The sequence below is a fragment of the Pongo abelii genome, chromosome 1, assembly GCF_028885655.2.
Source record: "Pongo abelii isolate AG06213 chromosome 1, NHGRI_mPonAbe1-v2.0_pri, whole genome shotgun sequence".
Taxonomy (NCBI): Eukaryota; Metazoa; Chordata; class Mammalia; order Primates; family Hominidae; genus Pongo; species Pongo abelii.
Window position 1 is genome coordinate 192,983,726 of NC_071985.2, and position 111,978 is coordinate 193,095,703.

Sequence of the window (111,978 nt, forward strand, 5' to 3'; positions counted from 1 at the left end):
AGGAGAATAATTTTGCTTTATCTTCACAGCAATGCCAATACTTTTTAACTGGCTGGTTATCCATTTACTATGATTTCCAGGAAGACTGAGTACACATTTGCAGCTCAAATTTGTTCCAACCATCTGCAAACCCTATGACTTGGATATCAACTTACCAATCTTCTAAATTTCCTTTTAGACTTGATCTTTTATTTGGTTTACATTTTTCCTGACCATACATTTTCTTTTTATCATATGGACTTTTGGGAGATTTAAACAACTGGATGAATAGATGGATACCTTACCTGGAAGTTGATCATTTTCTGCAGCTCTTACACAGAAATCTATGAAAGTAGAAATGGGGAAGAGAATAGAAAGACCTGAGATACCAAGACTGCATGCAAAGTAGAACCCTGCTCTATCAGACCATAAGTACCCACACTGCAGCCTCAGAAAATGCCACCTAGTGGGGGAGAATGACATTTCTAGCAAGACAGAAAAGTCCATGTTCCATAAGCACAGATCTCTACTTGTGATTGTTAGGAATATATGGAGCTTAGATAAGGATGTTGTATGTTTCTGTCCTACTGATCTAACACCAAGTGGTTCCTCTTGAAACAGTTATTTTTTTCCTCCCAGAAATTTATCCTGAAGAAATAATGAATGAGTTGAAAGACTCACTTAAAAGCTTGGTCTCTGAAGCTCCGTAAGTCTAAAAATGATTCCTTCCTGTGATTCTCTGGTTTCTACTCTGAAGCTGGGATAAGAGATTGCAAATTAGGTTGGGCTTTCTTGAGAAGGCTGGATTCAGGGACCCAGGAACACTTTTTTTTATTTTTTTATTAAGCTGGATCCTTCAGTTTAAACTCCAAATGTTTCTCTCTGTAGAAACTCGCCATCTCCTATGAGCTTAGACTGCTGGGATTCTAGAAAGGGTATAATGGGCAAACCGGGGACTCACATCTTCATTTACACAGTCTGCACTGGAAGATCTGCAGCTACACCAAGAGACTCTACAAAATGACTACAAATCGAAATTTACTCAGCATTCATTGCTCAAATATTTCAGGAGAATAAACCCAACTCTGTTTTATGCAGGAATGCTATACTGTAAAAAAAAAAAATGAAATTTGGACAAAATGTATCTGAGTTTGAATCTCAGTTCTTCCACTTACTAAGCTGTGTGAGTCCAGGCAAGTAATTTCACCTTTCAGCTTCAGTTAACTCATATGCAAAATGGTAATAGCATTTACTTCAAATGATTGCTGAGAATACCCTTCTAATCCATAGCAGTTTCTCAAGAATGCTTTCTTCCTGGATCCCTTGAAATGGCTTACAGTTTCCACTGGATCCCTTGACATGGCTTAAAATTGTCGCAGGCTCCAGTCGGGCCAACTATGCTCTTGGAACCAGGAAAGGTACAGTTAGATGAACAGACTCCTACACAGTGACCTTGACCTACAAGAGCAGGAATGCAAATTGAGCCTCTCCCAGTCCCACCAGAGCCCTGGGCATCTACCCAGTGCCAGTCGAAGCCCAACTCTTGCTTTCTCTCAGCTACTCGAGTTGAACAGAACCCACATATCCAAACCTGAAGTCACTGCACTTGGAGACTGTAAAGTTTTATCTTCGGTAGGGTAAACCTAGAAGCCAGTCCCCGCCTTTCTCTTACGTCCTCCGAGTCCAGCAAAGCCATACCTGCCACCCTTTCACTGCCTCGCTCGCAGCTCCGGCTCCAAGCCTGGGATCAGTCACAGCGTCGTCCAGAGACAGGAGAGCAGCCCCCGCCAGCACTTCCCGCGGCGCTGATTTGAAGATTGAATACCGGCTACCGTCCTACTACGCGTGTGCGGAAGTAACTGTCCACCTAGAGTTCCTGGACTCCTCCCGGGTGTAGGCCATCCGTCGGAGACTACATTTCCCATAAGGCCAGTGGAGCTCGTTTCCGGAAGACGTCAGACGCTGCTTCCTCTTGGGGGGTGGTGCGGAGATTCCCGGGTTGGTGTCTGTATTGTTAGCCTGAGAGCCGCGCTTTTTAAATCGTTTTCATTTAAAAGGATACACAGCATTTTTAAATACTGGAAAGTAACATCAGCAGTATGCTAAAAAAAATTTGCTCTTACTCAGTAGGGTTTCTTCTAGCAATGCACCAGGTTAAGTCAGAGAGGTGAAGAGGATCCAACAAAGAAGACTGAGAAGGAATAATCCATGAAGTACATGGAAAAGTAGGAGAGTTTAGATCTGCAAAACCAAGGGAAGGAAGTGTTTCAAGAAGGGAGTGACCCACTGTCTCAAATGTTGCTCATAGGTCAAGTAAAATGAGAATTAAGAATGGGCCACTGTAGCAATGGTCACCAGTGATGTTGAAACGCCATTTTGGCAGTGGTGGAAGTTTGATAAAGTCTGAGGAAAATTTGATAGGAGTTGGAGGAAAGGAAGGGAGGAGAGGAAATGGGGAAAGCAAATATACGCAATACTTTTAAGAAGTTTTGTTTTTAAGGTGAGCAGAAAAATAAGGCTATCATGGGGTAGGGATTTTGTTAATCTTTTGTTGTTGTTGCCTTTTTCCACATGTTCTTTTTTTTTTTTTTTTAATTCAAAGATGGGGCTGGGTGTGGTGGCTTATGCCTGTAATCCTAACATTTCAGGAGGCCAAAGTGGGAGGACTGATTGAGCCCAGGAGTCTGAAACTGCCTAGGCAACATAGTGAGACCCTCATCTCTACAAAAAATAAAAAATTAGCCTGGCATGGCACCCGCCTGAAGTCCCAACTACTTGAGAGGCTGAGATGGGAGGATTGCTTGAGCCCAGACGGTAGAGACTGCAGTGAGCCGTGATCCTGCCACTGCACTGCAGCATGGGCGACAGAGCTAGTGTCTGTCTCAAAAAATAAAATAAAAAAGATGGAAGAAATTATAGTAAGTTTATGTACTAATTAAAAGGATCTAGGCTGGGCGCAGTGGCTCATGCCTGTAATCCCAGCACTTTGGGAAGCTTAGGTGGGCAGATCACCTGAGGTCAGGAGTTGGAGACCAGCGTGGCAAACATGGTGAAACCCTGTCTCTACTAAAAATACAAAAATTAGCCGGGCGTGGTGGCAGACGCCTGTAAACCCAGCTACTTGGGAGGCTGAGGCGGGAGAATCTCTTGAACCCAGGAGGCAGAGGTTGCAGTGAGCCGAGATCACACCACTGCACTCCAGCCTGGGCAACAGAGTGAGGCTCTGTCTCAAATAGATAAATTAGTCAATAAAATAAAACAAAAGATCCAGTAGAGGCGGGAAATACACAATTCAGAATAGACAGGCTAGTTACACGGAGGAATGTCCTTGAGAAGAGAAGGGATGGAATCCAATACCCAATCACAGGGATCATTCTAAGTAAGAGTATGGATAATTCGTCTCCATTGAAATAAAAGGGGAGGCAGAGTTTATAAGTACAGATCCAAACAGGTGGACAAATATGGTGGTAGGAGAAAGAGGATGCCCTGTTCTGAGTGCTTCTATTTTCCCAGTGAAATAGGAAGCTGAAATGAAGATAGGGGGAAAGTATTGTAGGCTTGACAGAAAAGATGAATACTGTATTATGATGATTTTGATACATGATTTTTTCATATTTTAACATCTGTGAAATTGCTGTCTTACAAGTGATGGCATTCCATAGTTTAATCAGGAGCATTGTTTTTTATTAGTACATAAAATAATAATACAACTTATAATCAATGGCATCTGAGATTCGATAAAGTATGATTTATGAATGTGAGCAAGTGAATAGATTAAGGAAATGTAGTACTATTGCCTGGCACCATTAAGAACTGGCTTGATATTAGTAGCCATTACTGCTTCTCAGCCTTTTGGCGAAGATCAAGTGATATTAGTACCCATTGACTTTACTAGCATTTTCTATGCAATAAACACATCTCTCTCTCTCTGCCTCCCTTCCCCTCCCTTCCCCTCTCCTCTCCTCGCAACAGAAAGGACATATATTAAAGACATGGGTAGTAGAATAAATTCATTACATCTTAATATCTAAAGTATTTTGGACCAAATTACTTATGTATTTTTATTAGAAACAGTATGTATTTTGTGCAACCCCAAAATTAGGCATTTAATTTTACAAAACATTTCATTACAGTAATTTTAAACTATGCAATAGTAGAAAGAATAGTGGTGAACTTCCATGTATCCATCCCCCAACTCCAATAACTATCAACTCAGGGCCAATTCTGTTTCATCTCTACCCTCAACCCCATTGCATAGTATTTTGAAGCAAATACCAGAGCATATAATTTCACCAATAAAAATAAAGACTTAAAAAACCATATTATTATCACATCTAAAATATTAACAATATTTCCTTAACATCATCAAACATTGAGTCATTGTTCAAATTATCAATTTTCTCATAAATGCAATTTCTTTTAGAGTTTTAAAAAAATTAAGTACAAATGTTGGGCACAGTGGCTCATGCCTGTAACCACAGCACTTTGGGAGGCTGAAGAAGAGGGAGGATTGCTTGAGGCCAAGAGTTTGAGGCTGCAGTCAGCTATGATCATACCACAACTTTAGAGGTTGTAGAAAAGGGACACTCTATCATTCCTTTGTCATTTAGCAGCTGGATTATTCCTATAAAAAGGAACTTCATATCATGTACTATGTAGTTATTCAGGTATACAGTTCACATAGGAATGTCAGGAAAAAAAATTATTTACCAGTTTTCAATTTAACAATTCCCAATTATCTTCTAAACATGACCAGTTTTTGAGCATCATTATGAACTCATAGATTTAAACATGTTTGATGTGCTTCAATCTATTGCTATTGTTATCCCCACTGATACTCAAACTGTCACATCTTTGGCCATTGGGAGCCTCTTTAAGTTGGCTCTTGAGAGTCCTCTTCTTTTGGTATGATCCTATTAGTCTTCAATAGCTTGTTATCTATATGACAAGGTGCTTCAGGTTTCTCTTGTTCATTTCCCAACCCAGACCTTAAATCAGCCATTTCTCCAAGGAACCTGGCTCTTTTTAATGGGAGATGGTATTTCAAGACCTTGATCAGGCATCTGGTGGTGTTCACTGCTCCTGGGTTGGTTAGACATTGACTTTGAAGTTTTGAATTTCTGACATACTAGTGGCTAACAGTGTGGGCTGCAGAGATAGACTGCCTGGATTTGAATCAGTGCACTACCTCTTATTAGGTATGCAACACTGGGCCAGTTTATAAATTTATCTGTGCCTCAGATTCCTCAAATGTAAAATGAGAACAATAACAGTACCTAAATTTGTAGGACCCTGGTGAGGTTTGTAAAAATTGACATGTAATAACTGTACATATTTATGGGGTACATAGTGATATTTTGACATATAGTATATATGTATAGTACATGTGTATACATATGCATAGTGTATATGTATAATGTATAGTGTTCAGATCAGGGTAATTAACATATACTTCATCTCAAATATTTATCATCTCTTTGTGTTGGGAATATTCAATACCTTCCTTCTAGCTATCTGAAACTATATTATTGTTATAGTCATCCTATAGTGGTAGAGAACATGAGAATTTATTCCTGCTATCTAGCTGTAATTTTCTATCCTTTAACAAATATCTTCCTATCCCCTCCTTCCCCAAACTCGTCCTACCCTTTAGTATCCTCTTCTCTCCTTTTTACTTCTATAAGATCAACTTTTTAAAGCTTCTGCATGTGAGAACATGCGTTGTTTAACCTTCTTTTCTTGGCTTATTTCACATAACATAATGTCCCCCAGTTACATATGTGTTGCTGAGAATGACAGGATTTGATTTGACTTGATTTTTTTTTATTATACTTTAAGTTCTAGGGTACATGTGCACAACTTGCAGGTTTGTTACATATGTATACATGTGCCATGTTGGTGTGCTGCACCCATTAACTCGTCATTTACATTAAGTATTTCTCCTAATGTTATCCTTCCCCCTTCTCCCCACTCCATGACAGGTCCCAGTGTGTGATGTTCCCCACCCTGTGTCTAAGTGATCTCATTGTTCAATTCCCACCTGTGAGAACATGCAGTGTTTGGTTTTCTGTCCTTGTGACAGTTTGCTCAGAATGATGGTTTCCAGCCTCATCCATGTCCCTACAAAGGACATGAACTCATCCTTTTTTATGGCTGCAAAAGTATTCCATAGTGTATATGTGCCACATTTTCTTAATCCAGTCTATCATTGATGGACATTTGGGTTGGTTCCAAGTCTTTGCTATTGTGAATAGTGCCACAATAAACATACATGTGCATGTGTCTTTATAGCAGCATGATTTATAATCCTTTAGGTATATGCCCAGTAATGGGATGGCTGGGTCAAATGGTATTTCTAGTTCTAGATCGTTGAGGAATCGCCACACTGTCTTCCACAATGGTTGAACTAGTTTACAGTCCCACCAATAGTGTAAAAACGTTCCTATTTCTCCACATCCTCTCCAGCACCTGTTGTTTCCTGACTTTTTAATGATCGCCATTCTAACTGGTGCAAGATGGTATCTCATTGTGGTTTTGATTTGCATTTCTCTGATGGCCAGTGATGATGAGCATTTTTTCATGTGTCTGTTGGCTGCATAAATGTCTTCTTTTGAGAAGTGTGTGTTCATATCCTTTGCCCACTTTTTGATGGGGTTATTTGATTTTTTCTTGTAAATTTGTTTAAGTTCTTTGTAGATTCTGGATATTAGCCCTTTGTCAGATGGGTAGATTGTAAAAATTTTCTCCCATTCTGTAGGTTGCCTGCTTACTGCAACCTCTGCCTCACAGGTTCAAGCGATTCTCCTGGCTCAGCCTCCCGAGTAGCTGGGACTACAGGTGTGTGCCACTACGCCCAGCTAATTTTTGTATTTTTAGTAGAGACGGGGTTTCACCATGTTGGCCAGGATCGTCTCAATCTCTTGACCTCGTTATCCGCCCGCCTCGGTCTCCCAAAGTGCTGGGATTACAGGCATGAGCTACTGCGCCTGGCTGATTTTATTCTTTTTTTCTGGCTAAGTAGTATTCCATTGTCCATATATGCCACATTTTCTTCATCCATTCATCTGTTGTTAGACACCTAGGTTGATTCCATATCTTGGCTATTGTGAATAGTGATGCAATAAATATGGGGATGCAGATATCTCTTTGATATGCTTATTTCCTTTTATTTGGATAAATGCCCCAGTAGGATTGCTGGATCACATAATTCTATTTGTAGTTTTTAAAGGAAACTCCATAGTGTTCTCTGCAGTGTCTGTACTAATTTGCATTCCCACCAACAGTGTAAGAGTTCCGTTTTGTCCACATCCTCATGGGCACTTCTTATTTTTTTCTCTTTTTGATAATAGCCATCCTGAGGTGAGATGATCCTTCATTGTGGTTTTGATTTGCATTTCCCTGATGATTAAGTGATGTTGAACATTTGTCATATATTTTTTGGCCATTTGTATGTCTTCTTTTGAGAAATGTCCAGATCATTTTCCCACTTTTAATTGCATTGTTCATTTTTTTGCTGTTGAGACATTTGAGTTCCTTGTATATTCTGGATATGAATTCCTTGTTGAATGAATAGTTTGCAAATATTTTATCCCATTCTGCAGGTTGTCTTCATTCTGTTGTTCCCTTTGCTGCGCAGAAGCTTTTTAGTTTGATATAATACCTTTTGTTTATTTTTTGCTTTTGTTGTCTGTGCTTCTGAGGTCTTATTCATAAAATATTTCCCTAGACCAAGAGTCTGAAACATTTCCTCTATGTTTTATTCTAGTAGTTTTATAGTTTCAGGTCTTATATTTAGGTCTTTAATCCATTTTGAGTTGATTTTTTTTTTTTTTTTGAGATGGAGTCTGGCTCTGTTGCCCAGGCTGGAGTGCAGTGGTGTGATCTGGGCTCACTGCAAGCTCCGCCTCCTGGGTTTATGCCATTCTCCTGCCAAACAGCCTCCCGAGTAGCTGGAATTACAGGCGCCGGCCACCATGCCCAGCTAATTTTTTGTATTTTTAGTAGAGATGGGGTTTCACCGTGTTAGCCAGGATGGTCTCAGTCTCCTGACCTCGTGATCCGCCCACCTCTGCCTCCCAAAGTGCTGGGATTACAGGCGTGAGCCACCGCACCTGGCCTTGAGTTGATTTTTTTATAGGGTGAAAGATGAGAGTCTAGTTTCATTCTTTGACATATTGATATCATTTTCTCAGCAGCATTTGTTGAAGAGACTGCTCTGTCCCCAAAAAGTGTTCTTGGCACATTTGTCAAAAATTAGTTGGCTGTAGATATGTGATTAATTCCTGGTTTCTCTATTCTGTTGCATTGATTTATGTGTCTGTTTTTATGCCAGTACAAGGCTGTTTTGGTTACTACAGCTTTGTACTATATTGTGAACTTAGGTAGTGTGATCCTTCTGGCTTTGTTCTTTCTGCTCAGGATTGCTTTGGCTATTTGGGGTCTTGTGTGGCTCCCTACAAATTTTGAGACATTTTTCTATTTCTGTGAAGGATGTCATTGATATTCTGATAGGGATTGCACTGAATCTGTAGATTGCCTTAGGTCGTATGGTCATTTTACAATATTAATTCTGACCCATGAGCATGTAATGTCTTTCCATTCGTTTGAATCCTCTTCAATTTATTTCATCAGTATTTTGTAGTTTTCCTCATGATGTCTTTCACCTCCTCAGTTAAATTTATTCCTCAATATTTAAAAATTTTTGGTAGCAATTTAAATGGGATTTCCTTCTTGACTTCCTTTTTGCCTGGTTTTTTGTTCATATATAGAAATGCTACTAATTGTTGTATTTCTATTCCTAGTTTGTTGACCGTTTTATTTATTATGGAAGGGGGCTAAATTTTGTCAAATACTTTTCCGGCATCAACTGACATGATTGCATGCTTTCCTCCCTTCATTTGTTAATATGGTGTATTATATTAATTGAGTTTCCAATATTAAACCACCCTTGCATCCCAGGAATAAATCCCACTTGATCATGGTGTATATTCCTTTAATGTGCTGCTGAATTTGATTTGCTAGTAGTTTGTTGAGGATTTTCGCATCAATATTCGTAAGAGATATTGGTCTGTTGTTTTTTCCTGTAATGTTTTTGTCTGGCTTTGATGTCAGGTTAAGGCTGGCCTCATAGGATGAGTTACAAAGTGTTACCTTATCTTGGCTGGGTGCGGTGGCTCACGCCTGTAATCCTAGCACTTTGGGAGGCCGAGGCAGGCGGATCACGAGGTCAGGAGATTGAGACCATCCTGGCTAACACGGTGAAACACCATAGCTACTAAAAAAATTAAAAAATTAGCCGGGCATGGTGGTGGGCACCTGTAGTCCCAGCTACTCCGGAGGCTGAGGCAGGAGAATGGCGTGAACCCAGGAGGCAGAGCCTGCAGTGAGCCAAGATCACGCCACTGCACTCCAGCCTGGGTGACAGAGCGAAGACTCTGTCTCAAAAAAAAAAAAAAAAGTGTTACCTTATCTTCAATTTTTTGCAAAAGTTTGAGAACTGGAATTGCTTTTTCTTTAAATGCTTGGTAGAATTAACTAGTGAAGCCATCAGGTCTTGGGCTTTTGTCAGTGACTTTTGATTTCTGACTCAATCTCATTATTAGTTAATAGTACAGGACAATTCTCTGGGTGGCCTTCAAGCAACCTAGTTCTCTCCTCTTTCTCACTCATTCTTATTTTTTAAGAATAAGTGTATAGGCAAGGCAAGGTGGCTCACACCTGTAATCCCAGCACTTTAGGAGGCCAAGGCAGGTGGATCACCTGAGGTCAGGAGTTCAAGACCAGCCTGGCCAGCATGGTGAAACCCCATCTCTACAAAAATACAAAAATTAGCCAGGCATAATGGTGGATGCCTATAATACCAGCTACTTGGGAGGCTGAGGTGGGAGAATCACCTGAACCCGAGAGGCAGAGGTTGCAGTGAGCCGAGATCGTGCCATTGCATTCCAGCCTAGGTAACAGAGTGAGACTCCATCTCGGGGAAAAAAAAATACTGTAGAATATACTGGGAATGCAACATTCCAAGATAAAGCAGATGGGTAGAAGAGCCCAGGCTTTTTTCTGTCCCCCATAGAAACAGGATGCCCTTTAACATTTTAGCCCACTCTGTCATGTTGTTCTCATGGTTCCCATGGTATAAAACCCAGAGGGGCCAGGCACGGTGGCTCATGCCTGTAATTCCAGCACTTTGGGAGGCCGAGGTGGGCGGATCACTTGAGGTTTGGAGTTCGAGACCAGCCTGACCAACATGGTGAAACCCCGTCTCTACTAAAAATACAAAAATTAGCCAGGTGTCATGGCAGGTACTTGTAATCCCAGGTGCTCGGGAGGCTGAGGCATGAGAATCACTTGAACCCGGGAGACAGAGGTTGCAGTGACCCGAGATCGTGCCACTGGACTCCAGCCTGGGAGACAGAGCGAGACCATGTCTCAAAAATAAATAAATAAATAAATAATAAAACCCGGGGAGGTGAGCAGCTTTCTGGTGTTTCTCAGGTGCAGTGCACATGGGCACATGACACACAGGCCTTCATCCACCCTGGGTAGCTTTCCTGAGTCTTTCAGATGGCTTGTCCTGAATCCTAGGCTTCTGTTGTCCCTTGATGTCTAACTGTAAGTAACAAATTCACTGTATTTAACTTGCTTTGTGTGTATTCCGTCTAACCAGACTTGTGAAAGTAACCAATGTGCAATGAAATGGCTTTGACATATAGGTCTATCCAGATTTCCCTTTCTTCATGATTTAGTCCTAGTCTTAGTATGTTTATGTTGCTAGTGTTTTGTCCATTTCATTTAGTTTATCCAATTTGTTGGCATACACTTATGCAAATGTTTGGTTAAAGAACAACTTTTTGTTTCATTGATTTTCTCTATTGTTTTTCTATTCATTATTTTGCTTTATCTCTGCTCTCATCTTCATGATTTCCTTCCTTCTGATAACTTTGGGTTGAGTATTTATTTATTTAAGAGATGGGGTCTCGCTCTGTTGCTTACGTGGAGTGCAGTGGCGTGATCATAGCTCACTGCCTGCAACTCCTGGGCTCAAGGGATTCTCCTGCCTCAGCCACCTGAGTAGCTGGGACTGTAGGCATAAACCACCATGCCTGGTCAATTTTTGAATTTTTTGTAGAGACAAGGTCTTTCTTGGTTGCCCAGGTGAGTTTTGAAATACTGGCTTCAAGTGATGCTCCTACCTTCACAATCTCAAAGTGGTAGGATTACAGGGATGAGCCACTGCGCCTGGCCTTGTTCTTTTTCTAGTTCCGTAAGTTGTAAAGTTAAGTTGTTGATCTTTTTTTTTTAAAGGCGGGTCTCACTCTGTTGCCCAGGTGCTAGAGTGCAGTGGCATAATCATAGCTCACTATAGCCTCAAACTTCTGGGCTCGAGCAATCCTCCCCCTCAGCCTCCCTAGTAGCTAGGACTAGAGGTGCCCACCACCACACCTATCTAATTTTTAAATTTTTGTACAGACAGGGTCTCACTATGTTTCCCAGGCTAGTTGTGAACTACTGGCCTCAAGTGATCCTCCTACTTTGGCCTCCCAAAGTTCTGGGATTATAGGCATGAGCCACTATGCTCAGCCTTGCAATTTCTTAAAATAAGACAACAATGAAGATTGCCCTGTTGATTGACTCTTCCTTTCACAAAGATTTCTCAGGCTGTGCACAGTGGCTCACACCTGTTATCTCAGCACTTTGGGAGGCTGAGGCAGGTGGATCACCTGAGGTCAGGAGTTCGAGACATGCCTGGCCAACATGGTGAAACCCCATCTTTACTAAAAATACAAAATTAGCTGGGCGTGGTGGCACGTGCCTGTAATCCCAGCTGCTCAGGAGGCTGAGGCAGAAGAATCACTTGAACTGGGGAGGCACAGGTTGCAGTGAGCTGGGACTGCGCTCCAGCCTGGGCAACAGGAGCGAAACTCCGTCTCAAAAAAAAAAAAAAAAAAAAAAATTTCTCTGTAGCATGCAATATGCAGTGCCATTTGATAGCACTTTACCCCCGTAGAACTTTTTTCAAAATTTGAGTTGGTCTTCTCAAAACTTGCCAGTGCTTTATCAATTCAGTTTATGTAATATTGTAAATCCTTTGTTGCCATTTCAACAATATTCACAGCATCTTCACCAGGAGCAGATTCCATCTCAAGAAACCATTTTATTTGCTCGTCCATAAGAAGCGACTCCTTATCTGTTCAAGTTTTATCATGAGACTACAGCAATTCAGTCACATCTTCAGGCTCTACTTTTAATTCTAGTTGTCTTGGTTGGAGGTTAAAATATCAACATTCTTTTTTTAAGAATGTTGTTTTTTAGTTAATTCTACCAAACATTTAAAGAAGCAGCAATACCAGTTCTCAAACTTTTGCAAAAAATTGAAGATAAGGTAACACTTTTTTTTTCTTTTTTTTTAGATGGAGTCTTGCTCTGTTGCCCAGGCTGGAGTGCAGTGGTGCGATCTCGGCTCACTGTAAGCTCCGCTTCCCGGGTTCACGCCATTCTCCTGTCTCAGCCTCCCGATTAGCTGGGACTACAGGCGCCTGCCACCACGCCTGGCTAACTTTTTGTATTTTTAGTAGAGACGGGGTTTCACCATGTTAGCCAGGATGGTCTTGATCTCCTGACCTCGTGATCCACCCACCTCGGCCTCTCAAAGTGCTGGGATTACAGGCGCGAGCCACCAAATATCAACATTCTTAATGGCATCTAAAATGGCGACTCCTTTTCAGCAGGTTTTCAATTTACTTTGCCCAAATCTATCAGAGGAATTTCTATCTATGGCAGCTACAGCCTTATGAAATATATTTCTTAAATAACAACACTTGAAATTCAAAATGACTCCTTGATCCATGGGCTGGAGTGGATGTTGTGTTAGAAGGCATGAAAACAATAATCTTATATATCTCCATCAGAACTCTTGGATGAACAGGTATACTATCAGTGAGCAGTAACAGTTTGAAAGGAATCTTTTTTTCTGAGCAGTAGGTCTCAACAGTGGGCTTAAAATAGTCATCCACGCTGTAAACAGATGTGCTGTCATCCAGTGTATTAGTCAGGGTTCTCTAGAGGGACAGAATAGGATAGATGTATATATGAAGGGGAGTTTATTAAGGAGTATTGACTCACACGATCAAAAGGTAAAGTCCCAAGATAGGCCATCTGCAAGCTGAGGAGTAAGGAAGCCAGTCTGAGTCCCAAAACCTCAGAAGCACCACACCCCACTAATTTTTGCATTTTTAGTAGAGACACGGTTTAGCCATGTTGGCCAGGCTGGTCTTGAACTCCTGACCCCAAACAACCCACCCACCTTGGCCTCCCAAAGCACTGGGATTACAGGAGTGAGCCACCATGCTCGGCCAAAAACTAGACATTTTAATCTAATGTAGTAACTCTGGATATCAGATTTTCCCCATTCCTCAGGGTTTCTATTTCTTTCATTGTTTAGGCTATGTCTGTCCCAAGAATCTGCATGAAATATAAACTTTTCTACTCAGGCCTTTTCTAATCCTGCACCTCCCCTCAGCATACATGGTGATTTTCTAGTTTCCCCATATATGCAGATGCTTTTGAATGTCCTAGTCTTCAATGTCTTGCTCCCAAAAGGGGTTAAAAGAGAAAAATGAAGGAGAAAAAAATCAAGCTGTGTGCAAACTCCTCTAGAAATATGTGCACAGCTGTCGCCATAGGACTGAGGGGTGAGGAACTGGTAGTTACTACCGTCCTAAGAGTTGTAATTGACCAAAATTAACTACAATTTATCATCTTCCCCTGGAAGTTGCAAAATTTCAACAGACTCCAGATTCCAAAATAGTTACATCAGATAGATTCTGCCAATGCAGCTGCTGTCTAGGCGGGAGAGAGATTTCTGGTGCTTTCTATGCTGCCATTTTCTCCAAATCCTCTCTCCATTCTCCTTTTTTTTTTTTTTTTTTTTTTTTTTGCAGTCATAGAATTTAGTTTTGGTCAGGGCATATGCTTACTGAGAATAAAAACTACACATCCCAACCTTTCTTGCAGCTAGCTATGACGAGGTGGCCAAATTTTGGCCAGTGGGCTGTAAGTGAAAGTAGTAGTACACATTTTAAAAGTGTCTGTAAAAGGGTGCCTTTCTGCTATTCCAACTTTATGCTGAATGTGTAATGGGTGACTGGATTTTGGGCAGCCATTTTGGACTATGAAGAAGATACATGTTTATGTCAGAGAAACAAGAGGGAAGGAATCTGGGCTCTTGACATCACAGGGTGCCACACCAGTCCTGAACTAACTATAGTTAGGCTTCTTTTTAAGTGAGAAATACATTTCTGTTTTGTTTAACCACTATTGTTTTGGTGATTTCTATTATAAACAATTGATCCTAATCCCAATTAAGGTATTCAACTCATTTGCTGGCCCAGAAAGCAATTTTTTAAAAATCAAGAAATAGCTTTGTTGTGACATCTCTTTTTATCCACTCACTAAACGTCCAACAAGGCTGTAATTTGGAGTTCAGACATGTTAGGCAGAATTCATAAGGGAGAGATGACATTATTAGACATGCGAAGGCTGAATCAGGAAAGGTATCTGTTATAGAAAACAGCATCAGTGATTGTCTTAGTCATTCGAGATGCTATAACAAAATACCACAAACTGAGCGGCTTATAAACAACAAAAATGTATTTCTCATAGTTTTGGAGGCACCTTCTCACTGTGTCCTCACATGATGGAAAGACTGAAGGGCTCCCTTGGAACTCTTTTATAAGGGCACCAATCCCATTCATGGGGGCTGTCCCCACATTACCTAATCACCTCCCAAAGGCCCACCTCTTAATACTACCATATTGAGGGTTTGGATTTTAACATACTAATTTGAGGGGGCACAACCATTCATAAGCAGTGATCCTGGGGTGGTCCCAAGTAAAGATGTCTCAACTTATGAGAAACCCTAAGGTATAACCAGAAGATGTTAACTTAAAATAAGGATTTGAAGTCTCAAGGAATTACTGAATTCTCAATAATGTCAGTATCTGAAAACAAATTTTCTTTTTTTTTTGATACGGAGTCTCGCCCTGTCGCCTAGGCTGGAGTGCAGTGGTGCGATCTTGGCTCACTGCAAGCTCCGCCTCCCGGGTTCACGCCATTCTCCTGCCTCCGCCTCCCGAGTAGCTGGGACTACAGGCACCTGCAACTTCGCCCGGCTAATTTTTTGTATTTTTAGTAGAGTCAGGGTTTCACTGTGTTAGCCAGGATGGTCTCAATCTCCTGACCTGGTGATCCCCCCGCCTCGGCCTCCCAAAGTGCTGGGATTACAGGCGTGAGCCACCGCGCCCAGCAAATTTTCTTTTTCTTTTTTTTTTTTTTTGAGACAGAGTTTTACTCTGTTGCCCAAGCTGGAGTGCAGTGGTGTGATCTCGGCTCACTGCAACCTCTGCCTTCTGGGTTCAAGCGATTCTCCTGCCTCAGCCTCCCAAGTAGCTTGGATTACAAGTGTGTACCACCATACCCAGCTAATTTTTGTGTTTTTAGTAGAGATGGGGTTTCACCATGTTGGCCAGGCTGGTCTTCAACTCCTGACCTCAGGTGATTCGCCCACCTCAGCCTCCCAAAGTGCTGCGATTACAGGCGAGCCACCACGCCCAGCCCTTTTTCCTGTTCTTAAAACTTCTAGTATAACTAAGATGATGCTATAGAACTTGAGCAAGTTCTTTTCTTGAAGACTATTAGCTTAATACCATTTATCCCATAGGTCCAGTGAATTTAGGTTCATTTAACTCTAAACTTACTAGGGCCTATAATAACATACAGTCCAGGAGGTTCAACAAGAAAACTTTAATAGCATGATTGAGAGCATAAGCACTGCAGTCAGACATATCTAGCCTGGAGTCTACCACTTTCAAACAGTGGAACCCTGGAAACTTTTTTTTTTTTTTTTTTGCAGTTGCATGATCATAGCTCACTGTAACCTTGAATTCTTGGGTTCAAGTGATCCTCCTGCCTCAGCCTGCCAAGTAGCTAGGACTACAGGGATGCACCACCATGCCTAGCTTTTTTTTTTTTTTTTTTTTTTTTGAGATGGGATCTTGCTATGTTGCCCAGGCTGGTCTTGAACTCCTGTCCTCAAGTTATCTTCCTACCTTGTCCTCCCAAAGTACTAAGATTACAGGTGTGAGCTACCACACCCAGCTGAGAAAATTATATAACGCTTCTAGGCCTCAGTTCCCTCACTGGAGATAATGGATACAGATTTAATTATAATGTGCTTAGCACAGTGCCTGGCCATAAGAGTCACTCAGTAAAGAGTCATCATAAGATTCCAGGGTCCATAATAAGAGTATGTGAAGAAGGGCCTCCAGAGACAACCTACCTTATCTCCTACAGATGTCCAGGATTTACCAGGTCATGTATAACATGGAATCATACTAACAACATTCACCATGTTCTGTTGGCTCTTAACGTTCCAGTTAATACAGAAACTCTACCCCTGCCAATTGCCCTCCCCATGCATTGACTTCTGCAAATTCTCCAGTAGTGTCACCACAAGCAAGTCCTTATCTTCCAGGTGATGTCCGTATCATTCCTTTCTCTAGCTTCTTTGATGATGTTTGTAGTTAAGAGCTCCACTGCCTTCTAAGATGCACTGGGATTCCTCTCCACTACCTTTACATTTTCCTTTAAATGTTATTTTTCACCTTATAAAAAGGGTATCATGCTGTATGTAATTTTCAGGACTTTTTTCACCTAATGTTGTGCTGCTAATATTCATGCATATTGTTTTATGTCACTATAGCTCATTTGTTTTGGCTACTGTACATTTTCCACTCTTCTGCTGATGGGCACCTGGGTAGCTTCTAGGCTTTTGCTATTGTGAAAGTGCTACAAAGTATATTCATGTTCACATTTTCTATTGTACATGTATGTTTCTTCTAGCATATACCCAGGAGTGCTACTGCTGGATTGCAATATGTGAATGTTACATGTTACTTCATGTATTATTTTTCTTTTTTTTTTTTTTTAAGACAGAGTCTCACTCTGTTGCCCAGGCTGGAGTGCAGTGGCATGATCTCAGCTCACTGTAACCTCTGCCTCTCAGGTTCAAGCTATTCTCCTCTCTCAGCCTCCCAAGTAGCTGGGACTACAGGCGCACACCACCACCCCAGGCTAATTTTTGTATTTTTAGTAGAGACGGGCTTTCACCGTATTGGTCAGGCTGCTCTTGAACTCCTGAGCTCAGGTGATCCACCCATCTCAGCTTCCCAAAGTGCTGGGATTACAGGCATGTGCCACCGTACCCAGCCATGTATTATGTTTTTCATATCTAATATTTATGACTTCCTGTTTCTACTTCATCTTCCCTTGTCTCTTTGAGAATATTTATTGTTTATGTTTTGGTCTGCTCATTCTGATTCAAAAATATGTTTATGTATATATTTAAAGGCTTGGAATAACACGTACACAACTATGTATGGTGGTCATCTTTGAAGGACTGCAGTTATGAAAAAACCATCAGTCCAACTGTCCTGGACAGCATTTCATTTTATTATGTAACTGTAGAAAGCCTTGATTAAGATAAAAATAGGGATGACTTATCAGAAACTGAAGAATTTTCTTAGGAAAGCAAAGTTTACTGAAGGATACCTTCATTCCAGCCATGATGAGCATCTGTCTTCTCAGGCAATCATGATGAAGCTCCAGGGACAGTATAACCCATCTCTCCCACTCATCCCTGAGCCTTGGTCCTGGACTGAATGTGGTTAGAGGTTGTGGAAATAAAAAAAAGAACCAAAATAAGAACACTGTCCATAAAAGCCACGCTCAGAGACTGGTCCTCTTTTGCTTAGGTACAGCAGGAGCAGGAAGGATGAACATTCTTGAAAGCATACCTTCTATTCATTTGGCTTTTTTGACTTGTGGCGCCAGTGTAGAGCTAAGCACTCCACTGCCCTTTCTCCACTCACAAATGTCTGCATAGGTACATGTCCGGCACTTCCAAGCCTCCTCCACGTCAACTCCCTGGGGCTCTCGGTGGCCCATCCAGTAGGCCATATAATGCTGCACCTTGGCTCTCACCTCCTTCTCTTCAAAGGCTACAATCTCAGTACCCAGCACAGTGGCAGTCTCTTGGTGGATATACTCAATCTTCAAGATATCAATAACTGGGAGGTCTGACAGTGTTAGAGACAAGAAGACCAGTTCCATGAGGTCACCCAAAGACTTCACAGAGAAGCCTCTCTGCTGGGCATGCCTCAGCACTGATGGCCCCAGTGGCTTTTCTGGACACAACTTTGTGTGGTGGATTAGGCTAGCAGGGGTCACTTTTCCTTGTACCATGGCATCAAAGATATATTTGTATAGGCTGACTTGGAAACAGTCTTTCTTCTTCTGAGCTTCCAGAGGGAGCATAGGGCGCCTGCGTGTCTTGAGTTCCGCCAGTTCCAGTTCCCCCTTGGCTGTATAGTGCAGCTCATCAATCACTCCAACAAGAAGTACACCCTCCACTTCCCCAAATACTGGAAACTCTCTGATGTGCCCTTCTGACTGCAGGGTAGGAATCAGCAAAAGTATGTTCAGAAACTTAATTGCCCAAGCATCTTCTTTAGTGGTGACTGGGACAGTCACAATATCATGAAGTTCTAGTTCTCTAGCTAGGTGTATGCTGGCACCAGTGTCCAACACAGCTGCCTTCTCAGGTGCCAAGAAACCAGGAAGCTCCTTCCCATATGCTGTTTGCAGTTCACACCAGTTCTGAGTAGCCAGGTCAGTGACATATAAATATTTAAGGTGGAATCTCTCCATGGGTGATAAGATATCCAATCCTCTTTTCCAGTTTTGTAAGCTTATGGGTTTGTCATCCTTCCCAAGGGATTCAGAAGATGGGCCAGGCGTGTTAACTAAAGCCTTTGACTCTTGGGCATCTTCTAGTTCCAGAAACTCCAGGAACTCTGAGTCACTCAAGTCTGAGAACCCTGAGGCTTCTGCTGACACTGTCTCCTCTTCTCTTGTCTCTGCCATGGCACAGCTCTGGATTGGGCTAGAAGGGCCCTGCATAACATGTTAAAGAAATGCATTGTTCAAATAAAAACTTTCTCAAAAGCACTTTCAAATTTCAGTGAGATAAAAACAAAATCATGACAAATTATTTATTTACATTCTTTTAAAAAGCCAGTTTATTTATGACCAATTAGTAATGCCATAGAGTTATAGTCTAGGTACGTATTGCTATAGGGCTCCTTATATATATCCACATATATCTCCTGGCAGAATTTTTTTTTTTTTTTGAGACGGAGTCTCGCTCTGTCACCCAGGCTGGAGCGCAGTGGCGCGATCTCAGCTCACTACAAGCTCCGCCTCCCGGGTTCACGCCATTCTCCTGCCTCAGCCTCCCGAGTAGCTGGGACTACAGGCGCCCGCCACCACGCCTGGCTAATTTTTTGTATTTTTAGTAGAGACAGGGTTTCACTGTGTTAGCCAGGATGGTCTCGATCTCCTGACCTCATGATCCACCCACTTTAGCCTCCCAAAGTGCTGGGATTACAGGCGTGAGCCACTGCAGAATTTTTTAAGTGGAAAAATAGTTTTATTCCTGGATCTTCCACTAACATACTGTGTGTGACTTTAAGCAAATCACCTTTCTTGGCCTCAGTTTCTTCAGATTTAAAAAGAGTTTTGAGGCCAGGCAGGTGGCTCAGGCCTGTAATCCCAGCACTTTGGAAGGCTGAGGCGGGCAGATCACTTGAGGTCAGGAGTTCAAGACCAGCCTGGCTAACATGGTGAAACCCCATCTCTACTAAAAATACAAAAATTAGCCAGGTATGGTGGCACACACCTGTATTCCCAGCTACTCAGGAGGCTGAGGCAGCAGAATTGCTTGAACAGGGAGATGGAGGTTGCAGTGAGCCGAGACTGCACCACTGCACTCCAGCCTGGGTGACAGAGCAAGACTCTGTCTCAAGAAAAAGAAAAAAAAAAAAAAAGGAGATTTGAGGTTTGCCTTTTCTGCTTCAAAATTCTATTGACTTAGTATTTCATTATTTTAAGTGAATATACATCTTTGTAAATGTAGGAACAATCTTTGAGAAGTTTACCATGGGCCACTTTCCACAATTCCCTTGATACAAAGTCCTTGACGAGCAAAATGAATCTGAACTACAAACTGTTCCTTGAGAAAAAGGAGCTCTGCAATAACTGTTTTTAAATGCAGTTCAAGGAACCTAGTATGGTAAAATTCAAAGATCAACTATATATAAATACAAATAAATATAGTCTAACACAAATTAATGCATGAAATAATAAGAGGATGTTACAGCGACACATGGAAATTAGTAGCTTGACTTCATAAATTATCCTCTTAATATTACAGAAATTGGTGTCTGTCACTAAACGGGTTTCCCATTAAGTTTATTTTCTCCCTCCACAAGAAACTAGCTTATAATGGGAAAAAAATCTGCCTATTAGAGCATTATTAAAAACTCAAAATTTACTGCTATAATAGAGAATATTTATTGTGCGGTTATTTTTTGTGTGCCAGACACTGAGCCACGTGTTTTACATCTAATATCTCACTACCCTACTGTGGGATGAGGATGGGTACTGTACTCCTTTTTTCTTTCAACTTTTTACTATAAAGATTTTCAAGGCCAGGTACAGTGGCTAAAGCCTGTAATCCCAGCACTTTGGGAGGCCGAGGCAGGTGGATCACCTGGGGTCGGGAGTTTGAGACCAGCCTGGCCAGCATGGTGAAACTAAAAATACACCTCATGGTGAAACTAAAAATACAAAAAATTAGCCAGGTGTGGTGCGGGCACCTGTAATCCTAGCTACTCAGGAGGCTGAGGCAGGAAAATCGCTTGAACCTAGGAAGTGGAGGTTGCAGTGAGCTGAGATAACACCACTGCACTCCAGCCTGGGTGACAGAGTGAAGACTCCATCTCAAAAAAAAAAATTTTTTTTCAAACATACAGAGAAGTAGAAAGAATAAAACAACACCATGTAGATGAACAACTGTTGACATTTTGCTGTATTTACTTCTTGTGTGTGTACTTTTTTGTTTTGGCTGAACTATTTTAAAGTAAATTACAGACATCATAACACTTTAAAATCTAAATGTTTCAGCATACATTTCCAAATGGCATTCTTCTTCATAACCACAATACTGTCTTCCAAATGACATTCTCCTCATAACTACATTATCACATCTAACAAAATTAGTAATTCCTTAACAATCCAGTTCATATATGAATTTCCCCAACTGTCCTCAAAATGTCCTAGATAGCTTTTCTTTAATCCAGGAAACAAAGACCACACATTATGTTTGATTGTTTTGTCTTTCAAGTATTTTTTAATCTTAAGAAACTAGGCGGCCAGGCGCAGTGGTTCACGCCTGTAATCCCGGCACTTTGAGAGGCAAAGGCAGGCAGATCTTGAGGTCAAGAGATCGAGACCATCCTGACTAACATGGTGAAACCCCGTCTCTACTAAAAGTACAAAAAATTAGCCGAGCTTGGTGGCGGGCGCCTATAGTCCGAGCTACTTGGGAGGCTGAGGCAGGAGAATGGCGTGAACCCAAGAGGCGGAGCTTGCAGTGAGCTGAGATCGCACCACTGTGCTCCAGCCTGGGCAACAGAGCGAGACTCCGTCTCAAAAAAAAAAAAAAGAAAAAAGAAAAAAGAAACTCGGCAAATTATCTTACGAAGATACTCTTTGTAAGCCTTCCTCCTAACCCGAAATATCTAACCTGCATAGAGAGTAAGCAAAACAAGATACCACCAGTCCATTAGTGTTTGACTTTGAGTGCCAGGAAAATAAATAATTTGACATAGAATTTAAGCTGATAGAGATAGGTATGAACCAAATGTCTCCTTCTTGCTATTCTAATAAGCAGTGAAATAAGGTGAATGCACCAACTCCTATGTCAAAGCGTAAGTGATGCCCTGAAAACGTCATTAATATCAGTTGTGGTTGTGTTTAACTGATTTTTAAATAGTCTAAATGTCACTAATGAAAGAAAATATAGAGAGCCAGAAGAAAAGTTATCTGCAATGAATAAAAATAATACAATAGTAAGACTTCTGCTTATAGAGTATCCTACAACATTACTGCTTTACAGGATATTTCAATAGTAACAAAACACAGAAGCTGTACATTTGCACAAGTGTTATAAACTGTAAATGTGCTTTAAATAATTTCAAGAAACTTTATTTCAACTATGAAGTCTCTGAAAATTGGAAAGAATATTTACCCTTCACCAAGAAACTAAAGTTAAAGGGCATTTATAACACATATGCTATGAGGTATTTGTGAGGGTGAGGGGGAACTCCAAGTCCAAATCAATTAACCTTAAAATATTTTATTTCAAATATCTAGACCTGGCTGTCCAATATGGTAGCCATTAGCCACTAGCCATATGTGGCTACTTAAATTTAAATTAATTAAAATAAAATAAAATTCACATCTCAGTTGCACTAGCCATATATTAAGTGCTCAGCGCTACATCTGGCTGGTGGATACAGATAAGGCACAGATACAGAACACTGCCTGATCACAGAAAGCTCTACTGAACAGCACAGAGTTAGACTATTTCCTGTGTACACATTAACTCCCTAAAGAGAGAGTAAGCTCCTGAAATGTATGGAGTTCCCACTTGTTTTACATACAACATTGAGAACAGGTACTCCTAAACAGGGAAGTGAAATGTCTTTTGGAGAAGATACAAAGCAAGGCATTCTCTGTGAAAGTATTCATCTATAAGAATAAAACAGTACACTAGGGATGGATAACTGACGCTCAGATGTGTAGCTGGGACTTTCCTACACAGAAAATAATCCAGAAGAGAGCATAATGCAGTGCATTGTGTTCCAAATTGTAGTTTGTATGTCTGACACAGGACGATTTTATATAGCACATGGACCAATATTTTTAGATACACCTTAGAATAACTATACTGTTATTGGAGCAGCCATCAAATGGCTAATTTCACAGATAGTTTCTTAGGACAAGTTTGATTTTTGTAAAAAAAAAGTAAGTAAAAACATATGAGAATAATACAGGTAGTACACAGGTATGGCAAAATTGTTAGGTAGTAAGTGAATGGGATGCTGGGAAACAGCATAATGCCAAGAGTCTGGGAGTCCTACAGATATGGATTCTGAACCTAATCCTTAGTAGTTCAGTAGCATTTAGTAGTATGCTACTTGCCTTTTGAGTAAGCTTGGACAAGGTTCTAGTTTTCCTGAAGTTACTGACACATCTTTAAAATACCTACTAACCCTACTCAGCTATCCGACCATTGAGTGACAACATATAGTACACATATTAGCACTCGATGAAGATAGATCTCTTTCTTTTTCCCCAAGGAAGAGACGAGAGAGTGTATCGATTCCCCCTGACAAAGGAGATGAAACTTTAGAGAAGAAACTCCTATTCACCTGTGACTTAGTTGATCTTCCTCCTCATAGGGAAGGCCAGAATGCTGAAATGACAAGGCTAGGGAAGAGAAAGAAGTTCTGAAAGACCAGGTCTGCATTAAAGAACCTAAATTAGCAACTTAGGTCCTTGCTATGGTAGAACCGGAACTTCTGGTCCTTTCTTACCTGACCATTCCCTCACGTTGGGTGTTTTCTCCTCTCAGATTGACACTGCACAGACTGTTACCCACCCCAGATCCTAGGTTACATAACGCTCGCCTCTCTCCTGGGGCAAACTCTCTCCATGATTTCTTCGTTTCCCCCGTACTCCAGATGCAGTGACTTGATCCAATCCCTGCTTCCTGAAAATAAAAGGGTCAAACATAACCAAGGTCCCCAAGGAGCTCCGAGATCAGTTCCCTCTTCCAGCTCCATTCTCAACCCAGCAGCTCAAGCAAGAGACCTTATGACAGAGGCTCTCTCTCTGATGGGTTCCTGCCTTCTGCAGAATTGCCGATGGCAACATCCTGACTTGTTCAGTGCGGCCCGGACTTGTGGGCTCCGCGGGCGTTTGCCTTCAGGGGAGATCTTTCCTCTAGCCCTAAAGCACTGTCTCCCACGGAGTGCCATGCATGCCCTAAAGTGTACTGCGCACTTCTACAGTCCTGGCAGAGCCAGGAATGAGAGCAGGGAGCCGTCCACCTCGGGAAGGAGTCCTGGCCAACAGCACTGTGTTCCGAGGGCGAAGGTCCAGAACGGGAATCCGGCCTGTGAGGGGAGACGAGACGAGCCGCTTCCCGGGAGCCGCGCCCACCAAGGGAGGGGGACGCGGCGATCGCAGGAACAGAACCCTAGGCTCCGAAACGCAGCCTCCCAGCCCATTCTCCCGCCTTCCCCTAACCTCGGATACTCCTCCGAACCTCTGACTCCACCTGGTTTCGCCGCGGCCTGGGAGCAGCTCCCGGACGCTCCCGGCGAGGAGACTGAGGAAGCCGGGCAGAGCGCGCTTCCGGAGCAGACTCCACAGTCGGCCTGCCACTCGCAAAAATGCCGCCCAGAGCCCAGTCCCAGAGTGCCCCGCGGCTGCCCACGGATCGCCTTCCCAGAGGTCTTCGCGGCGCCGCTTACCTCGCGACACTGCGGCTGGGGCAGAAATCCGTCTCTGTGGGCGGAGGAAGGTGCTGCTTATGCAAGAGCAGGTTTTGGGAGCTCGCTAAAGCAGGTCAGTCCCTCTGTTTGCGCCGCTGTCTGTGGGTCGTTTAATTCCGGGCGCAGCTGACCTGTAAGTTCCCTCTCTGGCGAGGTCTCCCAGTTACCACCCGGACAATCCGAGCAAGGTCTGGGCCCGTCGCTGCCCCCGGTGAAGTGCCGCGTCTTCGCTTGGCCATCCGTGGATTCAGCATCCCCACCTTAGTACCTCCCGCCAGCTTTTCCAGTGAGAGCAAAACTACGAACTCACTTTTGAGAGATGCTGGCGCTCCCCTCATCAATATATTTCTTGTTTTTTGTTTGTTTGCTTACTTTTAACTAACCTTTTATCGATAAATATAACAATTTTATTCGGAAATATAAAGCAAAGATAAGTATAATTATTATGAACAGCCAAGTCATTAGAGCGAAAAAAGAATAGTGTCAGGTTCTTCGCAGATACACTTCCTGAGAAAACCACTAGCCCAACTTTTATGACACTTTGCTTTTCTTTTATTTATTTATTTTACCAAAAGCAGATACTTGACTCTGCTTTTCTTTACGGTTTATCACGCATACTTGAAAACTGGATTTATGACAAAGGTGGCATCATACAGCCATGGAGAAAAGGTGGTCTATTCGATGAAGGTTCTATGACAATATGAAGGCCGGGCACAGTGGCTCACACCTGTAATCCCAGCACTTTGGGAGGCCGAGGCGGGCGGATCACGAGGTTAAGAGATCGAGACCATCCTGGCCAACATGGTGAAACGCTGTCTCTACTAAAAAGTACAAAAATTAGCTGGGTGTGGTGGCACACACCTGTAATCCCAGCTACTTGGGAGGCTGAAGCAGGAGAATCGCTTGAACTGGGAGGCGGAGGTTGCAGTGAGCCGAGATCACACCACTGCACTCCAGCCTGGGCAACAGAGGGAGACTCCGTCTCAAAAAAAAAACAACAAAAAACAGGACCTCTATCTCTCATTTCATCACAAAAATAAATTCCAGCTGGATTAAGACCTAAATGTGAAATCCTAAATTATAAAGCCTTCAGAATATAATATAAGAAAATATTTTTGGACTTCAGAATAGGTAAATATTTTAAAACAAAAATAGAAAAACATTAAATTGACCAGGCATGGTGGCTCACGCCTGTAATACCAACACTTTGGGAGGCCCAGGTAGGCGGATCACTTGAGGTCAGGAGTTGAGACCAGCCTGGCCAACATAGTGAAACCCCGTTTCTAGTAAAAATACAAAAAATTAGCCAAGTGTGGTGGCAGGTGCCTGTAATCTCAGCTACTTGGGAGGCTGAGGCAGGAGAATCACTTGAACCTGGGAGGCAGAGTTTGCAGTGAGCCGAGATCAGGCCACTGCACTCCAGCCTGGGTGACAGAGACTCTGTCTCAAAAAAAAAAAAAAAAGAAAGAAAGAAAAAGAAAGAAAAAAACATAAATTAAGACAACTACAGGCTGAGTGCAGTGGCTCACACATCTGTAATCCTAGCACTCTGGGAGGCCGAAGTGGGTGTATCCCTTGAGCTCAGTTCAGAAACCAGCTGGGGTAACATGGTGAAAACACGTCTCTACAAAAAATACAAAAATTAGCTGGGGGTGGTTATATGTGCCGGTAGTCCCAGCTACTCTGGTGTGTCAGTCGGGAAAATTTTGAAGTGACTTGTGTTTTAGATAATATTATCAATCAATTATAGGTCTCCTGAGTGTCATAATGATTTTGTGGTTACGTAGGAAAATGTTCTTTTTTTTAGAAATATGTAAGTTGAGGCCAGGCATGGTGGCTCTTGCCTGTAATCCTGGCACTTTGGGAGGCCGAGGCGGGCGGATCACCTGAAGTTAGGAGTTCAAGACCAGCCTGGCCAACATGGTGAAACCCTGTCTCTACTAAAATATAAAAATTAGCTGGGCATGATGGCAGGTGCCTGTAATCCTAGCTACTCGGGAGGCTGAGATGGGAGAATCACTTGAAACCGGGAGATGGTGGTTGCAGTGAGCCAAGATCATGCCACCGCACTCCAGCCTGGGTGGCTGACCGAGACTCTTGACTCAAAAAAAAAAAAAAAAGAAATACGGAATTTGAGTGTATTAAATAGTCTGTTCTCATGCTTTTAATAAAGACATACCTGAGACTGGGTAATTTATAAAGGAAAGAGATTTAATTGACTCACAGCTCCACATGGTGGGAGAGGCCTCACAGTCATGGAGGAAGGTGAAGGAGGAGCAAAGTCACCTCTTACATGGTGGCAGGCAAGAGAAAACATGTGCAGGGGAACACACCTTTATGAAACCATCAGGTCAGCTGGGTGTGGTGCCTCACACCTCTAATCCCAGCACTTTGGGAGGCCACGGCTGGTGGATCACCTAAGGTCAGGAGTTCAAGACCAGCCTGGCCAACATGGTGAAACCCTATCTCTACTAAAAATACGAAAAATTAGCCAAGCATGGTGGCAGACGCCTGTAATCCCAGCTATTCGGGAGGCTGAGGCAGGAGAATCACTTGAACCCGGGAGGCAGAGGTTGCAGTGAGCTGAGATCACGCCACTGCACTCCGGCCTGGGCAGCAAGAGTGAAATTCCATCTCAAAAACAAAAACGAAACAAAACAAAACCATCAGCTCTTGTGAGACTTATTCACTATCACGAGAACAGCATGGGAAAGACCTGCCCCCATGATTCAATTACCTCCTACCAGGTACCTCCTCCATGATATGTGGGAATTATGGGAGCTACACTTCAAGATGAGATTTGGGTTGGGACACAACCAAACCATATCATTGAGGAAATGCTTTTTAATCCATTGAGATATGAGAAGGTATTTCTGGATTGAGGCTACAAAAACTTTCTGCCTCTTCCCCAACATAACCTTTCTTACTTGAGATCTAAACTGAATGCCAGGAAAACCCCTCCCCAGCCCCTTCACACATGGACCACTCTTCAAATGGAGTTTGAGGGGCAATGACACTGGGTAGAGTGAAGCAGAAGAGATTTAGAAACAGTCGTGGAATTTGTGGGGAAAATAAATATCCAAAACATAGTACCATATTCCCCAAAACTTTCAGCCTAAAGACTGTGGGTCTCAAAACTGAGAAAAGAATGCCCTTTTCCCCAAAAGTCTACCCTAGGAAGTCTGAGTCCTTAAGGCCCACCTGTATGCAAAAGTCACTGATTTGGTTCTTCCATCTCCAGGTCTGTAACCATCAAAATACTGTTAGACACAGATGGCCCATTTTCCTCTGTTTCCATTCTTCCCTCCTTGATCCTTTGGAGCACAGGATTGTACCCCTAACATTGTACTGACTACAGTCTACCATATATCAGAGTAAGTCTTTATGTGATTACTCCCAGAGCTGTACTGTCCAATACAGTAGCCACTAGTCATATGTGGCTCTTGAACACTTGAAATGTGGCTAGTCCAAAATGAAATGTGCTATAATTATAAAATTTACAAGCACTTTGAAGACTGAGTACAAAAGAAACATTAACTCACTAATAATGTTTACATTGATTAAATATTGAGATGATAATGTTTTGGATATACTGGTGATATGGTTTGGCTCTATGTTTCCACCCAAATCTCACCTTGAATTTTAATAATCCCCATGTGTCATGGGAGGGACCCAGTGGTAGGCAATTGAATCATGGGGGCGAGTTTTTCCTGTGCTGTTCCCATGATAGTGAATAAGTCTCACAATATCTGATGGTTTTATAAAGGGGAGTTCCCCTACACAAGCTTCTTGTCTGCTGCCATGTAAGACATGCCTGCTCTTCCTTCGCCTCCTGCCATGATTGTGAGGCCTCTCCGGCCATGTGCAACGGTGAGTCCATTAAACCTCTTTCCTTTATAAATTACCCAGTCTCGGGTATGTCTTTATTAGCAGCATGAGAACAGACTAATAAAACTGAGTTAAATAAAACATTTTAAAATTAAACTGGGTGTGTTGGCTCATGCCTGTAATTCCAGTACTATGGGAGGCCAAGGTGGGTGGATCACCTGAGATCAGGATTTCAAGACCAGCCTGGCCAACATGGCAAAACCCCATCTCTACTAAAAATACAAAAATTAGCCAGGCATAGTGGCATGTGCCTGTAGTCCCACCTACTCAGGAGGCTGAGGCCTGCGAATCACTTGAACCCAGGAGGCGGAGGTTGCAGTGAGCCAAGACTGCACTACTGCACTCCAGCCTGGGCAACAGAGTGACTCTGTCTTAAAAAAAAATTAATTTTACTTGTTTTTTGTTGTATTAATGTAGCTGCTAGAAAATTTAAAATTACATATGTTTCTGTTGTGGCTTACATTATATTTCTGTTGTACAGTGCTGCTCTAGAGTATCAGAGCCTTAAAGGAAGAGAATTTATCTTGCTCAAATTGTGTTCCTCACAGGTATAGGGGCAATAACCGGCATACTCTTTACATGCTCAAGAGAACTCCATTGACAATATTCAGTATTTGAGAATCTTCTATTCCTTGTATGACAATCAGCCTCTCTCTTGAGTCAAACTCCAATTTCTGGCAATTGAAAGGGGCATTTTTAGTCGGAGAAAGCAGGAGGAGGTAGCCCTAGGCTTGGAAGTTGTGCGGGGTGAGAATGAGCTAAGGATGAACAACTGGGACATGCTTCTGCTAAAAGAAGGCAGCTCTGGATATGGTACATTATGAACCCTTGGGTCAAGGGGTTTTATCTTTCCGTTTCTTGGATCTGTTTCTCCTGTGTTTGCTCCATATCCGGCAGCCTCCCTCCTCTTCCACTGCTAGTAGCTTCCAGGACCATGAAAGCCTTTCAGATTTGTGGCCATTGTGGGAAAAAAGGAAGTCTGTTTCCCTAATAGCTGAAACATAAGTTCAGAAACTGTTCCTGATTGGTAAACTGGGGTTAAACTCTATGCCTGTCTTAGCCAGAGTCTTCTAGAAAACAGAGCCTGAGGCAAGGATTAGAGTACTTTTTTTTTTTTTTAATTTGGAAGGTGTTAAGCACGTAGTAGCATGGATAAGAAAAGAGGGATGTGGAGCAAGTAACAATGTAAAGCAAATTGAAGTGGTAAGTTATTGCACTGGGCTATTGCCTCATGTTGAGACGTGGTTCTCCCAAACTGATTTCATAGTAATTTTATAAAATTTAAACCCCACGTTGTCACTTTCTGATCTCAAATCCTATAGGATAAGGCTTATCTCTTTATTTAGTCAATCCAGCCAGGAATTCAAGGGCTTATCCAAGAAAGATATAAATTTTGTGAGGTGTATCACATGTCATTTCCTTGTATGATGCAAACTAAATCTGGGAGGATGAGTAGGAGCTAACTAAATAAAGAAGTTGGGCTGAGCACGGTGGTTCACACCTGTAATCCCAGCACTTTGGGAGGCCAAGGAGGGAGGATCACCTGAGGTCGAGTTTGAGACCAGCCTGGCCAACATGGCGAAACCCAGTCTCTACTAAAAATACAAAAATTAGCCAGTCACGGTGGCAGGCACCTGTAATCCCAGCTACTCGGGAGGTTGAGACAGTAGAATCGCTTGAACCCAGGAGGCAGAGGTTGCAGTGAGCCGAGATGGTGCTACTGCACTCCAGCCTGGGCAACAGAGTGAGACTCCATCTCAAAAAAAAAAAAAAAAAGTTGGACAGAAGAGGAAATTGCGCCATTGAGGACCAGAAACCATGAAATAGCATGGAATATTTAGGGAACCATAAGATCTTTATAGCTGAAGCAAAATATGCTTGGGTGGAAATTTGGGAGCCACTTCTAGACAAATAGGAAATGCTCTATACCAAGTGGTCTGAACTAAGAAATTTACCTTTTTTTTTTTTTTTTCTTAGACAGGGTCTTGCTCTGTCACCCAGGCTGGAGTACAATGGTGCAATCTTGGCTCACTGCAACCTCTGCCTCCTGGGCTCAAGCAGTCCTCCCACCTCAGCCTCCCTAGTAGCTGGGACTACAGGCATGTACCACCATGCCCAGCTAATTGAAAAAAAAATTTTTTTTTTGAGACGAAGTCTCGCTCTGTCCCCTAGGCTGGAGTGCAGCGGCACGATCTCAGCTCACTGCAACCTCCACCTCCCAGTTGAAGCGATTCTCCTGCCTCAGCCTCCTGAGTAGCTGGGATTACAGGCATGTGCCAGTACGCCTAGCTACTTTTTATATTTTTAGTAGAGATGGGGTTTCACCATGTTGGTCAGGCTGGTCTCGAACTCCTGACCTCAGGTGATCCACCTGCCTCACCCTCCCAAAGTGCTGGGATTATAGGCATGAGCCACCGCGCCTGGCCTAATTTTCAAATTTTTGTAGAGAGAAGTTCTCACTATATTGCTCAGGCTTACCTTTATCTTAAAGTTATGAGAAATCATTGAGGGATTTTAAGCAATGATGTGGTTTGATTAGACATATGTTTTAGAATGATTACTCTAGAAGCAGTGGGGAGGCTAGAGATTAATCCAAATTACAAATAGAAACACCAGTTTGGAATCTTTTAAGCAGTTAGAAAGTGCTAAGAACCTGATTAACACATTGGTAATGGGAATGGAGAGAAAAAGATAGACTGAGAAGAATATACAGGACTTGGTGACTGATTGGGGGAGGTAATGGATGAGAGCAAGAAGTTTAAGCTGGAGAATTGGGTAGATGGTAGTACCACTTCCTGGGTTACGGAATACGGATTTTATTGAAAAGATGATGAGTTGAGTTTTGGACATATTGACTTTGAGGTGACTATGGGATATCCAAGTGGAGATATCCAGCTGGACGTTGAATACAATGATCTGGAGCTCAGGAGAGATTTCTAAGATAGAGACATAGAGTAAGAAGTGTTGGGGCTGGGCGTGATGGCTCATGCCTGTAATCCCAGCACTTTGGGAAGCTGAGGTGGGAGGATCACTTGAGGCCAGGAGTTTGACACTAGCCTGGGCAACAAAGTGAGCCCCTATATCTACAGAAAATTTTAAAAATTAGCTGGGCGTGGTGATGTGAAATATAAAATTTAAAATTTTTAAATTTAAAAAAAATTTTAAAAATTAGCTGGGCGTGGTGATGTGAGGCTATAGTCTTAACTACTTGGGAGGCTGAGGTGGCTTGAACCCAGTTCAAGGCTGCAGTGAGCTATGATTGGACCACTGCACTCCAGTCTAGGTAACAGAGCAAGGCCCAGTCTTTAAAATAAAAAATAAAAAACACAAATAAAATTAGCGTTTAAAAATAAGTGTTGGGATGTCAATAAAATAAATCAGACAGGCCAGGCGCAGTGGCTCACAGCTGTAATCCCAGCACTTTGGGAGGCCGAGGTGGGCAGATCACTTGAGGTCAGGAGTTTGAAACTGGCCTGGTCAACATGGTGAAACCCCATATCTACTATAAAATACAAAAAAATTAGCCAGGCATGGTGGTGCACGCCTGTAATCCCAGCTACTCGGAAGGCTGAGGCATGAGAATTGCTAGAACCTGGGAGGCAGAGGTTGCAGTGAGCCAAGATCATGCCACTGCACTCCAGTCTAGGGGACAGAGTGAGACTTCGTCTCAAAAAAAAGACAATCAACCAGACAAAATGTCTAGCTAGACAAGAGACTATGCCTACTGACACACCCCTAGAGAAGGACATTTCTGTGATCAGCAAAGGGAGGGAATAGTGCCTATGCGGTAAACAGAATAAACAGGCACTGATAACAAGCCAAGCCAGTGGGTAGGCTCTGAAGCATAACATAAGGCTTCCTGGAGCAGTAGTAAACCTAAGAAGTAAACGTCTTTCAAATGGCAAAGTGTGGCTATATTTGGCCAATTAACAGCAGGTGTATGGAAAGCTAGGATGACAAATTTGGAATAAATGTGCTAAAAAATGTGACTCAGTTATAGGATATGAGTAATTGAAGATGGTTATTCTCCATTTATGGGTTTAGATTAGGTGAGTTCCTAAACCCTTCTCAGCTCTAAAATCCTGATCCTATGAGCTGGCATTGAAGAATGGGTAGGATTTGGAACTCTACAAACACTAAACCTTTCCTCTGGGAACTGCTCTCCTGCCCTTCCAGCCACTACTCTATCCATATGGTTCCCATAAAAGCTGACATCTCTGCCTACAGTTGATTTAAGGGTTGGCATCTGACCTAGCTGGGCCAGTAAGAATCCTTACCCCAGGAATTTTACATCGAAAATGAGAAAGAGAAGACAGCTGTTGTCTGGGTGATGGAAACTGAGTATATGTAAAATATGGAACTGACAGTAATCATGATTTGCAATCAGGTGTTTAAAAAGGCAGGGCCAGAATGAAGACAGAAACAGAGGTGAAAGATGGAGAGGAAAAAACGATCTGGGTTTCCCGAAGTCCTTCAAGACCTGGTCCCAATCCACTGTTAGAATGTATCACAGCCCCTGAGTTCCAGGAGATACCCCAATATCCTTCTAATAACATCATCCTCCTTTGAGGCTTCAGGTAGCCCCAGTTGATTTCTAGTTATTTGCAACCTAAAGAATCCTAACAGACTGACTTTGGTCAGACCCATATGGGAAGGAGAAGAGTAAACGGAAGCTGAAGCTATAAGGTAGGACTAGATATAATGAGGATCTTAAGTGCCAGGCTTTGGATTGTAACTGGAGTAGTGGCTGTGGGGAGAGACCTGATGGGAAATCCATTAACACAGAATCACTAAAACTTTCATAAAATGTTATCAGATTGAAAAATAAAACATGTTCAAAATCAGTGGTTGGGCATGATGGCTCACTCCTGTAATCCCAGCACTTTGGGAGGCCAAGGCGGGTGGATCACCAGGTCAGGAGATCGAGACCATCTTGGCTAACACGGTGAAACCCTGTCTCTACTAAAAATACAAAAAACTAGCTGGGCGTGGTGGTGGGCGCCTGTGGTCCCAGCTACTTGGGAGGCTGAGGCAGGAGAATGGCATGAACCCAGGAGGCAGAGCTTGCAGTGAGCCGAGACCGCGCCACTGCACTCCAGCCTCAGCAACAGAGAGAGGAGACTCCATCTCAAAAAAAAAAAACCAAAAAAACAAAATCACTGTGGTGCTGGCTTTGGTATTTAGCTTTCACCACATCATAAGCAAATTTAATTAATGCTCATTCATTAATTTTTATTAGAAAGTTGTGTCTCCTGCTGTCTCCTTCCATGTGTTAACTATAACTCACTAACACAAGCATCCTGTAAAATGCTATGTATGTTCAGGCTATCAGTCATGATAGACCCTGCCATCCTAAATACCTTGCCTCAATCATTAGTCCTCTTCCATTCCAATCAGAAGGATTGCAGCCAAGATTATATTCACTGCAATGAGTCCTTTTAAAGAGACCGATCCTTTTATCTTTTATAATCTAAAAGGATCAGTTTCCTTAAAAGGACTCTCATCCATCAAATAGTTCCAGCCTCGTAAGTCAGAGACTGAGGCAGTTGGTGGAAAGGTGTCTCCTTCTTGAGCTGAGACTTTGGTGAACTTGGTTACCAATCAAGAAGATGCAGATTCCTCTCTGGCTCCAGGTATGGGAAGTGGTCACTGTTTCTAGGGGGTGCAGCTCAGCTGGTCCTTCTAGACCATGTTATTGAAACAAGCTGATGCTCCTCAGATGGCAGACAGGCCTGTTGATCCAGGTCTAGGAGATGCTTCAGCACCAGATATGGCTCCTACAGTTCCATATCTTGCCGGTGGGAAAATAAATAGGTCCAAACCTCTATGAAGGTCCATTTGCCAATATCCATAATAAAAACACATATACTCTCGGCCAGGTGCAGGGGTTCACACCTGTAATCCCAGTACTTTGGGAGGCTGAGGCGGGTGGATTGTTTGAGGCCAGGAGTTCAACACCAGCCTGGCCAACATGGGGAAACTTTCTCTCTACTAAAATACAAAAATTAGCTGGGCATGGTGGCACATGCCTGTAATCTCAGCTACTCAGGAGGCTGAGGCAGGAGAAACACTTAGCCCAAGAGGCAGAGGTTGCAATGAGCCGAGATTGTGCCACTGCACTCCAGCCTGGGAGACTATGTTTCCAAAAAAAAAACAAACAAACAAACAAAAAACCCCACACATACTCTCCAGCACAGAAATTCCAGTTCTAGGAATTTACCCTACATACTTACATGTGCGTGAAACAAAAATGTGTAAGACTATTCACTGAACACTGTATAAACAAAAGACCGAAAATAACCAAAATCCATCCATAGTGAAGTGTTAGAGTACATTTATACCATGGAATACTATGCACCTATAAGAAAGAATAAGTAGGCACTTTATATAGTGAAGAGGAATGACATCTATGATATATTGTTTGGTTTTTGTTTTTGAGACAGGGTCTCACTCTGTTGCTCAGGCTGGAGTGCAGTGGTATGATCATGGTTCACTGCAGCCTCAATCTCCCAGGCTCAAGCAAACCTCCACCTCAGCCTCCCAAGTAGCTGGGACCACAGGTGAGTACCACCACCACACCCAGCTAATTTTTAAATTTTTTTCTAGAGATAGTGTATCACTATATTGCCCAGGCTGGTCTCAAACTCCTGGGTTCAAGCAATCCTTCTGTCTTGGCCTCCCAAAAGTGCTGGGATTACAGGCATGAACCACTGCAACCAGCCTATATTATCATGTAATAAAAGTAACATGCAGGCTGGGCACAGTGGCTCACGCCTGTAATCCCAGCACTTTGGGAGGCCGAGGTGGGTGGATCACCTGAGGTCAGGAGTTTGAGACCAGCCTGGCCAACATGGTGAAACCCCATCTCTACTAAAAATACAAATATCAGCTGGGTGTGATGGTACCTGTAATCCCAGCTACTCAGGAGGCTCAGGTAGGAGAATCACTTGAACCTGGAAGGTAGAGGTTGCAGTGAGCTGAGATCGTGCCACTGCACTCCAGCCTGGGTGACAGAGTGAGACTCTGTCTCAAAAAGTAACATGCAGATGTGTTTGTATAGGAGGTGGCCATTTCTGCTTAAAAAGACAAAGGAGGCTGAGCATGGTAGCTCAAGCCTGTAATTCTAGCACTTTGGGAGGTGGGCAGATCACCTGAGATCGGGAGTTCAAGACCAGTCTGGCCAGCATGGTGACACCCCGTCTCTACTAAAAATACAAAAATTAGCTAGGCGTGGTGGTGGGCGCCTGTAATCCCAGCTACTTGGGAAGCTGAGGCAGAAGAATTACTTGAACTCTGGAGGCAGAGGCTGCAGTGAGCTGAGAACCTGCCACCACACTCCAGCCTGGGCAATAGAGTGAGACTCCATCTCAAAACAAACAAACAAACAACAAAAAGACAAAGGAAAACTGTATATTTGTATTCTCTTGGATATAAATTTAAAAAGCTGAATGGATACACAAAAAATTATTAAAAATGGTTGCCTCTATGCAGAAATCAATGGTGGAAAATACAGGAAGGAGGCTTTTCACCGTATACAGTTGTTTCCACTTTCTGGACTTTATACCATGTGAAAGCTTTCCCCATTAAAAAATACATTATTTTATTCTTTTTTTGTAGAGACAGGGTCTCACTCTGTTGCCCACCTGAAATGGAGTGGTGATCACAGCTCATTGCAACCTTGAACTCCTGGGCTCAAGTGATCCTTCTGCTTCAGCCTCCTGTGCAGCTAGGACTACAGGCACATGCTACCATGCCTGGCTAATTTTTTAAAAACTTTTTTGCAGAGATGGGTCTTGCTATGTTTTCCAGGCTGGTCTTGACTTCTGGCAAGTGATCCTCCTTCCTTGACCTCCCAAAGTGCTGGGATTACAGGCACAAGCCACTATGCCTGGCCAAAAAAATAAAATTTTAATTTAAAAAAATAGGGTTGATGATATTTTAAGTTATAGTTCCCAAATGCTAGTCTGCAAATCATGAACACCCATGAAAAATAATTTATCAATCCACCATGAAATCAGAAAAAAACTATGTTGTGAATTTTTCATAATGCTGAATTCATTTAAGGACCAGATTTTAATCTTAAGTACTTTTTATAGAGGTGTTAGTAGTCAGTACCTGTCAATGTAATGTTTATTTACAATGGGAAAAATTAAAAGTTGGCATCATTACACCAATTCCTCATATTTAAGTCCTGAAATTTTAAAGCATTCTAAATCACCAATTTACACTTGGCTTTTGTTCTCATGTCAAATATCTGTTTTTACACATTATTTCGGAAGGCGTTCCTCCTGTGTATTTCATGGTGTCGACTAAGTGATGAGTTATAGCTGAAGGCTTTTCCACATTCGTTACATTCATAAGGTTTTTCTCCAGTGTGATGTCTCTGATGTTTTTTGAAGGATGAATCATGCCTATAGGCTTTTCCACAGCGGTTGCATTCATATGCTTTCACTCCTGTATGAACAGTTTTATGGTTACTAAGGTGTATCCTCTGCCTAAAGGCTTTTCCACATTCTTTACATTTGTAGGGTCTCTCCCCAGTATGGATTCTCTGGTGATGTGTTAGATACGCTCTATGACTAAAGGTTTTACAACATGCAGTGCATGCATAGGGCTTCTCCCCGGTATGAATTCTTATATGTTCACTAAGGTGTCTAATCTGTCTAAAGGTTTTCCCACATTCATTGCAAGTAAAGGGTTTCTCCCCAGAATGAGTCCTCAAATGTTGAACCAAGCTAATGTTCTGGCTGAAAGCTTTCTGACATTTATCACATACATAGGGTTTCTCTCCAGTGTGAGTTCTATGATGCTGATTAAGTGATGAGCGATGTCTGAAGGCTTTCCCACATTCCTCACATTCAAAGGGTTTCTCACCAGTATGGATTCTCTGGTGTGTACTGAGGGAAGCACTTTGACTAAAGGCCCTTCCACATTCCTTACATCTGAAAGGTTTCTCACCAGTATGAATTCTCATATGTTCAGTAAGGTGAATAGGTTGTTTGAAGATTTTTTCACATATATTACATTCATAGGTTTTTGTTCTTATGTAACTTGTTGGATGATTAATCAAATCTAATTTGTATGTGTTCCGCTTTGTAGGTGTATCATATTTATGGTGCCTCTGTTCAATAATAACATTTGAATGCACAATGATATTTTCCCCAAATTTGTTAGTTTCTTGGACTCTCTTCTTATGGGTCAAGATGGCTTGTCTCACATCTCTCACACAAGTTTCCTGGTGCCTTTCTAAGACATCATCATATGTGGAGACTTTTCTCAATGTGGAATAAAGTATATCATCCCTCATGAACCTTTCCATCATAATGCCATGATATAAGCGCTCCTGTGAAATGGCACTCTTTGCAGTTGACTCAGTGGTTTCCATTTTACTCTTCGAGTCTGAAAGAAATGAAAAAAAGCTTTGAAAAACCAATTACTGTAGTGGTTATGGAACAGAGATTTAGACAATAATATGGATAAGTGCATGAGATTTTGACTATATTTAAATATGATTATGCTGCTTGGAGAGGTAGTGGGAAAGGAAATTAAGAAACAGTGAACAGGTTAAAAGTGTCATTTTATATATATATATATGTATATATATATATACATATATATATATATTTGAATCTTTTAGTCCTGCTCTAATAATACTAAGTAATAAAATTTCAGAGCTATGACTTAAGAATATAAGTATTTTTAACTGACAACTACTTTTGGAAAACAATCTCAGAAAGATAAAAAGATGTTTCCCTCCCCACTCTGGCAGCAGCAGGAGACATTAGTTCAAAAAATACGGTTTGAACTAAGAACATACACAAGAACATTATGCTTTTATTGAAACGTGTGTGTGTGTATATTTCTCTTTCTATAGTTATTAATATGTTCATGGAAGTATTACTTATACAAAGGAGACTTGTAAGAAACCCAGATTGCTATGCTGTTACTACTGCTAGATTCTAGGAAAATACCCTTTAATAAACCTTTAAGATTTTTACTTGATAAATTTGTTGCACCATTACTAATATTTCAACTGACAGGTCTGTATGTATTCCTGAAAGGTTTAATTTCTTACAAATTCTAAATGACGACAGGCAATAATAATGTCTAATAATATCTATGCTCTGCAGGTCCCTGATTCTGGTCTTGAATAGGGGAGGAGGAAAAGAAGATGACGGGGGAAAAGAAAAGAGGCCATTTATGCATCCCTCCCTAATTCAGTATCCGAGCATGAGGGAGTGTCAAGCTAGTGGGGAAGAAGAGAGGGTTTAGTTTTGAATGAAGTTGGGAGTTTTTATTATTGCACTGAACTAAGTAGGCATTTTACTAAAGTCAAGACTGTTCTTGTTATGTAAAGGAATGGGATCATCAATGGAACTCTCTGAGATTTCATCCAGAGGCTGGGAAAGAACATTCATGGTAGCTTTTATTATTATTTTCATTATTATAAGTTGAGGAAGAGAAAACCCAGGAAAATATACAAACAATGATTGGAATTAATAATAGAGTAAAACAAGGTGGCTGCATAAAAGGTCAATATTCAAAATCAATTTTGTTATTACTTACCAGCAACATAATTTTTTTTTTTTTTTTTTGAGACAGAGTTTCACTCTTGTTGCCCAGGCTGGAGTGCAACGATATGATCTTGGCTCACTGCAACCTCCGCCTCCTGGGTTCAAGCAATTCTTCTGCCTCAGCCTCCCGAGTAGCTGGGATTACAGGCATGTGCCACCACACCTGGCTAATTTTGTATTTTTAGTAGAGACGGAGTTTCACCATGGTGGTCAGACTGGTCTCAAACTCCTGACCTCAGGTGATCTGCCCACCTCAGCATCCCAGAATGCTGGGATTATAGGCATGAGCCACCGCACCTGGCCAGCAACATAATCTTTAAAAATATACCTGTTCACGACTGAGGCTCGGGGAAAAGAAAAGGAAAAAAAATACCATCTACAATAGCAACAAAATAAATATAAGATTTTCAGAATCAATCTAACAAAAAATGTATAATATGTACAGGAGAAAATCCTGAAATGTTACTGAAAAAAATTAGGAAATATCAATAAATGGAGTGCTATATCATATTCCTGGAAAGATTCAATAGCTATTCTAGAAATTCAATTCTATTCCAATCAAAATGCCAGCAGAGTATTTGTGGGTGTGATTTGATGCTCTGATTATATAATTCAAATAGAACAACAAGGAGCCAAGAATAACCAGAACAATTTTAAAGAACAAGGTAGGTGAACTACCTCTACCACATATTAAGTCTCATTATGAAATACAGTTTTTAAGACATCCTGGCATTAGAGTAAGGACAGAAAAACAAAAGAATAAAACAACATAAAGAGAGAAACACGATAGAAAAAGAATATGCAAAACAGAAACAGACCCAAACATATAAAGAAACTTGACAGGTGACAGAGCAGCATTAACTATTCCTGGACTGATTATCCATGTGGAAAAAGTTAATCACATTTCCACCTCATACATACAAATTTATTTATATAAAATAAATTCCAGATGAATTAAACCTAAATGTGAAAAGCAAAACTTTGAAAATATAGGAATATGTAGAAACATGTATGTATGATCCACATATATGATAAATGGAGGATAGCAGGGCACAGCAGCATGCACCTGTAGTACCACCTACTAAAGAAGCTGAGGCAGAAGAATCACTTGAGCCCAGGAGTTCGAGGCCAGCTTGGGCAACATAGCAAGACCCAGGCTCTAAAAACAATTTTTAAAAAAAGTTTACAAAAAAGAATAATAAGGCATAAAAGGGTTTCTTAAACAAAAAGCACAAACAATAAAGCAAAACCTGATAAATTCAGTAACATTAAATTTAGAAACTCACATCTATCAAAAGACACTAATTTTGAAAAGTCAAAGATGGGCCACTGACCTAGAGTAAACATTTGCAAAACATAAAGCTATCAAGGATTATTATCTAGAATGAATACACACACACACACACACACACACACACACACACACATTTTTCTACCAATCAATAAGAAAAAAGATTATAGAAACATTGGTAAGGGATATAAACAGGTAATTAACAGAAGAGCCTGGCATTAGAGTAAGGACAGAAGAAGAGATGGATGGATGGTCAATGAACATGAGAAATATACTTCCTTTCACTGGTAATCAGGAAAATGAAAGAAACAAGATACCATAACCCAGTGAATTTACAAAAATCTTAAAGTTTGACAATAACAAATGTTGACAAAGATGCTGAGTTATGGAACCTCTCAAACCCTGTTAATGGGAGAATAAACTGGTGTAACAGCTTTGAAGAGCAAATTGGTAATACCTAGCAAAATGAAAGTGCATTTATTCTACAACCCAACAATTTTGCTTTTACCAACTATCTTAGAGAAACACTTGCATTATGTATACAATAAGTTATGTACACAAAGGTTTGCTGTAGCATCTTTGTAACCCCCAAATTTGGAAACAATGTAAATGTCTATCAACAGGAAAATGAATAAGAACATTGTGGTTTATTAACTCAATGGAAATGAATGAACTAGAATAACATACTGAGGAATATCACCAGTGTTGAATGAGAAAAGCAAAAGGAAGAAGTATATATACCATTTATTTAAAGAAAGAGAACATGCAAAACAATGCTATATATTGTTTAGTATGTATACACCGATATATAGACTGCTTTTACTACATTATACATGTAATAAAAGCAAGAAGACATGGAAATGATAATTTTTCAACGCAGAGTGGTTATTTCAAAAGGTGTGAGGGGGACAGTGGAGCTTCAACTCTGTTTTATTTCTTAGTCTAGGTGGAAGCTACACAGAAATGTGTTATAATGTTTTCTATGCCTTTCTGAATGTCTAAAATATTTCACAATAAAAAGCAAAGTTTGAGGAGATTGCTAGGGACCCCGAGATTTGGTGAGAAGGAATCCTTTGGTAATTTATCTTACAGAAGTTTTCATAAGTAGCTGTTACAAAAAATTAAGATATATAAGTTAAAAAGAGAATGAGAATTGAAGCTGGAATTGTAAAATGAACACTGGCAAGACGTAAAAATGGAGTGCAGGAAAATTAAAGATTTGTAGAATGCAATGAGAGTCTTGGAAAGAGATTGGTTTTCTGTGAAAATACCACATACATCTGACTGCTTAGAGAAAGCTTTAGATTGGCAGCCCTTAGGATACTGGAAAAAGGGAAAATCAAGCTCAGCCTTAATGAGGACAAGACTGCTCTTTCCTCCAACTCCAGAGGGACTTTTGCAAGGGCTCAGTGAAGGAAAGGGCTAAGGAAGGGACGGGTGATATTAGTTTAGTGGAGGGTCTGTCCAGTGGTCTGAGCCCTCCCCACAGCCGAGGCTTTGAGCACTCTGACCTGCATATTAAAATTCCATCTGCCTTGGTGATTTGGTTTGAATATTTATCCCCTCCAAATTTCATGCTGAAATGTGATCCCCAGTGTTGGAGGTGGGGCCTGGTGGGAAGTGTTGGATCATAGGGTTGGATCACTCATGAATGAGTGTCCTCCCCATGGTAATGAGTGAGTTCTCACTCTGAGTTCACGTGACATCTGGTTTTTTAAAAAGCCTGGCACCGGCCTGGCACAGTGGCTCACGCCTGAAATCCCAGCACCTTGGAATTGGAAGGCCAAGGTGGGCAGATCACAAGGTCGAGATCGAGACCATCCTGGCCAACATAGTGAAACCCCATTTCTACTAAAAATACAAAAATTAGCTGAGTGTGGTGGTGCATAACTGTAGTCCCAGCTACTCGGGAGGCTAAGGCAGGAGAATCGCTTGAACCCCAGAGGCGGAGGTTGCAGTGAGCCAAGATTGCGCCACTGCACTAAAGCCTGGTGACAGTGCGAGACTCTGTCTCAAAAAAGAAAAAAGGAAAAGAAAAAAAAGAAAAGGAAAAAAAAAAGGCACCTGGCACCTCCTCCTTCACTCTCATGCTCCAGCTCCCACCATGTGATATGCCTTTCACCATGATTGTAAATTTCTTGAGGCCCTCACCAGGAGCAGATGCCAGCGCCATGCTTCCTGTACAGCCTGCAGAACCATTAGCCAATTAAACTTCTTTTCTTTATAAATTATGGAGTCTCAGGTATTCCTTTACAGCAACACAAAAACAGACTAACACACTTGGTCTCACCTGAACTGGGATCTCCTGGGCCTTCTTTCTCTGCCATCCATGGCTCTTCTCCTTTCTCTAACTGGGATATCACACTAGGTTTGGAAAGTTGATATCCTGCTTACGTAGTAGAAAAAAAAAAGTGTGAATGTTTACGCTGATGTCTAAGAACCATCCCCAGAATTTTGTTCGAGTCTTCTGGTATTCAGGGTCTCCACAAGTGGAAAGGGGTGGGTCTTTCTATTCTAACTGTGTGTAGTAAAGGTGTTCCCCAAGAAAGTCAAATCAGATATGCCCTCACTTGGTTTTCAAAGGGAATAAGACATCTTTAATACAGAACCCAAATCAAGCCTCAAGGAATCCACACATCAATAACTTAAAATAATGACTCTCCTGTAATGGGTGGGTTTCTGGATGCATGGATAGCCAAGTCTTACCCACTGACACCAAGTTGCTGTAGTTCTCCAGCATCACCTCTCGGTATAGATTCTGGTGAGCAGGAGCCAGCTGCCCCCACTCTTCCTGGGTGAAGTCAATAGATATGTCCTTGAAAGTCAACAATTCCTAAAACATCAAACACATTCCTTTTTAGCTGGAGACCACTTCTGTTAAGTTCCAAGGAGTTCTGACAGTATTCTAAATTCTGAGAGATTCTAAACTTACTTTTATCAGGAGCCTTCTCTGGATCTGTTTGGAGATACTCTGATCTCCAAATCTGATCAACAAAACTGTCTGGAACTGTAGACTGTTTGGATCTCTAATCTGGAGATTACTATAAATAATGTAATATATAGAAAGACAGATGGTGATACATGCCTTAGAAAAAAACTAAGCAGGTTAAGAGACACTGAGAGAACCACAGCGAGGGTAGGATAATCTTTTATGTAAAGTGGTTGGGGAAGGCTCTCTAAAAGGATGATATTTGACCAGAGACATCAATTCAGTAAAGGAGAGAACCACATGGAAATCTGAGAGAAGAGCATCCTAGGCAGGTGCAAAGGACCTAAGGTGACAGCGTCCTTGGCTTGAGGAACAGGAAAGTGAACAGCATGGCTGGAGGTAGCCTGGTTGATTGGAGAGTGGAAAGAGATGAAATCAAGAGAGGTGGAGATGAGGAACAGGGTGGGATAGGGATAGAGGTTCCCCCACCACCTCGCGCACTTATTGTCACAAAGACCTATGCATTCTTACTGAGCTTGAATTCTGAGGCCCTGCTGGAGTTTAATGCAAAAATGAACAAAACTGTCTGGAACTGTAGTCTAATCCCTTCCTAAGCTCAAATGCTAAAAAGAAAAGCCCTCAGCAATTGTGGCATGGGCTAATGAGAAGTATACTCAATCAAATTAAAGCTGCATGACAGCCAGAGCTCAGCCACAGCTCTAGGAGGAGCCCCTCACCTTAACCACCAGAGAGATGAAAGGGTTTGCAAATCGAACAAACCAAAACAAATGAATAAACTGTATATATGTGTGTGTGTATACATACAAAACACACACATGTATGTGTGTATATACACATGCACTCCTGCCTTGGCCCCTCAAAGTGTTTGGATTACAGGCATGAGACACTGTGCCCAGCTTAGAGATCACTTTTTTTTTTTGAGACAGAGTCTCACTCTGTTGTCCAGGCTGGAGTGCAGTGGTGCGAGCTCAGCTCACGGCCACCTCCCGAGTTCAAGCGATTCTCCTGCCTCGGCCTCCCAGGTAGCTGGTATTACAGGTGCACGCCACCACGTCCAGCTAATTTTTGTATTTTTAGTAGAGACCGGGTTTCACCATGTTGGTCAGACAGGTCTCGAACTCCTGGCCTCAGGTGATTCGCCCACCTCAGCCTCCCAAAGTGCTGGGATTACAGGCGTGAGCCACCGTGCCTGGCCTGAGAGATCACTTTTTACTGTGATATGCAATTTACTGGAGAGATGAAGTGCTAATACAGAGATGCTTAGCATCACACTGAATTTTAAGTAGATACTCGAAACACCTGAGCACACTACAATAGCCACAGGAGATAGCTATAAAATTATCATACTAATGCAATATGTGTACTATAGTTTATTTTATGCAGTAGTGATTTAATACTGCATCTTTACATTTGTTTACATTTCTCTCAACTGCGAATGGCACCATGAATAGTCTGTGCACATAAGCTTTGAAAATTTTTAACTTTTTATAATAGATAACGTATATCTCTTATGGTAGTAAATGATAAAATAGACTAGTACCTACATATATTTTATGATTCATAACATACCTAACTTTTTCTTAATTTTTTTGATACTCCTAGGCTACACGGTCCATCTGCAAGTTTTTTCAAATTGTCACAAATCTCCAAAAAATGTTTCAATATTTTTACTGAAAAAAGTCTGTATAGAAGTGGATCTGCACAGTTCAAACCTGCGCTGCTCAAGAATCAACTAACTGTAGGCCGGGCGCAATGGCTCATGCCTGTAATCCCAGCACTTTGGGAGGCTGATGCAGGCGGATCATGAGGTCAAGATATCGAGACCAACCTGGCTAACATGGTGAAACCCCGTCTCTACTAAAAATACAAAAATTAGCTGGGCGTGGTGGTGTAGGCCTGTAGTCCCAGCTACTCGGAAGGCTGAGGCAGGAGAATCGCTTGAACCCGGGAGGCGGAGGTTGCAGTGAGCCGAGATCTCGCCACTGCACTCCAGCCAAGCAACAAAGCAAGATTCCATCTCAAAAAAATAAAAATAAAAATAAAAGAACCAACTGTAAATGAAAATTCTACAAGTGAAAAATACATCTACAAAATTCACTGGATGGGCTTAAAGTAGATTAGACCATGATGAAGATAAGATCAGTGAAACTTAAGATGGGTCAATAAATATTATTCAAACTACAGTACCAAGAGAAAAAAATCTGTGGGATAATATCAAGTGGTCTATTATACATGTAATTAGAATCTCAGGGCTAGGTGGGGTGGCTCATGCCTGTAATCCCAGCACTTTGGAAGGCCAAGGCAGGAGGATTGCTTGAGCTCAGGAGTTTGAGACCAGCCTAGGCAACATTGGAAGACCCTATCTCTACAAAAAAATACAAAAATTAGCCAGGCATGGTGGCGTGCACCTGTAGCCCCAGCTACTCAGGAGCTCAGGAGGCTGAGGCAGGAGGACCACTTAAGCCTGAGAGGTAGTGATGGAAGGGAGGAAGGAAGGAAGGGAGGGAGGGAGGGAAGAAGGGAGGAAGAGAAGAAGGAAGGGAGGGAGAAAGAGCAATCTCAGAAGAGAGAATAGGTAGAAAAAATATTTGAAAAATAATGGCTGAAGATTTTCCAAACTAACGGGAAAAAAAAATTAACCCACAGATCCAAGAAGCTCAGCAAACCCCAAAAAGGATAAACTCAAAAGAAAATCACAGCAAGGCACAGTGGCTCATGCCTGTAATTCCAGCACTTTGGGAGGCCATGGTGGCAGATCACTTGAGGTCGGGAGTTTGAGACCAGCCTGGCCAACATGGTGAAACCCCATCTCTACTAAAAATACAAAAAATAAAAAATAAAAAAATAAAAAAAAAATAAGGCGGGTGTGGTAGTTAACATCTGTTATCCTAGCTACTTGAGAGGCTGATGTGAGAGGATTGCTTGAACCCAGGAGGTTGAGGTTGTGCAACTGCACTCCTGCCTGGGTGACAGAGCAAGACTCTGTCTCAAACAACAACAACAACAACAAATCACACCTATGCACATCAGATAAAAGTTGACATAAAACAGATATATCACATAAAAAGAATAACAGCTGCCTTCTCATCACAGATAATACAATCTAAAAGATAACGGAACATTTTTAAACTACTTAAAGAAAAAGCAGTCAACCTAGAATTCTTTATCCAATAAGATCCTCAAATAGAAAGATAATATAAAGAAATGTTTAGATCAATAAAAGTTGTGAGAATTTGTCACCAGAACACCCACATTATAAGAAATGCTAAACGAAGTTCTTTAAGCTGAATGGAAATGATGCAAGATAGAAACCTGGAATGAAAGGAAAAAGGAAGAGTGCCTAAATGGATAAATATGAGGGCAAATACGAAAGACATATTGTTTTCCATTTTCATAATTTGTTATAAGACAGTTTACTATTAAAAGCAAAATTAAGAACAATGTGCTGTGGTGTTTTTACATAAAACAAAATGTATACTGACAAAACACTAAGAGTGGGAAGGAGTATATGAAAATACACTGTCTTTCATATCATATGTGAAGCCATAAAACATTAATTCAAAGTAACTGTGGAATGTTACTTTTGTAACGTGTAATGTTAAATACAATTTGTAACATTCCACAGTTACTTTGAATTAATATTATATGGCTTCGCATATAATATGATTGTTTTAAAACCAAACAAACAAAAAAGAAGGCAGGAAAAGAGAAACAAATAAACAAAGTCTAGATAGGACAAATAGCAAACAAAAACAAAAGTATACACTTAGACCCAACCATACTGATTGCTTTATTTTTTATTTTATTATTAATTTTTTTGAGACGGAGTTTTGCTCTTGTTGCCCAGGCTAGAGTGCAATGGCGCAATCTTGGCTCATGCAACCTCCGCCTCCCGGGTTCAAGTGATTCTCCTGCCTCAGCCTCCTGAGTAGCTGGGATTACAGGCATACACCACCACGTCCGGCTAATTTTGTATTTTTAGTAGAGATGGGGTTTCTCGATGTTGGCCAGGCTGGTCTCAGACTCCTGACCTCAGGTGATCTGCCCGCCTCCGGCTCCCAAAGTGTTGGGACCACAGGCGTGAGCCACCATGCCCGGCCACTTAAGCTTTTTACAATCTCAGTTTCCTCAAATAAGAAGTTCAAATGCTAATATCTGCAATCTAGGATTGGAATATATTGCAGCTTTATTTATAGTAATATGGAAGAAGTAATGATAATAGTCTAAAGAGTTATCGCTACATTCTACTTATCTGGAATTTTTCACTTCCTACATTTATCATAAACTGATGGGTTTAAAGGATTAAATTTTTTTAAATTGAAGTACAATTTACATACAGGAAAATACACTAAGAAAGTGTACAGTTTGGGCTGGATACAGTGGCTCATCTGTAATCCCAGCACTTTGGGAGGCCGAGGCAGGATTGCTTGAGCTCAAGAGTTTGAGACCAGTTGGACAACACAGTGAGACCCTATTTTTTTTTGTCATTTTTTAAATTGGCAGAGTATGGTGGCATGTTCCTGTAGTCCTAGCTACTTGGGAGGCTTAGGCAGGAGAATTGCTTGAGCCCAGGAGTTTGAGGTTGCAATGAGTTATGATTGTACCACTGCACTGCAGCCTGAGCTACAAAGTGAGACTCAGTCTCTAAAAAAAAATTTAAAAAGGTGTATGGTTTGATTTTGACATACGTAACATTATGTAATCAAGACAGAGAACATTTCCACCATCTCAGAACATTCCCTCATGCCCCTTTTTAATCCGTATTCCACTCCACCTCCAGTTGATCCATCAGTTGATTCCACCCCACCCCCAGATCTCATTTAAAAATGAGATCTCTATTTTTAAAAAGAATATATGTTCTGCAGTTGTTAGACGTAGTGTTCCATAAGTGTTAATTAGGTTAAATTGGTTGATAGTGTTGTTCTAATCTTCCATATCCTTGATGAGTTTTTGTCTACTGGTTACATCAATTACTGAGAGAGGAGTGTTAAAGTTTCTAATTATTGTGATTTTGTTTATATCTCTCTTTAGTTCTGTTAATTTTGCTTTATTTTGAAGTTCTGTCATCACATGTATAAACACTTAGAATTGTTGACCCTCTTATTATTATGAAATGTCCCTTTTTGCCTAGTAATACTCCTAGGCAAAATACGCAGAAGTCCACTTTGCGTGATATAATATATGCCTCCAATGTTCTTTTAATTATTGTTTGTACGGTATAGCTTTTTTCATCTTTTTACTTTAAACTTGAAACTGTCTCAAAAAAAAAAAAAATCTAAAGTAATTGCCCCAGATCACTGAGCAACCAGACAAATGTTGTACCATCTAATTTCAGGACTCCAGTTCGTTTCACTTAAAACTCTTCTGTCCTCCAATAAGATCTAAGTCTTTCTTTCACATATATTCTACAATTTTCCTTCCATTTCATCTCTGTTTCCAATATGCAGTACAGACTATCCCATTTGTGACAAGCTGTTGTAGCTGCTCTCAGTGGCTACTCTAGCTTTTCTGCCCAGCCTGTCTGATGTGTGCACTGTGTGGCCTATTTCTTCTCTACTCACTTCTCCTTTGGTTCTGGTTTGACCTGTGTTTTCAATATTACACGGGTCACCTCTCAAAGTTCACGGTTTAATACATGTACATCGCTAAGAAAGTCAGAACCTTCTTACACATTTTGATTTTGAGTATTTTATTGATATTTCTTTTAGATCTCAAGTGGTATCAGTTGGTTTTTAGGGGCTAGAAGTATATCACTCATTTCACTTTCTTTATAGAAAGTAGCATCATACTAGATTCAGATGTTGGTAAGAAACAAGAGTGACATGGAGGGAGACCCCTATGAGTAGGGAAATTGCCACCACTGGAGCCCAATTTTCTGTAAAAGTGCAACTTGCATTGAGCTCCTTAGGTTGAATTTGTTAGTCTTAATACCCTACCTCACCACCACTCCCACCTCTGCAAAAAAGACAGGTTATATACCCTAAAAACACAAGAAGCAATGTCAAGAAAATGAGACGAATCCCTATTCACCTGGGATTCTGCTGTCGGGAGTCCAGGGGTCACTTCATCCTCTAAACTTTCTCTCTGGGTCTTTATGTGATCAGCATCCTGAGACAGCAGAGCTGGGGAAGGAAAAGAGCCATGAGTTTTGCATCTCCCCAAATCACCCAAATAGAGAAACTGCCTGCAGACCCACTCAATGTGGCTCCTCCACCAAAAAGGTTCACAAAGAGGGACATTGAGAGTGACTCAAGAGCAGCCTGAAGCCTCCTTAATGAGGAGGACCTGCTGCAAGTTGCTTTGGGCATTAATGTTTCCCAATGATCAAAAACTATGTATGAGAGAACAAAGTATTTAAATGGAGAATCCTTTAAATCCCACACCCCCTCCAAAAAACTCTACCAATGCTCAATACTGGTCCAAAAGCACAGCTCTAACAGGCCACTCCTTTGTTCAAAAATCCTTAAAGGTTCCCCACTGACAAGAAAGAAAAATGCAAACACTCCACCATGGACTTCAAGGCACTCTACAATCTGCCCAAAGCATATTTTCTCAACAATGGGTACTGCTAAACCACCATCCCTTATACATGGGACACGTCCACCCACCACATTATTAGTCAGTCAGACTAAAGATTCTCAGACTAAAGATTCCCCATTTTCTTCAAGGCACCCACTTTTGTATCCTTTCCCCAAATCTACACAAAAAACCTAAGACATTCTTCAAGGCCCAAATCAATGCTACCTGCTCTGTGAAAATTTCCTAAATACATACAACCAGGCCGGGTGCGGTGGCTCATGCCTGTAATCTCAGCACTTTGGGAGGCCGAGGTGGGTGGATCACGAGGTCAGGAGTTCGAGACCAGCCTGGCCAATATGATGAAACCCCATCTCTACAAAAAATACAAAAACTATAACAACGTAAAAGCTAATTAAGGTCACAAACTTTGATGAAACCCTTGAAGTCCAAATCTTCTTGATATTGTGAATTGTACTCCTTCCAGTTTAGTTTCTTCTGGACTTCCCTTACTTAACTGACTACCTTTTAAAATTTGCACACATTATGATTAAAATTGGGCCTCTACTCTGATGATTCCTATTTCCTCTCATTTTAAAGTGCAAACTAACATTCAAATAAACATTAGCATCAAGTAGTGCAGACATTTGTATGCATTTCCTTGATTCAATTTTTTTTTTTTTTTTTTTTCTAAGACGGAGTCTTGCTCTGTTGCCCAGGCTGGAGTGCAGTGGCGCGATCTCCGCTCACTGCAAGCTCTGCCTCCCAGGTTCATGCCATTCTCCTGCCTCAGCCTCCCGAGTAGCTGGGACTACAGGTGCCTGCCACCGTGCCCAGCTAATTTTTTTTGTATTTTTAGTAGAGACGGGGTTTCACCATGGTCTCGATCTCTTGACCTCATGATCCACCCGCCTCGGCCTCCCAAAGTGCTGGGATTACAGGCGTGAGCCACCACGCCTAGCCTCCTTGATTCAATTTCTTGTGACCTTACTAGCTTTGAACTGGAATTGCACCATTTCGTAGATAAAGGAAACTAAGTACATTGCTGCACTTTTAAGTTTTCAAAACAGTGTTTTAAAATTGCATGATTTTTTTTTAACTCAGTTTAAAAAGACTAAAACGTTCTTTCAAAAGAGGCATCTAACTGTGTTCCTAATTCTGTATATGGGCTTAGGTTTTGTAACCAATAAAAAAAAAAAAGCTGCTATCAAATAAGAAAAAAGCAATGCAAAAATTAGCCGGGCGTGGTGGTGGGCACCTGTAGTCCCAGCTGCTCGGGAGGCTGAGCCAGGAGAATCGCTTGAACCTGGGAGGCAGAGGTTGCAGTGAGCTGAGATCACGCCACTGCACTCCAGCCTGGGCAACACATCGAGACTCCATCACAAAAAAAAAAAAAAAATTACAACCAGAACAAAGTTTCCTGTCTCTTGTGTTCCAAAAGAACTTTTCTTAGGCTGCTTTCTATTATTTTGATTGAGGTGTATGCCTATCTCAATCTATTGGTAATCAGAATTAGAGATAATTATTCATTTTTCCATCTTTTAAGATCTTTAGCCAAAGTCCCTGCCTGACACAGCTAGAACAATAAATACTGGTTGAGTGTAAAGCATTAAAAGTATGAATTAAAACACCACATGAGATACATGACTTCCTCCATCCTTCTATTTACTCCTAACCAGACCACTAAATAAGGTGATTGCTGGGCATCTCTCTCACAGTTCAAGATAACATGAGAGTAATCTGGCATGTCATTCCTGCCTCTCAGCAGATGAAAAGAAAAAACTGATACTTGTGATAATATTGGGTTGGGGCTAAAATGACTGGAACCTGTGCAGGAAAACCCTTAGAGGACTTAAGGACGGCAGAAATCTTAGACCCGTGTCTGTGAATCAGATTCCCACACTCAGGCACCACTGGCGAGGATCACCTTGTATTCTGTCTTCCTGCCACATGTAGTATTTGAAGATGGGAGATGAGAGCAGCTGAAAGCACGGGTCACAAGGAGTCCATGCTGGAGCCCAAGATTTTCCCTCGCAGCTGTCCCTTTCCCAAAAACCACAAGAATGAACCCCCAGAGACTTTCTCTCCCTCCTTCTCTCCACTTCAATGAAGTGTGTACCTATCTTTTCACACACAAGTGAGATCCCCTTCTTCCCCCTCCATCAGTCCATTCTCACCTTCTCCTTCAAACATTTTAGTCACATCCTCCCACAGGGGCGCCCCCTCCACAGCCTTCTTTGGATGTCGCAACTTCACCCAGGTGCTGGCCTCAGTAGGCAGGGTGATCAGGAGCTGCTGTGGCATGATGCCTGCCTTACTGGACTTGTCCACTTCTGGTGAGGAAATTGCCAGAAGCTCTTGATGAGACGCTTCACAGTTGTGGGGTGTTGCTCAGATTCCAATCACCTGCCCTCAGGACTTTGGTGTGTCCCTGCAGCACCAGGACCCGGGGGTTCCTAGAGGCTGATGTGACTTTAACAATTCTGGAAAACAAACTCCCCTTTAAATCAAGCACTTTCTTTGGGAGGCAGCCAGTTAGTTAGGTTTGAGTTCATGTCTCCATACTCTTTAGAGGAGCAAAAGGGAAGGGAAGAGGGATCCAGAAGTACTTGTCTCCAGAACTCCAGAATCTGCAGAAATATATTTAAAACTGCAAAATACGCAAAAGAAAAATATGTTATCCATGCAGGAATAAATATAATACATGTTCCTGGATGTGGCTCTATTTCCAGTTCCATACATACATACACAAACATACAAAGATGTACAAACATGCACAGACCCTGCCTCATCTTCCCTCCTTGTAAGCTGCATGCATCTTCTGCCTGGGTACAGACGGGGTTTAAGAGGGCAGGCTTTGAAATCAGCCTGGCTGCTTAGAAACCTGGCTTAGAAACTTAGAAACCTGACACTTGCACTTAAAAGCTCTAAGACACTTCAACTCTCAGCTTCAGTTTCTTAATCTATAAAATGGAGATAATAATTGTATTCTATAGAGTTGTAATGTTGGTTGAGACAATGCTAGGCATACAGTAAACCCTTAATAAACATTGTTATAAACCTGTTATCATATTGCTGAATCATAGTATTAGTTTTTAAAGTTAGAAACAAATCTGAATTTAAAGTTCAAAATATCTCAACTGACAGAATAATGACATAGCTGCATTTTGGCATGAGCAAGCAGTGACAGCCACGTCACCACCCACGCAGATGCCCAGCAGCTGGCAAGTTCCTTTGAACCACACTGGGAAGATGCATCTTGGTTTCAGAAATGTTAAAATTGGGGAAGAGGGTATGTCTTCAAATGGTGTAAATTTAGTATAATGAGGACTATTGCAGAATGGTAATAGGCAAATTTGGAAACCACTCAAATCCATCACCTCAAACAACCCCTAGAAGCTGAGCAGGTGCTTTGACCGTGACCAGGTCCAAAGTATACGGCACCCCAAGAACAGTCGGAGCTATGCGGGAAGGGAGCTGGCCCAACTTTTTGAAGTTTGTTGGAGAAGGATGGGTATGTGACTTATGGGCGTGTGTGCGTGTGTGTGTGTCACTATATGCAGAGACAGGAGCTGCGTGTATTCTAGGAATTGGAGCTTGTGAAAAATATCCCACCCCTGAATACATAAAAAGTCTTGTTACCAAAGTGCAGGAATTTTCGAATCTTACTTGGGAAACAGTTAATGGCTGAGAAGCTTCATATCGAAGATGCCCCACCCTCACAGTGCTCCCAGACATGCCACCCTCGGACTTAAAGATTGCACACAGACTCCTACTCACCACATCGGCCTTGGACCCAGGTAGGACCAGAGACGGGGGCGTGGGAGTGCTCGCTCTTGAGGTTTTCAGCGGTAAAGAGTGTCTCTTTAGAGACGGACTAAGTGGTAACAGATATAAAAGGACTGGTCTCAGCCTTTTATAGACAGATCACATCTCCACTCAACGCAATCATTCTCCAAGAAGCGTCCAGCGTTGAGGTCGGCTTCCTTCGGAAGCCCGGAGGACCCTCGGCCTCCGAAGTGGACGAGAGTCTGCTCCAAATTCCCATCAGGGGCCCGCCAGGAGGATGGGCTTTCCCAGCCGCGCCCCCAGGAGCGAGGCTTTGAGGGCCGGAATGGGAGGGATGCCCTGAGCCGGCGTCTTGCAGACCCGGGCGAGGATACACCCCCCTGGCTGCGGCTTTAACACGGGGCCGGCGGCTGCAGCCAAGCCCACCCAGCCTGGCCTCTTAGGCCGCAGCCGGGTGTGTCGCCTGGCCTCTGCCCTCCGGCCGCGCCCTCTCGGCCGCTTGCACCGCCGGCCGCTCTCGCTCCAGCCCTGGCGGCTCCGGGGCCCACCCCGCCCAGTCCCGCTGCAGCAGCCACAACCCGCGCGTCTTCCGGCGGGTTATGAGCCGCCTCCGCCGGCTCCGCCCACAGGGGGCGGCCACGGAGCCCTCCCTCTCCCGGGAAGCAGCGCGCGCCCTCGAACCCGGAAGCTGGAAGCTGCCCGAGCGCGCCTCCGTGGGCCGCCCGGAAACGTGGGTAGCGGCCACCCAGCCACACCGCCCCACGTTTCCTCACAGCGGTCCTTGGGAGACCTCCTTCAGCCTTTCCGGTGAAGCGCCTTCTCTGTCATTCATTCATTCACTCATTCATTCATTCATTCATTCATTCATCTATCCTGATTGTGTAAGATCTACCCCCACATTCTTATAGGCCCTGAGTATACAGCAGTTAACAAAACGCAGTTCCTGCTTTCTTGGAACTTAATTACATTGAAATTAATTGACAATAACAAATAGAAAAATAAATAGATAATACCCCAGGCGATGGTGAGGACCATGAAGAAAAGGAAAGCAGGATGGGGAGATGATGGGCTAGGGTATTTGAATCAACCCACCGTAGAAAACAATTAAATTTAAAAATAAAATTCTGGAATACATATATTTGTATGTGTGTGTGTGTATATACATATATATATATATATATATATATAAATTTTTTTTTTTGAGACGGAGTTTGGCTCTTGTTGCCCACGCTGGAGTGCAGTGGCGCGATGTCGGCTCACTGCAACCTCTGCCTCCCGGGTTCAAGCGATTCTCCTGCCTCAGCCTCCGGAGTAGCTGGGATTACAGGCATGCACCACCATGCCCAGCTAATTTTGTATTTTTAGTAGAGATGGGGTTTCTCCATGTTGGTCAGGCTGGTCTCGAACTGCGGACCTCAAATGATTCACCCGCCTCAGCCTCCCAAATTGCTGGGATCACAGGCGTGAGCCACCGCACCCGGCATATATATATAATTATTCTTGAGACAGAGTCTCACTCTGTCGCCCAGGCTGGAGTGTAGTGGTGCAATCTCTGCTCACTGCAACCTCCACCTCCCTGCTTCAAGTAATTCTCCCTGCCTCAGCCTCCTGAGTAGCTGGGATTACAGGTGCCTGCCACTAAGCCTGGCTAATTTTTGTTTTTTTTAGTGGAGACGGGGTTTCACCATGTTGATTAGGCTGGTCTCAATCAAACTCCTGGCCTCAAGTGACCCAACCACCTCGGCCTCCCAAAGTGCTGGGATCATAGGTGTGAACCACTGCGCCCAGCAGGAATATATATTTTTAATGTTCTTAAAAGCGTGTTATTAGTTTGCTAGGGCTGCCATTAAAGAAATCACAGATTAGCTTAAACAACAGAAATTTCTCACAGTTCTGGAGGCTAGAAATCCAAGATAAAGTGTGGGCAGGTTTGGTTTGTCCTAAGGTCTATCCCCTTGGCTTGCAGATGGTCACCTTCTTTGTCTTCACATGGTTTTGAGGTAGGAGAGCCGCAGGACTTATTTCCCTGGTAGCTAAGGGATGAAGTGTAAAAACCTGCAAGAACCAGCAGATGGTGAGGAAAGAGATCCCTAGCCACCCTCATTGTTCATTATCATAAGATATTCCCACCAGTGCCAAGACAGTTTACAAGTGCCATGGCAGTGACCTGGAAGTTGCCATCCGTTTCTATGGCAATGACCTGGAAACTATTAACCTTTTCCTAGAGAGTTCTAAATAACCTACTCCTTAATTTGCATGTAATTGAAAGTGGTTATACATGAATATAAATACAGTTGCCCAAAGCCCACACATTGCCAACTATGAGTGCACTCCCTATGAGTTATCCCTGCTCCAGAAGGAACTGTGCAGTTCAGTAAAAGATTACTAACACCACCAACTCACCCTTGAATTCTTTCCGGGGAAAAGGTAAGAATTCTCCTAGGCTAAGCTCGGATTTTGGCTTGCCTATCTTGCATCAATTTCATGTGTGTGTGTGCTCTCTGTGTCCAAATTTCCTCTTTTTATAAGGATACCAGTCAGATTGGCTTAGAGCACACCCTAATGCTTCATTTTAACTTAATCACCTCTGTAAAGGCCCCATTTCTGAACACAGTCATATTGGTTAGGGTCTTGTGAATGGGTCTCTTGAGCCCATGTCGTATCGTATCTAAGATACGACAAGATAGTAGGAGGTCCATCACAGTGGCTCACACCTGTAGGCCTAACTACTTGGGAGGCTGACGTGGGAAGATCCCTTGGGCCCAGGAGCTGGAGGTTGCAGTGAGCTATGATCATGCCACTGCACTCCAGCCTGGGTGAAAGAGCAAGACCCTGTCTCAGAAGAAGAAAAAAAAAAAAAAGCCAGAATCCAGGTAGGTAATACAACTTGGAAGCTGCTTTTGTCCTGACGGCATTATTTACCTAGAAGGAAAATGATAATCGTCCTTTTGAACTTCAAAGAGGAAAAAAATAAAACACAATGAGTGGGGAGTAAGATAGAAGACCTTCCTTACTGCTGGGCGTGGTGGCTTACGCCTGTAATCCCAGCGCTTTGGGTGGCCAAGGCAGGTGGCTCACCTGAGGTTGGGAGTTTGAGACCAGCCTGACCAACATGGAGAAACCCTGTCTCTACCAAAAATACAAAAATTAGCCGGGCATGGTGGCACATGCCTGTAATCCAAGCTACTTGGGAGACTGAGGCAGGAGAATTGCTTGAACCCAGGAGGTGGAGGGTTCGGTGAGCCGAGATCCCGCCAGCCTGGGCAACAAGAGTGAAACTCCACCTCAGAAAAAAAAAAAAAGAAGAAGAAGAAGACCCTCCTTACACTAACTGGGACCCCAAAGGGCAACAGCCTCAGGGTGAGGATGAATTGAAAATGGAACAGCTTAAAAGGAATTTACAGACTGGATCAAATTGCCTGTCTCGGACATGATCTTGGTTTAAGACTGTCTCTGACTATGGTGTCACCAGATGCTTGGCAAAAGCAAATATGAATCCTTTTGGAGGAAAGCCTTATAATTGTAGGGCCCACATTTTTCCTACACATATGTTTTCATAGACAATGTCAAATACAGAATTAAAGATAACCAGGTACACAAAGAAACTAGAATCTTTTAGTGAGAACCAGCAGAAACACAAACATTGGAAATAGACCTGCAGAAACAACTGCTTTTGGAATTATTTGATGCAAACTACAAAATAATATTTTCTTGGGCCGGACACAGTGGCTTATGTCTATAATCCCAGCACTTTGGGAGGCCAAGGCAGGTGGATCGCTTGAGCTCAGGAGTTCAAGACCAGCCTGGGCAACATGGCAAAACCCTGTCTCTACAAAATATCAAAAATTAGCCAGGCATGGTGGCACAGGCCTGAAGTCCCAGCTCTTTAAGAGGCTGAGGTGGGAGGATCTCTTGAGCCCAGTAGGTTGATGCTGCAGTAAGTCACAATCATACCACTGCACTTCAGCCTGGGTGACAGAGCAAGACCCTGGCTTAAAACATGTATATTTTCTTGCTTACCTATTAGAGATTTTAGGAAAAAAAGTAAAATAAAATCATATTTTCTTTGCCTGAAGAAATAAAAAAGATAACTTGGACAATTTTGGCAGGTACCTAAAAACTATACAAAGTGATAGAGCAGATTTAAAAAAAAAAGTAAATAGACTTCTATGATTGAGAAATATAGTAACTAAATTAAGAACTCAGTTAATGGCAGATTAGACATTGCTGAATGGAGAATAAATTGAAAGGAAGGTAGGTCACAAGAAATTATCTAGAATAAAGCATTGAGAAACAAAAAATGTACTCTACAGAAGACAGAGTAAGAGAGACAGAGAATACAGTAAGAGGACCGAACTAAGTTTAACAAGAGATAAAGCTAGGGCAGAGATAGTATTTGAAGAAATAAGGGCTGAATATTTTTAGTACCTATGAAAGCAACCAGGTCACAGATATAAGATGCCATATAACTCTGTAGTGGGATAAATAAAAGAAACCCTTTTATTTATCTAGTCAAAGAAATCTACACCTAGTAGAAGAAATCCACGCATTATAGTAAAACTACAAATTGTTATAGAACCAAACTGGGATCCACTTGCCTGGTGCAGTAAAAACAGATATCCACACTGAGGTTGCAGTAGTAGAAAAGAAGGCATTTATTTGCAGAGCACCAAGCAAGGAGTTCCAAGCAGCTAATGATCAAATTCTGACCTCCTCCATGGCTGGCAGGTAAGGGTTTTTAAAGGCAGGGGTAAATTTCAGGAAAGCAGAAGCTACAGGCAAAACTGTAAATCAATACATGAAGATTACACGTTTAGTTTTGGCCTAAAAGGGTGGGATATCTTGAAGGGGGGTGGCGTGTAGGGTGGGGATGGCTTACAGGTAATAGGTAGATTGGAGGATTTTCTGATTTGTAGTTGGTTAAGGAAGAGAGGCTTTGTCTTAAAATTTGGGATCAGCAGAGGAAAATGTTAACTGGTTTGGGGCTGTAACTCCCTCCAGGCCCCTCTGGAATAAATTTAGAGCAAAACACTGTGATCGGAGCTTAATCTTCAATTCTCCTTATGTGAGGTCTACTTGCCAGCAGATCTGTTCAGTTAGGGATCCTCAGTGATGGGGTCCGGATTTCCGAAAGACCACTCAGGGACATATGTTAAGATGTCATCTTGGCCAGGAGCGGTGGCTCATGCCTGTAATCCCTGCACTTTGGGAGGCCGAGGCGGGCGGATCACAAGGTCAGGAGATCGAGACCATCCTGGCTAACACGGTGAAACCCCGTCTCTACTAAAACTACAAAAAATTAGCCGGGCATGGTGGCGGGCGCCTGTAGTCCCAGCTACTTCGGAGGCTGAGGCAGGAGAATGGCGTGAAACCGGGAGGCGGAGCTTGCAGTGAGCCGAGATCACGCCACTGCACTCCAGCCGGGCAACAGAGCGAGGCTCCGTCTCAAAAAAATGTCATCTTTGGTTTCTATAGGGAAACCAAACATCTTCGGACTCCAACTTCCTTGGCTATTGTTTTAGGCTACTATTACCTTCTTGCTTAACAAGTTACTTATTTACTTTTCGGAGATAGCTAGGTACCTGGAATTTCCTTTGAAGAAATTCAATGTTTTCCTTTATTTCCATGCTTGGGGGTCTCCCAGGCCCCTAAGAAGGAGTCCCTGCTCCGTCTCAAAAACACTAAAGGCAAAGAGAAAATGGTAAGTGTGGCTGTGATGGTTTCTAAACATTGGAGACTCTCTCGAATGTGAGGCCAACTCACTTCTAAAGAATGGAATGTAGGCCAGGCACGGTGGCTCACGCCTGTAATCCCAGCACTTTGAGAGCCGAGGCGGGCGGATTACGAGGTCAGCAGATCGAGACCATCCTGGCTAACAGGGCGAAACCTCGTCTCTACTAAAAATACAAAAAATTAGCCAGGAGTGGTGACGGGCGCCTGTAGTCCCAGCTACTCGGGAGGCTGAGGCAGGAGAATGGCGTGAACCTGGGAGGCGGAGCTTGCAGTGAGCCGAGATCACGCCACTGCACTCCAGCCTGGGCGACACAGCGAGACTCCATCTCAAAAAAAAAAAAAAAAATGGAATGTGGTGGAAGTGATGGTGTATGATTTCCAAAGCTAAGCCATGAAAGACATTGCCATTTCTGCCCTGCACACTCTTTGATTGCTTGCTCTCAAGAAAACCATCTGAGTAACCAGGATTAACCTAACAGCCATGTGAGTGAGCCATCTTGGAAGCATATCCCATTCCTTCAGGCAGCGTTCAGATGATTTCAACCTCAGCCAACGTCCTCGACTGCAATTCGTCTTGACTACATCCTTCGCCCAGAATCCGTCATCTAAGTAGCTTCTGAATTTTTGATCCCTGAAAACATTGTAGTAAAAGAAATCCACACATTATAGTAAAACTACAAATTGTTTTAGTGAGATTAAAAAATGTTTGTTTTATTAAGCCACTAAGTTTTGGGGTTATTTGTTATGCAGCAATCCATAACGAATACAATGCATGGCACCACAATTAATAACTAACTCAGGTGACATTGTGGCAGTATTAAGTGGTATTAGTGTCATCAGTATTAATGAAATCCAGAAGACAGTGGGATGAAATCTTCAAAGTGTTGTGAGGAAATAACCAACAACCCAGAATTCAATGCACAGTTAAAAAAAAAAAAAATCCTTCAAGAATGAAGATGGCTCGGCACATTGGCTCACACCTATAATCCCAATGTTTTGGAGGCTGAGGAGGGTGGATCGCTTGAGCCCAGGAGTTCGAGACTAGCCCTGGCAACATAGTGAGACTCCCATCTCTACAAAAAATTAAAAAATTAGCTGGACATGGTGGCACATGCCTGTAGTCCTAGCTGCTTGGAAGGCTGAGGTGAGAGGATCACTTGAGCTTGGAAAGTTGAGGTTGCAGTGAGCATGATTTTGCCATTGCACTCTAGCCTAAGCAACAGAGTGGGACGCTGTCTCAAAAAAAAAAAAAAAAAAAAAAGAATAAAGATGAAATGAAAACATTTTCAGACAAACAAAAACAGAGGGTTTATTTACCACCAGCAGACTACATTAAAGGAAATTCTCAAGTTTTAACTTTAGGAAAAAAGAAAATGATTCCAGGCCGGGCACAGTGGCTCATGCCTGTAATCCCAACACTGGGAGGCCGAGGCAGGAGGCTTACTTGAGGCCAGGAGTTCGAGACCAGCCTGGCCAACATGGTGAAATCTTTCTCTACTTAAAGTACAAAAATTAGCCAGGTCTGGTGGTGAATGCCTATAATCCCAGCTACTCCAGAGGCTGAGGCATGAGAATTGCTTGAACCCACGAGGCAAAGGTTGCAGTGAGTCAAGATCACACCACTGCACTCCAGCTTGGACAACAGAGTGAGACTGCCTCAAAAAAAGAAAGAAAGAGAGAAAGAAAGGAAAAAAGGAAGGAAGGAAGGAAATGATACCAGATGCAAAGATGCAAAGAGGGCTGGGCATAGTGGCTCATGCCTGTAATCCTAGCACTTTGGGAGGCTGAGGCAGGAGGATCACTTGAAGCCAGGAGTTCGAGACCAACCTGAGCTACAAAATGAGACCCTACCTCTACCAAAGAAAAAGTAATTGAAAAACAAAAATTTTTTAAATGCAAAGAGGAAAAAAGAACAAAGTAAAAAACATATGACTAAATCTAAATGAACATAAATAATAGACTAAAAATCTCAATAATCCATGAGGTTTAAAAAATAGATATAGCATATTGAGTATATGTGTGTGTGTGTGTGTGTGTGTGTATTATTATTATTTTTTTTTTTTGAGAAAGAGTCTCTCTCTGTTGCCCAGGCTGGAGTGCAGTGGTGCCATCTCGGCTCACTGCAACCTCCACCTCCTGTGTTCAAGCGATTCTCATGCCTCAGCCTCCTGAGTAGCTGGGATTACAGGTGCGTGACAGTATGCCCAGCTAATTTTTGTGTTTTTAGTAGAGAAGAGTTTTGTCATGTTGGCCAGGCTGGTCTCAGACTCCTGGCCTCAAGTGATCTGCCTGCCTTGGGCTCCCAAAGTGCTGGGATTACAGGCGTAAGCCACCATGCCCAGCCATTTTTTGGCTGGAATTTTTATATGTATTTTTAGCTGGAAGGGCATATTACTGAATGTGAAGACCAAATATAAAATTATAGTAACTAAGACAATGAGGTAGCTATTGGTATAAGAATAGATCAACTGAGCAATGAAGGGAATAGAGTCCAGATGCAGACATACAAATAGACCACCACCTTACATATGACAGGGGTGGGGAAAGGAAGGTATTTTTAATAAATTGGTGCTGGGTCAATTGGATATTCATATTAACTCCTGGTTTACAACATATACAAAAATATTCCAAATGGACTGCAGATCTAAATATAAAATAATAAAACTTTTTAGAAGAAAATCAGAGAATGTTTTTACAACCTTAATATAGGCATAGATTTATTACATGCTATAGAAAGTACTAAACATAAAGAAAAAATGATATATTAACATAGATTAAAATTAAGGACTAGATTTTTCAGATACTGCTAGTGAGACAATACATTGGTACAACTATTTTGGAAAAGTATTTAGCAGTATCTACTGAAGCTGAATAATATGACCCAGCAATCCTGCCCCTGGGTATATACTCAACAGAAATGCATAAATATGTTCCCTAAAAGACATATACTAGAATGTTCATAGCAGCCTGTCAACAGTAGAATGGGTAAATAAATATCTGTATATTCACATAATGAAGTATACACAGCAATGAAAACAAACAACTATGCACAATATTGATGAAGCTCACAAACATAGTTTTGAGCAGAAGAAGCCTGACACAGAAGAATACACACAGTGTGATTCCATTATTTAAAAGTACAAAAGCAGGTGAAATTAATCTGTGGTGTTAGAAGTAACCCTTTTTAGGCTAGTGACTGGAAGTTGGGGGGCTCCGGTGGCTTCTGGAATGCTATAATTTCTGTTCTTAATCCACGAGGTGGTTATACAGGTATGTTTAATTTTGAAGATTCATCAAGATAGTTATCTCTCTCTATATATATATGTAATTTTCTGTATTAATATTGTAATTTAATAAAGTTTTAAAAAAATGTATGTTGTATCTTTCAGAACTAAAAGAACAGAAGCAGAGCACGCAACTTCAGATTAGCAAAGAGGGGGAAAAGCATAATAAAATATAATCAATCCAAAAGTGAATATCTATAAGAAGTGGGGGGCTGTTTTACAGAGGGTAATCAAGGAACATCCCTCTGATAAGATGCAATTTGAATAGAGACCTAAAAGAAGTCAGGAAGTGGACCCTATTGATACCTGGAGAAAGCAAGCATCTTTGCAGAAGAAAAAGGCCCCGAGGTGAAAGCGTGTGTGGGCACATGCATGGACTGGCAAGGAATCCAGGATGGCTTGAGGCAAACCATGGTATGAACTTGGATCTATTCTGAGAGAAATGGGAAGCCTTTGAAGACTTTAGAACTGAGAAAGAGCAGAATCTGATTTCTGTTTTAATACAGTCATTCGGCTGCTATCTGGAGGATCATAAACTGTGGGGACACAAGTGTTCAGGAAGCCAGGTGAGAGAATGGTGAACTGGACTGAATGGTAGCAGTGGAGATGATAAGAAAATACATATTTTGAAGATTCAACTCACAGAATTTTCTGATGGGTTGAATGAAGAGTGTTAAAGAAAGAGGAATCAAGGATGATTCTGAGAATTTCAGCTTGGGCAACTGAGTGTTCCCATTTACTGAGGCAAGAAATACAGGGGATACAGCAGGTTCAGAAATGGACCTATTAAATTTGAGATGCCTAATACATATCCAAGAATGAAGTATGCACTAGGAGTCCCAAGTGCAGATAGAATTTGGGGCTGGAAATATAAATTTGAGTCTTCGCAACATACATATATGGAGTTGAGGGTGTTTGCAAAATCATGACCAAAAACTGAGTAGGGAAAGGAGCATGTGATCAGGAAAGGTCTGTGAAAAGATGATATGGCATTAGCACAAGTGAGTTTGAAGAAATTTTCAAAACTGGGTACTAAAATGTGTCTGCTGGAAAGAAATACTCCAACTTTTTTATTGTGGTGAAAACCAAGTAACATAAAATTTATCATCTTAATCATTTTTTTTTCTTTTTGAGATGGAGTCTCACTCTTGTCGCCCAGGCTGGAGTGCAGTGGCACAATCTCGGTTCATTGAAAACTCCGCCTCCCAGATTCAAGCGATTCTCCTGCCTCAGCCTCCTGAGTAGCTGGGATCACAGGTGCCCACCACCACGCCCAGCTAATTTATTTTTGTTCTTTTAGTAGAGACGGGGTTTCATCATGTTGGGCAGGCTGGTCTTGAACTCCTGACCTCAGGTGATCCGCCCCTCCTTCGGCCTCCCAAAGTGCTGGGATTACAGGCATGAGCTACCGCGTCTGGCCCATGTTAATCGTTTTTAAGTGTACAGTTTAGTAGTGTTCAGTATATTCACATTATTGTGAAACAGATCTCTAGAATTTCATCTTGCAAATATGAAGCTCTATACCCATTAAACAATTCTTCTTTTTCCTTTTCCCTCGGCCACCATTCTACTTTCTGTCTCTACTAGTGTGACTACCCTAGATACCTCATATAAGTAGAATCATACAGTATTTGTCTTTTTGCCTCAAAGTTTTAACATTGCTAATATCTAGGTTCTGTCATGTTTGTTTTCTTTACCTATCTCTGCTTTCATAAATGAGCATTTACTTTTTTATAACAAGTAAAAAACACAAAATACAATATTAGTAGCTTTTATTTTTGAGTCGTATACGCCTGGTATAATAAACCTGTTGTGTAGTGCCTATTACAAATGCCTCTTTACAAATGGAAAAATAAGACTAAGAAAAGTTAAGTAATTTGACTAAGATCACAAAGGTAGGGTGTGATCAAGTTGGAATTTGAATATGGTTTTTAATGATTCTTGAGCTCAAGCTCTTTACCACTCTGCTATGAATGCCTAAGATCTGAGAACAATTTAATATTGAGTGAAAAATAATTCCATCCCACTTTGTAGGGATGATGTAGTTCTGAATAAGGTCATATATGTAGATGTATATAGAGTGTGTTGACATACACAGTCAATTAAGAAGGGATGACATAAAATGCAAGGTCTTTGGATAATTGATTAGAAATCTGGAAAGCAGAAATGTTTAAGCTGGGTGAGGTGGCTCACGCCTGTAATCCCAGCACTTAGAGAGGCCAAGGTGGGCAGATCATCTGAGGTCAGGAGTTCAAGACCAGCCTGGCCAACATAGTGAAAGCCCATCTCTACTAAAAATACAAAAATTATCCAGGTGTAGTAGTGGGTGCCTGTAATCCCAGCTACTTGGGAGGCTGAGGCAGGAGAATTGCTTGAACCCGAGAGGCAGAAGTTGCGGTGGGCCGAGATCATGCCAATGCACTCCAGCCCCGGTGACAAGAGTGAAACCCCGCCTCAAGAAAAGAAAAGAAATGTTTAGATCTTCAATTACATTGGATGTAAAAACACTAACTTAAAATATAGGAAATAACCTTATCAGTTATGCTAACATCCAGAAAAGTCAGAAAAATATTCTGAGATAATAAAACACAAAAATACTCTAGAATTTGAAGGATGAAAAAAAATTCTGTATGAAGTGATAAGTAAAATATTTTTAAATGTAAAAATGGAATGACACACACAAATAAAACTCGAAGGAAATTAAAATAAGTGTCTATCTTAGGAATGTTTTTACATGAATCCCAGATCCTAGGTATTAATTATCTCACTTCCTGAGTCTAAAAATGGAGTCTATTTTCTGCCCTCCTCGTTGGAAGCACTTGTTCTCTAGATCCTTTGACTGCCTCTTTTTGTTGTTTACTCCCTTGTCTTGATAGAGCACATCCTCCTCCAGCTTCCCAAGAAAGGGTGCAGAGAAGGTAAATTTTGACACCTGGCATATCAAATGTTTTTATTTTGCCCTCACATTTGATTGACAGTTGGCTGGGCATAGACCCCTAGGCTGAAAGTCATTTTTCTCAAGAAATCTTTTTTTTTTTTTAGACACAGGGTTTCACTCTGTTGCCCAGGCTAGAGTGCAGTGGTGTGACCATGGTTCACTGCAGCCTCAGATGCCTGGGATCAAGCCATCCTCCTGCCTCAGCTTCCAGAGCAGCTAGGAGGACAGGCACATGCAACCACACCCAGCCAATTTTTCTATTTTTTGTAGAGACAGGGTCTCAATGTGTTTTCCCAGGCTGGTCTCAAACTCCTGGCCTCAAGTGATCTTCCTGCCTCAGCTCCCAGTGTTGGGATTACAGGCGTGAGTTGCCGTGCCCTGCCCATTTTCTCAACATTTTGAAGACATTGCTCGATTATTGCTGTGAGAAGTCTAAAGTTTTTTCTGCTTCCCGTAAAGGCAAATGACCTATCGTCTTGCCCCAGAAGGCTTTAGGGTGTTTTCTTTTGCTCTGCGTATTTAATACTTCATCATTATGTTCCTTGATGTGGGTTCTTTTGAGAAGCAGATTGCCTGGATTCAATTCCCAGATCGGCCATTTACTACCTGGGTGTCCTTACTTGCTTAACTTCTATATGTCTCTATCTCCTCATTTGTGAAATGGGAATAATATTAGCATTCACTTCAGAAGATATTGAGAATTAAATTAGTTGAAATGTATAAAGCACTTAGAACAGTGCCTAGCACATTGTAAATTAATGATAAATGGTAGCTACTGGTAATGACTGTGCTGGGCAGACAGAGGACCCTTTTAATCTGAATATTTGTGTCCTTTGATTCTGAAAAACTGTCTTGTGTACATGTATGAATTTCCTACCATTCATTTTCTCTTCTCTTTATGGAGACTGGAAGCTTGGTCTTTACGTGCAGGGTGTTTAGGCCATTGATATGGTTTGGCTCTGTGTCCCCACCCGAATCTCATCTCAATTTGTAATCCCCATGTGTCAAGGGAGAAAGGTGATTGGATCACAGGGGTAATTTCCCCCATGGTGTTCTTGTGATAGTAAGTTCTCATGAGATCTGATGGTTTTATGTGTTTGGAAGTTCCTCCTTCACTTTTCTCTCTCCTGCCACTTCGTGAAGGATTTGCTTCTCCTTCTCCTGTGATTGTAAGTTTCCTGAGACCTCTCCAGCCATGTGGGACTGTGAGTCAATTAAACCTCTTTCCTTTATAAATTACCCAGTCTTTGGTATTTCTTTATAGCATGTGAAAGTGGACTAATACAGTAAATTGACCTCTATGTTTCACTGAAGTATCCACAAATGTCAGTACTTTTTCTTTGGAGCCATCCAGTTTCTTTTTCTTCTTTCTTTCTTTTCTCTTTCTCTTTTTCTCGTTCTTTCCTTCTTTCTTTCTCTTTCTTCTTTCTATCTTTTTCTTTCTTTCTTTCTTTTTTGAGATGGAGTCTCACTCTGTCACCTAGGTTGGAGTGCAGTAGAGCAATCTTGGTTCACTGCAACCTCTGCCTTCCAGGCTCAAGCAATCCTCCCACCTCGGCCTCCTGAGTAGCTGGGACCACAGGTGCATGCGCTGGCATGCCTGGTTAAATTTTCGTATTTTTGGTAGAGATGGGGTTTTACCATGTTGCTCATGCTGGTCTTGAACTTCTGAGCCCAGGAGATCTACCAGCTTTGGCCTCCCAAAGTGCTAGGATTACAGGCATGAGCCACCACGCCCAGCCTGCCAACCAGGTTCCCCAGAGGATTCCTCCAATCTCCTGCTGGGGTTGGATGGAAGATGGTTGAAGGGATGAAAACCTGGTTTTCACTAGAAAAGGGTGCTGAGGGCCCCACAGTTCAATATGCAGCCTTACATTAGTCCCCATTTCAGCCATATTTTTACCCCAGTCTCTACTGCCTGGTGTCCCTGATTCTAGAACAACTCTGGAATCAAGGACACCAAAGTCAATCCACAAATCACTAACATGACATGAAATTTTTTCTGGCACATAGTGAAGTGAGAAAAGTAAGGACAAATTTGGGAGTTTGTCATAAAGCTGATGTAATATACAGGGCTGCTCCTGGCCGGACATGGTGGCTCATGTCTGTAATCCCAGCACATTGGGAGACCGGTCCTTCACCAGAGAATAAACCTCTAGTCTCCTTTGGGATGAGGGAAGGGTAATGGGATGAAGAAAGGCATGAGGGAAGAATGTGTGCGTAACAGCCAGCTGTATGGGTAGGTGAGGGGGTCTAAGGATCCGACAATAGAATTTCAATGAATCCCCATTTTCAGCCCTCTTTCTTCCATAATGCCCACTGTCTCCGAGGCCTCTGTCTTCCCAGGAACACCCTTGTGCCAGTATACTTTTCTGCAGGCTAAGTCAGTATACTTTTCTGCAGCTAAGTCAGTCACCACTCTTCTATTTTCTCACCACCAAAAACTTGACGTCTCATGTCTGCTTCTATATTCTCCTCTATTGTCTTTTATACGCTCCATTTTGCTTATGCACTCAGGTTCACCAAATAAAGATAAACTCATGTTGTTAATCAGCCATATTTAAATGCATTTTAAACAAATTAGGCTGGGCACAGTGGCTCATGATTTGTAATTCCAGCACTTTTGGAGGCTGAGGCAGGTGATTGCCTGAGCTCAGGAGTTTGAGACCAGCCTGGGAAACATGGCAAAACCCCGTCCTACAAAAAATACAAAAATTAGCCAGATGTGGTGGTATGTGCCTGTAGTCTCAGCTACTCAGGGGGTTGAGGTGGGAGGATCACTTGAGCCCAGAAAGTTGAGGCCGCAGTGAGCCATGATCATGACGCTGCACTCCAGCCTGAGCAACGTAGTGAGACGTTGTCTCAACAAACAAACAAAAACAACCAAACCAAATTAAAACAGAAATACCCTTTTATCTTAAAGTATTGTCAGCTATGATTCTCAAAGGTATACGATTCTCAAATATTGGTCCACTTGCACAGAAAAGAAAAAGGAAACAAAAAATATTTCCTCACATATAAAATGTAGGTAGGAAAGTATATGGATTACATTTCTTTACTTTCATCATGGATACATAGTTCAATTCAGTTCAAATCAAAAGCATTCAATACATATTTACTGAGTCCCTTCTGCGTGCCAGGCACTGTTTTAGGTACTTGTGATACATCAGTGAACAAAACAAAGGCCCCTGCCCCCATGGGGCTTACATTATAGCCGGGGGAAAGAACAGTAAACAATAAACACAAATATGTGAAGTATCTAGGGTGTTAGAAGGTGATAGGTGATATGAAAAACATAGAGCAGGTGAAAGGGGTATGGGATTTCTCGATCTGGAAGGTAGACAGCTGCAGGATTAAATAGTATAGACAGGAAAGGCTTCAGTAAGAAGGCAACAACTGAGCAAAGATGAGAAGGTAAGGGTATAGGGCATCTGCAACAGCTAGTGAAACGGCCCAAAGGTTAGAACAAGGCTGGAGTTCGGGAGGTCTGGGCTGGAGATGCGAATCTGGCAGTTGTTAAACAGAGATGGTATTTTAAGCCAAAGCCTGTACGAGATCACTGAGGCAGGAACTACAGAGAAAAGTCATAGTGATGTCTTTCAGGGAAATAAGCAATTGGAGAAATTCAAATTCTTGGGAAATCTAAGACCATAGAAACATGGTAGAGTAATTTAAAGAAACAGTGTATACTCCACTCTTTTTCTGCCCATCTAAGTCACACAGGACTTAAGAGTTAGAGGCCAGCTTTTTTTTTTAAGTAAATGTAGTAATATGAAAAAGTCTAGAGATACTGGTATATATTCTGGATTTATAGCTTTACTTTAATTTACACTTACAATACTCATGTTTTTGTTCTATCTCCACATACAACAGTAAGAAGTTGAAGTTGACTTACTTCCAATTATGTCTGTAGGGATGGAGTATCTATTTCATCAAGTACAGTGAAGCCAATTCCTCCGCTTTTTCTCCAGATTTCCCTGCCTGAGTATGGCTCCTGCAGTCACCTTTCTCTGGTCGTCTTTGGTGGGCCTCTTCATGTGTTGTTCTAGGGGCTATCTTAAGAGACACTTCCACTTGATACAAAGCATATTTCAAATCTAATGTCGTATGCTTGGCAAAGGAAAAGTTAAATAAAGTTATCTGAAAGGTTTCTCCCCAGAATGAAGTCTCAATATATCTCTCTTCAGAAAGGTATCATTATGTTTTAAGGAATTGTGGTTAATTTTTGTAGGTATAATAATGGCTCTGTGGTTATGTTTTCAAAGAGTGCTCGTTTTTTAGAGATATATCTCAAAATATTTATGGATTAACCACAATAAAAAACCGATCATTATAGAGGGAAGTCTGCATAAATATCTCCAAAAATAATTCCTAGGCTCCAAGACAGCATTACAAATGCAGCGTTTAAAGAATTATTGCAACAAAATACTAAAGGAATTGCTAAGGAAATAATTTATGGCATATACACATACTAACCTGATACTAAATGATAGTCATTTCTAATCATTTTACATACTCTATGTGGGGGGAGAGAAAAATGACAGCCCTTGAGCCAAATGAAAAGTAACAGCTGTTTTTTAAATGCAGTTTATGGGAACCACTACTGCACACATTCATCAGTGGGTCTCAACCAGGGACAATTTTGGCCTCTAGGTACACCTGGCAATGTCTGGAGACATTTGTGACTGTCACAACTGGGGGAGGGGCAGCTATCATCATTGAATGCTGGCATCTTGTGGGTAGAAGCCAAGGATACCACTAAACATCCAAGGATGCACAGGGCAGCTTCCTATAGCAAAGTATTATCCAGTCCAAAATATTGGCAGTGCCAAGGCTCAGATACTCTAGTTTATATATTGTCTCTGGCTGTTTTTGTACTAAAATGGGGAAGTTGAATAGTTGTGACAGGGACCACACGGCCCACAACACCTAATGTATTTACTATCTGGCCCTTTACAGAAAGTTTGCCAATTCTTGCTCTATAGAAAACCATAAAATATAAATAAGCATCTCATGTACAGTAACTTATCTATCAATGCTAGAAAACTCCCTTTAACATTTTTTCTTCTAGAAATGAGAATCAACATTTTAATTTCTATCTCTTCTAGCCACATAAAGGGCTAGAGTAAAAGGCTGTACTATATTTTATTCTGATTTATTAAAGGGATACTTAAAACAGTGTTTCTCAAAAGTCAATCCACAGATCACTAACATGCCATGAAATTTCACTGGCACATAGTGAACTGGGAAAAGTAAAGACAAATGTGGGAGTCTGTCATAAAGCTGACATAATATAAAAAGGCTGTTCCTGGCCAGACATGGTGGCTCATGTCTGTAATCGCAGCATATTGGGAGACTGAGGTGGGAGAACTGCTTGGAGCCAGGAGTTTGAGACCAGCCCAGCAACATAGTGAGACTCTCTCTACAATAATAATAGTAATAATAATAAATTAGCCAGACATAGTGGTGCACATCTGTAGGCCTAGCTATTTGGGAGGCTGAGGCAGGAAGACTGCTTGAGCCCAGGAGTTTGAGGCTGCAGTGAACTATGATTACATCACTGCACTCCAGCCTGGGCAAGAGTGAAACTGTTTTTTAAAAAAGGGTCCGGGTCCGGGGGGCGGGGCAGGCACGGTGGCTCACACCTGTAATCCCAGCAGTGTGGGAGGCTGAGATGGGCGGATCACCTGAATAGTTCAAGACCAGCCTGGCCAACATGGTGAAACCCTGTCTCTACTAAAAATACAAAAATTAGCTGGGAGTGGTGGTGAGCACCTGTAATCCCAGTTACTCAGGAGGCTAAGGCAGGAGAATTGCTTAAGCCCAGGAGGTGGAGGTTGCTGTGAGATCAAGCCACTGCACTCTAGCCCAGGTGACAGAGCGACTCCCTCTCAAAAAAAAAAAAAAAAAAAAAAAAAAGAACAGGAAGGGGGAACTGTTCCTACATTTAAAAATATTAAAATGTCCTTTTTTTTCTGAAACAATGCTGATAATAGGTGGTTGTGTTTTTAATATGGCAAAATTAAGAGTTGGGAACATTGTGCCAAACCATTTTTTTAAATGTTTGTTTTTGGAAATCCGAAAATCAGGGAACCACTGATTTAGAATCTTTTGCTCCAACATAGATTCTTTGATGTTTAGTATATTTCACACAACATTGCTGAAGGTATTTCTTAAATGTGTTTTGCAGTGTCTAATAAGGGATGAACTACAGCTGAAGGCTTTTCCACACTCATTACAATCATAAGGTTTTTCTCCAGAATGAATTCTCTGATGTTTAGCAAAGGATGAATCATGCCTAAAGGCTTTCCCACAATGACTGCATTCATAAGGTTTTACTCCAGTATGGACTCTCTGATGGATAGAAAGATGTATTCTCTGGCTAAAGGCTTTCCCACATTCCTTACATTTATATGGTCTTTCTCCAGTATGAGTTCTCTGGTGTTGAGTTAGGTATGTACTATGGCTGAAGGTTTTACTACATACATTACAAATATAGGGTTTCACACCAGTATGAATAATCTCATGTTGCCTAAGGTGTCTAATCTGGAAAAATGCTTTTCCACAGTCTTTGCATGTAAAAGGTTTCTCTCTAACATGAGTTCTCAAATGCTGGATCAGTCCAATGCTCTGGCTGAAGGCTTTCTCACATACCCTACATTCATAGGGCTTCTCCCCGGTATGAATTCTAACATGTTGAGTAAGCGATGAAGGATGTCTGAAGGTTTTCCCACACTCCTTACATTCATAGGGTTTCTCACCAGTATGAATTCTCTGATGTGGAATAAGAGATGAACTTTGGCTAAAGGCTTTTCCACATTCCTTACATCTGAAAGGTTTCTCCCCAGTATGAATTCTCATGTGTTCAGTAAGGTGAATAAGCTGTTTGAAGATTTTTTCACAAATATTACATTCAAAGGTCTTCATTTTTGTATAACTCCTTGAATGATTAACTAAATCTATGTTGTATCTGCTTCTCTTTCCAGATGTGTCATATTTATGATCTCTTTTTCTTGGAAGACCTATTGGTCCTGGCATAACTTCTGACTTCACATTAATTCTTTTCTCAAATCTATTAGATTCTTGGCCTCTCTCCTGAGTGAATGTTTTCTTGCACATCAAGGGGATTTGCCCCTCACCCATTCTTTGGTTCTCTTGTTGGCTTTCTAGCTTATTACATTTGGAGATTCTTCCCCAGGTGGAATACATGGTGCTTCCTTTTGTAGATCCTTCCATGATTAGGCCACAATGTAATTCTTCCCACGAAATACCATTCTGTAAGGCTGACTCTTTGGTTTTTGTTTTGCTCTCCAAGTCTGAAAGAAATAAAAAATAAAATGACCCATATTCCCTGCACTTTAAAAAATTAATTGCCACAGTGAGAATGGGAGGACAAAATACATATACCAGGTACAGGAGTTTTGGATTGTCCTCAAATGTGATTCTGCCACCTAGAGAGCTGATATGAATACAAGTGAAGAAGTAGAGAAAAGAAGCTGTTAGAAGTATGTAAGGTAGACCAGGTGTGGTGGCTCATGCCTATCATCCCAGCACTTTAGGAGGCTGAGGCTGAGGATTGCTTGAGGCTGAGGATTGCTTGAGCCCAGGAGTTCGAGACCAGCCTGGGCAACATAAAGAGACCCTGTCTCTACAAAAACAAAAAACAAAACAAAAAACAAACAAACCAAAAAGCCAGACATGGTGGTGTGTGCCTGTAGTCCCAGCTACTTGGGAGGCTGAATTGGGAGGATCACTTCACATCTCAGCCTGTAATCACACCACTGCACTCCAGCCTAGGCAAGAGAGCAAGACTCTGCCTCAAAGAAAAATGTAAAATGATTTTAGGAAATTAGGAGGAGCTCATCCATGTGAACTGCAAGATAAAATAAACTAATAAGACAATAAGAGCAAATATCAGAAGATAAGATCAAGGAAAATAGAATTTCTTTTGACAGGGTCTCTCACTCCGTCACCCAGACTGGAGTGCAGTGGCGTGATCATGGGTCACTGCAGCCTTGACCTACCAGGCTCAAGCAATCCTCTCACCTCAGTCCCCCAAGTAGCTAGAACTTCAGGCACATGCCACCATACCTGGCTAATTTTTGTATTTTTTGTAGAGATGGGGTTTTACCATGTTGCCCAGGCTGGTCTCAAACTCCTGAGCTCAAGCAATCCACCTGCCTTGGCCTCCCAAAGTGCTAGGATTACAGGTGTAAGCCACGATGCCTGGGTGGAAGATAGGATTCTAACATCGTATCTTCTCAAGCCCATATTTCTATGACAACATTTTCTTTATTTACAAATAAAAGTATTTTAAAAGGTATCTCAAATACTTTTAAACACTAAAATAAAACACTGAATAATGTAGGAATGCACTGACTTTTAACAAAGAATAGCATCTCCCTAACTAGGATAAAATTCCCTCCAGTTGCTGAGGATTCTGAAATGTCTCCATTCATACATTTCCCACCAAAATGTATATGTGAATGTATGCATTTGTACATCTATGGTCTTAAATATACAGCTGTTAAAAAAAAAAAAAAGATCATGGTATACATATCTACATCTGTTTTAAGTCTTTTTTTTTTTTTTTTTTTGTGATGGGGTCTTGCTGTGTCACCCAGGCTGGAGTGGAGTGGGGCGATCTTGACTCACTGCAACCTCTGCCTCCCAGATTCAAGCAATTCTCCTGCCTCAGCCGCCTGAGTAGCTAGGATTACAGGCATGCGCCACCACACCTGGCTAATTTTTTTTTTTTTTTTGAGACAAAGTCTCACTCTGTTGCTAAGCTGGAATGCAGTGGTGCAATCTCTGCTCACTACAACCTCTGCCTCCTGGGTTCAAGTGATTCTCTGCCTCAGCTTCCCGAGTAGCTGAGACTACAGGCATGCGCCAACACGCCTAGCTAATTTTTGTATTTTTAGTAAAGACGGGGTTTCACCATGTTGGCCAGGATGGTCTCGATCTCTTGACCTTGCGATCCGACCACCTCAGCCTTCCAAAGTGCTGGGATTACAGGCTTGAGCCACCATGCCCAGCCACTAATTTTTTGTATATTTTTAGTAGAAATGGGGTTTTGCTATGTTGGCCAGGCTGGTCTCAAACTCCTGACCTCAAGTGATCTGCCTGCCTCGGCCTCCCAAAGTGCTGAGATTATAGGTGTGAGCCACCACACCTGGTCTTAAGTCTATATCTTTATGGGCCTCTTTTTATATCTGTACATTAAGTTTTATCTCATTCTTTATTTTTAAAAAATTTAAATTATTATTATATTTTAGAGATGGGATCATGCTATGTTGCTTCGGCTGGTCTCCAACTCCTTGACTCAAGTAATTCTCCTGCCTCAGCCTTCTGAGTTGCTGGGAAGACAGTGTAAGCCACCCAGCTAGGCTATCTTATTTTTTCTACAACTGCATTGCATTCTACCGCATGAACATAACATAATTTGACTTGTCCCTACTGAAAAACATTTCACTTGTCTCCAATTTTTCACTGTTATAAAATTACACCATAGTACATCGTTATACACAAATGCTTGTATACTGCTGTCAGTATTTCATTGGCTTTACTAGAGAAATTGATGGGTTGTGGATGCGTGCACACTCAGCAAATACGGGTGCCTTTCCCTGCATACTCACTGGATTTGATCAACCTTCAAATTTCTGCCAATATAAGAGGTAGAAAATGGCTTTTCAATTTGTGATAAAATGTTAATTACTCTGTAACATCTTTAAGGATAGAGAATATATATTTTATTTATTGTATACCTGGCATAAAATTTTTGGATGAAGGAGTTTCTCTGATATTTACCCTTACTATTCCTATCCATCCATTTTGGACTTTGCCAACCTAAAGCACCAATACTTCCTGTTCACAAAAAAATCTTATTCCTTAGTATTTCTAACTTCACTTTAGTAACAACACATAAAAAATGCTCAGAAATAGCTGAATAAATTTTGGAGTCAGCTTAAAAAGCAAGCAGAGATGTTTAGATTACTGATTACAGGGAATACGGAGATGTTTAATTTTTCTTTTTAAGGTAAAAACAAGATAAATGTTGTATTTCAAGTGGTCAAACCTGGCAGTAACATTCAAGAAGATTCAGAAAAAGAAAATAAGACATCAGCAAACGCAACTAGAAGGTTGAGTAACTCAGGCATAAAATGATGGAAACGTGCCTTAGTGTTGCCTCAACACAGATGAACAGTAGAAGTGGATCTAACAGGTAATATTAAGGAAGAAGCTGTGGGGAACCAGGGAAAAACAGAGTAGAAAACATGCTTAATGTTCTTGCTGATACCATGATTTCTAGAAACTGAAAGAACAGAGGAGGTTAGGATGAGAAACTTGTTTAGATGATATGGCTTCTGTTTTTGGATGTACTGGGTTTGAAGTACAGTGCTTCTATGTGGAGATGTTGTAAATGCCAGAGATACATAAGAATAGGGTTCATATGGATGTATAAAACAAAGATGAAAATATGGAGAATATGGGCATGGAAGGAATATTTGAAACCATCACAAAACATCTGTGGGAGTTTGTACAGAAATAGTGCAGCAGTGTAAAAAAGACAGAGATTCCTCAGAAATTGTGGTAGTCTGCTGGTTATTCCCTAAACTCTGTTCGCCCTGATTTTGGACATACGAATAGATTATATTTCCCAATCTCCCTTGAATTAGATCGAGTGAAGTCACAAAGGTCTCTCCTGTTAAGAGAATGAAAGTGAAAGTGATGTGAACCACCTTAGACTGGCCCATAAAAACCTCCCAAATGAGCTCCTTTGCTTATTCTATTCTAACTCCTCGCTTATTCTATGCTGGCTAAATGCAGATGATGAGGAAACCCTAGTGGACAGACGAGCCACGAGGTAGAAGAATCCTTCTGAATCACCAGATGAAGAGGAACTGTCCAGTGACCTAAACAATTTCTCCAGGGCCCAGTGCAGTGGCTCATGACTGTAATCCTAGCACTTTAGGAGGCCAAGGTAGGCAGATCACTAGAGGTCAAGAGTTCGAGACCAGCCTGGCCAACATAGCAAAACCCTGTCTCTACTAAAAATACAAAAATGATTAGCCAGGTACAGTGGCTCACACCTGTAACCCCAGCTACTTAGGAGGCTGAGGTAGGAGAATTGCTTGAACCCAGGAGGTGGAGGTTGCAATGAGCCGAGACTGCACCATGGCACTCCAGCCTGGGTGACAGAGCAAGACTCTGTCTCAAAAAAGAAAAAAAAAAAAAATTATCCAGATCAGTATATGATCAAGGAATAAGTTCATATTCTGTTTGAGATAACTTATAGCTCAAAATCTGTTGTGAAATTTTGGAGTCAATTTATTATAGTAGTTTAGCCTATCCTGACCTAGGCAGAAATCATGCATCTGCATTAAAAAAGACACTGATGAGAAACACTGAAAAAGCAATAAGAGAAACAGAGGAAGCAAAAATTATTAAACTAGTTGATAGAGGAAAGAATATTAAGGTGGCAAGGTCTGCATGTATAATCTAATGCAGCCATGTAAAATAGTGCCGTAAGAACACACAAATTGTGGTGTCAGAATGATTAGAGTTAAGATATTGAGTTCACCAAGTAGTAGCTAACTGTCCTGTATACATTTCTTAATCAGCCTCCTTTTCCTCATGTGTAAGACAGAGGTAATGTGGGACTTACAGAGAACCCGGCTATCATTCACAGAGAACCCAGGTAAATACCTGTCATTATTACTGTACTTCAATGTTAAAGAAGACTGTTAAAAGCCACTGGATCTGCTAAGAACGAATTCTGTGGTTGATTTCTCAAAGAGCCATACATTTTCTGGCATGAAAAGTTAAATTACACAAGTTAAAATGAGAGAGTTACAATTGAAACTGTGATCACAAAATAAGGATTAGAAAAATATTGAAAATGAAATCATTGAGAGACAGTGAAACTGACGGTAAAATGACATGAGAGTCCAGTGAAGTGGACTCTGTTTAATGAGGAGAGACCTGTGTAAATCTAAATGTACATGGGAAAGAAACTATGATCAGAGGAAGGCTTAGAATATTGGAGAAAGAGGTAAAAATCATGAAAGTCAGAACAAAAGAAATGATGAAGAAGGTTAACCCTGATGAGAAAGGCATCTCTTTTCCTCTGATTCCAGAGAGACTAATGAGAAGATGCAAGTGTGGGAAAAGGGTGACAGAGATAACAGAATCAACTTTCTTGAATGTACCATCCACATGGCCTCAGTCTTCCCCACAGCTTGGAGAAGGCCTTGAGGGGAATTCTCTGGCTAACATCACAAAGGCCCCACCTGCCTTGCACTTACCTGAACTTGGAACTCCTGAAATATCTCTCTCCATCAGCCATGGTTCTTCTCCTTTCTCCAGCTGGGAAATCACGCCAGGCTTGGAAAGCTGATATCCTGCTTACGGGGAAGAAAAGACTGTATGTGCTGAGGTCACAGAGCCATCCCAAGAATTTAAATATGGTTCTTTGGTATTCGGGCCTTCTAAAGAAAGCAGAGTAGAGTAGAAAGAACAGAGCAGAAAAGAGCATAGCAATCCTGACTGGGTGTTCAGAAGGAAACACAAAACCTCTAATACAGAACCCAAAGCCCAAACAAAGCTCTTAATTTAGAAACAAAGGTTTTCATCCAATAGGTACATTCTATTTTCAAGAGAAGCCCATCCTTACCCACTGAGACCAGGTTCCCATAGTTCTCCAGCATCACCTCCCGGTACAGATTCCGGTGAGCAGGGGCCAGCTGCCCCCACTCCTCCTGAGTGAAGTCCACAGATACGTCCTTGAAGGTTAACAGTTCCTAGAATATCAAATACGTTCCTTTTCAGCCAGACTTCGGGAAGTTGTTCTGACCTTGTCTGGATGCTAAGAGATTCTAGTCAAGTTTTCCTGGATACTCTCTTGCTAATCATTTAATTTATTCTAATGATTATAGATTACATAAAATGGAGGTTATAAAACAATGCATAAAACATGTAAGTTACCTCTGCAACTTACAATCTGGCTGAAGGGAAAATGTTCATGAAATATTAAAGAAGGTCACACTACAGTGTACAGTAATTTTGATTAAAGACAATAAAGTTCAGGAGTATCTGGGGAAGTGGGGAGTTCAGAAGGGGCTAAGGCCACAAGAGAAGACAGGGACTTTTGTTGGGCTGAAAGAATTGGTTAAAATGAGAATACTTTAGCATGGGTAAAATAACCCTACCTAGGTTTTTCTATTACTAATAAAAGTATGAGAGAACAGCACATTTTTGGAGGGAACATGAATTCTGCCTAGTAATGAAGATATCTGGACAGAGATAGACATTCTGGGGTAAGAAGTATAAGTGTCTATTATGTATGATCTACAAAAAATAAATAACCATTTGACAATTATTTTTTAAAAATACTCCATTAGAGAAATGCAAATCAAAACCATGATGAGATACGATCTCATGCCAGTTAGAATGGCGATCATTAAAAAGTCAGGGAACAACAGATGCTGGGGAGGCTGTGGAGAAATAGGAACGCTGTTACACTGTTGGTGGGAGTGTAAATTAGTTCAACCATTGTGGAAGAGAGTGTGGCAATTCCTCATGGATCTAGAACCAGCAATACCATTTGACCCAGCAATCCCACTACTGGGTATATACCCAAAGGATTATAAATCATTCTACTATAAAGACACAGGCACACATATGTTTATTGCAGCACTGTTCACAATAGCAAAGACTTGGAACCAACCCAAATGCCCATCAATGATAGACTGGATAAAGAAAATGTGGCATATATACACCATGGAATACTATGCAGCCATAAAAAGGGATGAGTTCATGTCCTTTGCAGGGACATGGATGAAGCTGGAAACCATCATTCTTAGCAAACTAACACAGGAACAGAAAACAAAACACCTCATGTTTGCACTCATAAGTGGGAGTTGTACAGTGAGATCACATGGACACAGGGAGGGGGACATCACACACCAGGACCTGTCAGGGGATGGGGGCTAGGGGAGAGATAGCATTAGGAGAAATACCTAATGTAGATGACGGGTTGATGGGTGCAGCAAATCACCATGGCACATGTATACCTATGTAACAAACCCGCACATTCTGCACATGTATCCCAGAACTTCAAGTATAATTAAAAGAAACAAACAAACAAACAAATAAAAACCTCCCAAAAGCTAAGAGAATTCAGAAGCTGGAAGGCTGAAATAACAACAAATCCCCTAAGTATAGAAAATATTTTAATGCTTTTGTATTGTAAATAATTCTGAAATGCATTTCAGGCCTATTAGGCTGATGTTAGCATCCACATTTAACCTATGAGAAAGCTGAATTTGAGAAAAGTTAAAGACATAGGATTAAACCCTATGATTTAAACACATGATTAAACCATGTGATTTTGGGAGCCAAGATCACTCCACTTTAAAACTCTTCTGTTCTCTAATAATACCCTCTTCTGTTTCTCTGACTCCTCTCTAATTTTCTTGAGTTTCCCTATGCCTCTGGGGTTTGGTAGTGCAGAGCTTTGCCAATGCTATCAGTTTTCTGACTACTTCATTTAGGACACACGGCACACTGTTAAACTGCTATTAGAAGTTTTCCTTCCTTTTCTGCTTAGCCTATTTAGCTCATGCTCTTCATGACCTGCCAGTATCTTCTCTACTCATTTCTTTTTTCAGTTACAGTTCTGCTCTAGGACTTGACCAAAAATCCTCACTTAAAGGTCATCAATGAAGTGTATACATCTCCAAGAATATCAGAAACTGATTCTGTTGACTTTTACATGTTGCTTAAAATGACTCATGTTTGTCTTTCTCCCAGATGATATGTGAATTTCATGGGCAAGGACTACATTACATTACTTCTTCTCCTCTCTTTTTCTCTCTCACACACACATGCGGCCTCAGCACAATATATTTATTGGATAAATGGCTAGAGGTTTGCAAAAACAAGAGGTTTCCTGTGGAGGGTTACTACTGGTGGGGAGATTACCTATGAAATCAACTGATGTGGCCTGGTTTTCTGAGGAAGAACAGGCAAAGAAAAGCCAATCGACCGGGCGTGGTGGCTCACGCCTGTAATCCCAGCACTTTGGGAGGCCTAGGTGGGCGGATCACGAGGTCAGGAGATTGAGATCGTCTGCCTAACACGGTGAAACTCCGTCTCTACTAAAAACACAAAAAATTAGCCAGGCGTGGTGGCAGGCACCTGTAAGTCCCAGCTACTTGGGAGGCTGAGGCAGGAGAATGGCGTGAACCCAGGAGGCGGAGCTTGCAGTGAGCCGAGATCGCGCCACTGCACTCCAGCCTGGGTGACAGAGTGAGACTCCATCTCAAAAAAAAAAAAGAAAAAAAAGAAAAGCCAATCCAGGAAGTTGAGTCAAAGAAAATCAAACTCCTACACTCTTAAAATCTGAGAAACAATGTCAAGAAAGTGACCAGAAACTCCAACCCACCTGGGATTCTGCTGTCAGGGATCCAAGGGTCACTCTACTCTCTAAACTTTCTCCCTGGGTCTCATCAGCATCCTGAGACAGCAGAGCTGGGGAAGGAAAAGAGCCATGAGGTTTGCATCTCCCCAAATCACCCAAACAGAGAAACTGCCTACAGACCCACTCATTGTGGCTTCTCCCCAAAAACGTTCACAAACACGGACATTTAGAGGGACTCAAGAGCAGCTCAAAGCCTCCTTAATAAGGAGGACCTGCTGCAAGCTGCTTTCACCATTAATATTTCCCAATGGTCTTAGAGATCTCTCAGGCCAATCTCTTGTTCAAAAATCCTCAAAGGCTTCCCCACTGACAAGAAAGAAAAATGCAAACACTTCAATATAGATTTCTTTTTTGTTATTTTTTAATTATTATTATTATTTTGAGATAGAGTCTTGCTCTGTCACCCAGGTTGGAGGGCAGTAGCATAATCTTGGCTCACTGCAACTTCCACCTCCCAGGTTCAAGAAATTCTCGTGCCTCAGCCTCCCGAGTAGCTGGGATTACAGGCGTGTGACACCACACCCAACTAATCAACATAGATTTCAAGATCCTCCACAACCAGTCCATGGCTTCTCCAAGTATTATCTCCTCTAAACATTATCCTTCATCCACTGGACACCTACCCACACAATCCTAGTACCATTCTTTGAACACATCTGGATAGTACCCCACCCAAATCCTATTTGGTGAAAAACTGAGATATCCTTCAGGCCCAGTTGAAGTAAAGTTTTCCCAGACACCCCTAATGAGAAGAAAGTTTATTCTCTCCTATGCTTCCCAAAAGCTTGGTTTTTATATCTATTCTAGTATCTATCTCAGGCTGCTTTTTACTTTATTTGTATAATTATCTCTCTCAATTGAGTATTAATGAGGGTATGGATAAAAACTGTATCTTGCTCATTTTTCTCCATCTGCTAAAGTGCTACACATAACACACTGCCAGCTTTCTAGAATTTAAGTAATACTGGCTGAATTTGAGGTATTAAAAATATGCACCACAGGCCGGGCCCGGTGGCTCAAGCCTGTAATCCCAGCACTTTGGGAGGCTGAGGTGGGTGGATCACGAGGTCAGGAGTTCGAGATCAGCCTGGCCAAGATAGTAAAACACTGTCTCTACTAAAAATACAAAAATTAGCTGGGTGTGGTGGCAGGCGCCTGTAATCCCAGCTACTTGGGAGGCTGAGGCACGAGAATTGCTTGAACCCGGGAGGCAGAGGTTGCAGTGAGCCAAGATCGCGCCACTGTACTCCACCCTGGGTGACAGAGCAGGACTCTGTCTCAAAAAAATATATATATATATATATGTGTATATATATATATACATATATATGTGTGTATATATATACATATATATACACACACACACATATATATGTGCACTAGAGGCCGGGCGAGGCGGGCAGATCACTTGAGATCAGGAGTTCAAGACCAGCCTGGCCAACATGGTGAAACCCCGTCTCTACAAAATACAAAAAACTTAGCTGGGTGTCGTGGTGCACACCTGTAATCCCAGCTACTTGGGAGGCTGAGGCATGAGAATCGCTTGAACCCGGGAGGTGGAGGTTGCAATAAGCCAAGATCGCACCATTGGACTCTGGCCTGGGTGACAGAAAAAAAAAAAAAAAAAAGCACTAGGAATTAAGGGACACGAATAACTGTCTTTGTATTTTATTCCAACTTTTTATCATGAATATTGAACATCCATACATCCACCTCTAGATTCAATAATTGTTAATATTTATCATATCTGCTTTACCTATCTACATTTTTTCTGAAGCACTTCAAAGTTGTCTGCATCATAATACTTTATCCCTAAATATATCAAATAAGGATCTTCTCTTGTATAACCACAATACTATTTATTAAATCTATGAAAATTAACAATAATTCCATAGTATCATCTAAATATTCAGTCCATATTTAGATTTCCTCAACTGTTTCCTCAACTTTTATTCTGGATTTTTTCCAAACCAGGAGTTAATCAAGGCTCGCACATTCAAAGTGGTTGTTACCTCTAGTCTCTTTTATTCTAGAATAAGTACTTCCCCTTTCTTCATGATGTTGTCTTTTTAAGATACAAGAACGGTCTGACTGTATCCTCAATGTGGGGTTTATCTTATTTCTCCATCCCCTGTATTTTCTGTAAACCAGCAGTTCAGTCTTTAAACTTAATTTAGGATCACGTTCAACATTTTTGGTAGGAATACCTTGTAGGTGGTACTAGGTGCTTTATATTACAGTATCCGCAAAGTATAAAGTGTCCGGCTATCCCATTACTGAGACATTTTATTAAAACTGTGACCACCACACCTCACCACTGGAAAATTATGTTCATTCCTTGCCATTTAGTATGTAATTTCAGGGGATAATACTTTGATATCATGTGAGTATCTGTTCCCCATTAACCTTTCAATTATTTTATTTACGGTAAAAGATTCTATCATTCTTTCTACATTTATTTATTTATTTATTTATTTTTGAGACAAGGTCTTGCTCTAACACCCAGCCTGGAGTGCAGTGGCGCCATCTCAGCTCATTGAAACCTCCGCTTTCCTGGTTCAAGCGATTCTCGTGCCTCAGCCTCCCGAGTAGCTGGGATTCCAGGCATGTGCCACCACGCCCAGCTAATTTTTGTATTTTTAGTACAGATGGGGTTTCATCATGTTGGCCAGGTCTCAAACTCCTGGCCTCAAACTCCTGGTCTCAAGCAATCCGCCCACCTCGGCTTCCCAAATTGCTGGGATTACAGGCATGAGCCACCACACCTGGCCTCATTCTACCTTCATTATTGGCAGGCATTTTCTGTAAAAAGCTTTCCCTCACCAACTGAAGAGGATCTAAAAGGCAAGGTAAATGCACATTCATTCCCATAATAACCTGTTTTTCAGAGTAAGGAATCAGTGTATTAATTACCTCCAATGTTTGCAAATGAATTTCCCCCCCGTCTTTCTCTATTTTAAGTGTCCAGGTGATCATGTGGAATTTTACTTATTCAAGGTGTTACCATCAGTTTGGATACTTAAGCTTTCCTAAAGCTGTCGAGTGAGAGACCCTTAAACCTGGCCTCTTTTGACACATATCCATTAGTCTTTAAGCTCTTCCTTGCTTTCTAGCACAAGTTACTCCAGGCTCACCTGGTACTTCCCCTGCTGCTTCTCCTTCTGACCTAGCCACCAAGTTCCTGTGTGACCCTGGGCATTCCTCCCATTTGATTTACATTTCCCCACTGTTAGAATAAGAAAAATCAGGTTAAGTCCATCCTGCCCCACATGGCCATGGGAAAGATGAAAATAAATAATATACATAACCATGACACTGAAATACTGGTCCTAGGCTGAACTGACCACTACTACTTAGGAAAACCCCAGACTAGGAGCCACACTCAAGAACTCCGGAAACCTTCCACCCACTCGTCTCCCTAAGAGATGCTTCCGCTCAAGTGACTCATTCCTTCGCACACTAGAGGGGCTGCTTTTCCTCCCTCCTACCCAGCAGTTTATTCTCACCTTCTGCTTTAAACATTTTAGTCACATCCTCCCACAGGGCCACCCGCTCCGTGGCCATCTTTGGATGACGCAACTTCACCCAGGTGCTGGCCTCGGTGGGCAGGGTGATCAGGAGCTGCTGCAGCATGACGGCGTCCGCACTCCTTTCTGAGGACCCTCTGTCTTAGCCCATAGGGCTTGTCCACCTCTGATGAGGAAATTGCTGGAAGCTCTGACAGGAGGCTTCCCAATTGTACTGATCTCCTTAATCGCCGACTCCTACTCCTCAATGTCCTCTCTCAGGAACCCAGGGAACATACAGTATCAAAATCCGAGATCTGGACTTGTGTCTGTCATCGGCTCTCAGGGCGCATCTCCCAACTTGAGCTCCATCTGTCTCCTCGGCCAGCAGCTGGAGGCGCCAAGTATTTACTCTCAGCAGCCCCTGCAGATGCTGGGCAGAAGACAATAGAATCAGCAAAGGACCAAGGAGGCTCAGTCATAGGGCAGAACGCTAGAACGTATATGGATCACTGTAAAATGTTTCCAAAAGATACACGGAGGCAGTGGGCAGACACAGCCCACAAAGTTCAAAGCACCGCGCAGGTGTCAGGAAGCACAAAGAGACGAATACAACCCAACTCTTTGCTTGGGGCAGTAATTATGTGTAAAGTAGCCGGGGATTTGGAATCTCAGCTCTTTCACTAGTCGGCTGTAGCAAACCGCGAAACCGCCAGACCCCGCTTCCTCCTCCCCAAATGAGAGGCTAAGTCCTCCCCACAGAGCGGGACCCGTCCGGCCCTAGCCTCCCAGCCTTTGTCTGAGCACGACTCCGGGGCTGCAGAGAGCACCGCGCGCGACAGGGTGGCCGCGGGCGGAACTCGCGCTTCCCGGCTCGCCCAGCTCCCCAAGCCCGGGACAGCCACCCGCTCACCCTCTCCTAACTGGGCCGGCACGCCCCCGCCTTCCCACCGCTGCAGCCGGGTCCCGGCACCGCGCGGCCAAGCTCCCACGTAGCGCGGCGGCGGGCAGTCGGGGCCCAGTGCGCCTGCGCAGCGGCTGCCTGGAGCATGGCTCCCAGCGTCCTACCCGGGAGCCGCTCCGCCGGCGCAGACGCCCCCACCGGTGCGCGCCGGGTTGGCTGCATTCAGGGGCTCCCAGTATCAGATCCCTGCGAGCATCATCAGCTTGGCTCCTGCAGGAGGAGACGGAGCCTACGTTCTTGGGCCCCAGACTCTGATGAAGAACAACCATCTTTCCTCCGCTGGGAAAATGCACGTGAACGTTTAGGGTGAGCCTTTGAAACCCTTGACAAGAGGGAGCCATCGGCATCACGTTTTTTGGTGAAACGACACTGGTGTAAAATAATCCATAGCACTTTCCCTAAATATTATGTATATGCCAGTTATTTCTCAGCAGACAGTTGAATGGACTCCGGTATATTAAAATAATACCACAACAGTTTTCTGTTCTAGTTTTCAATAAAAGTTCTCAGGTTTATTGCTTACCTTGTATTTCTGAAATGCCAGAAAATACACAAAAACAAACAAAAAAAATTATTGCCTATAATTTCAGCAAGCAGCGGTAACCTTGGTAACAGTTGGTGTACAGCCTTTCCTACCCACACACAACGTTTTTCATGCATTGTTATATATTTTCCACAAAAGTGATTATACTGTAATGCTGTTTTATTGCTGAGTTTTCTCCCTCCAACAAAATTTGAGTACATCACTCCAAATACATTTCTGCATCAATAGTTTACAAAAACAACAAATTAGGAAATAGAATACAATTATAGTACTTGCTAGCTGTTATGAACCGAATGTTTGGATTCCCCAAAATTTATCTTGAAGCCCTAACCTCCATTGTATTTGGAGGGTATTTGGAGATAGGGCCTTTATGGAAGTAATTAAGGTTAGAATATAGTCCTAGTCAGAAACGAACCCAACTGGACCTTACGTGGGGCTTCTAGTCTCCACACTGAGAAAATAAATTTCCGTGTTTTTTTGTTGTTTGTGATGGAGTCTCGCACTGTCCACCGGGCTGGACTGCAGTGGCGTGACCTCGGTTCACTGCAACCTTCGCCTCCTGGCTTCAAGCGATTCTCCTGCCTCAGCCTCCCAAGTGGCTGGGATTACAGGCGCCCGCCACGACGCCCAGCTAATTTTTTGTATTTTTAGTAGAGACGGGGTTCCACTATGTTGGCCAGGCTGGGTCTCAAACTCCTGACCTCGGTATCTGCCCGCCTCGGCCTCCCAAAGTGCTGGGATTACAGGCATGAGCCACCGCGCCCGGCCAGATATCCGTGGTTTAAGCCACCCAGTCAATGATATTTTGTTACAGCAGCCCAAGCTGATGAATACACTAGCATATAATAGTTACAGAATATGAAGCTCTGTCCTAAGTGCATTTCATATTTTAACTTATTTTGTCATCATAGAAACCACTTGAAGTACTATTATTATTCCCACTTTACAGATAGAAAACTGAGGTTTAGAGAAGTTGAATAACTTGCCCAAGATCATGTAGCTTACAAGTGGTGAACACAGGCAGTCTATGTTCCTATCTGCTACTCAGCAAAAATACAGCATAAAATACAATAAAATGTTAATGGTAGAATCTAAGTAGTGGTATAGGGATGCTGTACTGTAAAATTCTTTCAATTTTTCTGTATATGTGTATGTTTTCATAATAAAATGTCAGAAAAATACAGCTAAGAATAAACAACAAGAATTATGCAGGAAATTATAAATCAAACTCCAAATTTTTTGTTTAAATGGTGAGAATAGTGATATAACACATTCACGAGTTGAAATAGAACATTCTAAATATGTCACTTTTCCTCCAGTTCACATAAACTCTGATGCATCCCAATCAAAATTTCAACTTTTTCGGCCGGACATGGTGGCTCACACCTGTAATCCCAGCACTTTAGGAGGCCAAGGCGGGTGGATCACCTGAGCTCAGGAGTTCGGGACCAGCGTGGCCAACGTGGCGAAACTTCATCTCTACTAAAAATACAAAAATTAGTTGGGTGTGGTGATGTGTGTCTGTAATCCCAGCTACTCAGGAGGCTGAGGCAGAAGAATCGCTTGAACCTGAGAAGTGGAGGTTGTAGGGAGCCAAGATCGTGCCACTGCATTCCAGCCTGGGTGACAGAGCAAGACTCCATCTCAAAAAAAAAAAAAAAAAAAAAAAAAAAAAAAAAATCAACTTTTCTGTTTACAAAACTAAATGATTCTAAAGTTTAGCTAGTATGGCAAGTGTTCCAGAATGGCCAATAATGTTTTCCAACAATAATGAAGGCAGACTTGCCCTACCAGATATTACCTTGTATTATGGAGGCAAAATAATCAAAATAAAACTAGTGCCAAAATAGACTTGGAAATCAGTGAGATGAAACTGGAAACTCAGAAACAGACTTGACACTTTATTTAAATTTAGTATATTGTAAAGCTGGTGCTTCAAAGCAGCTGGGTAATGATGGATTATTCATCAAATATCATTAGGACAACTAGTTAGCCATTTGGGGAACAGTATGAGTCTTCTCTGGCTGACAACAAAATACCATAGACTGGGTGGCTTAACCAAAAGAAATTAATTTTCTTATAGTTCTGGAGGCTGGGAAGTCCAAGATCAAGGTGTGAGCAAGGTAGGTTTCCTTCTGAGGCCTTTTCTTTTGGCTTGTAGGCAGTCACCATCTCCTTGTATGCTCACAAGACCTCTTCTTGTGTGCTTGAGGAGAGTGAGCTCTCTGATGTCTCTTCTTTTAAGAACACTAATCCTATCAGATCAGGGCCCCACCCCTGTGACCTCATTTAAACTTATTACTTCTATAAAGGCCCCATCTCCAAATACAGTCACTTTAGGGGTTAGGGCTTCAACATATTCGTTTGTGGCGGCATACAAACATTCAGCCCATAGCAAGAACAAATCAGGTTGGGTTCCTGATGTACATGTTACACATCGTATAATTTCAAGAAAGTAAAGTTTTGTTTTCTTTTTCACTTTTTAATTTTTTTAATTACCCCATATCCTAGTCAAGTAAACTTTTGTTTTAAAGTAAAAGCACAACTGTTAACGTGTTCACATAAAGGTGATTCTAGACATAGTTTTGGGATAAGAAACTATTCTATACATAGTTTTGTGATTAAGGCCCTATTATTTGCAAGTAACTAGCCCACCAGAATTGCTTTCTAAGTTAAAATGATTATTATTATTGTTGTTGTTGGAAGGATTCTGGAGTCTTCAGGAATTCGAGGAAGAACTGGTTAGCCTAGTCTGTGAAAGGTTAGGAACCAGCGGATTTCTGGGCACCACAAAGCAAATGCCTAGAGAGATGCCCTCTAAACCACCACCCTTAACATGATTCAGCTCTGGCAAATTTCAGTTGTGTTACTCAGTTCAGAATTCCAAATTTTGGCAGGATCATTTGATCATTCAGCTTTGACCAGGGGCCAGGGAGTGTCACGGTAGAAAGAATTGGCTTCTGGGCACCCACCCAATGAACAGTTAGCAGTTCCCAACAAAGGGGAAATGTTTCGGGATAAGGAAAAAGATGAATGTTCCTTAATTTATTTAATAACAGAAGTAGAACTTTAATACTAAACCATGATTTTTCAAGTACAAAAAACAAAACTATAGATTAATTTATGACTGTAAGTACAAATATTCTAAATAAAATGACAAATAGAACTAGTGATGAATTTTTAAAAATATACGTGACCAACCAAGTTTTTCCCAGGAATATAAGGGTGTTCCAATACCAGGAAGCATATTAAATAACCTATAACATCAAATTCAAGAGGAAAAACTATATGACCATGTCAATAGTCAGTGAAAAAGACTAATAAACTTTAGCAGTCATTTCTGGTACATCATTATCTGCTTAACAACTAAAGAGCATTTACTGTTTGCCAACTACTGTTCTAATTCATATACTAAAAACTCTAAGTAAAATAGGAATAGAAGGAGATTACTTGGTATAGACTGAATGTTTCATCCCCACAAAATTCATATGTTAAATCCTAATTCCCAGTGTGATGGTATTTGGAAGTGAGGTCTTTGGGAGGTGATTAGGTCATGAGGGCGGAGCCTTCATGAGTGGGATTGCTACCCTTATGTTGGAAGTAAAGCTTGGAGTTGCAAAGAAAACGAGCACTTAAACAAAAGATTTCTTAGCAAGGCAAAATTTACTTCTGTAGAAGGGTGCTGTTCGCAGGTTTGGGCACCACGAGAGCACACTGAACAAAGGAGGGAAGGGGTTTTTATCCCTAATGCAGCTTGTCCCTGTCACTGTGTCCTGCCTCCATTGGCTGGAGTTGGACCGCACAATCTAAGCTGAACCCAACTGGCTAATTCGGAATGTGGTTACACTGGTGAGAAGGGCAGTTTTGGCGGGAAGAGCCATTGCAACGGGAGGGGTAATTTACAGAGTGGGTAGCAGATGTGGTCTCTGTAGACAAGGACTGGCGGGAAAGTTGTTTACTGAAACTAACATAGGGAGGCACAAAGGATAAGGAAGTTGGTTTGGCCTTGGAAGTAGGGAACAAAGAATGAGACGTTGAACACGCCAAACCTTTGAAGAGGAACTTCTTTTGTATCTGACACCTTATAAAAGAGGCCCCAGAGAGCTCCCTGTCCCTTCCTTCTACCATATAAGGACACACCCAGAAGATGGCCTCTGGGAACCATCTGCTCAAACCTTGATCTTAGACTTCCCAGACTTCAGAACTGTGAGAAATAAATTTCTGTTGTTTATAAGCCACTCAGTCTATGGTCTTCTGTAATAGCAGTCCAAACAGACTAAGACATTACTTCTAAGAAAGACTATTTACAAAAATAAAAAATGTAAATGGTACCCTAAATAGTGTAACAATAAAACAATTTCAAATAAAATCAGAAACTTGCCATCATATTAGTTTGTAACATTGTCTTAGAGTATTTGTCAAATAAAATAAGAAAACTAGCACAAATATTGGACAAGAAGAGGTAGAGCTATATCTTTTTGCTGATGACATGATACAATATCTAGAAAAAGTCTCTAATAAAAACTGCTAGAATTAATAGGAGAATTGATGTGAGATAGTTGCCTCATAAGAAATACACACAAAATAAATATTTTCCTTGCTTTAGAAATCAGCACGTAGAAATTAGTAGGGCTGGGCACGGTGTCTCACGCCTGTAATCCCAACACTCTGGGAGGCTGAGTTGTGTGGATCATGAGGTCAGGAGTTCAAGACCAGCCTGGCCCACATAGTGAAACCCCATCTCTACTAAAAATACAAAAAATTAGGCAGGCGTGGTGATGGACACCTGTAATCCTAGCTACTCAGGAGAATGAGGCAGGAGAATTGCTTGAACCCAGGAGGCAGTGGTTGCTGCAAGCCGAGATTGCACCACTGCACTCCAGCCCAGGCAACAGTGTGAGACTCTGTTGCAAAAAAAAAAAAAAAAAAAAAAAAAAAAGAAATGAGCACCTAGAATAGAATGGAAATGGGATATATTCCATCCTCAGAAGGAGTGATTCTACCTATAAAATATTTAGAACAAATTTAATAATAAGAAAATAAAGGTGAAGAAAATACAAATAAAAATCATTAAAAGGCATAAAACAAGATTTGTGTAAATGAAAATGTATATCATTCATAGAGAAGATTTGCTATCATAACAATGTCAGATAATATAAAATGATTATAATTCTGATTAGAGTCCCAACAGGGTTTTGTTTTGATTTTGGAACTAGATTTTAAAATCTTATAATTTATATGCAAGAATAAAGGTCCAAGACGAGACAAGAAAAGTCAAGAAAAGAACAGTGATGGGGGACTTGGCTTACCAGATAGCACAACACACTAAAAAGTCACTTTCTCTATCCATTTTGTACGGCTATAATAGAATATCTGAGACTTGGTAATTTATAATGAACAGAGATTTATTTCTTACAGTTCTGGAGTCTAGGAAGTCTGAGATCGCAGAGCCCATATCAGGCAAGGGCCTTCTTGCTGTGTCATCCATGACAGATGGCAGACATGCAAGAGAGCTGGAGAGAGCAGGAGATTGAACTCAAAACCTCAAGCTCTTTTGTAAGGCATTAATCCATGCATGAGGGCAAAGCCCTCATGACATACACACCTCCCATTAGGACCTACTTCCCAACACTGTTGCCCTGGGGATGAAGTTTCCAACGCCTGCTTTCTGGGGGACACATTCAAACCATTGCAGTCACCATAGCCATATAATTATGATTCTGGCATGAGGAATGACAAAGAAACCAATGAAACAGACTAGAGAATCCAAAACCGATTCTAGTACATGGGAGAATTTAGTAAATGACAAAGATGGAGGCTCAATTCAATAGGAAATGGATGAATTGCTTAATAAGCGAAGCCTACAGAATTCTAGTATTTATCAATCTAGAAGAAAATAAAGTTTTGACATGGGTCCTCATCTTAAACCATATTCAGAAATAATTCCAGCTAGGTTAAACTCTAAAATATAAAATATAAAAAAGATCAAAATCCTGAAAATCTCGTGGGAGAGATGCTTTTAACCAAATCTACACACCTAGTCAATGTACTTGACTATTTAAAAATTAAAAATCTTTATAGGCAAAAGAAGTCTTAAAGTCAATATACAGATGACACACCTAAAAAAAATCCATAATGCAGATGACAGACAAAATCAGTATTTAATTGACTTTAAAACATCATTTAATTTGAGAAACATCATTATTTTATGTACTACTTAAAAAGAAAAATGCTAGGCTGGGCACAGTGAGTGGCTCATGTCTGGGTGACAGAGTGAGACCTTGTCTCAAAAAAAAAAGGCCGGCCGCGGTAGCTCACACCTGTAATCCCAGCACTTTGGGAGGCTGAGGCAGGTGGATCATGAGGTCAGGAGTTCAAGACCAGCCTGGCCAATATGGTGAAACCCCGTCTCTACTAAAACTACAAAAATTAGCTGGGCACAGTGGCAGGTGCCTGTAATCCCAGCTACTTGGGAGGCTAAGGCAGTAGAATTGCTTGAACCCGGGCGGCAGAGGTTGCAGTGAGCCGAGATTGTGCCACTGCACTCCAGCCTGGGCAACAGAGTGAGACGCCATCTCAAAATAAATAAATAAACAAATAAGTAAATGTAAATTTAAAAAATGCTACCATTTAATTAATGCACAATGTTTTCTTACAACTTAAGAGTTTTACACTTCACAAAAGAGCTATTTTGGATATTTTGGGTGTAAATTTTATCACATCTCATGCTGCTCTGCTTCTGTGCCATTTAATGTACATGATCTTTTTTTTATTGTAATGTCAAATCACCCTGTAACTTTTTTTGTTTTGTTTTGAGACAGAATCTTGCTCTGTCACCCAGGCTGGAGTGCAGTGGTGCAATCACGGCTCTTAAGTCTCAAACTCCCGGGCTGTAGCAATCTTCGCAGCTCAGCCTCCCGAGTAACTAGGACTACAGGCACATGCCACCAAGCCTGGCTAATTTTTTTATTTTTTGTGAAGACAGAGGCTTACTATGTTGGCCAGGCTGGTATCAAATTCCTGGGCTCAAGTGATCCTCCCTCCTCAGCCTCCCAAAGTGCTGAGATTATAGGTGTGCCCAGCCAAAAAATATGTACTTCTTCTTTTTTTTTTTTTTTTTTAAGACAGGGCCTCACTGTCACCCAGGCTGGAGTGCAGTGGTGCAAACTAAGCTCACTGCAACCTCCCGCTTCCGGGCTCAAGCGATCCTCCCACCTCAGCTTCCCAAGTAGCTGGGACCACAGGTGTGTGCTACCACACCCAGCTAAAAAAAAATCTGAATACAGTACTTTTATTCAGATAAAAAATTATCTGAATACAGTACTTTTGACAAAGGAATCCCACTCCTAAAAATGCATCCCTTGGAAACAAAAGCATTGTTTCAAAGGACAGTTGTATGAAGGTGATTATTACAGAACTGCTTCTTCTAGCAGAAAATAGGAAATTAAATGCCCACCCGTAAAGGATTTGCTGAATAAATGATACAGCCACACCAACGACTTAAAAAGGCCTTTCAAAAGAATCCATTAGGACTATGCCATCACTTGGCAGGATTTCCATAAGATCTTTTCCAAGTGAGAAAATCAAATTGTCGAAAAATTTGTTAGATTAAATCATATGGACTTCCTAATATTCGATCAATTTTAACATACAAAAGGGGTTGGGCGCAGTGGCTCAGGCCTGTAATCCCAGCACTTTGGGAGGCCAAGGTTGGCAGATCTCTTGAGGTCAGGAGTTTGAGACCAGCCTTGTCAACATGGTGAAACCCCGTCTACTGAAAATACAAAAGTTAGCCGGGCGTGGTGGCGGGTGCCTGTAATCCCAGTTACTCGGGAGGCTGAGGCAGGAGAATCATTCGAACCCAGGAGGCAGAGGTTGCAGTGAGCCCGGATGGTGCCACTGCACTCCAACCTGGGCGACAGAGGGAGACTGTCTCAAAAAAAAAAAAAAAACAAAAGGGACAACTTCATGTGATTCAGCCTAATAATTACCCCACAAATATGTCTATTTGTTATTTGTGTGTGTGTGGTGTGGATTATCTGAATACAGAGGCAAATACAAACTAGATTGTTAACGTGCACAAATTAAAAAAAAAAAAACATCTGAAATCAGATTATTTTCTCATAACACTGACTTTAACAAGGGATTTATGCCAAATGATGTTGGCTGCATCATAATGAAGCTCTGGATTCCCTTTTTAATTTTAGTAAATCTATTCAAAAGAGAATAATTTGTCTACTGTACATAGGAAACCATTACATGACATAAAAAAAATCCAGTAAGTTCAACTTGTAAATAAAATAATGAAAAGAAGTATTAATAAATCCAATCAATTTACAAAAGTATGTATCTGAAAAGAAGTTTCTTATTGGGAAGAATAAAACTTTATCAGTTTAAGGCCGGGCGTGGTGGCTCACGCCTGTAATCCCAGCACTTTGGGAGGCCGAGGAGGGCGGATCACTTGAGGTCAGGAGTTTGAGACCAGCCTGACCAACATGGTGAAACCCCGTCTCTACTAAAAACACAAAAAAATTAGCCAGGCATGTTGGCGCATGCCTGTAATCGTAGCTACTCCGGAGGCTGAGCTGGGAGGCAGAAGTTGCAGTGAGCCAAGATCTCGCCACTGCACACTCCAGCTTGTACGACAGAGTGAGACTCCATCTCAAAACAAAACAAAATCTTTATCAGTTTAAAAGGGGGAGAGATAGTTGGTTTATTATCAGTTATTAAAAAAAAAGATAGGCCTTATTAAAAAAAAAAAAAAAAGATGGGCTCAAGCTGAGGTGAGAGGATCACTTGAGCCCAAGAGTTTGAGACCAGCCTGGGCAACATTGGGAGACTACATCTTAAAAAAGTGATAATAATAAACAAGGCTGGGCGCAGTGACTCACACCTGTAATCCCAGCACTTTGGGAGGCCAAGGCAGGCAGATCAACTGAGGTCGGGAGTTCGAGACCAGCCTGATCAACGTGGAGAAACCCCATCTCTACTAAAAATACAAAATTAGCCAGGCGTGGTGGCGCATGCCTGTAATCCCAGCTACTCAGGAGGCTGAGGCAGGAGAATTGCTTGAACCAGGGAGGCAGAGGTTGCAGGGAGCCGCGATTGCACCATTGCACTCCAGCCTGGGCAACAAGAGCAAAACTTCGTCTCAAAAAATTTAAATTAAATTAAATTTAAAAAATAAACAAAATTATCCAGGAATGGTGGCGCATGCCTGTAGTCCCAGCTACTCAGAAGGCTGAGGTGGGAGGATCGCCTGAGCCCAGGGGGCCTAGGCTGCAGTGAGTCAAGACTGCACCACTGCACTCTAGCCTGGGCTAGACCCTGTCTCAAAAAAAAAAAAAAAAAAGATGAGCTTCTATGTTTCTATTTTTCACCACTGGAAACCTAATTTATAAGTATGCATAGTGCATGTAAAGGCAACAAACTTAACTGTATTCTCTGATGGAATTATAAACTAACCAAAATTATGAGAAATTTTTGTTTAATAAACTATATTTCAATAGGACATCTAATACAATATCTAGAATCTGTTCTTCAAAATGTGTCAAGTTATTTGGTCATGTCTCCAAAGGTAGTGAGGAAAGGGCTCCTTATCTACTTGTCTCTGCCACTGGATTCTGAAAATCCCAATGAAGACTTTTTTTTTGAGACGGAGTCTTGCCCTGTCGCCCAGGCTGGAGTGCAGTGGCGCAATCTTGGCTCACTGCAACCTCCGCCTCCCAGGTTCAAGCGAATCTTCTGCCTCAGCCTCCTGAGTAGCAGGGACTACAGGCGTGCGCCACCACACCCAGCTAATTTTTGTATTTTTAGTAGAGACAGGGTTTCACACCATGTTGGCCAGGATGGTCTCGATCTGTTGACTTCATGATCCACCCACCTCGGCCTCCCAAAGTGTTGGGATTACAGGTGTGAACCACCACGCCCAGCCCAATGAAGACATTTTATCAAGTCATTTAAGTGTCTCTTCATAATCTTCAAAAATGCAGTTTCAGGGAGTTAATAACCATACCATTTCAGTTCAGATGAGTTAATAATCATATCATTCAAGCAAAAGGAACCTGACTCATCGTTATAAAGAGGCATGCCCACAACTCCAGTTACACAACACTGTAATTTAAGGCACTTGATCTCTCAAGTGGAAAACTGGTTTAAACCTTGCCTTGCAGGACTGAATTTAGATTGTTCACGTGATATAGCCAGTGCCAGTTAAGCATGCGCTGTTAGAAAGGGTATGTAATCCGGAAAGATGAAGATGTTTTAGCATCTTGAAGAGATAAATAGGGGTTCTTCTGAGGGAAAACCAATAAGCTTCTGAACAAAACAAGAAGCTGCTTGAAATCATTGCCCATCTCTTCATAGAACTGAGAAACAGAGAGAATTCAGTGACCCATTATTATATGACTGGCAATTTTAACAGCTTTGTTAGGTATTTGTCTTAAACCTTCATGCCCAGGTTCTTCCTGTGCATAATCAGTAAACTTTTTCAAATCACCACCACTGTTCACATTTCCATTACAATCTCCAGCCTTATCCTTTAGAAATACCATTTTCATCATGGATTCATGATAGAATCAAAAGGAAATTGACATTATCAATACTGACAGTGAGGTCCAGTTCCAATTTGCAATTATATATCCTCCTACATATTTTCCATAACTAATGATAGTCAACTTCCAGCAGAAGAATGCTGAAAACAATGCAGGAGGGATTCACACTAGCACTCGGCATCATCTATACTGTCCATACTTCTGAGTATGTATCATGGAAGGTTTAGTTAGAGTAGCCAATGCTGTTTCTGTCCTGTGCATATCCTTGAGACCTTCCAGTGCCTCCAGCAAATGCCAGAGGCCAGTATCTGCATCTGTCTGCCAGAAGCTGGGCTGCCCCAAATATCTGAGAATTATTACTGACCATTCCACCGTAGTCCCACCAACAGTCCTCAACAATGACATTTGGTAGTTGGTATGAAAATGCCTGGTCTGCTCACCACTAGGTGGCATAATTCTGAATATTGTATTTTGCAGTTTCCCAGTGTCACTGAGATTAAGCTCCAGTCTCCTGAGATGGTAACTAACTTCAAAGTGTATCCTTTATTGGTTATCTTCCTTTTCCTATCTCATTTCCCCTTCTCCCTATTGGTATTTCCTGTGTTTCCTAAATAAACTATTTGCACTGCAATCCTTGTCTTAGGATCTGCTTCTGAGATAACATAAACCAGGCAGTCACTGAATGCATGAACAATAAGCCTGTAAGTTATGGGGTTCTTGTAAGGTGAGTTATCATGTCTTACCAGCCTACACTATCCTCATCCCAAGGAATGACATCCTTGAAATTTCATCTTTAATGTGCCAGTTACATTTCTCTCAGTACACATTAAAAATGAATAAACAGACAATTCAACAAGGTATACATTTATAATTTGTATACTTTCCTATATGTAGAATACACTTCGATTACACAGTTAAAGACATAAATACACAATAATTGAAATCATCTTTCAGAGTCACAGTCACCTCTGGTTCTGAGTTTCTTCTTCCAGTGAGTTCATTCAGTTTATAGATCATCTTGCCACCCCTACTTTATCTAGAATTTTGCTGGAATCCTTTCTCTTCAAAGAACAACCTTCACTAACACACGAGGGTAAACAGAAAGTGATCACTCTTCTCTTGTCCTCCTCTCTGGAACAATCCTCCAGGATCTTGGGTCACTTTTCAGCTACTGGTTTCACTCAGAATGGGTACTCAAAGCTAATACCCCTTCTCTCTCCTGGGAGACAAGGGGACAGATCAAAGCCACACTCATCTTTCTTGCCTTAAGCTCCCACAAAATTAATAAACCAGACTGCAGTTTTTATGCTAATTTTAGGAGAGAATCAGGGAAATTCAGAATTAAAGCTGTAGTTAACTTGGACTTTCCTAAAGAGAAAGTACCCAACGATGTAGGGCTTCACAAGTATGACAGTCCCCACCCTCGTCCTACAGGTGCCCTTTTCTTTGAGAGACTTATAGTCTACAATTCCCTTCCCTGGAAAACTGAATTCCTTGTCAAAAGAAGGGCCTCCTTCCCCGGCCTTTATTCTCCCTAGTCTCTGTCTTAAATTCTATTTAAGGGGAGTAGTTGGAACATATGCATTTAGCTCCCTCATAAAAAATCATTACTATAGAAAAAGGGATTTAAAGCCAGAGGCATGAACCCACAGGGACACATCGAGTGGAAGAGAAGAAAAGTAACAAAAACTTTTGGAAACTGGAAAACAAATAGATGAATGGTGATGGGCTTATGAGTCCCGAAAAGGCTGAATCCTAAGTGGGCAGAGGGGAAGGCCAAGAGGAACCCAACTTCCCTTGCAGAATCCTGAAAAGCAGAGAAATAGGTTGCCTGGAGTACACCCTAAAAATGCAGAGTGAAAGCAATGCTAAAAATAGAATACAGGCCAGGCGCAGCAGTGGCTCACGCCTGTAATTCTAGCACTTTGGGAGGCTGAGGCGGGCAGATTGCCTGAGCTCAGGAGTTTGAGACCAGCCTGGGCAACATGGCAAAACCCCATCTCTACTAAAAACACAAAAAATGGCTGGGTGCGCTGGCTCATGCCTGTAATCCCAGCACTTTGGGAGGCCGAGGCAGACGGATCACGAGGTCAGGAGATCGAGACCATCCTGGCTAACACGGTAAAACCCCATCTCTACTAAAAACACACAAAAAATTAGCCAGGCGTGGTGGCAGGCACCTGTAGTCCCAGCTACTCGGGAGGCTGAGGCAGGAGAATCGCTTGAACCCGGGAGGTGGAGGCTGCAGTGAGCCGAGATCTCGCCACTGTACTCCAGCCTGGGCGACAGAGCGACACTCTGTATCCAAATAAATGAATAAACAAAATAAAATAAAATAAAAATTGAATGTCGGTGGCAAATCTGCTGAAGAAGCAGTTATACTCCCAGCGTCCCTCCACTACTCTGTAGGTGACTGTTGTTCTTTTACCTCTGCAGAAGACTGAACCAGTAGTTTCAGGAGAGGATAACACAGAGGAATCTCTGAACAGCAGGACACCAGGCACAGCTGAGGACAGATTACTATGCTGAAAATGGTGGATGCGATGGGGTGAGGATAAATGAAAATTTACACACTTAAGACTCCCAACCTCCTTTTCAGAACTCCCACCCAGGTCTACACTCTCTGGGCAGCAAATTTGAAGAAACGTCTCCAGTGACTCCAGGTGGCCTAAGAGAAAAGACCTAAGCACACTGACACTGGGGCTTCCCCAGGAACGCGCAGCTCACCACCCAATTCATGTGGGCAGCTCTGGTCCCAGGGCACCAAGAGTGTCATGATCTGCAGTTCAATCTCCCCAGGGCCAGATGGAAAAGTAGTTACTTGCCAAAGAGGGCATAATTTCAAAAATCATAGTTGCCTCCTTTGTGATTCTTTCTTTGGGGCTTCTAAGAGTCTCCACAGCGTCCAGATCTGCAACTGACCTACTGAAACATAAGGGCTGGAGCAGAGCTGCCTGTTGCCTAATTAAGAAGAGACTTCCATGATTCTGTGCTCTACTTGAAGTAGGCAACTTGTCCAAAAAGTTGTTTGAGTCAACACACTCGAATATGACACATGTACTTCACACACAAAAAAGACTCACCATGTACTGTACTTCTTTTTTAATAGAAAGGGATAAAATGTTCAGCAACTTGTCCCTCACTTTAAAGGGGTTATCCTAACATGCCTAAAATTAGTCATTGATGTGACAGGACTCCTTATAGATTATGATATGTTATAGATTGCCCATTACTTCCTGCTTAAAATAATAATCATTTATTATCTTTCCCAGTTTCCACGAGTCAGGAATTAGACAGGGTACAGTGCAGACAGCTTGTCTTTGCTCCGTGATGTTGGAAGCCTAGCTGCAAGACTCGAAGGCAAAGAGCTGGAATAATCTGAAAGCTTACTCATTACCATCTTGGCGTTACTAGAGCTGTTGGCCGGAACACCCATACATGACCTCTCCTTGTGGTCCGGGCTCTCTTAGAATCTGGTGGCTGGGTTCAAAGGCAAGAGTCAGGCTGGGCGCGGTGGCTCACGCTATAATTCCAGCACTTTGGGAGGCCGAGGTGAGTGGATCACCTGAGGTCAGGAGTTCGAGACCAGCCTGGTGAAACCTCATCTCTGCTAAAAAAAAAAAAAAAAAAAAAAAAAAAAAAAAAAATCAGCTGGGTGTGGTGGCAGGCGCCTGTAGTCCCAGCTACTTAGGAGGCTGAGGCAGGAGAATGGCTTGAACCCGGGAAGCAGAGGTTGCAGTGAGCTGAGATTGTGCCATTGCACTTCAGCCTGGGCGACAAGAGCAAAACTCTGTCTCAAAAAAAAAAAAAAAAAAAAAAAAGGCAAGAGTCCTGGGACAGAGAGGCATATATACTGCCCTTTTATAGCCTAGCCTCAGAAGTCATGCAGTGTCATAGTTGCTGCATGCTGTTAACCAAGGCAGTTACAAAGGTCCACTCATGCTCAAGGGGAGAGAAAATAGACCCCACATTTCAGTGGAAGAATGCCAACATCACATTATGAGTATGAAGGATGGGACATATATTGATGTGGCCATCTGTGGAAAATACAGTATACCACAGTGAGACAACCAAAGCCTCCATAGACTAAATTATGGCATAGATCCAAGAGCTGACATATTCCCCAGATGGGATGGAAATCACACTGCTTTTCTACCAAGTGGAAGCAAACTGCTTCTGATATTTTTATCAGGATAGACTGTCCCCCACCCAAACTGTCATGTTAATAGCTGTATATCAGGTGTCCCACACTATCCTGATTTGATTCAACAGGAAATGACTTCTGGAACAGCAATGGCAATGGGTACCTTCTCCTCATGAAGTTAAGGATAACCTACTGTTATTCTCCCAAACCCACCCATCTTCTGCACCAGCTAGACTGACAAGTTAAAAGACCATGTGATAGCAATCACCATTACATCTGTGAAGTCTTTTAATCCCTGCAATTCCCCTAGAGATGCAGTACCAGATCCATTTATTGTTTTGATGTGGAAGAGCTCCAGGAGCTTCCTCATCTCCATTGCTTTCTTTTTTTATTTTTTCTTTCTATCAACTGTAGAAGACTCACCGAATCCATTCCTTTCTTAACAGGCTTTACTTCACAGGTGAGCAAGCCAATGTGGGGATTCTATCACATGCTAAGAACATCTTTTCCAACTAGATGCTCAGGAACTTGGGGAACTATGTTAGGAGAGGTTTAAGTTTCCACTGGACCAATGGTGCAGCTGACTTAGGTAAAAACTCCATCATGGCCAGGTGCAGAGGCTAATACCTGTAATCCCAGCACTTTGGGGGGCCAAGGCAGGTGGGTCACCTAAGGTCAGGAGTTCGAGACCAACCTGACCAACATGGCAAAACCCGGTCTCTACTAAAACTACAAAAATTAGCCAGGCATGGTGGCGCACACCTGTAAGGGGTGTTGCTAGCTACTGGGGAGGTTGAGGCAGGAGAATCACTTGAACCTGGGAGGCAGAGACTGCAGTGAGCCGAGAATGCACCACTGCACTCTAGCTTGGGCGACGGTGCGAGACTCCATCTCAAAACAAACAAACAAACAGACAGACAAAACAAAACAAAACTCCATCATTACCTGGTCCCCATATGAACTCTGAGAAGCGGACAATGACATCGTGGGTATCTGGGAATTAGTAATAGCTAACAGCTAGTGTCCACTTGTTGCCCAAGTGTTTGTGTAGTTTCCCTAGTGTACAGTTATCCAGACAAAATGGTAATATACATTTATCCATAAAATGGTAATGATACACATTCTGTACTGGCAGCACTTTTACAAGCTCCCTCCTCAGGATACATGGCCTCTCCATTATTGAATAGGCTCTGAATCTGTAAACTAGCTTAAGTCTAGCAAGAGAATCCGGAGCTGCATTTCTGTCTTGATATTTGCCTCCAAACCTGGAGAAATTTTTGGCTATACAGATCAAGTAGGGCTTCAGTGATCTGCCATTTATCTAGGACCCTATCTCCAATTAACCACCTCCAAAGATCTTGGTATCCATTTTGAATACCATAAATTGCATGGGGGGGTCATCGTTAAAGGCTACTGCTGGAATCATTACAACTATACTGAAAATAGGAAATACATGGGCATGGGCATGTAGTCCCACACCTGTAGTCCCAGCTGCTTGGGAGACTGAGGCAGGAGGATCCCTTAAACCTCAGGAGTTTGAGGGTGCAGTGAGTTACTGCACTTCAGTCTGGGTGACAGACTGAGACAGAGTGAGACTCTGTCTCAAAAAAAAAAAAAAAAAGAAGGAAATACACTTCACCAACATTTTATGAACTACTAAATCATGTTGTAATGATCCCAGTACTCTTGTGAACAAAGTATGCTTCAAGACTTTGGTAAAGAGATGTCTTCAGTATCCTGCCAGGCAGGGATGGGTTGGGAAAAGGGATAACATATTTGGTAATTTGTTCCAGAATTCTTCTTAAATTCCTTTCTCCACATTATACAAAGGCATTTCTGTCATCTCAGCTTTTAGAATAGATAGGCCAATATTATGTTCAGCTTTCTCTATGAAAAACATGCCCAGCTGCTAAACATAGGACATGAAATCCAAAATCTGTGGTAGGTGCATTCGTATCAATAAATACCGCCAGACCTTAAATGACACCTTTCTCTTCTTGATTGAACACTCAGTATTTTCGTAAGAATTCCTCATGTTTTTTCTGATGACTGTGTAAGTCTCCTCGTCTGTGTGCTTCCTGTTTGCTTCCTAGTGTGATATGATGTACCCAAAATAAACTGATACATTCTTGAGAAAAATATTTAACTTCAAGCTAATCAAGTTTCTAGACCTAACTTCCAGCTTCTAGGAAGATTAAAAAACATAGAACTTTCTACCAACTAATTGGCTTGAGCCCTTCAAAAAGTCATTCTCACGAGAAAAAAAAGTGAGAGGCACTGTTCCAAACTAAAGGAAACCAAATAGACATAATAACCAAATGCAATGCATAAAGCTAGACTGTATCTTGGTTTAAAAAGAAAAGCATCAAAAGACATTCTTGGGATAAATGGCAAAATTGAAAATGGACAGATTTTAGGTGATATAAAATTTAAGGGTGCAGCCTGGGTGCGGTGGCTCATGCCTGTAATCCCAGCACTTTGGAAGGCTGAGGTGGGCGGATTGCTTGAGGTCAGGAGTTTGAGACTAGCCTGGCCAACATGGTGAAACCTGGTCTCTACTAAAAATACAAAAATTAGCCAGGCGTGGTGGCGCAAACCTGTAGTGCCAGCTACTCAGGAGGCTGAGGCAGGAGAATTGCTTGAACCCAGGAGGCAGAGGTAGCAATGAACTGAGATCACCCCACTGCACTCCAGCCTGGGCCACAGAGTGAGACTCTGTCTCAAAAAAAAAAAAAAAGAAAGAAAAGAAAAATGTTTTTTAATCTTCCTAGAAGCTGGAAGTTAGGTCTAGAAACTTGATTAGGTTGAGGTTAAATATTTTTGTTAAGAATGTCTCAGTTTATTTTGGGTATAACATATCACACTAGGAAGCAAACAGGAAGCACACAGAGGAGGAGACTTACACAATCATCGGAAAAAACATGAGGAATTCTTAGGAAAATATTGAGTGTTCAATCAAGAAGGGAAAGATGTCATTTAAGGTCTGGTGGTGTTTACTGATATGAATGCACCTACCACAGATTTTGGATTTCATGTCCTATGTTTAGCCACTGTGCCTGGCCAACTGTAGCTTGATCACTCCCACTGCTGTATAGTATTCTATTGTAGGAATATACTATAATCTATGCATTTTCCTGCTGATGGGCATTTGGATTGTTTCCAGTTTGAAGCTATTATGAATGCTTCCAGAACATTCTTGTGCATGTCTTTTAATGCTCAAGTACATATATTTCCATTTGGTATATACCTAGGAGTAGAATTGTTGGGTCATAGGTTTATCTAGCAAATGATACTATTAAACCATTCTCCAAGTAGTCATGTCAATTTACACTCCTACTAGTTTCTGTTGCTCCACATTCTTGTCGACACTTAGAATGATCTTTTATTTTAGCCATTCTGGTAGGTATTTCATGATGTCTTCTGTTTTGTTTTGTTTTGTTTTAATTTCCCCAACTACTAATGATATTCAGCATTTCTTCAATGTTAGTCATTCTTCAAAGTTAGTCTTCATTGTTAGTCTTCTTGAAGTGCTTATTCTGGTCTCCATTGCATATTTTTTTAATATGTCGTTTTCTTATTTTGCTGGCATTCTTCATATATTCTGGATACAATGCCTTTATCATATGCATTTCAAATATCTTATCTTACTCTGTGGCGAGCCTTTCTGCTCTCTTAATGGAATCATAAATAGTCCTTAATTTTAATCTAATCAACTTTATCAATCTTTCCTTTATGATTAGTGCTTTTTAACTCCTAAGGCTTCTCCACACCGACATGAAGATACTCTCTACTATTATCTTTTAGGAGCTTAATTTTTTTAAGTTTCACACTAGATCTTCAATCTATGTAGAATTTATTTATTTATGTATTTTATTGATTTATTGAGATGGAATCTCGCTGTCTTGCCCAGGCTGGAGTGCAGTGGCATGATCTCAGCTCACTGCAACCTCTGCTTCCTCGGTACAAACGATCCTCTTGCCTCAGCTTCCTGAGTAGCCGGGATAAGAGGCACGAGCTACCACACCTGGCTAATTTTTGTATTTTTAGTAGAGACGTGGTTTCACCATGTTGGCCAGGCTGGTCTCGAATTCCTGGCTTCAAGTGATCCACCTTCCTTGGATTCCCAGACTGCTGGGATTACAGGTATGAGGTAGGGGTCAACTTTCACTTTTTCTCTATGCTTATCTAATGTCCCAGTGTCCGTTCTTTAAAAGACTACCCTTAATCCACTGCATTGCATTGCCACCTTCATAAATCAATATGTGCCTGGGGCTGTTTCTGGGTCCTGTATTCTATTCCAGCGGTTTATATATCTATCCTGCACTGATTCCACAGTCTTAATTACGTAGTTTCATAAGAAATCTTAAAATCTGGTAGTGTAATCCTTTCAAATTTGTTCTTTTTTTTTTTGAGACGGAGTTTCACTCTTGTTGCCCAGGCTGGAGTGCAATGGCACCATCTTGGCTCACCACAACCTCCACCTCGTGGGTTCAAGCCATTCTCCTGCCTCAGCCTCCCGAGTAGCTGGGATTAGAGGCATGTGTCACCACGCCCAGCTAATTTTGTATTTTTAGTAGAGACGGGGTTTCTCCATGTTGGTCAGGCTGATCTTGAACTCCTGACCTCAGGTGAACCACCCGCCTCAGCCTCCCAAATTGCTGGGATTACAGGTGTGAGCCACCATGCCTGGCCCAAATTTTTTCTTTCTTTTTCCAAGATTGTCATGGCTAGTCTAGGTCCTTTGTATTTCCATATATATTTTGGAATCAGCTTTTCTTTTTTCTTTTTCTTTTTTTCTTGAGACAGAGTCTCGTTCTGTTGCCCAGGCTGGAGTGCAGTGGCACTATCTCAGCTCACTGCAACCTCTGCCTCCCGGGTTCACACGATTCTCCTGCCTCAGCCGCCCGAGTAGCTGGGATTACAGGCACACACCACCACACCCGGCTAATTTTTTGTATTTTTAGTAGAGACGGGGTTTCACTATGTTGGCCAGACTGGTCTCGAACTCCTGACCTCGTGATCCGCCCACCTTGGCCTCCCAAAGTGCTGGGATTACAGATGTGAGCCACCGCGCCTGGCAAGGAATCAGCTTTTCAATTTCCACACACACACACACACACACACACACACACACACACACACAAATTGGTGGAGAATTTTCACACACTGTTGATGGATTCTTTTTCCATGAAGTTCTATAAATTTGTACTTTGAGGCTTTAAGAATATATACTGGTTTAGAATGGTAATATTTTCCTTGTGAAATGAACCTTTTATTACTACATATAGTTCTTTCCTCTTTCTAATACAGGATGAGTACCCCTTATCCAAAATGCTTGGAACCAGAAGTGTTTCAGATTTTGGATTTTTTCATATTTAGGAATATTTATATATACATAATGAGTTATCTTGGGAACAGGACCCAAGTCTAAATATAAAATTCATTTATTTCATATACACCCTATACTAATAGACTGAAGGTAATTTTATACAATGTTTTAAATAATTTTGTGCATGAAACAAAGTTTTGATTGTGACCCCATCACATGAGGTCAGTTGTGGTATTTTTTACTTGTGGTGTCGTGTCAGTGCTGATATTTTGAGCATTTCGGATTTTGCATTTTCAGGCTAGGATGCTCAACCTGTAATGCTTTTTGTCTGAAAGTCTATTTTGAAAATATAAATATAAATGATATAAAGGATCCCCATTTACTTTTGGTTAGCATTTGCCTGATCTTGCTTGTTCCATTCCTATATTTTAAATATTTCCTATTCTTATGCTTCAGGAATGACTCAAAGAGACCTTCACTAAAGAAACTTCCAAAGGATATACTTCAGGTGAAGGAAAGTGATCTTAAAAGAAAAGTCTGAGATGCCAGAAGGAATGGATTTTATTTTATTTTATTTTATTTTATTTTATTTTAGATAGGGTCTCACTCTGTCACTCAGGCTGGAATGCAGTGGGGAGATCTCGGCTCACTGCAGCCTCGACCTCTGGGCTCAAGCAATCCTCCCACCTTAGCCTCCCAAGGAGCTGGGACCACAGGCACATGCTACCACACTCAGCTAATTTTCTGTAGAGAACGGTTTTTGCCACGATGCCCAGGCTGGTCTCAAACTCCTAAGACTCAAGTGATCGGCCTGCCTCAGCCCCGCAAAGTGCTAGGATTACAGATGTGAACCACTGCACCCGGCTAGGGATGGATTTTGTTTTATTTTATTATTGTATTTTATTTTGAGACAGAGTCTCGCTCTGTCACCCAGGCTGGAGTGCAGTGGCGAGATCTTGGCTCACTGCAACCTCTGCTTCCCAGGTTCAAGTGATTCTCCTGCCTCAGCCTCCCGAGTAACTGGGACTACAGGCGCACGCTACCCCGCCCAGCTAATTTTTGTGTTTTTTTTGAGACAGAGTCTCAAAAAAATTTTTGTGTCTCAAAAAAAAAAAAAAGAAAAAAGAAAAGCTGATTCCAAAATGTATATGGAAATACAAAGGACCTAGACTAGCCACGACAATCTTGGAAACCCAACAGGGTTTCACCATGTTGGCCAGCATGATCTGGATCTCTCGACCTCATGATCTGCCTGCCTCTGCCTCCCAAAGTGCTGGGATTACAGGTGTGAGCCACCGTGCCTGGCCTTTTTTTTTTTTAACCAGGCCAGAGTGCAGTGGGGTGATATCGGCTCACTGCAACCTCCGCCTCCCAGGTTCAAGCAATTCTCCTGCCTCAGCATCCTGAGTAGCTGGGACTACAGGCGCGCACCATCGCGCCCAGCTAATTTTCATAATTTTTGTAGAGATGGGGTTTCACCATGTTGGCCATAGCCAGATGTTCTCAATCTCTTGACCTCGTGATCTGCCCGCCTCAGCCTCCCAAAGTGCTGAGATTACAGACCCGGCCTTTTTTATTTGTTTACATTTATTTATTTATTTATTTATTTATTTATGAAGGAGTTTCGCTCTTGTTGCCCAGGCCAGAGTGCAATGGCGTGATCTCGGCTCACTGCAACCTCTGTCTCCTGGGTTCCAGCAATTCTCCTGTCTCAGCCTCCCAAGTAGCTGGGACTACAGGTACCTGCCACCACACCCGGCTAATTTTTCTATTTTTAGTAGAGACGGGGTTTCACCATCTTGGCCAGGATGGTCTCAAACCTCTGACTTCATGATCCACCTGCCTCGGTCTCCCAAAATGCTGGGATTACAGGCGTGACCACCACACACGGCAATCTGACAATGTCAGTAATCCAACTGTATTTATTCCATTTACATTGTATTTTTTGTATTTAGACTTGTTTCAATCATATTACTTTTCAGTTAAGTTTGGCCCACTTTTCTGAGCTTTTTTTTTTAAAAAAAATAAATTCTTACCCTGCCTTTTTCTTGGGGGATAGGAAGATGGTTGATATTTTTGCTTATTGCATTTTCTTATTCTAATTTTTTCCTCTTTATTGGTTTGGAATTTACATACTCTATTTCTATTCTTTTTTTTTTGTCTTTATTTATTTATTTTTTGAGACGGAGTCTTGCTGATTCCCAGGCTGGAGTGCAGTGGTGTGATCTCGGCTCACTGCAAGCTCCACCTCCCAGGTTCATGCCATTCTCCTGCCTCAGCCTCCAGAGTAGCTAGAACTGCAGGCGCCCGCCACCACACCCGGCTAATTTTTTGTATTTTTAGTAGAGATGTGTTTCACCGTGTTAGCCAGGATCATCTCGATCTCCTGACCTCATGATCTGCCCGCCTTGGCCTCCCAAAGTGCTGGGATTACAGGCGTGAGACACCGTGCCCAGCTCTATTTCTATTCTTAAGGGTAACCCTTAAATCTTACCAGGTATATTTAATTTTATACAGCCTGTTTCTCTACTTTACAACTGCTTCAATTCACCCTTCAACTCGCTATAATCTGGTTTCTGGCCCTACCACTCCAACTGAAGTTTACAGTTTCCAAATGCTAAATTCAGTAGTCCTTTTACCAGTCCTTATCTCACTAGATTTTCCTGCTGATTTGATGTTTGTGATCATCCCTTTTTCTAGATATTATAGTTCCTAGGGTTCCTTGACATTGTACTTTCCTAGAGTTTTGTTTTGTTTTGCATAACTTTCTGACTATTCCTCCTCATCCCCGTTCCACCTCCTCTCCTTCTTGGGCCTTTCCTCCTTAGCTTCTATTAAAAATAAATATTTCCCCACAAATTGTCCCAGCCCACTGCTGTTAATTTACAAACCCACCCTATGTGATTCCCATCCATCTCCTATGGTATCAATTACCACCCCATGGGCTAACTCACAAATTAATTTCTCCAGCCTGCCCTCTTCCTTGAACTTCAGACTCTTAAATCCAATTTCCAGCTGGTCAACCAGACCTGGATATAACACAGGCAATCCAATTTCAACAAGCCTAAAACCAAACTCCTAATTATCTACTTCTCCCCTCCTAGAGAGAAAAGCCAGCTTCTCTTCCTTCTGTAAATTCTTTGACATAATCTAGAAACATGGGAGATTTGACCGCTTCCTCCCTCTCCATCCCACATCTTGTCCAATACTGACACCTCCCAACTCTACCTCCTAAAGCACCTTGTCTAGCCCTCGGCCCACAGTCCGCATTTGGCCCAGGACGGCTTTGAATGAGGACCAACACAAATTCGTAAAACATTATGAGGGCCAGGCGTGGTGGCTCACACCTGTAATCCTAGCACCTTGGGAGGCTGAGGTGGGCGGATTGCCTGAGCTCAGGAGTTCAAGATCAGCCTGGGCAACACGGTGAAACCCCGTCTCTACTAAAACACAAAAGAAATTAGCCGGGTGTGGCAGCATGCACCTGTAGTCTCAGCTACTCGGGAGGCTGAGGCAGAATTGCTTGAACCCAGGAGGCAGAGGTTGCAGTAAGCCGAGAGCCAGCCTGGGTGACAGAGTGAGACTCCATCTCTACAAAACAGACAAACAAAACAAACAACAAAAAAAAATATGACTTTTTTTTTTTTTTAGCTCATCAGATATCACATTTTATCAGTATTTTACGTGTGGCCCAAGACAGTTCTTCTTCCAATGTGGCCCAGGGAAGCCAAAAGATAGGACACTCCTGTCCTAAAGTATTCTTCTGGTTGCTTTTCCCACAAATAGTATTCTATGGTTATTAGATATACCAGAAAAATGGACTCCATGGTAAAATAAGTGTTGGTAAGTGCTAGAAAATGATGAAAAAAGTCTACTACAGGACTTTTCAAAGAGATTACTATGTAGATATTATATTCTAGATATGAAGGGATATAAGTCTTTTCCACGCTTATTTTAGCATTTCTGTGGAACACCTTTTAGCATCTCACATGCCTCATGATCAATCATTAACTGCTATTCTAAGCCCCTCCATTCTCCCCTATCCCCGCCACCACGGCCCTAGGTCAGCTCTTCCCCTCTCTGGTTCCCTAGCTCTGGTCTTGCTTCCTCAAACGTGCTGTTCACAGTGATGCAAGAGTGAGTTACCTAAAACTCAAACCTACCAAGTCTCTCCACCACTCATACTTCAGGCTAAACTCCTTCATAGGGTGTGGAAAGGCCCCCGACCTGGTCCAGCTCCACCTCTCCCACAGCACACCACACTCACATCATACCCTAGACATACGTTTGTGCCTCCCAAAATGTTCCATGCTCTTGTAGGTTTCTATATCTTTATTCACATGACACTATTTGTCTGGAATATTCTTCTTCACACCAATTCACTGGTTAACTGTTACTTCTCCCTTTAAGACTCAGCTCAAGTGCCACTCTCTTTAGGAAAGTTTCCTGACTGAGCTAAGTCCCCCCTCACCTCAGCTCCCATAATCCACCTGTATAGGAGATTACAGGCCGGACACAGTGGCTCATGCCTGTAATCCCAGCACTATGGGAGGACGATGTGGGAGGATCACTTGAGCCCAGGAGCTTGAGATCAGCTTGGGCAACATAGGGAGACCCTGTCTCTCCAAAAAAAATAAAATTAGCCCAGTGTGGTGGTGCACGCCTTTGGCCCCAGCTACTTGGGGAGGCTGAAGTTGGAGGATAGCTTAAGCCCAGGAGGTCAAGGCTGCAGTGAGCCATGATCACACCACTGCACTCCAGCTTGGGCGACAGAGCGAGACCCTATCTCAAAAACAAAAATGAAAAAAAGAAATTATAAATTTGCTGCCCCATGAGACCGTGAGCTTCTTAAAAGCAGAAACTATCTCAGATTCATCTATTTATCCTTCCCAAACTCTAAATGCTGATGGGTTCCAAGACTCAGTTCTCTTCTATTTTCTCAAGTGACTTCAACTGGTCTCATGGCTTTACATAACACCCGTAACCCCATGATTCCCAAACTGATGCCCCCAAACTATTTCCAACTCTTTCCAGATCTCTACGGACTGGCTGCTTATTCAGGTCTCAGTCCAAATGTAACCTTCTCCTGACCACTCCATCCAAATGGACCCGTGCCCACTCTCTCCCCTTGTCTTATACTGTCTGAATTAAATCTATTTGCTTATTATGCATTTCTCCTACCGCACTATCCTATGAGATTGGAGAGTTTTTATTCACTGCTTTGTCTCTAGAGCCTAAAACAGTGTTTGGCACATTACTGACACTTATTAAATGTCTGTCAAATGAGCTATTGTCTAACACAGATCTGGCACGTAATACCTGCTAATATCTGAGTGCTTACTAAGTGCCCAATAGTGTGCTAAATATACCACAGGAACTGCTTCTTATTATCCTAAGTATTACCATTGTCCCCATTTTACCTGGACACAGGAGTTCAGTAATTTGCTCAGGTCCCAGCATAGGAAGGGATAGGAACACTGGCAGCCTGACCCAGAGCCAACTTTCCTAGTCACTGTGCTGTCCTCCCACTTACATCTTTAAGGACTCAAAGGGTGTACTCAAAGGAAAGAAGGGAGGAAGGGTCCAATGATCACATTTGTTGAGAGCAGAAAAGGAGTCAAAGGAGAAGGAAACAGACTAAAGACGGTCTTCTGCCTTTTGTATTTTGTACTGCCCCCAGGATTAAGTGTCCTGTTTCTAATTCCTGACACTGATACAGAAGGTCCAGTTCTCACAGCTCAGAGAGGGGTGAGTTACCTTTACCAGCCAAAGCTACTGCTCTCTTGGCAGAGAGGAATTTCAACTCACTACTTAATTGCCATGGTATAGGGAAAGAACAAGGGGCTGGAAATCCAGACACTTGGAGGCTACTGCCAGCTCTGCCCAGGGTTCTCTAATGGACATTTGCCAACCATGTCCTTTCTCCGTGTCTCTGTTTCTCCACCTGTGGGGGAAAAGCATGCTGCTCTGATGTTCTGTGACTCTAACAGG

The 111,978-nt window shown here is 41.9% G+C and overlaps 5 protein-coding genes across 24 annotated transcripts in view; 1 reads left to right on the forward strand and 4 right to left on the reverse strand.

Annotated features, from left to right (window-relative positions):
• Positions 1–1,916, reverse strand: part of ZNF684 (zinc finger protein 684) — a 15,841-nt gene extending 13,925 nt beyond the window's left edge. The window contains exons 1-3 of one of the 4 annotated variants that reach the window (XM_054553308.2): positions 1,678–1,913; positions 661–736; positions 285–323 (exon numbers count right to left, since the gene is read on the reverse strand). In XM_054553308.2, the coding sequence (XP_054409283.1) occupies positions 285–299 (15 nt within the window). In that variant the 5' untranslated portion in view covers positions 300–323; positions 661–736; positions 1,678–1,913. 4 annotated transcript variants of the gene reach the window in all.
• Positions 1,917–17,466: 15,550 nt separating this feature from the next.
• EXO5 (exonuclease 5) lies at positions 17,467–24,414 on the reverse strand. 10 transcript variants are annotated; one of them, XM_063713199.1, is made up of 4 exons: positions 24,284–24,414; positions 23,538–23,713; positions 23,373–23,430; positions 17,467–18,990 (listed from the first exon to the last, which is right to left on the reverse strand). In XM_063713199.1, the coding sequence occupies exon 4, from the start codon at positions 18,958–18,960 to the stop codon at positions 17,839–17,841; it is 1,122 nt and encodes a 373-aa protein (XP_063569269.1). In that variant the 5' UTR covers positions 18,961–18,990; positions 23,373–23,430; positions 23,538–23,713; positions 24,284–24,414; the 3' UTR covers positions 17,467–17,838. The 10 variants fall into 10 exon arrangements, with proteins under 10 accessions (XP_063569269.1, XP_009250163.2, XP_009250162.2 ...); XM_009251888.3 differs by having other exon boundaries at positions 24,272–24,398; XM_009251887.3 differs by having other exon boundaries at positions 24,253–24,383.
• LOC134761368 (uncharacterized) lies at positions 23,980–30,183 on the forward strand. The gene is made up of 2 exons (XM_063724032.1): positions 23,980–24,573; positions 25,079–30,183. Exons 1-2 carry the CDS (start codon positions 23,980–23,982, stop codon positions 25,202–25,204), a joined length of 720 nt encoding a protein of 239 aa, XP_063580102.1. The 3' UTR covers positions 25,205–30,183.
• A 6,238-nt stretch (positions 30,184–36,421) lies between these two features.
• ZFP69 (ZFP69 zinc finger protein) lies at positions 36,422–55,669 on the reverse strand. 6 transcript variants are annotated; one of them, XM_054537455.2, is made up of 7 exons: positions 55,483–55,669; positions 53,500–53,596; positions 51,897–52,369; positions 49,234–49,325; positions 42,960–43,086; positions 42,544–42,639; positions 36,422–37,787 (listed from the first exon to the last, which is right to left on the reverse strand). In XM_054537455.2, the coding sequence occupies exons 3-7, from the start codon at positions 52,021–52,023 to the stop codon at positions 36,649–36,651; spliced, it is 1,581 nt and encodes a 526-aa protein (XP_054393430.1). In that variant the 5' UTR covers positions 52,024–52,369; positions 53,500–53,596; positions 55,483–55,669; the 3' UTR covers positions 36,422–36,648. The 6 variants fall into 6 exon arrangements, with proteins under 6 accessions (XP_054393430.1, XP_054393426.1, XP_054393428.1 ...); XM_054537451.2 differs by having other exon boundaries at positions 42,544–42,642; positions 55,398–55,661; XM_054537453.2 differs by having other exon boundaries at positions 55,398–55,648.
• Positions 55,670–69,174: 13,505 nt separating this feature from the next.
• On the reverse strand, positions 69,175–85,481 carry ZFP69B (ZFP69 zinc finger protein B). Of its 3 annotated transcripts, none has more exons than XM_024238176.3 (6): positions 85,367–85,481; positions 84,454–84,886; positions 80,912–80,997; positions 78,140–78,266; positions 77,772–77,870; positions 69,175–72,779 (listed from the first exon to the last, which is right to left on the reverse strand). In XM_024238176.3, the coding sequence occupies exons 2-6, from the start codon at positions 84,578–84,580 to the stop codon at positions 71,611–71,613; spliced, it is 1,608 nt and encodes a 535-aa protein (XP_024093944.2). In that variant the 5' UTR covers positions 84,581–84,886; positions 85,367–85,481; the 3' UTR covers positions 69,175–71,610. The 3 variants fall into 3 exon arrangements, with proteins under 3 accessions (XP_024093944.2, XP_009250208.2, XP_024093946.1); XM_009251933.3 differs by having other exon boundaries at positions 77,772–77,867; positions 85,367–85,478; XM_024238178.2 differs by lacking the exons at positions 80,912–80,997; positions 85,367–85,481 and having other exon boundaries at positions 84,454–84,543.
• Positions 85,482–111,978: the final 26,497 nt, after the last annotated feature.

Bases quoted from the DNA above. Each gene is read 5' to 3' on its own strand.
- EXO5 (XM_009251881.4), bottom strand. From the start codon at position 23,877: ATGTTGCCATCGGCAATTCTGCAGAAGGCAGGAACCCATCAGAGAGAG. The intron at 23,714-23,814 runs GTCTCTTGCTTG...TTTTATTTTCAG, and splicing joins GAGAGAGCCTCTGTCATAAG to GAAGCAGGGATTGGATCAAG. The intron at 18,991-23,602 runs GTGGGTAACAGT...CATGTTATGCAG, and splicing joins TATGTAACCTAGGATCTGGG to GGCCCTTCTAGCCCAATCCA.
- LOC134761368 (XM_063724032.1), top strand. From the start codon at position 23,980: ATGCATGCCCTAAAGTGTACTGCGCACTTCTACAGTCCTGGCAGAGCC. The intron at 24,574-25,078 runs GTCAGTCCCTCT...TACCAAAAGCAG, and splicing joins TTGGGAGCTCGCTAAAGCAG to ATACTTGACTCTGCTTTTCT.
- ZFP69 (XM_054537451.2), bottom strand. From the start codon at position 52,023: ATGCCACAGCAGCTCCTGATCACCCTGCCTACTGAGGCCAGCACCTGG. The intron at 49,326-51,896 runs GTGAGAATGGAC...TTCCTTCCCCAG, and splicing joins TAAAATGTTTGAAGGAGAAG to CTCTGCTGTCTCAGGATGCT. The intron at 42,643-42,959 runs GTAAGACTTGGC...CTACTACGTAAG, and splicing joins CAGCAACTTGGTGTCAGTGG to CAGGATATCAACTTTCCAAA.
- ZFP69B (XM_024238176.3), bottom strand. From the start codon at position 84,580: ATGCTGCAGCAGCTCCTGATCACCCTGCCCACCGAGGCCAGCACCTGG. The intron at 80,998-84,453 runs GTGAGAATAAAC...TTCCTTCCCCAG, and splicing joins TAAAATGTTTAAAGCAGAAG to CTCTGCTGTCTCAGGATGCT. The intron at 77,871-78,139 runs GTAAGGATGGGC...CTTCCCCGTAAG, and splicing joins TGGGAACCTGGTCTCAGTGG to CAGGATATCAGCTTTCCAAG.